The sequence below is a fragment of the Dipodomys merriami genome, unplaced genomic scaffold, assembly GCF_024711535.1.
Source record: "Dipodomys merriami isolate MVZ:Mamm:240054 unplaced genomic scaffold, mDipMer1.0.p SCAF_294, whole genome shotgun sequence".
Taxonomy (NCBI): Eukaryota; Metazoa; Chordata; class Mammalia; order Rodentia; family Heteromyidae; genus Dipodomys; species Dipodomys merriami.
The window spans coordinates 588,441-722,500 of NW_027204426.1; the positions used below are offsets into that span (position 1 = coordinate 588,441).

At 41.9% G+C, this 134,060-nt stretch overlaps 1 long non-coding RNA gene across 3 annotated transcripts; it reads right to left on the reverse strand.

Moving 5' to 3' along the window:
* Positions 1 to 57,351: 57,351 nt before the first annotated feature.
* On the reverse strand, positions 57,352 to 119,097 carry LOC138839135 (uncharacterized). Of its 3 annotated transcripts, XR_011375865.1 has the most exons (6): positions 118,716 to 119,097; positions 68,247 to 68,447; positions 66,667 to 66,748; positions 64,555 to 64,743; positions 58,941 to 59,639; positions 57,352 to 58,654 (listed from the first exon to the last, which is right to left on the reverse strand). It is a non-coding gene; the product is annotated as an uncharacterized lncRNA (long non-coding RNA). The 3 variants fall into 3 exon arrangements; XR_011375863.1 differs by having other exon boundaries at positions 57,352 to 59,639; XR_011375864.1 differs by lacking the exon at positions 68,247 to 68,447 and having other exon boundaries at positions 57,352 to 59,639.
* Positions 119,098 to 134,060: the final 14,963 nt, after the last annotated feature.

Consider the following 134,060-nt stretch of genomic DNA (forward strand, 5'->3'; position numbering starts at 1 on the left):
CTTATCAGAAAAAGATGAGAACACACCCAAATAAATAAACTCAGAGATGAGAATGGAAACCACCAGAGAAACAACCAAGATTCAGAACATTATAAGGGAATACTTCTCAAAACTATGCTAATAAGTTTGAGAACTTGGCAGAAATGGACCTTTTCCTAGCAAATATCAACATGCTGAAACTAAACCAAGATGAGTTAAACCATTTTAACAGGCCCATATCAAGCATTGAGATAGAAACAGCAATAAGAGAAGTCCCATCTAAGAAAAGCCCAAGACCACACAGATTTACAGCAGAATTCTACAAGGCCTTCAAAGCAGAGCTCACACCAATAGCCCTTCAATGAAACTCAAAGAGAAAGTTCACTACTGAACTCATTCTATGAAGACATCATAACCCTCATCCTAAAACCAGGCAGGGACTCATCAAAGAAAGAGAACGATAGACCCGTTTCTTTGATGAACATTGATGCAAAACTTCTCAACAAAATTTTGGCCAATTGACTTCAACAATTCATCCAAAAAATCATACACCACATCAAACAGGATTCATTTCAGGGATGCAAAGCTGGGTCAATATACGCAAATCAATTAATATAATTCATCACATTAACAGGAGCAAGGATAAGAACCACATGGTTATCTCAATAGATGCAGAAAAGGCATTTGACAAGATTCAACACCCATTGATGATGAAGGCTCTGGAAAAATTAGGAATCCAGGGAACATTTCTCAATAAAATAAAGACTGTATATGACAAACTTACAGCCAGCATTATACTTAATGGTGAAAAACTAGTCATTTCCTCTTAAATCAGGAACAAGACAAGGCTGTCCATTCTCGCCACTTTTCTTCAATCCAGTATTAGAATGCCTAGCTACAGCAATAAGACAAGATGCAAACATAAAATGGATACAAATAAGGAAAGATGAAGTAAAACTCTCCCTCTTTGCAGATGATATGATCTTGTATTTAAAGAATCCCACGGACTCCACTCCCAAATTATTCAAGCTTATGCAAAACTTGGGCAAAGTAGCAGGGTATAAATTTAACCTTCAAAGACCAATGGCTTTTCTGTATGTCAACAATGAGAAAAGGGTGGCTGAAATCAGGAAAGCAACTCCATTTGTAATAGCTCCACAAAAATACCTAGGAATTAACTTAACCAAAGAAATGAAGGACCTCTATGATGAAAACTTTAAAACCCTGAAAAAGGAAATCAAAACAGAACTTAGAAAGTGGTAAAAACTTCCATGCTCCTGGATTAGAAGGAGCAACATCATGAAAATGGCAATGCTTCTCAAGGCTATCTACAAATTCAATGCAATACCTATCAATATCCCAAACTCATTCTTCAAGGAATAGAAGAGACAATCCAAAAATTCATATGGAACAATAAAAAACCCTGAATAGCAAAAAAGATCCTTAACAGAAAGAACAGTGCTGGAGGAATATCAATACCAAATTTCAAACTCTACTACAATGCCATAATATTCAAAACAGTACTGGCACAAGAACACACCTCAGGACCAATGGAATAGAATTGAACCTACAGATATATAGCAATCTAATCTTCGATAAGGAAGCTAAAAAATTAGAATGGAAGAAAGACAGCCTTTTAAGTAAATGGTGCTGGCAAAATTGGTTAATACCTTGTAAAAAAAAAAAACAAAGCTAGATCCTTATATATCACCCTACACAAGAATCAACTCCAAATGGATCAAAGACCTTGGAGTCAAAGCAGACACTCTGTAAACATTACAGGATGCAATAGGAGAAACCCTAGGTATACTTAGCACAGGCTGAAATTTTATTAATAAAGACCCAGAAACATAACAAATCAAAGAAAGGTTGGACAAATGGGATTGCGTGAAATTGCAGGGCTTCTGCAAGGCAAAGGACATAGCTAGCAAGATCAATAGAAAGCCCACAGATTGGGAGAAGATCTTCATTAGCCATACAATGGACAAGGGTCTCATATCTAAAATATACCTGGAACTCAAAAAATTAAATCCCCCGACAACAAATCCTCAAAGAAACAACTGCCCAATAAGTAAGTGGGCTAAAGACTTAAAGAGAAACTTCTCTGAAGAGGAAAGAAGGATGGCCAATAGACATATGAAGAAATGCTCAACTTCTCTAGCCATAAAAGAAATGCAAATCAGCACAACATTGAAATACCACCTCAGCCCAGTTAGAATGGCTCGAGTCAAGAACTCTAATAACAGATGCTGGAGGAGATGGGGACAGAATGGAACCTTACCGCATTGTTGGTGGTTGTGTAAAGTTGTTCAACCACTTTGGAAAGTAGTATGGAGTTTCCTCAAAAGACTCCACGTAAAGCTCCCCTATAACCCAGCAATCCCATTTTTTGTGCATTTACTCAAATGATCACAAACAAGACCACACTAAAGCTACCAGCACAACTATGCTTATTGCAACATTATTTACCATAGGTAACATATGAAACCAACCCAGATGCCCATTAGATGAATGGATCAAGAAAATGTGGTATATATACACAATGGAATTCTATGCCTCCATCAGAAAGAATGACATTGCCCTATTTGTTAGGGAATGGAAAGACTTGGAAAAAATTAAGTGAAGTAAGCCAGGCCCAAAGAAACATAAGTCCCATGGTTTCCCTTATTTGCAATAACTAGTATATGTCTGAGTCAAGCAGAAAAGGTAAGATAAGTTCATATTAGGTGAAATGATCCACAAGATAAGTATTCAAATGTTTTTTTTTCTTGAAATTGTTTCTAACATATTTATAAGATGATTTCTTTGTTGCTTTGTATGTCCCTCCCCCACGGTATAACCCCTGCTTTCATTATATTTGATGTTGGTATAATTTGTGGAGGGAAAGGGCAAAAACAAACCTTTAAATAGGGATACATTGGACCCATTGCAATGATGAGCTATACAAGTCATTATGTCGAATAACGAACTTTACAACTTTCACTGGGGATGGGGAGTTGGGGGGGTAGGGGAGGAGATGGGAAGGGATGGAAAGGGAAAACAATGGAGGAGGCAACAATGCTTGATAAGAAATGTACTCATTACCTTGCCCATGTAATTGTAACCCCTCTGTATGGTATTTTGCCAATAAAAAATTTTAAAAAATTGTCACAAAACACATTTTTTGACAGAATAAACATTAGTGTATCACCTAGAATCTGGGTATGGTTAGTAACTCTAGAGGATTTTCTCATACTTTCAGAATTTTCATAAACATATATAATCGTAGCTACTCTGAAAATGGAAATGTCGATAGTTGCAGCTCAAGTTCAAGCTGGAAAACATACAAGAGACCTCCATCTCAATCAATAAAAGCTGGGTGTGCCAATGTATGGCTGTCATCCTACCTATGTTGAACATAAAACTAGGAAGTTCACTATCCAGGTATCCTAGGAATAAACAAATACAAGATTCTATCTCAAAAACAATCAAAGCAGGGGGTAGGAAGTTGGCTCAGTTGTAGAGCGCTTGCCTTGCATGCCTGAGGCACTGGGTTTGATTCCTCAGCACTACATAAGCAAAAAGAAAAAAGCCAGAAGTGGCACTGTGGTTCAAGTGGTAGAGCGCTAGCCTTGAGGTGAAGAGCTGAGGAACAGCGCCCAGGCCCAGAGTTCAGGCCCCACAACTGGACCCAAAAAACAAACAAACAACCAATCAATCAAAGCAAAAATTGCTGGATGTGGCATGATTCAGTGGTCAGGTGCCTGCCTGGCAAATGCAAGGCTCTGAATTTGAATCCAAGTACTTACCTCAAAAAATTAAAAGTAAACAATATGAATTAATTCTCTAAATAACTTCGCGGTGTAATTATCTTATATATTCTCCAAATAATCTTGTAGTGAACACAGAGAATTGATTAAGCCAGATAAATATAATACTCCAGAATCATAGAATGGCTCAGAGGTCAGCTCTGAGATCAATTCAGTGTCTGGATCTTACTGTTCTTAGATCCACAATCTTATGGGAAAAGAAAAAGAATGTACAATTAAAATACATTTATTTACAATCTTCATCCAATTTCACATATTGAAATTCTATCTCAAATATAATGTTACAGAAGTTGTCCTTTGTGTGTGTATGTGGATATGTGGATGGTAATTAAGTCGTGGAGGCAAGCCTTCATTAATGGTATTTAAATAAACAAAACTGAATAGATTTCAATCCTGATCTTTAATACAGTGCATCAATCTGATAAACAAAAATCCTGACTATGCTGGCATTGCAATCTTGGGCCTCCAGGCTCCAGAATGTAGAAATAAATCTGTTGTTTATAACCAATTCAGTGTCTGGTAATTTGTCGTCATACGTCAAGAGGACTAACATTAAGCCAGCTGAAAAGAACAGTTGTGGTTTTTTTCTTCTTTTTTTTTTTTTTTTTTTTTGTCGTTCATGGGGCCTAAACTCTGGGCCTGGGAGCTGTCCCTCAGCTCTTCAGCTCAAGGCTAGAGCTCTTCCAATTGAGCCTCAGCTCTACGTCTGGCTTTTTCTGCTTTGTGGTGCTGAGGAATCAAACTAAGGGCCTCATGCATGCAAGGCAAGCACTCTACCACTGAGCCACCTTCCCAGCCCTGGTTTCTCTATTTTCTTTTTCCATCTTTCCAGAGGCCCTCTGATATTGAAAAATGCTAAGACTCCATACAGAAAAATTTAAAAACTGCCCTGTTGTCCAACTCTGACTTCACAAATTTTGGAGTGTAAAGAATGACATCAAGTATCTTCTGCTTTGCTCATTATCTTCTGCTTTGCTCATCAGCACCTGGTGCAAATTTACACTATATAAACAAGTCAACTAACAGTAGTTATAACAAATTTTAAAAATGCATAGCCTGAAAACACTTTATGAACACTCGCACTGTAGTCTCATTGGCTCCCATATCCAAAATAAGAAACAGAGGCTTAAAGAGAGGTAGGTAATTTACCCCAGGTTGCAAAAACTGGTATATTGGTACATTTAAACTCAGACTACTCTATATCCATACTTAGGCTAACATACTATGGGCATTTATTTTTCTACAGAAATAAAAGTCTCACAGAACTTTTTTCAAGTTCTAGACATATGTTCTACCATGATATCTCTATCCTGGGTGCTTTACTGGTGCCCCCAAGTCATATCAGCTGAAGTTGATACATCTGTACCCACTCAAATAAAAATGGCTGAGACTTGGGCAACTGTACTTTTATAATCTCCCATGCAGTAAAAATGTGTAATTAACAGTATGAAATCCTGGGCTAGAGAATAAATTTTCTATGATGGTGTTAGGCCCACCTCGCAAATCTTTCTTGGTCTCTCTCCTTCCTTCCTTTTTAGTGGTGGGGATTGAACCCAGGACCCTGTGCATATTAAGAAAGTGCCTTAACTCCAAGCTATATGACCATTTCAATCGCTCCAATTTCACTCTCCAATTCACTGCTACATTGTTCCTGATACTTTACATTTCCTGAGCATAATATTTGGAGATTATTGCACTTCATAAGCTTTTCATCATTTTACAGAATACTTATTTTCTCCTTCCTATGTATCAAGACACTGTGCAAGAAGGATTTTGTTGAACTCTCCAGGCAGAGTTCATGGCTCATCATCAGGTTCGATTTAAATGCATATCATTATATTATTACATTTAGAATAACAACGCACTTAAATAATTGTTTCTCTTCTTCAGACTATTGGTAGACCCAATAGTCTGAATAGAATAGAATTTTTCTTGTCTTATTTTCCTTTTTTTGACTTGGTACAAATTTTCCTGATTGTATAGAACTGTTTTTTTCCAAGAATATTTTTTTCAGGACATTTCTGCATATTGTGTATACTACAATTAAGAGATTTCCAGCCAAAGAAAACAACTCAGAATTCTAGAGGTTAATGACTATACTCTGGATTCCTGTGCACTTGGCACTGCATTTGGCATCTCAGTGTTACAACAATAGACAATCTATATTGAAAGTTGCTTTCTTTTTGGTTTCCCATTTTGAGCCATATAAATCATTTAAGGTGTACAGCAATTTAACCATGGGAGTATGAGCTGGTAATCTTTTTTAAAAAAAAATTTTATTGTAAAGATACTGTATAGAGGGGTTACAGTTACATGAGTAAGGTAATGAGTACATTTCCTCTTAAGCATTGTTACCCCACTCTTTGTTTTCCCCCTACATTCCCTTCCCTCCTTATTCCCCAACTCCTCCTTCCCCCTATCATGAAATTGTGAAGTTCGTTTTCAACATAGTGTATTGTACATCTCATTGTTACAATTGGTCAACCTGTATCCTTGCTTCAGCATTTTGTTATTTCCCTTCCCCTCCCCAAATTAGAAAAAAAAAATGTATATACAAGATGCAGGGAACCGGAATGAAATACAGTGACAACAGAGGATATATGAGCTGGCAATCTTTAGCCTTCAAATTCCAAAACAAAAGCAAGCAATGAATGATAAAAATTGTTCATAAGGGTACTCTCAGCCTTCCAATTGGTGTTCTGATTCTTCCATTAAAATAAAATCTTGTTAGAATCAAATTCTGATCCAGGCTAAAATGCAATACCCATGAAAATGAAGACATTAAGTTGGTATTAGTTAAATATGCCTTCCTATTAATGGAATGCCATGGAAAAGGGTTTTACAAAAATGATGATAGCAAGAGGGATTTTGGACAAAGGCATTATAGTGGGTAAGGCGTGTAAAAGTTACAAAACTGGAACTTCATGCTGGGAAAAAGATTAACTTCACAGGGAGGAATAACTTACTATTTTAGATGAGCCAAATTAAGATGGATGATTTGATGATGCATTTAATATTATGGAGACAACAAAGAGTTTCAGTGATTGAGACAGTTCAATTAATTATGGAATATATAAGCACTGGACTCCCATGTAATCATTATAAGTGATGTTCTTATGCAATTTCTAAGGATGTTATTGGATAGAAAATATATACATGATATAATGAGATGAAAAGTCAAATTATAAAGTAGGCTCACACCTGTAATCCTACCTACTCACAAGGGTGAGATTTGAAGATCATGGTTCAAAGTCAGCCCCTGGAGGAAAATCTATTTAACCACCAAAATGCCAGAAATGGAGATGTGGCTAGCGTTGAGGAAAAAGAAAAGCAGAGAACAATGTGTAGGCCCCGAATTCAAGCTCCAGTTTTGGCAATATACAAATGAATAATTAAACAAACATATGACCCCAAAGTGAAGGAAAATATGTATATGCATATATGCGTGGCAGAAGGGTCTAACTGTGGTGTTCCAGTGTTCACCTTGTGGAGCTCCAGAATGGGGACAGCACAAACATTTACTTAAAGGAAATCAAAAGTGACAATATATTGGAAATGATCTGTACACTTGGGGGGGGTGATTGAGAGAGCGAGGGAAAGAGGAAGAAAAATGAGGGAGGGGAAACAAGTTAGGAAATGTTATCACAACCTTACTTATGTAACTGTAACCCCTCTGTACATCACCTTGACAATAATATTAAAAAAATAAAAAACAAAACAAAAGCGTTTATTTATGTTATATTTAAAAGTATATTTTAAAAAGAATTATAGGCATTATTTAAATTTCTAATGCATGGCCACACTCTACTGGAGTGTACTGGAATTTGGAGAGAAGTACATGAGTCCATGAGTAAGGACCCCAATAAGAATTCCACAAAGGAATGTCAACATGGACCAAAGGGTCCTACCCATAGTACCTTGCTTCTACAGCAAATCACACAATCTCCCAAATCCACATAATTTAATCATTTAAAGGCAAATGATGAACCAACATCTCCATTTGTAGAAATACATACTTGCGACAAGGATGGAAAAGGCACCGAAAGCCAAAGTAAATATGATGCAATTTTAAGGAAGATTCCATAGATAAAGGAATGTGTCCCACACATTTCCAACTCTAAATCTGGGAAAGTTAGTCATCTTTGTCATACTAATAAAAACCACAAAAAAGCCGGGCGCTGGTGGCTCACGCCTGTAATCCTAGCTACTCAGGAGGCTGAGATCTGAGGATCGCGGTTCAAAGCCAGCCCGGGCAGGAGAGACCGTGAGACTCCTATCTCCAATAAACCACCAGAAAACCAGAAGTGGCGCTGTAGCTCAAGTGGTAGAGCGCTCGCCTTGAGCTGAAGAGCTGAGGGACAGCGCCCAGGCCCGGAGTTCAAGCCCCATGACCGACCAAAAAAAAAAAAAAAAAAAAAAACACAAAAAAGCTAACTGTAGGATTCAAAAGGATTGCATGAGAACAGGTGTTCATTGTGACAGCACAGCAACTTCAGTGCAAATTACTATGTCTCTTTCCTTGTTTTCTTCCCACCTCATTCTTGAATTCTGAAGGTGAGATTCTGAGGAGCCAGTTTTCTTTGCTCCAGTAATTAATGAAAGGGAACAGGTGATTGGAGATACAATTTCTTCACATAGTTCTTGGATTCTCATTCTTTATTAAGCTTACTGAGTACTAATGGGATTGTAAAACACAAGAAAGTCCTAAGTTTTCCACTAATTTTTTAAATGCCTGCTGTAAGAACAATCAAAATTAACAAAAGAAACAACTCAGAAAGATATTTGTGGTGTATTGATACCAGGAGAATTTGAAATGTCACATGTAAATACCAAATGACATTTACAAAGCACAAACCCTAATTCTTCTGTGAGCTAATGTGATAATTACACATTTATATTTTCCAACAAAATCACCATTGAGAACAGCACAGCCAATTTCAATCACAGAAGCAAAGCTGCAAAGAATTGCTAAAATTTTCACATATTCATTCCTAGAGTTGAGAGGGTTGGTTCTGCTGATGTTGACTGTTTGATCCTTTTCTTCCTCACAAATAAATGTGCCTATGTAGAGCAATTTATGTCTATATCTTAACTTCATGGGTGTCTAGCCTTTCTGGTCTGATCTTCAGTCTGAGTACCAACTATGTTTATGAACATGGACCATCCCTTAAGCAGAAACACATTCTAAAACAGTTCTAACAGAAACATCTGTGATAATGGATATATTCCATATATGCATTGTCTAATAGACTAGCCACTGGCTATATGTGGCTACTGAACCTCAAATGTGAATTAATTCTTCCAATTTCAGTTAAATGAAATTTTAAATAATGAGATGCATCTATTCACTGTTAACTGGACAGCTCAGTTACCAAATAAGGAAGCTGAAGTTCTCACAACGACGTGATAAAATATAATCCAAATGAAGAAGGTTCCATGCCTGCATGCCTGTGAATTATCTGAGCTTTTCTGTCTTATAGAATTCAGTCATCACTCACCTAGATTGACAGCTTGGAGGAAAGGAGTGGGAGATAAACACAAGCTACTTGGGATACTGAGAATTGCTCCTTGAAGATGAGGGTTGTGCATGAATCTTTTCTGTGTTTAGTAGACAGCAAAGTGTGTAGAATCCTGTAGGTAGAAAAATAATGTTTGTATTTCCATATGTCAAACAGGTGCTCTGTTTATCAAAACGGGGGAGAAGTCAGACAGGTGAATTCTTTAAATATACAAACAATATATAGAAAATTTGCTACATTCTATTCCATGATAGGCCCTGGAATAAACTTTGGTTCTTTGTACCATACTCTGTAAATATTCACACACTAAAAAACAGAAATATAATCCTTTATTACTGTTAAAAATACATAGGCTATCTTCATAAAAATATTTGTGGACCTATTTTTTCCTTAATTTCTTCCACACCTGCATTAAGAAATGGCTCTAAGAGAAAAGCTTCTAAATGTGTAAAATATGAACTCCATCTATGTCATTTGTTGAATTGTACTCTAGATAGGATTGAAGTCTCTACTTCATCTTAAGGCTTAGGGCTGGAAAAAGAATAAGTATTCTCAACAAATTGTCATGCCTCACTTTTAAGGAGATCTATGTATTTATTAGGAGAAATATGTATTGGTCTTGGTAGCTAGGACCCTTCAAGAAACAAAAGAAAAAGAACAATTCTTCGGCAGTCTCAAGTATTTGCCTATCTTCAAGTGAACATTAGCTGCTCTATATTCTATAGTATATTTGCAAGAATATTTTTGCAAGCTATTTCTAAGCTATTGTCATCCTCCAGAGTAAAGTTCAAGCATGCCTATTTCTCATTATATAGATGGCAGTTGCTCAAAGTCAGAACCCATTGTTTGTATAGGTTTCACATGTCTATCACTACTTCACTCAGTGGCACTGAGGGCTGAGAGATTCACTTCAAATATACAAATACACACACACATACACACACACATATCTCACTGGCTTTCACTATTGCTATAAAAATTAAGTCCTTTTTGTCTCTGACCGAAGAGCATTATAAATTGCCTAGCATCCATGAAAATGTGACAAATTCATTATTAACTTGCAAGTAGGTTAAATCTCAAGCTTCACACATTTCTAAATACTCATATGAAGAAAAATGTATTCCTAGAGTTTTAGTGTGCTTCTATATTACAAAGCTCTTAATTTTCATCTTATTTACCCGGAGGAGGCAACAATGCTCGATACCAAATGTACTCATTTCCTTGCTCATGTAACTGTAAGCCTTTTGTAAAGTATTCTTACAATCAAAAACGTACAAAAAGGGGAAAAAAGAAATTGAAAATCATGTACTTCCATTAGAACTAACTAAATTTAAGGGTTGTAACTTTCTATAGGTTTTTAAGGACCTAAGAAGTTGTGAATATGACCAAAAGACCTTTACTAAAAGTTGAGGGAGAGAGATCCAAAAGTGGAAGTAGATAGGCTACCAGAGCATAATTATGTAGCTTTAGTTCACTGTTACTATAACAGGAGTGCAAATCAATATGATGGTTCATAGTTACAGGACCAGTAGACATACTGGAAACTGACATCAGAGAATGGTCATTCATTGTGGGAAAACACAAATCAGGATGCACCAAAGGATGCAATCAACAGTGTCCAAAAAAGCAGCACAGAATGGGATAAAGTCATTGCAAGCATATATTTGATAAGTGGTTCACATCAAGAATATATACAGAACATCATCCCAACAACAATACATAAACCAATTTTACAATGTGCAAAGAACTGAGATGTTTCTCCAGAGAAGACAAAGTGTTAACAAGCCCACAAAAAAGGTGTTTAATATCACTAATCCCCAGAAAGTGTAAGTCAAAATAATGAAGGAAATTACCACTTCATATGAATTAGGTGGGATAACTACTAAAAATAAAGTAACAATATTGACAAAAGTGTGGTGAAATTGGAACCTTTCTATGGGAAACAGTATGGCATCTTTTCAAACAATTAAAAACAGGAATATTCATACTTGTAATGCTAACCACTCAGGACAGGAGGCTGAAATGCAAGGGTTGAGGTTCAAAGCCAGCCCGGGCAGAAAACTGCAAGTTGACCTGTGGCTTAAAGTGATAGAACACTAGCCTTGAGGAAAAGTTCAGGGATTGTAACCTGTCCCCGAGTTCAAGCCCCATGACAAAAAATAAAGAAGGAAAAGAAAATTATCATATGATCCAATGACTACATTTCTGGGCATATACTCTAAAGATCTAAAAGCAAGGTCTGGAAGGGATCTTTGTACATTCATATTCATTTTGTACAATACTCAAAACATGGAGGCAATCCAAGTGGCCATCAACAAATGAATAAGCTAAAGCAAATGTGGTTTTTACATAGTTGTATATTATTTCAACTTTTAAAAAAATTATGTTGTGACAGATGCTATATTATGGATGAATCTTTGGGACAATTTGCTAAGTGAAATAATCCAGTCACAAAAGATCAAATATTACATGATTCTACTTATGTCAGTTACATAGAACAGTCAAATTGATAGAGATAGGAAGCAAAATTGTACTTGATGCATATCTTGAAGCAGAGGAGAGTGGAAAATTGTTTTAATGAATATAGAATTTGAATCTTGGAAGATGAAACGAGTGTGGACATTGAGCTTGTAGAATATTGTAAATGTACATACTACTACTATGCTCTATTCTTAAAATGATTAAGATAATAAAACCTGGGAGAGGAAAAGGAGAATGATGAAGGGGTAAGTATAATCAAGATACATTGTATGCCTATGTGGATATATCAAAATAAAATCCATTTATTTAACTAGGTAATGCTAATACAGAGTTTTAAAAAGATAACAAATTTTAAGTTACATTCATTTGACCGCAATTATTGAAAAAAAGAAGAAAACAACCACCACAGGCTGGGAAAACAACTTAAATTGCCAGTGTGCAATAACCCTGGGTTCAAAACTATATCTCACTTAAGTGTGTGAGGGTGCTTTTTAAACATGCTTTTATATTATTATCTTTAAGTAGTTGTACAAACAAGTTCCCATTCTACAAAACAATATATGAATACGAGGTGTCTGACAACATTATCACCCATCCCTCCTAACCCAACCCTTCTCTCACTTTTTTAAAAAATTGAGAGGGCTGGGAAGGTGGCTCAGTGGTAGAGTGCTTGCCTTGCATGCCTGAGGCCCTGGGTTCGATTCCTCAGTACCACATAAGCAAAAAGAAAAATACCGGAAGTGGCGCTGTGGCTCAAGTGGTAGAGTGCTAGTCTTGAGCTGAAGAGCTGAGGGATAGCGCCCAGGCCCAGAGTTCAGGCCCCACTACCAGACCAAAAAAAAAATAAATAAATAAATAAAAATTGAGAGATGTGATTACATAATTTTCACATATTTCACAGTATTGTGGAATCCTGATACTTAAAGTCAGAAACACATTTGAACCTTCCCAAGAAAAATTATCATTATCATGGTGTATAACGTTTGTGAATTCTGTGAGCTTTGACAATACAAATTATTTCTTCCATATCAGGTGATGTTTACATTTCTTGCCTTTTGCTATTCCCTCTTATTCCTCCTTTCCCATCACTGTCTTTGTGTTGCTTAGTTCTTTTCCTTTTACAACCAGTGCAGCTGATAGGCCCCTTTTTTGTATGTTGTTCCATTTCCCACTCATTATGTTCCTCCTTCTGGCTTCCCTCCGTTGAGTGCACTGAGACTGTTTTTAATGTAATGATAGTACGCTCAGGGAAATCATCCCTTTTGTACAAAATACATTGTCAGTTTGCTGTAATTTGGATGTTATCATACACATAATAGCATATGTAGCATATGAGATATGTTTCCTCTTTTTCTTATGCTTCAAAGTAGTTTCTAGTTGAACATAAAATGTATCATCTGTTCCCCATAAAAAAATAGTAAAACATTATACATGAGGTATATGATATACATAGCAAAATATCTCAAGTGCCTACCATAATGTCCACCCTTCCTTTCTGAATCAATAGAGACACCTTTCGATTTAACTGAAGTCCAAGTTAAGTAAAATAATGATAACATTTCTCAATAATACAGATAAAAATGTTACCTGATAGCATCTAGGATATTGTCTTAAAGGACAGTACACACATGTTCTGTATTTCTTTATTTCCTTCTTTTTGTTCTTTCACCTCACTTCCTGGATCTTGGAAGTGATTACTGACATTTTAGGAGTCACCTTGGGCCAAGACAGTGAGGGCTAAATCCTAATGCTGGGGTATGCCTCCATCTTCTTGGAATCCTCATGCCTGTACTGTCTTCCTCTGGGCTTTCAACAGATAAGAGACTAAACCATTACTAGTTACATTGTTATGATCATTGAGTTCTCCTGTCCTTAAGATACTTACACTGTGGATTGATATGCACTCACAGAAAATACATAGTATTGCTTTTTATTATATATATATATATATATATATATATATATATATAGTCTTTTAAGTAGTTTTACAAAGGGTCATCATTCAACAAGTCAGTTAATAAATACAATGCAGCTTGATCGATATCACTGCTTCTATCAGTTTTCTTTCATTTGTTCATCAAAACGTCATTACCAGTTATATATTGAACATATTGTTCTGCTACTAAGAACTTGCTTCATCTGCAGTTAGATTCCTAAGTATGCTTTCAGATGCACAAATATGATCTTCAGGCTAAATGCAGCTCAGAATGTACCTTCAGGAGAAATTACTTCCCACAACAAAATACAGGACTATGAAGATAATACAAGCACCCAGGAAATGGTGGCTCCTACTTCAACTGACTTTAGAAATACAGTCCAGTTATTTCTCTGCCCTAGATTTGCTAAAGGTATCTTGGCTCAAAGCAGAATTGTTGGCTCAAAGCAGAACTGAATTTGCCTCTGTAAGTAGAAATCAATTTGCATTCAAGGTAAGTGTGCAAGTTTAAGTCAGAGGGCTTTGCTGCTTCAAAACAGCAATTTAGATATCCAATCTCTCTGTCAACAGTGTTTCATGGGACACCACAATGTACAGTGTCCTGTGAGTAACAAGTGGAGATGTGCCATGCAGAGGGAGTTAAACCACTTCAGCTGGGTAGTTGTGGATAAAAGGTGATGGTTGGAACTGGTTCCAACATGGTGGGGATGAATGATGCAGAAAAAAATACACACCTTGTTCCCATCAAGCTTTAGGTGCTAACACATGTGCTTTTTCTGACTATTGTCTGGAAAGTGTCCCTCTACCCTCCATCCAAGCAAAAGTGTTTTCTGTGCTTGTGCTCTGAGATGGAGTATCCAGTAAGGAAAATTCCATAATCAAACTCTGAGATTGGGAAACCAATTACGAGACGCCATGTAGCACAAGCCCACCCACTGACCAATCAATCTAGGAACATGCCCTAAGGGGCAGAGACAAAGGGCTCTACATATACCTGAGGGATGTGGGCCCCTTCTGACCAGCTCTTGGTTCCTCTTTTCGCTGAGGAATCTGTTTCACTGCTCTGTTTTCGCTTTGAAGAAAAACTGCTTTAAAAACTTTTCTGCTCTCGAATTCTTTAAAGAAAACAAACTTGAGACAGAGACAATACTGCTATTCTGAAGATGCTGGGGGCAGGGAAGCCTTGGCCTTCAGCTTTGAGACTAAATTTAGAATTCGGTAACTTAGGTGCTGTGGTTTCAGATTAATTAGGTTTCAGGCTAATGTCTGCATTTTCTCAGTTCTTCCTAAAGTATTAGGAAAAAAACAACAACCACAACAAGAACCCAGTACTAGGCTAGCAAAGGCTCAAGAAATTCTCAGCTTGTCTTTTTTTTTCTTGTAAGACTCTAACAATGAAAATTTAATGCAGCAAACTAGCATCTTTAAGGTGTTAAATTCTGTAGAATGTGGTTTCTTTCCTTCCTCTTGTTCTGAGATAGAAACTGATCTATTCTAAAGCCAAAGGATATGATTTCTTCACCACCTAGATCAGGTTCGCTAACTTTTGCTTTCTTAAAAACTGCTTAACTCCTGTAAGAGGGAATTGAAGACTGTCAGGCAGGAGCGATTGAGTGTAAGATGTGGGAAGTGTTCTCATACTCTGCATCTAGAGGGCTAGACAACATGTTCTGCTCGCTGCCTCAAGCAATTCAGAAAATGGCTTGCATTTTCTAAAACCTAAATCCAAAGTTTCACCTTCTCCTTCCCACCAAGAATTCTCCATCAGGCCTCTTCCTACCATAGTGTCTTGGCAGCTTAGAACTGCTTTGCCTCAGAAATGTGGCATCAGAAGTGTGCCCTGTGGTCAGCCAAGCAGCTGGGATCTGACTGATTCATCTATGGTGCTGAATATGCTGCAGCCCAATCTGTGCTCTGTGCTCAGAGAGGCTTTCTTCTTTCTATTTGTGCTAGGAGCAGAAGTACAAGACAGGTTTGTTTGTTTGTTTTTTATAAAGGATCAGCCACACACAGCTGTTGGTTTCATAACCACTTCCTGAAGTGTTTGCCTAAGGGAGCCAAGACAATATGTGAATAAGGTGTTTTCACCTGGAAGCTCATAAGCCTCCATTCCAAAGAGGGAGCTGCTGATAGTAAATTCTGTCTGGGAATGGACTGAGTAGGAATTAGAATCTTTTTCGCTGAAAGTGATTGCTTGAGGGAAAGCACTGACTAAGCATAGCATCATCTTACAAAAAACTATTTTAACTAAAGTATATCCTGTTACTAAAATCGTTCTAGGGACTTGAGTCATAGTTTAATTCATAGAGTACCAGCTGAGTAAGAATTTTCTAACAATTTCTGGCCTGGTTTAGTGGATTGCTCTGAAACTCTTAAACCCCCTTTTTGAAGCCAGCTGAGCTTCAAAAGAGCCAATTGTGTAAGATTGTTAACACGACTTCTGATCAATACCAGAAGTAGTAACTCGTTATGGGTAAAACCTGGGCAATCTTCCTACTCAGAGTAGTTGTTTAATTGGCTTCCTGTCAGTAACAAGCCCTTTAACAGAACTAAACTTTGTCATGCTAAGTACTTTTCAACTTGGTGGTCTTTCTTGGGATATTGGGTTACACAGGGGAGTATTCCCAACAATTTGGGGACTAGTCCAGGATCCTTGTTACACAAGGGGGATGTGGGGAGACCCTCAGAAGAGACACATCCTGCCTTGTTGAGGTAGCTCAAGGTTGGGTTAAACACCATCCGTTGTGGTTAATGATGGAAAGTGTATCAGCAATGTCAGGAAAGGGCCCAAGGAAGCACCCCAATAAAAAATAACCTCATGCATTGGCCGTGAGAGGAAAAATTGAACTAGAGCATATTACCTTGTTGGTTGGGGATTATCATGGGCTGAATGTGTCTTAGGCACAAAGAGAACTTGAGTCTTGAGGTGCATTTTCATTCTCTGGCCCAAGGATAAAAATGTGGGAGCTGGATCCTGGGCCACCTTGTTTTCAAATGTCATCTATCTGTGCCTCAAAAATCCATAGTCGCTGCTTGATGAACTGAAAATAAACTACCTAGTTCTTCACTCTATAACACTATGATGATCACCAGTGTGTTCCGACTCTGTAAACCTGCTTCTCAAATCAGTCACCACTTTTCTTCCTGTGGAATAAAATGTATTGTTGACTTCTCAAAAAAAAATGTGGGAGCTGGAGGAAGCCATATTCGAGAAATCTCCAGTAAGGGGAGAGTTGAAAATGAGAGAGGTGCACAAGAAACTTACAATAGGGAGGATTGAGTGCACCAAAAACAAATCACAAGAGGCCTGCTTAAAGGGGGAATAAGAATTCTAGGCCTAAGGAACCCAAGAAAAATGATCCAAGGACCTGCTTCTGAGAATCCACTGGGAGAATATTGACAAAGGTCTGAGAACACTCATAAATAATGGATAATTTTCATTATGGAGCTCCATAATGTGCACTAGTCCAAACAAAAACTTGCTATGCATATGTGCTTGCATGTGTGTGTTTTAAATCTTATATGTTGCAAGGGGAACTCAAAAAAGTCCTATTCACTAAACTCCTTCAGCTGCCCACTTTGACTCTGAAGCCTGGATTTATCTCCTAGCTGATCCAAGGATGTATGGCTTTGGAACCTCAGTTTCAGAAGCAGACTCTCTGGATAAACTTAAAATTCAAGTCCAAAGCTGGGTGCCAGTGGCTTGCACCTGCAATCCTAGCTACTCAGGATCTGAGGATTGGGGTTCAAAGCCAGCCCAGGGAGAAAAGTCCTTGAGACTCTTATCTCCAATTAACTACCAGTAAACTGCAAGTGGCACTGTGACTCAGGTAGTAGGACTTTCACCTTGAGCTGAAGAGCTTAGGGACAGCACCCAGGCCCAGAGTTCAAGTCCTATGACCAACAAAAATTAATGCTTGGGTGAAATGGATTAAATATTCTGTCTGCCATTACTGTTAAGCTTGTATGACACAGAGACCAGAAAAACAAGTGGTCCACTTCCCACTGTGATGAACCTCAGACCCCCAAGGCATGGAATGCCAAACACAGCCTGGGGAAACTTGTAAGACCCTGCTGTTGCTGTTCCCAAGAATAAGGATCTAAGAAAAAAAACCTATCTTCCTGAGGTAGGGGGAACAATTGGCATTTCTGGGATACTTATCAAGATGCAGGGAAGACCGAACCTGTGAAGAGATGAGCAGTAAGCATTAAACATAGCAAGGGGGAATGTCTAATGGTATTTTGGAGGACCAGTGTTGGAGACCTTCCTGGCCAACTAGAGTAGAACCTGTGCTTTGGTTCAATTGGACATCCCTTTCATGCTAGCATTTCATCCACCTGTCCATTTTCAAACATTTTATACTAGTTAGAAGAGACCCCTTCCCTAGAGGGTCATTTGTATTTCCTATTAACATAGGTGCTTTTCAGGATCCCCCCAAAAATTTTCAAAAGGTTCAAAGCCAGAAACTAGATAGCAGCTTATGAATCAGTTTTATTCTGATGATTAGTATAAATAAAATAAATTTCGGGGGCTGACAATATGGGTTAGTGGTCAATGGTTTGCCTAGCATGCATGAAGCCCTAGGTTTTATTCCTCAGCACAACATAAATAGAAAAGGCTGGAAGTGGCTCTGTGGCTCAATTGGCAGAGTGCTAGTCTTGAGCAAAAGAAGCTCAGGGAGCCCCAGGCCTGGCAAAAATAAAATGTAGAATAGAGTAAGATGAACAGAGGTTTGTTAATTATACTAAAAGTTTTTTTTAAACCCATAAATGAAATGCTCTAGTAGGATGGCATGGGCAAATTAGTTCTAGAAACTATCTGAAAAGGGAAGAGTTTGTGTGGTGACTGGAGGCCAAAGTTGCATAAAGGCCTTAGAAGGATTGAACATTGTCAGTGAGCTAACTAAAAACTCAGATGAAGGGCTGAGAAGGTGGCTCAGTGGTAGAGTGCTTGCCTTGAATGCATGAGCTGTGGGTTCAATTCCTCAGCACCACATAAGCAGAAAAAGCCAGAAATGGTGCTGTGGCTCAAGTGGTAGAGAATATCCTTGAGCTGAAGAGCTGAGGGACAGTGTACAGGCCCATATTTCAGGCCTCACAACCAACAAAACAAAGAAAAAAGAGAAGAAAAGAAAAGTAAAGAAAAAAGCAGGCACCGGGGGCTCACGCCTGTAATCCTAGCTATTCTGGAGGCTAAGATCTGAGGATGGTGGTTCAAAGCTAGGCCTGGCAGGTAAAGTTTGTGAGACTCTTATCACCAATAAACCACTCAGAAAGCCAGAAAACTGGAAGTAGTGCTGTGACTCAATTGCTAGAGCATTAGCTTTGGGCTGAAGAGCTGAGAGACAGCACCCAGGCCCAGAGTTCAGTCCCAACACTGACCAAAAAAGAAAAAAAAAAAAGGCAAGCTACACCTAACGGGTTTTCTACCAAGAAGGAGGGAGGGTTTTCTGCCAAGAGGGAGGGAGTTTTGAGGGTTTCTAAATAGCAGGAATGCAAGTTTCCCTTCTAGTGGGGGAGGGGATTTCCTTCTAGTAAGGAGGGTGTTAATGATCAAATTGGTCAAAAACATGATTCAGTTTTATAATGCCCAGATAAGTGTCTAATGTTTGTCAGATATTGACCTGTGAAAACATCCTGCTTGGGGAACTCCAAACAGTCTTAATGCCCTTAATGTGACCATGCTTAGTTCCATGGTCTCAATGGACCGTCTAGTTAATCCTACAATATGCTAGCAACTTCAGTCTTGGAGCAGACACTCTGTGTATGACTTTCAATTTTGAATCTACCCAGATTGAAATTGAGACTGGATAAGCAAGGTAAATACTGTGGTGATTCCGTCCACATACTGAGTACTACTATGACTGTGTGGCAGGGAGGCCACACAAGAGGTCCTATTTGTGCTGTCATGGAGCTCAGACCCCATGGGCATGAAATTCATGATAGGTCAGCAAAATGTGATCTGAGACAACTTGCTTCTAAAAAGCAAGACTCTCAAAAAACCCTGAAACTGACTGGTTCCATTCTTTCCAAGTCAACTATACTTGGGGAAAATTTGACATTTCTGAGAAACTTAGCTGTATGTAGTGAAGGCCAACTCTTTGAGATGAGCAATAAGTACTAATCATAGCCAGGGGAAATGTCTGGTAGTATTGCAGAAGACCAGTATTGGAGATGTTACTGGCCAAACTGGAGTGGAATCTGTGCTTTGGTTCAATTGGCCAACCCACACCTTACCCTTCTCAAACACCTTAAATTAAGTAAGGAGAGACTTCATAGTTAGTGGGTCATTCAACTTCATGTTTACAACTATGCTATGTAGGGCCCTTGAAAATTTCCCAAAGAGCTTAAAGCTAGAAACGAGAAACAGCAGCTCAAATTAGTTTTATTCTGTTGATCACAATATGTGTTTTCATTTATCAGCAGGGTTTGTTAATTGGAAATGCCACCATGGAAAAGTAACTAGGAGCCACTGGTAGGACTGAATGGGAAAAATTACGTATAAATATAATACTTGACCAGATAAGATGATGATAAACGAAATGAACCCCAAGATAGGGACGCAAGTGGTTTTTTCTTTCTTGCTATTGTTTCTAAAATATTTATAATATTCCATGTGATTTTTGCTTCTTTGTATTCCCATCCCCCCACATGGTATAACCCATTTCCACTGTGTTTGATGTTGGTGCCCTGCATCTTGTATATACACTTCTCTAATTTGGGGAGGGAAAGAGGAAAAAAAAACAAAATGCTTAAATAAGGATACAGGTTGACCCATTGTAACAATGAGATGCACAAGACACTGTTGAAAAACAAACTTTACAATTTATGCCGGGGTAGGGGGAATGTATAGTGTAGTTGTGGAGCTGGGAGGTTAGGGATGGTATAGGAAAATCAAAGGAGGAGGTAACAATGCTTGATAGGAAATGTACGCTCTTTACCTTGCTCATGTAACTAACCCCTCTGAACAGTATTTTTACAATAAACGTATTAAAACAAAGAATAAATATACTTGAAAGGGAATCTGTGTGGTGATCGGAGGCCAATGCTATAGAAAGACTTACAAGGATTGAATACTGGCAAACAAATTACCTAAAAACTGAGATGAAGCTGAATGTTATCCTAGATGCTCAGTTGGCTCAGTTCTGAGGATCTATGTTTGAAGCCAACCCAGGCAGGAAAGATGAGACTTTTATTTCCAATTAACCTGCAAAAAGACACTACCAGAGTTGTGGCTAAAGTGGTAGCCTTGAGAAAAAATGCTCTGGGACAATGCCCAGAGCATGAGATCAAACGCAAGACCAGCCCACAGTCTATTTTACTTAGACTTTGAGTATTGTCAGTTTCCTACTCTACAGCTTACCTAAGTATGGTTAATTTCCTGTGTCCATTTTTTTTACTATTCTGTAGTTTTCCAAGTTCCCCAGTAACTGAGTATACTGGCTATTTCATTTTAGCACTCTTAAATTCAGTTTATTTTTTTATTCTGGAATTTGCCTTCTGGACTTTGCATTATATTCACAAACTGCATTGTTGAAAGGGCAACTCCTTTGTACAACTAAAAGATTAAAATAAAAATTAAAATTAAATCACAAAGTTCAGTGAGTTTCTAAGTTGTAAACACTTGGTTGGCTGAAAAGTGGCACATCTGGAGAGAACATGGAATATTCTAATTCCTGAGTGATGTCCTTTTATAATCCTTAATGTAGGAGTAAACTATTTCTGAGGACTGTGAACCATTCTAGCAAATGATCTAACAAAGAAGGGATGATGATTGACATATGAAGATGGGGGGCAATCTTGTAAGGTTCAGCCCTTAAGTGGATGAATCTGATAATTCACTAATGTGTACCAGAGAACTGAATTGCCTATTTTTGAGAAAAATTCCCACAAATGTCCAAAAGAGTTAACTTTGAGAATAAGGTTATCTTTCCCCTATAGTTGGGCACAAAAATGTAATGGGGAACAGTATTTAAGAATCTAAGAGGAGGTACAAATGTGAAGTGCAATAACCAGTAAATAGTTAACTCCAACCTGAACTTTAGTGTTGATTCCTAGCCCAATTTTCTTTCTTCTTAGTAGGCTTTTTTCTAAGTTTTAGTAGCAGTTTCTGTATAGAGTGAAGTTTGTTAACCTTATATAAGGTAAAGTTCCCCAAGTTCCTCCTCTTCTTCAAGGACCTGACTGGAAACTGTCAAGAAGAAGAGACCATCTGAAGAAGAGCCAACTTAAGGGTTCACCTTCCAAGTAAAATTCCCCAAATCTGAACACTGTTATTTGAGTGGGGGTAGGGTCACAAGGTTATTCCTTTGAGGCCATGTCAATCAAAATATACCATCCTGGTTTTTCAGTTAAATTAATTTTTGCAGCAAGAAATGAGCTTGACAAATGGTTGATTATTAAGGGTGATATTGGTTCTCAGATCCAGGTTGGAGAGTGGATATCATTGTTAAAGAAATAGACAACCTGATTCTCAGTACAGCCTTTAGGGGAGCTCTGGATGTTTGATTCACCATTCTTCTTGATGACATCTGAAAAAAGCTACCAAATGAGATGACAGGTCAGATTTACAGATAATAGCATTGGATATGTTGCAACTCCACAGGTTACAAGTGACAATTTCTGAAAGGGCATTTATGGTCTGGGTGTAATGGATTATGATGATGAGTCACTCTATGATGTCAAAATTATCATGGATGAGCTATAAACAAGAAGTGTAAGTATTTGTTGGAGCTAGAGGCATTTTCTGATGACATTGGTGAAGTTACATTTCTCAGGATTCACATTCATCAGAAACATTGAAATATGAGAAAAGGGACACAAATGATTATCTTTTACGCTTCCCTCTTTAAGCCCAGAATCCTCCTATTGAAGACATCAGAGAACTCCACAAATAGTTCCATACTCATACCTTTGATGTTGGTGGAAGATGAGGAGGTGTTTTACATTGATGACAAGTTTCTCAGTCTCAGATATGATTGTACCGCCCATGGGCTCACACTGGAACATATAGACTATATAGTTGTTCAGAAAGGTCACATTAACGACTATGATATGCACTTTGTCAGAGTTAAGGCATCTCTGTTTACCAGGTACCCAATAATAGCCAAATACATTTGCTTTGCCTTTCACTGTTATGTCTTGAGGACTTGGTGAAACTTTATGCAGAGGAGTAGAGAACCTACCAATTCTGAAATTCCATTAGGTATTAATTACTTTGCATACAATGGGTCCTATTATTTTTTTTTACAGAAATCCTGTTAGCTTGTATGTTTTCATTTGATAAAATAGATCAAATGTCATCACTCTCTAGGATTGTGATCCTGAGGAAATGACTAAATCTCCCTTATTTCTAAAGTGACTCAGATCTGTTCCAAGTTCATAGAAATTTCTTCTTACCAACAACTGTTCGAATATGATACTTGTGCTTTGTTGATCTCGTTAAGCACCTTTGGATACAAAGAACTTGATGGACAGTACCTAGAAGGGTCAGCACACTTCTTAAGAGGCCAAAGGAATCTGGCAATGAAGGAGCAAGCGTCACAGCTAACCAGTGAAGGAATCTTTTCCCCATAAATTTCTTTTGGTACATCATACAACATGAGGGAGGGAATTGTAGTTTTAGACTACTTTATCATAACAATGATAACCTATCCTTTATTAAAGGAAGGAAAGAATCAGGTTTGAATTTTTACTGGGAAACTTCATCTAGCTAGTTTATTTTTTTTTAAGATGCTCTGTTTTGTATATAAAATTGTAACTTATTCCAATCCCCTGAATTACAAATAAGTGTTCAAAGTAAAGACCTAGTCATGCTGTCTCCTCTACAAACCTCCCTAAAATCAAAGGCTCCTTCTCTCCTTATTGTTTTATCTCTAAAAATTTCAATAAGCTGTTCTGCTGAAATTCAGGTGACACCTGTTTTTATTGTATTCAGGCCACCGTTTCTGCAAATGTCTTCATTGGGTTGTCAAAAGGCATTTCAACCATCCAACCTGGGTAAAAGTAAACTCAACTGAAATATACATGTTCATAACTGAGACAACTTTATTAAAGAAAAACATAAGTTTAAATGATTTTGTAGTAAGTTCTGCAATCCTGTCTTAATTTTAACCTAGTTAAATTCAGATGATTTATTATATAATATATGTAGATATTAGATAAAAATATCTGGCTACAGTAAATGAGTATATAGTCAGTTGATTGAATTTATATTACTTACCAGTCACTATGTTTAACACTAAAAAAAGGAAGGTAAATAAAATATGTTAATAGATTTAATTTCTGTAAACTTTAAATTTACGATACTAGTTTTACAATATTCATCTAAAATTTATACCTGAAGTAAGTTTTTGAGAGTTAGGTAATATATCCCATGGCATAAAACAGTCAGGCTAGCTGAAATATGCCCAAGACTTATCCTTGTGTTCTTCATGATACCTTATTTAACTCTCAGAATCTCAAAATCTAAACTGTTACAACTTCAGCAAATATATTCACTTAGTATTTGCAGTATTCTAAGTTGCTATTTTTTTTATAACATTACACATGGCCATGTTTCAAAACTGAATGGAAGGTAAATAGTTTGGAGTAGTCACACTTCTTTGCATCCTAGATTTTATCAATTGCAAAAGAAGTTGGTTTTAAAGACGTTTAGATGGTTTGGAAGGTTCTTAAGGCAGGTAAATGGAGATGAACAACAAAAAGATGAGAAAAGAAAAACTAGGAAATGATAAACTTTTGATGATTAGAGGAGGGTATATAATGCTAGCAGAGGGAGAAGAAAAGAAAGGTTGACTAGACTTTTAAATGAAGTTGACTCACAAAAGATCTTAAATAGGAAGACTATATGAAGAACTGTGTTTTAAGATCCACCTGACAAGAATGTACAGGTTGAATCAAGAGATACAGGAATAGAAGAGTATGGAAACTATGTCTGAGGACATGTAAATAACTTCATGGTGGTGAAGGCATGGACTGAGTGGCAGTCATGGAGCCAAAAAGAAAGGATACTTCCAACTACTCACTAACTGTCCTGAGATTATATATCTGCAGAGCTTCCAGGCACTGGTCTCCCCTCTAGAAAAAAAAGACAACAATAGAAAGTTGAGGAGATGAGCAGAAGACATGCCCCAAGGTATGAACACCAAAGGAAATAATCTAATTGTATCAGGGCAAGTGAGATCCCAATAGCAGTACCTCAAGGAACTACTAGGAGGCACAGGAGCAAACCATCAGAATCAGATAAGCCCCTATGAGCCAATATAGGCAAACTTCAGGAAAACAGGGATTATTCTGTTTTTCTGAAGATCTTGATGAAACTAAGGCTATAGAAAAAATATTTCACACCTTTGAAATACTACCTCTTAAGGTGAGATGGAGTAGACAAGGAAAGTGAGGCATAGGAAACAGCAGCACAGAATTCAGAGACACTGTATTAATAATTCTATTAAAAGCAAAAAAGCATTATCTTTAAGGCTGACATTCCATCAAAAGCTTCAGTATTAGTTAAAAGAAAAAGAATAAAGAAAAAGAGTAGATCTCTTCCTCTGACTTAGCCTGCTTGTCCAAAATAAAGTGTGATCTCAATGGAATTCTATGCCTCCATCAGAAAGAATGACATTGCCCTATTTGTTAGGAAATGGAAAGACTTGGAAAAAATTATATTAAGTGAAGTAAGCCAGGCCCAAAGAAACATAGGTCCCATGGTTTCCCTTATTTGTAATAACTAGTATATGTCTGAGCCAAGCACTAAAAGTCAGATAAGTTGATGTTAGGGGAATGAACCCCAAGATAAGTATTCAATTTTTTTTCTTTCATGCAATTGTTTCTAACACATTTATAAGATGAGTTCTATGTTGCCTTATACGTCCCTCCCCCACAGTATAACCCCTGCCTTCACTGTATTTGATGTTCGTATAATTTGTGGAGGGGAAGGGCAAAAACAAATTGTTTAACCAGGGATACAGGTGGACCCATTGCAACAATGAGATGTACAAGTCGTTATGTCAAAAAACGAACTTTACAACTTTGGGGGAGGGGAAGATCGGGTGGGGGAAGGTGGGGAGAGTATGGGAAGAGATGGGAAGGGGAAACAAAGAGGAGGAAACAATGCTTGATAAGAAATGTACCCGTTATCTTGCCCATGTAATTGTAACTCCTATGTACGGTATTCTTACAATAAAATATATATATAAAGTGTGATCTGGAAACTGAACTACGATATCTTAAAGAGACTCATCCTGGAAAAAACAGACATTTGGGAAAAATAACTTTTCTTGATAAAATGTGATTAAAGTTTTATTTATCTCACGAATGGACACCTGTCTTGGAGCATGTGGCAAAATTCATCCTTTTAAGGGCTTACCAGACATCAATGACCAAAATTTAACAAATAGGTCAGTCTAGAAGTCTCTGAGCCTAATTGATGAAAGTGTACCTTATGTATTTATCTTTGTTCACACACTTGGTACATTTAATCACTCTTAATAAATATGAGTCAAACCCTCAACCTCCATTTGAGCACAGATATGCAGATAGTTTTAAGATCATGAAGAATTTATGGTCAGATATGCCCATACCCATGGCTGGGTTGTGCACTATCTTTCTTTGTTTCATTAACTCTGCTTTACTAATAAACTTTCTTGGCCTTTAATTTGTATCCTCAAATTCTTTTCTGAGACAAATCAGGAACTCAGTATGCAAGGGCCAGGCAGATGACTCCCTGTTGGAGACATCCTCCTTGGGGCATCAAGGATCAGCAATCCTGTAACAATGGAATTATCTTCAGTGTGCTCTTGCTGTGAGTTGCCTGCTGGAACATTACTGTGTAATTTCAAAATGGCTGCCTAAGCAGGTTTTGGTGGCTCAGAGTTCTATTCCTAGCTACTCAGGAGGCTGATCGTAACCATCATGAAGAAGCAAACTCTGTGAGATTCTTATCTCCAATTAACCACCAAAAACCCTAGAACTGGAGCTGTGACTCAAGTTTTAAAATGCTAAACTTGAGTAAAAAAATTCAGGGGCAGAGTCCAGGCCCTGAGTTCAAGCCCTAGAACAGGCACAGAAAAAGGCTCCCTGTTTTGACATGTAATTTCTATATTCTAATTTACAGTCATGCATATTTTCTATTTTCCTTGTTTGACTGTCCATTTATGAAACATAATTAGGATCTAGTAAGCTATAAGTAAGGTAGAGCTATACAAGTGAGAGATTCTTTTCTGTGACTGATTACCCTTGGCACAAACTGTACAGTGGCATGATCTTCTTAAAAACAGAATAATGATCTTTCCAACTGGCAAACTTGCATAATTAAAGGCATCAGCAGTGCATAGAATTAGCACTTCATGTTTTTTTCCACAGGTTTGGACAGCATCCTTCATCAGCTTGACAGATGGAATTTTTTTAAGTTCTTCATTTTGTTCTCATGTCTATAGCTACACAGTCCCTTTCGAGGACCCCATGGAAGATAAAGAGTCATGGGCCCAGGATACTTGTCTGTAGGCATGATCTGTTAGCTTGTTTTATTATTTATCACCAGAAACTCTTAACTATGTGCCATTAAGGACCAATCTGGGCTGGGAAGATGGCTCAGTGGTAGATCGCTTGCCTTGCATGCCTGAGGCCCTGGGTTCGATTCCTCAGCACCACATAAGCAAAATGAAAAAAGCCGGAAGTGGAGCTGTGACTCAAGTGGTAGAGCTCTAGCCTTGAGCTGAAGAGCTGAGGGACAGCGCCCAGGCCCAGAGTTCAGGCCCCACAACCGGACCCAAAAAAAAAAAAGACCAATCTGCCCAATCTGACATAGGAGAGAACTAGTAACAGAGCACACAAGCATTGGCATTCTCTAGCTGGAAATTGAAAAGATGACATCTTTGCTTGCTGGAAAAATTTTCTGAGAACCTCTATGCACTTAGTTCTAGGTGTTACTACCGCAATTATAGATGGTTTGTGCTTGCAGCTGCACATTCTAGCTTTAGTTATCCCTTTAATAATAACTACTAGAGTTCTTGACATGTCACAGACTCTGTCCTCTCATGTTAAAGCTGAATAAACTTGAGAGCTAAAGTCACATGCTTAGTAATAGAATCATATATAGAACAACCTATATAAGTAGATACATGTAGCTTATTAGTAGGCAGAATGATTTATTTTGTTTTCAGATATGTAAGAAAGTCCATAAGGAAGATAGAGCAGAAAAATAATCTATTATTTAACTGTAGGCAGAAACAAAAGCAATATTCAAATCAGAGGGATAGGTTCTAAAACTATCTGCTATTAGACATTTATCCATGGAATGGTATGATAATATGGCGATTTTTTTTGTCAGTTGTGGGGCCTGAATTCTGGGCCTGTCAAGGTCCCTCAGCTATTCAGCTCAAGGCTAACGCTCTGGGAGCCCTGAGTCCTAATAGCCTGCAAGTCTTAACACTGTACTTCCTTAGTGATGGGATAGGAATTTCAGCCTTACTGGACTTAGCATTGATTTCTATGTCCTTTCCTAGAACCTGGCCAAAATTATGATACATAGTTACGGAATTAAAATGTAATGCCATCTTAAGAAAGTCATTTAGGGATCTGGGAATGTGACTTCATTCCTAGCATGCATGAAACTCTAGGTTAAATTCTTCAATACCACATAAACAGAAAAAGAAACACTGGAAGTGCCGCTGTGCCTCAAGTAGTAGAGTGCTAGCCTTGAGCAAAAAAAAAAATGCTCAGGATAATTCCCTAGCCCCAAGGACTAGTTTAAGCCCCAGGACTGGCAAAAATAAATAAATAAATAAATAAATAAATAAATAAATAAATAAATAAATAAATAAATAAATAAAACAAAGACAACATTTAGTTAGTAAATGCAAAATAAATAACCCATACTTGGAATATATAATTGCTCCTTTCATACTGATACCTGACAATAGTCTCTAATTCATGTACTTTACCTATATTAGGATACTGTGTTGAAAAAAAAAAAAGATTTGTTCATTAGGTCACAGCAATTAATGCCAGGAATGTGGTTAGATGTCAGGTGAAGATTAATTCTGGAAATTCAAAGATTCCAGGCTTTGAGTGATCACTACTAATCACAATCAAAAGGGTAGTCTAAGTGAGATTTGGAAATCTTTTTGGTCAGTCATGGCACCAAAAAGGCAAAGGCTAATTAGCAGTTGTGACAGAAGAGAACGAATGACTCCAGATGGAAGGAATAAATGATAGTAATTAAGGTATACCAGAAACTGTTCTAAGGAACCATTTTTGGTTATTGAAGAACTAATTATCAACTAGGCTTATTCCTCATTGCCTTTAACATTCTAAATCTCTTAGGCTAATTCTTAATCTCTGTATGATATATGTCTCTCCTTCTATATTGTTCTTTCAAGTAATCACTATTAAAGGGATCAGATCCAATGAAGAATGAATCAGAGACCCTGCAGGTGCATCTGAAAATGTTCATATTCTGTGTCAAATGTTAGAACATCTTTGAATCTAGTACATAAACAGTCTGAGCAGTCAGTCTAGTGGATATCATTGGAGAAATTCAGGTCACATTTTTTCCAGCAAATCTTATCCCTTATAATAAATGACAGCCTCCTGTGTCAGCCTCCTATTAATATGACAAAGTACTTTATAAAATCAACTTAAAAGAAGAAAATATTAATCTTGGCTTCTGATTTTATACATTTCAGTTTATGTTTCTTATCCTCATTGCTTTGGATTGGTGGTGGCACTGTACCCCATGTCAGGAACATTAGATGGAGCATGTGTTCATAGAAGCCAGCAAGTAAAGAAGAGGAGGAATAGGAGTGGGAGAGGAAGAAAGAGGAGGAGGGGGAGAGGGAGAGGAAGAGGGAGAGGGAGAAGAAAAAATAGACGGAGACAGAGAAGAAAAAGAAGGAAGAGGAGGAAAGGACTTTGATCTTAATGTCCTCTTTGATCACAATTTCTCAGTGACCAAATCTCTGTGCCCACTTGAAAAGGTTCACTACCTCTTTATGGCAACATAGTGAAAGCTAATTATTAATCCCAATACTTTATGATTTCAGATTTAATTTCTAGAGTGGTGGGTAAATATTTCTATACAATTGTGATAACTTCTGTTCCTAAATATTTACTTGAATTAATCAGAGGATCTATTTGCCATGGAGTTGGTTTGGTTATACAATTGTTGGAGAGATGAATGACATATTTAGAATGCAAATACATTTTATTTAATAGATAAAGAAGCTTCAAGAGATGTAATTTTGTGATTTTCAAAAATGACTATTTTGATGGAGTTCCAGGAGGATGGCAGAGGAGAAGCTGGAGGCGAAACAAGCTCTTGCATAGAAAGCAGTTTTAGTGTTCCAGTGAACAGTCCTAAAACGAGAGAATCACACCAAATGTGCCATCACAGTGCAGAGACTTAGGCCAGAGAGGGAAAATCCAGGCAAGGAGACAGATCTGAGCACTTGCCAGCCGCCGCAGCTGTGGTAGCAGTGGCCATAGCCGCCATACTTGCAACACAGAGAGTCCAGGACAAAGGTGTCAGATGCGGCAGGTGAGCGGATTCTACTCAACACCAGCAAGAACCAGCAAGGAGCAGACATCTTCATCCTGCACTTCGCAGACCAGAGATGATCCAGGAACTAAGACTCTGGTGTGAGTAGAAGCCTGACATCCTCACTCCTTCTCAGGGAGCAGAGGAGGGAAGGCCACCCCCCCCCATTAATACATAGTTGTTTGATGTTGAATAGATATATCTATTGAACTAGATTGTATCTGCAGATTTTTGACTGTGCAACTACAGACTTTGGTTGATGCTTGCCTTAAAATAGTGTGCTAACACAAAACTGGTGTTACTTTCATCCCAAATGGGCAGAGCAATCCGGAAAAACACAAGAAAAATGGCAAGTCTGTGTATCTCAACTCCCACTCATAATCAGGGGACAGAACAGATAATGAATAATCCAGAGGAGAGTTCCCAAAAAGCTCTACAAACACTACTGGTAAACATGGTAAATGAAAAGATTGAAAACCTGCAAAGGACTCTGTATGAGCATGATAGGGAGAGAGAGGAGGAAAAACAAACTTTAAATGCAGGAATATCATAAGCATGAGGAAGCTACTCAGAGATTGATACAGGAATTGTGTGAGCAACTTGAGAACACTCAAAAAGAAAGTCAGGAATGGCATGAGCAGGCTGAGAACACTCAAAGAGAACTACAGGAAGTGCGTGAATGTGAGGAAGCTAATCAGAGAGTAATACAGGAATTGAGAGAGCAGGATGAGAATACAGAAAGATCACTAACGGGATTCATGGAATACATAAACACAGAGCTGAAGGAAGTCAGGGAGACCACAAAGGGAATGCTGAATGGAACACAACAGAAGGAATGGGAGTCCAAGGAAACCATAACCAATCAACTAAGTGATTTGAGAATAAACACTGAACACCAAATTAAGGAAGAAAAGAAGTTCATACAAGATCTAAAACAAAGCTCCAACAAAGAATTTGAAGCCATGAAAGCCGACCAAGTAGAAGGAAAAGAAATAAGAAACAAAGTAGAAAGCCTTGATAATAGATTAGACCATGCAGAAGATCGAATTTCAGGGATTGAAGACAGCCTAGCTATTATAGAGAAAGAACATACAACCATCCAAGCCAAATCCAAGAAATATGATAGATCTATTCAACACTTGGAAGACACAATCAGAAGACTTAATCTGAGGATAATGGTTGTAGAGGAGCACATAGAGACAGAAGTTAATGGTCTAGGAAATTTGTTTAACAGGATCCTAGCAGAGAACTTCCCAAACATGCAAAAAGAAAGGCCTATTCAGACACAAGAAGCTTTTAGAACTCCAAATAGACCAGACCAGAATAGGACATACCACTGCCCCATTATAATCCACACAGGATCAATTCAGACCAAAGAAAGGATCCTTAAAACTGTCAAGAACAAAGTATCAATCACCTATAAAGGGAAACCAATTAGAATCACCTCAGATTTATCAGCAGAGACAATCAAAGCAAGAAGAGCCTGCAATGATGTATGCCATGCCCTAAAGACAAACAACTATCAACCCAGAATTCTGTATCCAGCTAAACTTTCCTTCATAGCCTCAGGTCAAATAAAAACCTTCCATAGCAAAGAAAAACTGAAACAATATATCTCCACCAAACCAGCCCTACAAAAGATTCTTAAAGATGTCCTGCACATAGAAAACCAATAAGACCACAATAAAGGCCAAGAAACCTCACCCAAACTGAGAATCCAAGAACCATAGGAATAACCCAGTTGCCGCAACCCCCAAGAAGGTGGATAAAATGGCAGGAACTCCCAAATACCTCTCAGTCCTATCTCTCAACATTAACGGACTTAAGTCTCCAATTAAGCGACATAGACTGTCTAGTTGGATTAAAAAGCAAGATCCTTCTATCTGCTGCCTTCAGGAGTCACAACTTGCCCATAAAAACAAACACATTTTCAATATGAAAGGCTGGAACAAAATCTACCAAGCAAATGGCCCCCATAAACAGGTGGGAGTTGCAATCCTAATATCAGATAACATAGACTTCAAATTAAAATTAGTGAGAAGAGATAAAGAAGGTCGCTACATACTAATTAAGGGATCTCTCCTTCAGGAGCATATTACAATCCTAAATATCTATTCGCCAAAAAAACAGAGCACCCAAATTTAACCAAGAAACACTACTATAACTCAAATCCCACATAGATCCAAAGACATTAATTGTTGGGGATTTTAACACACCACTTTCCCCACTAGATAGATCAACTCTGCAAAAACTCAACAGAGAAATCGCAGACCTAAACAACTGCACAGATCAATTAGACTTAACAGACATCTACTGAATATTTCACCCAGCAGCATCAGAATACACGTTTTTCTCAGAAGCACATGGAACATTTTCCAAAATAGACAACATTTTAGGCCACAAAGCAAACTTGTCCAAATTCAGAAACATTGAAGTTATATCTTGAATTCTCTCAGACCAAAATGGAACAAAATTAGAACTCAGCACCAAAAGCCACCAAAGAAAATCCTGTAACACATGGAGGCTTAAAAACACACTGCTGAATCACGAAGGGTCATGGAAGAGATTAGAAAGGAGATTCAAATGTTCATGATATTCAAGAAAAATGAACACAAAAATTACCAGCTCCTCTGAGACACAGCAAAGGCAGAACTTAGAGGCAAGTTTATAGCTCTGAGTTCCTACATCAACAAATTGGAGAGATCTGAAACCAACAATTTAATGAGACATCTGAGCCTCCTTAAAAAGAGAAGCAAGAAAAGACCCAATCCAGTAGATGGAAAGAAATAATTAAAACTAAATCAAAATTAAATGAATTAGAATACAAAAAATCATACAAAGAATCAACAAAACGAAGAGTTTGTTCTTTGAAAGAATTAACAAAATTGACAGACCCTTGGCAAATCTTATCAGAAAAAGAAGAGAACATACCCAAATAAATAAACTCAGAGATGAGAATAAAAACATCACCACAGAAACAACCAAGATTCAGAACATTATACTGGAATACTTCTCAAAACTTTATGCTAATAAGTTTGAGAACTTGGCAGAAATAGACTTTTTCCTAGCAAATATTGACATGTCAAAACTAAACCAAGATGAGTTAAACCATCTTAACAGGCCCATATCAAGCATTGAAATAGAAACAGCAATAAGAGACCTCGCATCTAAGAAAATCCCAGGACCAGATGGCTTTACAATGGAATTCTACAAAGCCTTCAAAGCAGAGCTCACACCAATACTCCTCCAACTCTTCAATGAAACTGAAAGAGAAAGTTTACTACCGAACTCATTCTATGAAGACATCATAACCCTCATCCTAAAACCAGGCAGGGACTCGTCAAAGAAAGAGACCTATAGACTCATTTCTTTCATGAACATTGATACAAAACTTCTCAACAAAATTCTGGCCAATCGACTTCAATAATTCATCCAAAAAATCATACACCACAATCAAACAGGAATTCATTTCAGGGATGCAAAGCTGGGTCAATATACACAAATCAATAAATAAATTCATCATATTAACAGGAGCAAGGATAAGAACCACATGGTTATCTCAATAAATGCAGAAAAAGCATTTGACAAGATCCAACACTCCCTTATGATGAAGGTTCTGGAAAAATTAGGAATCCATGGAACATTCCTCAATACAATAAAGGCTGTATATGACAAACCTACAGCCAGCATTATACTTAATGGTGAAAAACTAAAACCATTTCCTCTTAACTCAGGAATGAGACAAGGATGTCCACTCTCTCCACTTCTCTTCAATCTAGTATTAGAATGCCTAGTTACAGCAATAAGACAAGATGCAAACATAAAATGGATCCAAATAGGGAAAGAAGAAGTAAAACTCTCCCTCTTTGAAGATGACATAATCTTGTATTTAAAGAATCCCACAGAATCCACTCCAAAATTACTCGAGCTGATTCAAAATTTTGGTAAAGCAGCAGGTTATAAATTTAACCCTCAAAAATCAATGGCTTTTCTGTATTTCAACAATGAGAAAAGTGTGGCTGAAATTAGGAAAGCAACTCTATTAGTAATATTCCCACATAAAATAAAACACCTAGAAATTAACTTAACCAAAGAAGTGAAGGACCTCTATGATGGAAACTTTAAAAACTTGAAAAAGGAAATCAAAACAGAACTTAGAAAGTGGCAAAAAAAAAAAAAAAAAAAAAAAAAAAACCTCCCATGCTCCTGGATTGGAAAGATCAACATCGTGAAAATGGCAATACTTCCCAAGGCTATCTACAAATTCAAGGCTATACCTATCAATATTCCAACCTCATTCTTCAAGGAAATAGAAGAAGCAATCCAAAAATTCATATGTAAAAATAAAAGACCCCGAATAGCAAAAACGATCCTCAACAGAAAGAACAGTGCTGAAGGAATATCAATACCAAATTTCAAACTCTACTATAAAGCCATAATAATCAAAACAGCTTGGTACTAGCACAAGAGCAGACCTCATGACCAATGGAATAGAATTGAAAACCCCGAAATGAACCTACAGACCTATAGCCATCTAATCTTCGATAAGGGAGCAAAAAAAATAGAATGGAAGAAAGATAGCCTCTTCAGTAAATGGTGCTGGCAAAATTGGTTACCCACTTGTAGAAAACTAAATCAAGATCCTTATATATCACCCTGCACCAGAATCAACTCCAAATGGATCAAAGACCTCGAAGTCAAAGCAGACACTCTGAAAACAGTACGGGATGGAATAGGAGAAACCCTAGGTCTCCTTGGCACAGGCCAAAATTTTCTTAATAGAGACCCAGAAACACAACAAATCAAAGAAAAGTTGGAGAAATGGGATTGCATGACACTGCAGAGCTTCTGCATGGCAAAGATCAATAGAAAGCCCACAGATTGGGAGATCTTCACTAACCATACAACAAACAAGGGTTTCATATCTAAAATATACCTGGAACTCTCAAAAGTAAATCCAACAACAACAAATCTTCAAAGAAACAACTGCCCAGTAAATAAGTGGTCTAAAGACTTAAAGAGAAACTTCTCTGAAGAGGAAAGAAGGATGGCCAATAGACACATGAAGAAATGCTCAATCTCCCTAGCTATAAAAGAAATGCAAATCAAAACAACATTGAAATACCACCTCATCCCAGTTAGAATGGCTATAATCAAGAACTCTAATAACAACAGATGCTGGAGGAGATGTGGACAGAAGGGAACTCTACTGCATTGTTGGTGGTCGTGCAAAGTTGTTCAACCACTTTGGAAAGTAGTATGGAGGTTCCTCAAAAGACTCCACATAGAGCTCCCCTATGATCCAGCAATCCCACTTTTTGACATTTACCCAAATGTTCACAAACAAGACCACACTAAAGCTACCAGCACGACTATGTTTATTGAAGCCTTATTTACCATAGCTAAGATATGGAAACAACCCAGATGCCCCTCAGTAGATGAATGGATCAAGAAAATGTGGTATATATACACAATGGAATTCTGTTCCTCCATCAGAAAGAATGAGATTGCCCCATTTGTTAGGAAATGGAAAGACTTGGGGAAAAAATTATATTAAGTGAAATAAGCCAGGCCCAAAGAAGCATAGGTCCCATGGTTTCCCTTATTTGCAATAGTTAGTATATGTCTGAGTCAAGCAGAAAAGATCAGATTAGTTGGTGTTAAGGAAATGAAGCCTAAGATATGTATTTAAAATTTTTTTTTCATACGATTGTTTCTAACACATTTATAAGATGATTTCTATGTTGCCTTGTACGTTCCTCCCCCACGGTATAACCCCTGCCTTCACTGTATTTGATGTTGTCATAATTTGTGAAGGGGAAGGGAAAAAACAAATTGTTTAACCAGGGAATCAGGTGGACGCATTGCAGCCATGAGATATACAAGTCGTTATGTCGAAAACGAACTTTACAAGTTTGGTGGGGGCAGAGGAGGATTGGGGGGAGGGCCGGCGGGAGAATGGGAAGTGATGGGAAGGGGAAACAAAGGAAGAAGCTACAATGCTTGATAAGGAATGTACTCATTATCTTGCCTAGGTAATTGTAACCCCTCTGTACAGTATTTTCAAACACACACACACACAAAGAAAACAAATTAGAACAATCTTGAATCAGTACTAATGTTGCAACACTAGGTCCTTGAAAAACAGGAGCAGGCCTAACCAAAACCCAGTAGACAGAAATAATACAAATTCGATTAAAGATGTAAATAAATTAGAGTCTCAAAAAAGACATACAAGAAATCATAATTGACTTTTATATACTAGTAGCTCACAAATTCACTCAATGAATATCAATGTAGATATTTTTAGAAATAGACTCAAGCAGCCCAAACCAGTGAACAAAAAAAAATCTAGAATTCTAAGAAACAACATTCTGTTTGAGTTTTAAAATTTTTCTCTGTTGTTATTATTAAGGTGATTTATAGAGGGATTACAATTACATAAGTCATGTAATGAGTACATTTCCTTTTATAGAATATCTTCAGTTCCCTCACTTGTTCCTCATCCCTCCCTCCTGTCCCCATCCATGTGTTAAATCATCAATGTTCAATGAACTCCACTACTGCAATTTTCACCCTTTTCCCTAAAGCTCTGTGCCCACCTCCCACCTTCCTGAAGACGTACAATGAATATACCATGCATATGGTAAAGAAGACAGAATCATCACATTCTATAACGAACAACAAACACAAAAACAAAAAAGGAGTCTTTTGTTTCCATATCTCATACTTTGAGTACGTATATCATGTTATATAAATATAATTGTTTTTATCATAAAATCAATTCAGGAATTAAGGTGTGATAACTTACAATGTTGCTTTCTATTTAATAATTCTTTTTGTTTTAAAATTAAAGTTGTCGTGAAGTTGAAGTAATAATGAAATTTGAATGTTCAGATTTAAAGTTAAAATTTCAAAATGTCTAACAGTTCCATTTTGGCAACCAAAATGAAAAACAGTGATGTTTTATCCTCATGAATGTCATTATTTCGTGGGCCAAAAAGGAAAATAAATGCAATATTAATTCAGCGGAAATAAGAAATCTGTAGGGAGCCAGGGTAAACGCCATTACAAGATGGCGCCCACTCCCTTGCAGCTTTGAGGTAACCACTCCATTTCAGGCGGTGCTTGGCGGGACGGTGGGTCCTGGGCTTTGCGCATGCGCGAGCCACTTAGAGTCCCCAGCCAATCCCGTGGCACCTGGTGACGGTGAAAGGCAGACGACCAATGATAGAAAGACCTGTGTTCCTATTCCCTATATAAGCGGCCATGTTTCGGGTGCACGCTCTCTCGTGCTCAAGCTCTCCCATCAACTAAAAGGCTCTCCAATAAAGCGTGATCTGAGAAGACTCCTGGTGTGGTGTTTGTTCTTCCTCGCTGGTCGAGAAGGCGCGCGCCGCAAAGTGGTGCCGAAACCCGGGACCCGCGCGAGAGGCCGAGCAGGAGCCAGAACTCAACACGCGGAGAGGGGACGTCGGTAAGTATCCCCCGGTATGCTGTTCACTGTAGATTTAGATATTTATTGGTTGCTTGCATTGCTTCTTCCCTTGTGGCTTGTCTTTTTGATGGTGTGCACTTGCCTCTAGGAGGGAGGGTTTGATTTAATCCAGGAAGGATGCAAAGTACTAACACGGCATCAGGATAGTCTATCAGAGTCAGCATCCAGTAATGGGGAGGAAAATAGGCCTAAAAGAAAAAGGGAAAAAAGACAAAAGGATCCTAAAGAATTAAAGCAGGAGGGACTGCAGCCCTCACAAAAGGAGAAGGGTCTTAGGGAGGAGGGGGTCTCAAGGAGACCCCCATGCCCTTCTTTAAAAGCAAACCGGTTCTCAGCCCTACATGTGGAAAGGTGGGACCAAGAATGCAGTGATCTTGTGAGTGACTCAGAGGAAGAAATGTTAGAGGAGGAGGGAGAGCAGCTCGATCCAGCTGATAGTGAAGAGTTAGAAGAGGCTGCGGCAGAGTATGAGGCAGACAGATATGGGGGGTGGCGCCCCCTAGGGGTGGGAGTACCGCAGCAGCCAGGAAGAGGAAACAGAGCTGGCCCTCACCCGCCGGCCCCCCGGGCGTGCCCGCCGGCGGGGCGGAGTCACTTTATAAAAGGAAGCACCTGGTCGTGGCTGGCGGCCGCTTTTCCAGTTTTTGAAAATCCAATTACTAATGAAAGAAATTTTGAGCCGGTTTCCTACTTCCAGCTTAAGGATTTAGTTGAGGCAGTCCGGACTTATGGAGTGACGGCTAATTATACCACTGCCCTGCTCCGAAGACTGACTGTCAATGCTATGACGCCCACGGACTGGTTTGAGGTAGCCCGTACCTGTCTCAATCATGGGCAGTTCCTCGATTTCCGGTCTATTGTTCAAGACAAGGCTCAAGCCCAATACAGACAAAATGTCCGTGACGGGCACCCGGACTGGACCGTAGATATGCTTCTCGGGCAGGGACCCTACACGGTAGATCAGACAGGATATCCCTTTGAAGTATACTGCCAGGTAAATGAGATCTTTTACAAGTCCTGGCGGGCCCTCCCAAACAAGGGAGAGATGGCTGGCAATCTAACAAAAATCATGCAGGCCCCTAATGAGCCATTTTCTGATTTTGTTGCCCGTATGCTAGAGACAGCCGAGCGGGTGTTAGGAAATCTGGAAACAGCCATGCCATTTGTACAGCAAATCATTTTTGAACAAAGCACCAAGGAATGTCAGAGGGCAATTACCCCAGTAAGAACTCAAAGCCTAGAAGCTTGGTTAAAAGCCTGCAGAGAAGTAGGTGGCCCCCTGACCAATGCGGGGCTGGCGGCTGCTGTCTTGTCGGCTGCTGGGGCCGCAAAAGATAGTAAAGGAAAAGGGTGTTTCCGGTGTGGTCAGTTGGGACATTTTAGACAACAGTGTCCAAAAAATGGTGGTCCTGCGCAAAACGTACCCAGGCCGCCAAGGACTCCAGGAGTGTGTCCTCGTTGTAAAAAGGGAAAGCATTGGGTCAACGAGTGCAGGTCAGTTAGAGACATCAATGGACCTTTTATCCCCCAAATTACTCCAAACGCTGATTCGGAACCAGAGCCAAAAAACGGGAAGGAGGGCCCTCGTCTCCAGGGCCCGAAAATTTACGGGGCATTTCAGACTCTGGCTCCCGGACAGCACCCGCAACAATCCCCCAGCCAAAGAGAGCAACCTCAGGCTCCGCAGGGTTGGACCTCTGTGCCACCTCCGGACGGGTATTAACACAGCAGATGGGTGTCCAGATTGTGGAGACAGACATGACAGGACCCCTAGATGAAGGCACTGTAGGAATAGTTTTAGGACGCTCCTCCTCCACAATGAGAAGATTAATAGTTTTCCCGGGAGTGATTGACCCTGACTATACGGGGACTATCAAGGTTCTCTGCCATGTCCCCCATGGAGTGGTGTCCATTTCTCCCGGGGATAGAATTGCACAGCTCCTGCTTTTGCCTTCTCTTCATGGCAACTTCCCTGCTAAGGAGATAGAGAGAGGAGATAAAGGGCTAGGCTCCACTGGAGTCGACCTTACATGCCTGTCCATAACTTTAGACCAAAGACCCATGCTAACTCTCCAAGTGGAAGGGAAAAGATTTGAGGGACTGGTGGATACAGGGGCAGATCGAAGCATCATCCAAAGAGGGGAGTGGCCAAAGCAATGGCCAACTCAGAAATCCTCCCAGACCTTACAAGGGCTGGGCTATGCCGATGCCCCACAGTTAAGTGCAAAAGAATTGACTTGGAAAACAGACGAAGGCCAAGTTGGAAAAATGCAGCCATTTGTGGTAGACGTCCCTGTCAATCTTTGGGGAAGAGATGTGCAGCAACAGCTAAAGCTAACTTTAACTAATGATTATTCTGAGGCCAGTCAGAATATGATGAAACAGCAAGGATTTGTGCCAGCCTTGGGGCTTGGTCGGCGCCTCCAAGGACGCAAGGAGCCGATAGAGCCACTTCCTAAACAGGACAGGAAGGGTTTGGGTTTTTCTTAGGGGCCTCTGAAAACAAAGCTTCCACTGAAGGTGCGGTACCCATACCTTGGTTAACACAAAAGGCGGTGTGGGTTCCTCAGTGGCCCCTCTCTCGAGAAAAATTGGAAGCGGCTCAAACTCTTGTCCAGGAACAGCTGCAGCTGGGGCATGTTGAGCTTTCAGTGTCATCTTGGAATACCCCAATTTTTGTAATTAGAAAGGCCTCCGGAAAATGGAGATTATTACATGACCTTAGAGCAGTAAATGCCCAGATGCAAATTATGGGACCCATCCAAAGGGGACTTCCATGGCTCTTTGCGCTACCTCGAGAGTGGCCTATTTTAGCTTTAGATATTAAGGATTGCTTTTTTTCCATACCTCTTTATGAAAAGGATAGGGAGAGCTTTGCCTTTACTTTGCCCTCTGTTAATCATGAAACCCCGGATGCTCGCTATCAGTGGAAAGTTCTCCCCCAAGGGATTGCTAATAGCCCAACAATTTGTCAATTGTTCGTAGGGGCTGCATTAGCCCCTGTCAGGAAAAAATTTCCAAAAGTACGGATTGTCCATTATATGGATGATATCTTGTTGGCTGCTCCCTCCGTAGAGACTCTTCATAAAGTGTTTGGGCAGGTAACGGAGACCTTAGCTGATAAAGGACTGATTATTGCCCCTGAGAAGGTGCAACAGACTAGTGTTGTTCAATTTCTGGGAACCATAGTTTCTCCTACTGAGATTAAACCACAAAAACTTTCCATTCGAACTGGTCATCTCAAAACACTTAATGATTTTCAGCAATTTGCAGGAGATATTAATTGGATAAGGGGGTTTCTTAATCTCCCTCGGTCAGAGTTGTTACCTTTATTTGCCATTTTGGAGGGCGACCCTGAAGTCACCTCCTCTAGATCCCTGACACCTTTAGCACTAAATTCCCTACAAAAGGTTGAGGCAGCTTTGTCTAGGGCTCAACTTTCACGGGTTGATTTAAAATTACCTATCGATTTATGTATATTAAAAACAAAAAATTATCCCACGGGGGTTCTTTGGCAAAACGGCCCCTTATGGTGGCTCCACGGCAATTCTGTGGGAGCAAAAACTGTTCAATATTTTCCTGAATTAGTGGCTAAACAGGCAATTTTGGGTATAAAGTATTGTTTGATGCACTTTGCAAAAATTCCAGATAAATTAATTATTCCATACACCCGTGAGCAAGTTGAAATTTTAGCAGCCACAGTGGATATGTGGGCAATTCTTGTTTGCTCATTTCCAAATGTAATTGATAACCATTATCCTAAGCATCCTCTGCTTGCCATAGTTAACAAAAATTTAGTGTATTTTCCTGTTGTCACTTCAAAGGAGCCCTTGGTTGATGCTCTGACCATCTTTACGGATGGATCAAAATCTGGACAAGGTGCCCTTTTTGTTCAAGGACACAAACAGCCGGTAGTCTTTAATTTTTGGCCGAATGCCCCACAGGCTGTTGAATGTTTAATTGTGCTTGAAGTTTTTAAAAGATTTGATCAACCTTTTAATTTATTTTCTGATTCATTATATGTTGTAAATGCCGTTGCTTCTCTTGAAGTTGCTGCTTCAATTAAGCAGGCCAGTACAATTTCTAATGTTTTGTTACAGATTCAATCCCTTATCTTAAACAGAAAACACTCTTTTTATATTGGACATATTCGCGCCCACTCTATGTTGCCGGGCCCGATGGCAAGGTGTAATGATTTGGTGGACCAGGCAACTCGGGCTGTGGCTCTGGTCGCTGCTGATCCTGTAGAATTGGCAAAAGACTTTCATAGGTTGTATCATGTACCTGCTAATACCCTTAGGAAAAGATATAATTTGTCCAGGCATGTGGCAAGAGATATTGTTAAAGCCTGTAAATCCTGTGTTACCTTTCTTCATCCTCCCCATGTGGGGGTAAACCCCAGGGGGTTGAGACCAAACGCCCTATGGAAAATGGATGTTACTCATCTGACAGAATTTGGTAAGTTAAAATATTTACATGTGTCTGTGGACACCTTTTCTGGTGTCATTCATGCCACACCTCTGGCAGGAGAAAAGGTGTCTCACGTCAAAATACACTGCTTAGAAGCTTGGGCAGCTTGGGGAAAGCCCCTTAGACTCAAGACGGATAATGGCCCTGCTTATACTTCCCATGGTTTTCGCGCCTTTTGCGCACAAATGCAGGTTGCCCACACCACCGGATTGCCCTACAATCCTCAAGGACAAGGTATAGTGGAAAGAGCTAATAGAAGCATAAAAGAAATGCTTCAAAAACAAAAAGGGGAAATTGCTGAGTCAGCGTCCCCCAGGGAAAGACTTTCTCTTGCGCTCTTTACCCTTAATTTTTTAATTCTAAATGACAATGATCAGTCTGCTGCAGATCGGCATATGACAAGAGACCCCATGGATACTAAAGACATGGTTATGTGGAAGGATGTTATTAATAATAAATGGTATGGACCGGATCCGGTAATAATGAGATCCAGGGGAGCTGTTTGTGTTTTTCCACAGAGTCAAGAAGTACCTCACTGGGTGCCAACGAGACTGACCAGGCCAGTGGAGACTGCAGCAGAACCCCCTCTTGAAGATGCCATCCACTCGTCTCCTGATGCAGCTGATCTTCCTGCTGTTAGCAACAGTGCTAATAGCAATCCCTGTGATAGCTAAACCAATGATGCTGTGGGCTGTTACAATTTACTGACTGGATTGCCTCTGCGGTGTCCTTTTTCAAAGAGTGGGTGGGAGTCGGAATGTTTTTAGCCTGCTGCGTGGGAGGATGCGTGGTCTGCCTATGGTTGGTCTGTCGCCTTCGAGCCCAAACCAGAAGGGACAAGGTTGTTATCTTGAAAGCATTAGCCGCTTTGGAGAGTGGATTCTCACCCCAGATCTGGCTGTCGGCCCTGAGAGGCAATTAAGCCTTACCATCTTGCATAGCCTTAGCACCCCGAGGGATTAGGGGATCCCATTGCACCGGGACAGGTATGCAATTTGCAATTTGGGACAGGGTGCGAGGCAAGTGCACTGCACTTGAGGGTACCATCTCCTCAAGAAGAGCATGCTGGGTTGCAAGTGGGTTGATGCCCAAGATCCCACCTCTGCAAAAAAGGCATCGGACGGGCCTGGTCATCACTGGGGAAGGCGCCCCTCAGGTGAAGGCCAGTGCAAGGTCCTAATGTTTTAGACAGAGGCCCAACCTCTACTCTTACCTGTTGCCAAAAAAACAAAAAAGGGGGAACTGTAGGGAGCCAGGGTAAACGCCATTACAAGATGGCGCCCACTCCCTTGCAGCTTTGAGGTAACCACTCCATTTCAGGCGGTGCTTGGCGGGACGGTGGGTCCTGGGCTTTGCGCATGCGCGAGCCACTTAGAGTCCCCAGCCAATCCCGTGGCACCTGGTGACGGTGAAAGGCAGACGACCAATGATAGAAAGACCCGTGTTCCTATTCCCTATATAAGCGGCCATGTTTCGGGTGCACGCTCTCTCGTGCTCAAGCTCTCCCATCAACTAAAAGGCTCTCCAATAAAGCGTGATCTGAGAAGACTCCTGGTGTGGTGTTCGTTCTTCCTCGCTGGTCGAGAAGGCGCGCGCCGCAGAAATCAAATACTTATGCAATGCCTCAATTCCGTAGATTATGAGATCTATTGATAAAAGTAATAAAACTTGTAAAGTTGGTTTTTGGACATAACATCTTATACATCTCATTGTTGCAATGGGTCCACCTATATGCTATTAAAACAATGTGTTTTTTTTTCCCTTCCCCTCCAGAACTTATACCAATGGGGAGATGGAAAGGGATGGGAAGGGGAAATAAAGGAGAAGGCAAAAATGCTTGATAAGAAATGTACTCATTACCTTATCCATGTAATTGTAACCCCTCTGTACGGTATTTTCACAATTAAAAAATAAATAATAAATAATTTTAGAAACCCAGGACTGGCAAAAAAATTTTATTTTAAGAGAAAAAGACTAATAAAACTTGTTTTAAGTAGATTACTTAAGACATGAAGCAAGTGATAATTTTCTTTTCTAGGTGAAGTTGATATAGAAATCAAAGCGCAAAGATTCCAGAGTTCTGTGTGCTTGATATATGTCGATTTACACATATGCTTGACTCATCTCAATGTTATTTGAAGATAACTGAGAACAGGACTAGAATTTAAAAAGTCACTCAAATGTTTAGCTTTATTTTGTGAGTAAATATGTCTTTTTATATCTATTTATTTTATTTGAATAATGTGGTAAATTTATTTAGATCACATCAACAATAATGAGAAATAAACAGCCCCTAGCTCCTTAAAAGACAATAAGACAAAAAGGAAACAACAAAGAAAAAAATTGAACCTCATTTTGCACGTGGTCTTTGTATACTGTGGTGCTTTGTAATTGTGGATTATGTGCTATCACATGAATCTGGGCTCAAATTACAAGGACTACTGGAAGAAATTTTCAAAATCTAGAGCAGCTAACACAGCTGTGCAGTTGTTTGTGGGTTTCACTACAGTAGCAGCTGGGCATAAACTGTACAAAGGAAATAATTCTACTGCTTTGCAGGCAAGAATGTGATGAAAAGCATACTTTTATCTTGTTAGATGAAATAAGAAAACCACACTTTAAAAGCTTACTAAACGATCATCCCTTTAAAGAACAGTACCATTTTTAAGGTACTCTAGATAATTCAAGTCCTTCATCCCCCCACAACCATTACTGCCAGTCACAAATCATTGCCAAGTGAATTTCCAGTTCTTTTTGATGTTTCAAATGGCTTAGGAGTAACACCAACAATAATTCAAGTTGTTGAGAATATTTAATTTAGAATATGCAAACAAATCAGATTCAACTCCATAGCGTAACCTTTAGGAAAAATGAATTAAGGAATATGGCATGTCCTTTGTAATTTAATATTAGACATGATGGCAAAATGCCGGAAACAGACTCTGCAAGAAGAAAACAGAAGTCTTTGATAAGATATATTAAAGATTACCTAGGGACAAGTAATTTTACCTACATTTTCTATTATATGATAGCATATTTTTGTCTGCTAATCAGAGACTCAGAAAGATTTTTAATTATTATATGAAAAATGAATCATCATGAATGAATGAAATCAGGGAGTAAATGGCTCAGGAGCTGGATGGTTCTTTTAAATATTCTCATTATTTTGAATGATCTGGTATTTTTGTATGTGTGGAATTATGAATGTATTTTATATCTGGGCAGGAAAGTTTGATTATTAGATCATTGTCTGATACTCAATGTCAGGAACCTAACCTGAGTCAGAATGGTAAATATGTGTGTATGTGTGTGTGTGTGTGTGTGTGTGTGTGTGTGTGTGTGCGTGCGTGCACGTGTGTGTGTGTGTGTGTGTGTGCGCGCGTGGGCACGTGTATGCCTGCAAATCTGTATTTAGAAGGAAGAATCTTATTTCTCTCAAGGTATATACTTAATTGTATTAGTTATACTACATTAATGACAGCAGATAAAAGTAATTAACATTTTGGGCCATATGTTTATGTTTCTATGATTGCATGAACAAACTAAAAAGTTATGTTTGGGGTATGATTTTTGTGGAAGGTCAGTAGAAAATATAAACATTTGGAATCTTGAGAAAGGTACAATGGCAATTATTTCAGTGTAGATCAGTTTTAGACAACACTTAAAAGGATATGTAATCCTATATGAAAATGCAACATTTATTGATTTTCCAAAGCTACACTATTCTATAAATTTGTAGGAAATTTAAATTATGGAAACATAAAAGTAATGTGATTGTTTATTGCATACAGTTTTACACTTTAGTTTTGTCAAATCAAACTACCATTTATTTCTACTGTATAGGAAGGAAAACCCTAAATATTAGAGTTTGTGCCATATTTGACATTGGGAAGGTCTGTCTGTATCAATGTTTATTTCTTTTGTTTCTGCTTTCCTATTCATAGCTCTGTTTCTCATAGTATTCTAAGGACTTTTTCTTTCTCCCAATTTGGGCTTGAACATACCTCATGTTCTCTGTTTGTTAACAATAATCAGTCTACCATTTGAACCATGTCTCCAGCCCAGAAATTTTTATAGTTAATTGGAGATAGTATTCATGAATTTTCCTACTAGCCTGAAAAGCATTATCCCCCATGTCTCATCCTTCTTAATCACTAACATTGTAGAGATGAGTCATGGACCCCAAGAGTCAATGACTTTTCATGTCTTATAGAGTCCACATTTGTTATTAATTGTAATAACACACTACCACAGATTGGGTAGCATTAACACTGTAAATACATTGCCTCTGAGTTGGTGGAACTAAAACTCCAAGATCAGAGTTGGCTTCTTCAGAGTCCTCTTTCCTTGGAATATTCAAGGCCTTCTGCTTTTCTTGGAGGAGACTTCAACTTAAATGCTACCTTTGAGATTCTGTTTCCAAATGCAGTCACTTTCTAAGGCAATGGATTTTTTATCTTTAGTGTGATTTCATTGGGACAGTATCCAACACATAACATATTCGTTAACGGATAGGAGAAAAGCTCTGATAGGAAATTATTTGGTTTGGGCATGGAAGTTATGGTATATTTTTTTAAAAATACCAAAAGAGGTAAAGGTTTTATTAGAGCTTGTAAAAAGAGTGTGAAATCTTGACCTTAGACATGCCAAATTCTTGCCCGGTCACACACTTAAATGCCTAGCAGTGCTGGAAGATTGAACCCAAAACTCTATACTTGTGAAACAGCATCTCTACTACTGCCATAACTGCAGAATGTAATTTGATTGCTTATTTTGAGGTAGTATCACTATGCCTGGGCCTGCTTGAACAAGCAAAACACATTGCACCCAGCAAATGGTTAGAGTTTCTGAAACTTTTTTTGTCTGTGCTTGCCTGGAACTGGAATTCTCTAATCTATGTTTTCCAGGCAGATAATATTACAGGTTTGAGCCACTTTATCCAGTAAAAATATACAATTTCAAAATATCTTGATATTGCCTATATTTGTGCTTAACATATATAGCTAACCTTCATTTTCTCCCTCTTTTGTTTAGTACTCTGAGTTGAAAACATTGGCTTTCTTGATATACTTGGCTTCGTTTTCAATGGAATCCTATCAGAATCAAAAAAAGTCCTAAAAGTTTATGTTAAAAATCATGGAAAAGAAGGTTTCGGGTTGGAAAAAAAAAACACTGATCCTTAAGTGATAAATGCAGTATATTTACAGGGTTAGTCAATGCTTTCTGAAGTATGAGAAGAGAAGGAAGGCAGAAATGTGAACGATGTCAGGTCTCTGTAGAAATTCTGTAGTTGTCACTTCATGTTATCTTCCTTCCTTAAAGCTTGCTTTATTAAAAGCCTCTGGGTGTATATTGGTTGGACTGATTGGTAACCTTACCTAGGAAATGAAGCTGGTTTTAGAAGGCAGATTGTGTGGTAAATAAAGGAATGATGAGAATGAGCACAGATATTGTCACAGAATGAGCTGACCAGTTTCAGCTTCCGAACAGAATAACAAAGCAAAGTTTCAAGTCTATTTATCCACATTGGAATATATATATAGAGAGAGAGAATACAGAATATATAGATATAGATAGATAGATATGTAGATAGATAGATAGATAGATAGATAGATAGATAGATAGATAGATAGATAGATAGATAGATAGATAGATAGATAGGTAGGTAGGTAGGTAGATACATGTACATATACATATATATACATACATGAAAAAGTAAATCTCCAGTAGAATATAGAAAAACTTGGCATGACAAATATTAAACTATATCAAACTGATTGCAGGAAAGGTACAGTAAATATCAATAGTTTAGCATAGATTTTGCATACATTTTGTAAAGGCTGAACATTCTTTATTATAAACTTTACAAATATCCATGTTTTAAGGTTTTTTTTACTGTGAAAATACCATAAAGAGGGGTTACAATTACATGGGCAAGGTAATGAGTATATTTCTTATCAAGCATTGTTGCCTCCTCCTTTGTTTCCCCTTACCATCCCTACCTATCTCCCCTACCCCGCTCCCCACTCCTGTGCCAAAGTTGTAAAGTTCATTTTTCTACATAACGTCTTGTACATCTCACTGTTGCAATAGGTCCATCTGTATCCCTATTTAAACAATTTGTTTGTTCCCTTCCCCCCCCCACACACAAATTATACCATCATCAAATACAATGGAAACAGGGTTACTTTTTTAAATATATTGTAGTAAGAGCATCTACACAATGCTGGAAATTGGAATTACACAAAATATGCAACATGGTTAGGCACTGGTAGTTCAAGGATGTAATCTTAGCTAGTTAAGAGATTGAGATCCAAAGATCACAGTTCAAAGCCAGCCTAAGTAGGAAACTTCATTAGATTCTCATCTCCAATTAACCACCAGGGGAAATGGAGTTCAGTTCAGATTGTATGTCAAGCTCTGGCCTAGAACACAAAAGCACCATCCAGGTCCTGAGTTTAAGCCCTAGGACTAACAGAAACAAAAACACAAAATACAATATGAAGCACATTTTAATATATTCTACATTGTTAGATAGACTAGACTTCTGTGTTAGCTTAATAACCTACCATAATAATGATATTGTCCATTTATTAAGCAGCTTACTCAGATTTACAAGTTCGAAGATTTCAGGGTATGTTCAGTTGGTTTTATTGCTTTAGTGGCCTGTGACAAGACAATGTGAAAGTGGAGAGTATGTCAAAGAGAAAAGTTTTTGACTTAGAATGATTAAAGATAAAAGAAGATGAGAGTCTATGTTCTCATGGGTTTCACTCTGAAGAACTTAATCTCCAGAGGAAATATTCAGGTATTCTCAGGAAATGGTAAATCATTTTTCTTTAACACAGGTCTTTCTGGGGCATTCTAAATTCAAATGGCAACATCTTCACCAATGATGATGACTTGTCCAGGGGTGGAAGCAGCTAGATATTACTATAAATTCAAGTCAGATTTCAGCAGACAATATTTTATGGAATTCCTATTAAAATATTTCCTTGCAGACTGCCTGGGTCTTTATACTACACGTGTTTGTATGTGTGTATGTGTGTATTTGAATAAATATATAGCAACTGTTGGCAATGAAGATGGATATGCGTTTCTTTTATCAAAGAAACAAACATATGAAATGGTAGCCTTTATATATAAAACCTTAATAGTAACAATAAAATTAATATTATTACTATTATTATTTTTTGATGGCTGTAGGGCTTGAACTCTGGGTCTGGGCATTGTCCCTAAGCTCTGCAGCTCAAGGCTAGCACTCTACTACTTGAGCAACAGTGCCACTTCACATTTTCTGAACCTTTAGTTGGAGATAAGGGTCTCACAGACTTTCCTGCCTGGACTGGCTTTGAACAGAGAACCTCAATTCTCAGCCTCCTTAGTAGCTAGGATTACAGGTGTGAGCCACTGGCACCCGGCAGTAAAGTTATTTTGAAAAAGAAAAAAATCCCACAATTGTATACTGAAAAAAAAATCACAATCTGGCAAGTGTATCTCTAATGTTGTTATGTCAAGTAACCATAGGCAGCAATCATTTTTAGATCTCACTATGCCCTGAACAATGCCAGATAATATTTCATTAATTTACTTTAATTTTTCATAACAAAGTTCATTATGAATGCCCAACAGCACAATTTTCTAGTGAACATAAAGAATTCTTCAACATATTTATTTCAACAAACAGCATTTTGTGCTTGGTTGGTTTGTTTTTGTTTTTAATTTTGCCAGCACTGGGGGCTTGAAATCAGGGCCTGGGCACTCTCTCTAAACTTCTCTTGCTCTAGGCTAGCACACTACCAATTGAGCCACAGCACCACTTCCAGTTTTTCTGCTTACATCATACTGAGGAATCAAATCAAGTGTATCATGCATGCTAGGCCAGCATTCTACCACTAACCACATACCCAGTCATTGGGTCCTGGTATATTTCCCCTTCTAGATTAATAGAAACATTCCAGGTTCCGAACTTGAAGCTGATCCTTGCCATCCAACAACATCACATTCTTGTGAATAGCACTAGCTGGCCTCATGAGCATAGCAGCCAGCTGGAGCTCAGCTATCTGATGGCCTTGGCCTCCAACAATGCAATCATTTCTGTGCACAGACTGAAAACTGTTATAGGAAATTTTGATTTATTCCATCCTATTCTCAGCTAGTTGCCATTCTCAGCTTTGTATGTTTTAAATTCTGTTAGACATTTATTACTCTTTCCTGCCATTCTCAAAAGTAACATATATGTTTTACTTTAAAGTTCATCAAACATGCAAAAATGTTAATGTAGTTGCTATCCACCAGTGGCTCATGTTTTAAAAACCTAGCTACTTTAGAGGTCAAAAAGTGAGGATTCAGGTTTAAATCATCCCATGCAGAAAAATCTGAGATATTTCTCCAATTAAGAAACCAAAATCGAGAAGTGGAGATGTGGCTCAAGTGGTAGTGTCAGCTTTGAGCAAAAAGACTAAGCAAGAATAATAGGTCGACTTCTAACTCCATTATTTACTCATGGAACACACACACACACACACACACACACACAGAGTCAACATTCTCCTAGACTCCCCTTCTTGAACAATATTCAATGCCATTAACTGAATGCAAGTTTTCTCCAAATTCTTATAGTAGGGATTAAACTACATTTGTATTTATGATAATGTATTTTTTGTTTTGCAATTTTTTTGTACTAATGTGAGAGAACAGTGTTTTGTGAAGACTAAACAGAAATCAATGTGTTGGTAAATAGGTAGGTGACAAGTAGACTGAAAGATTCAGATAATACCACTTGAAATTTTATTTCTCCAAATTTAAATATATATACATATGTATGTATTTATAATTTCTGCCAAGATTTTATTTCCATTAACAATGATCTATTTGTTCCATTACATAAATTTAACATATTGTGTACTTCATAGTAGATTAATATTTTTAGAATTTCTTTCACTTGGAGACCAGGTTCTGCAGTGTAGACCAAGCTTTCCTCAACTCCTTATTCTCCTGAGTATTGGCTGGCATTACCATGTGGTTGCATATTACCATGTCCAGCTATATTGTTTACATTTTGTCCAGTAGAATATTACTGTGAACAGCTTTAAGCCATATATCTTCATAAGTATGAATGGATTTCTTGCAGAAAATATAATAAATAAAGTTACTGAGTGAAGCCAATTATGGTAGGCATGCCTGTAATCCCAGCACCCAGGAGGATTTTAAGTTTAAGAGCAGTCTGAGCTACACAGCAAGTCCCTTTTAAAAAAAAAAAAACAACAACAACAACTGGTGAACTTGGAAGAGGGAAAGTATTATTAAGTGGGATGATAGGAACATACAAAATTTAGTGTGTGTGTGTGTGTGTGTGTGTGTGTGTGTGTGTGTGTGTGTGTGTGTGTGTGCTTGTGTTGGTCCTAGGGCTTGAACTAAGGGTCTGGGCACTGTTCCTGAGGTTTATGCTAAGTCTAGCACTCTACCACTTGAACCAAACTCCACCTCAAGCTTTTTTAGAGCTCATTGGAGATGAGTCTGCTCCAGTTTCCTGTCCAGGCTTAGAACCTTTTGTAAGTAAGATTACAGGAGTGAGTCTGTAGTAGTTGTTGTATTACTGTTAAGTAATATAGTAAACATCATGCCAGTTTATACTCCTTCCAGCAGTGTTTGAGTGTTGAACACACACCTAAAATAAAACCCACTCCATGTTTGATGACATCCAGATCTCATAATCCCGTGATATAAGTATTGTTATGCTCACTTTACCTGTGAAGAATTTGAGATCCAGAGAGTTTAGTTAATTTTGAGTCCCCAGCTAGTATACAGTGGAGCCTGTATTCAAGCCCAACTAGGTCTGTTTATTTCAGAAAACATAGAGTCATCATGTGTTCTAGTCAACATATGTTCTAGCAAGTACTGCTCATTGCAAGTACAGTTCTGTTCCTGACAGATTACCTTTCTCTCTCTTTAACTGTTTGCACCCCCTTTCATAAGCTAGGGAAAGCACAAATGATGAGAAGAGCCATTTTTTGAAGGGGAAATTGATGATGGGGTTTGAACTTGGTATCACATACATATTAGTCTGATCTTCCATTTGGGTTATGCCTCCAGCACTATATTTCTGTTTTTTCTTTTGTATTATTATTATCAAGGTGAGTTACACAGAGGTTACAGTCATATAAGTCAGGTCAGGATACATTTCTTTTTTGAAATGTCACTCCTTCCCTTGCTCTCTCAATTTTTCTCTCTCACTGGTTTGGTTTTATTAACTTCCTCCTCCTCCTCCTCCTCCTCCTCCTCCTCCTGCCCAGGGAGGAAGGCTTTTATGCTAGACCTCCAAGTTGAACAAAGAATAATTCTTCTACCTCAGACTACATGTCCAGGCTATACATACCAAAGAAAGCTAAGGACAAGAGATTAGTCTGACTTGGGAACAATGCAGATCACAAACATGAATTCCATGTAAACAGAAATGAAAAAAATTTTTTCTTTATTTATATAATACAATAAAAAGCACTACTTTTCTCATTATCACTTAATTGTGGTTATATGTACTTAATACTAGCTTCTTGAAATTCCTAAAAAAACACTTTGACATGAACTCAGAAGTTCTGTTAGTATCAGCTTGAGATTTTTATGAAAAAACCTTTTTTAATTTTTATATTTCTAAAAATCAATTTTATTATAAAGATGCTGTACAGAGGGGTTACATTTACATGATTAAGTAACACTTCTCATTGAACATTGGTACCTACTCCAGTGTTTTTCACCCTCTGTCCCTTCCCTCCACTCCCCCCCTTACATTGTAAAGTTAATTTCTGCCATAGTGTACTGTGAGTATCATTGTTGCAATGGGTCACCTTTTGTACTTCTTTCAGCATTTTGTTATTTCCCTTCCCTTCTCCCAATCAGATAAAGGCATATACAGGACTTTTCACACACTAGGGCTTTTCACACACTGAGCTATGCTACACAGAATGCTTGAGACTAAAGGTGAGGTAAATGATGTCATCATCCCATTCATCTACATCTCTTGCTAACATATGCATATACTGTGGTGTTGACATGCTTATTTTGTGTATGAGAGCTCTGAGTATGGGGCGTGAATTCAGGACCTAAATACTGTCCCTTAGCTTTTGTATGTGATGCTAGCACTCTACCAGTTGAAGCACAGCTCAGCTTTCTTTTAATTTAATCTTACAGGAGGTAAGAGTCTTTTTTGCTCAGTTGTCTTTGAACTGAGTTCCTCATATCTCAGCGTTCTGAGTAGCTAGTTTTACAGGCCTGAGCTTCCAGTGCCTAGCTTTTCATTACTACTTTCACAAGCTACATGCTCACACACATTTCATTCAAAAATCTCAGTTTAACCCCTGCTTTCACTATATTTGATGTCGGTATAATTTGTGGAGGAGATGGGGAAAAACAAGTCGTTTAAGAATACAGGTGGAGCCGGGCGCTGGTGGCTCACGCCTGTAATCCTAGCTACTCAGGAGGCTGAGATCTGAGGATCGCGGTTCAAAGCCAGCCCGGGCAGGAGAGACAGTGAGACTCCTATCTCCAATAAACCACCAGAAAACCACTTCCAATAAACCACCAGAAAACCAGAAGTGGCGCTGTAGCTCAAGTGGTAGAGCACTCACCTTGAGCTGAAGAGCTGAGGGACAGCGCCCAGGCCCAGAGTTCAAGCCCCACGACCGACAAAAAAAAAAAAAAAAGAATACAGGTGGACCTGTTGCTACAATGAAAAGTACAAGTTGTCATGTCGAAAACGAACTTTACAACTTTGGTGCGGGGGGGGGGGGGGGATTGGGGGAGCAAGGGGAGACTGGGAAGTCATATGAAGGGTAAACAAAGGAGGAGGCTGCAATGCTTGATAAGAAATGTACTCATTATCTTGCCCATGTAATTGTAACCCCTCTGTACAATATGTGCACAAAAAATAAAAACAAAAAACCAAAAATCTCACTATTCAGGGTGACTGACAAGTTGTGAGGAAAGATGGTTGAATGAATAAGTTACCAAATAGGCCTCTAGCCCTATTAACATCATTCTAGTCAGTGACTTAGCTTTCAGTGAGTGAGTACATATTTCCACTTTCACTCTTCCTTTTTTAACTGGAACTCAGTGAAATGTTTTTGATGCATCTTTTAAATGTTATCTCCCAAACAGAAGATACTATTTGAATGTATTTGATAATATTTTAGATGCGGGTGGTCTTGTGTGTCTGGATGTCTGTGGGCAGAGGCCATCCTGCTGGGCTTCAGGCCCAGAGCTGATGCTTCCTGTCTGCTGGTTGCAGAGAGGAAGGTTTTCTTCCTGGCCAGTCTTTGAATTGAGATCCTTTCATTTTAGATTTCTAAGTATCTAGGATAAAAAGCATGAACCACCACCAACTGGCTTGTTTTAGAAGCATTAATTGCTTTTCATTCATCCCTTTTTTTCCTATAAGTTTGATCTAGACAGGCTGCTTGTGCCTCATGATAAGGTGATTTGAATAATACCCTTTGCCTCTGGCATTTCTGAAACTAATTTCCTCAGTTCCAGGCTAATGAATTTGTTCTAAAGCCAATAGCATTTTCCTTCTGAGATGTTAGGTAGCTTAATTAAATCTCTTATCCTTTGCTTTGGCAATGCAATCAGGATGTTTCTGTAAAACCCTACTTCTTGAGAGTATTATAGTTAGAAGGTATCATGTGTACACTTTCATATACTCTCTAGTTTTATAAACTTATGTTACAAGATTGGGTGGAAGAATGATGACTGTTGAATTAATTTGATAACCACTCTAGAGTTTTTAAGCCTTAATGGTAATTAACTCAAAGGGGGATTAAAAATATTCAGAGTAGTGGAATGTGGCTACTATTCATTTCATGTATGTGGATAGATGATAAGAATTCTTGTGATTAATAAAATAAATCTTCAAATTTCTAGTGGTACACTGCTATGTTAACTGGGAGGAGACAGTGGTGATGCCAGGACTTTGAAAACTGGTAAGGAAGCAAAATATCCGGGAGAGCATTTGCTAAGGATATAATTCCAAGGCTAATACCAAATATATTGAACTAGAATGCTAAATGATGAATGACAGTACCAAAATTTATTTGTTGGCTTCTTTGTTTTGCGAAGTCCTTGGATTTGGACCTGGGGCCTGAGTGCTGTCCCTTAGTTTTTTCCTCAAGGCTAGTGGTCTACCAGCTGAATCACAGCTTCATGTCCATATTTTTGGTGTTTAATTGGAGATCAGTCTTACCAAATTTCCTTTGGGCTTGCTTCAAACCTGAATCTCAGATATCAGCCTCCTGAGTAACTAGGATTCCAGTTATGAGACACCAGAGACCCATATGTTTGACTACTTTGGTTCCAGTGGGTCACGTCAGATTTAAACTAAAATCATAACTTTTCTTCTTGTAACCTGCAGCATCCAATATATATCTAATTTATTTCTATCTTCATTTCTGATTTTTCTTTTCTTCATTGTACCCTTCCATTCTTATTTCACAAGCAAGCATGTCAGTGCTGTTTTCCTTTTCTGAAGCAAGTCAGGTCCATTTCCATCAATGGGGGATGTACTTACTGTTCTTACTGCCTGGAAAACCTGCTCCTAGGGCTGGGAAGGTGGCTCAGTGGTAGAGCACTTGCCTTGCATGCATGAGGCCCTGGGTTCAATTCCTCAGCACCACATGAGCAAAAAGAAAAAAGCTGGAAGTGGCGCTGTGGCTCAAGTGGTAGAGCCTTGAGCTGAAGAGCTGAGGGACAGCGCCCAGGCCCAGAGTTCAGGCCCCACGACCGGACCCAAAAAAAGAAATAAAGAAAGAAAACTTGCTCCTAGATAATTGCCTGGATGATGGCTCTCATATCAACTATCTCCTCTTTAGGGATGTCTCTCCCCATCCCCAATGTGAAGTTGTTGCCACAAAACCACCAATTTCGTGTCTCTGATTTACAGAAAGTATCATTATGATTTCTGGTTTTCTTTTCAGCATGAAATTGGTGAGGAGAGAGCCATATTCACTTCTGTTTATCCAATACCTGTAATAGTGCCTAGTCCTTAGTGCTCAGGAGCCTTACATGGAGATTAGCCTTCTCCAGCTCAATTTATCCTAGCTTCTGGTCAGGACAGCTTCTCAAGCTGAAGTCTGGTGGCTAGTAATCATTCCCTCTTATTCTTTGTGCCATTTGGTGGTGTTGAGTCTACTTCAGGGAAAAATCAGTGTTTGACACTTATTTGCTGCTATGGCAAAGGTGACTGTGACATCATAGAAGTTATGGCTATTGTTTTGTAAAGCTGTGTGAGGACACCCAACCCCACACAATTTCCCCAATATATGTGTCTCCTTTGCTCAGGAGTGCATTCAACAATTCAGCAACCAAACTGTCACCCAGTTCCTGATACACTCAGAGTATGTTTCCATTTCCTTTTAAAAAGAAAAAAGAAAAATTAAAGACATGCCTTTGATGATTTTCATTGAATTACTAAAACAGAGTAAATTTATGTATTTGTAAATCTTTGCCCATCTCTCTTGAGCCCTTGCTATATTTCTATGTGTTTGCAGCTTGGGAAGGGAAATAAGGTTTAATTCAGTATTGTCAGATACTATAGTTTAGAAGGCTCTTTTTAGACCCTTTTGGAGGGAATGCCAACTTTCCATCTTATGTTCTACAGATGGCCATCTTGGTACAGGAACCGAATAGACTGTCATAACATAAGAGGCTTGTCCTGATTTCTACTGACTTTCCTCTGGGGTCAGGGAGTGTGATCCCACTGCATATGTGTCTCTTTGTTACACTGAAAGGCCCAGGCCTCCTCAGAAAATCTAAGGCCAAGGGGGTAAGAGAGATTAAAACTCAGAACCCAGCTTCCCATATCATTGGGATTACAGGATTGAGTCTCATGGCCTCAACTCATAGCTGCTTTTATATACATACTGTAGTCAGTTTCATTATATTCACTTCCTAGACAGATATATACAAATATATGTATATAATTATTCATCTATTTTTAATCAATGTTATATCTAGAAATGCACAAATATATATTCATATAATTATAATCAAATTATATCCCTACTATCCCCAATAATATTTTACATTAATGTTTTGTGAAAAAAATACTAGACTAAAAATTTAAATGCCTTTGTAGTTTGAAAAATCATATTCAATCTTATATATTATATAATATACTATATATAACATAAAGAATATAACACATATTAACATATAACTAATTTAATTGTGGTTTCTTTTCTTCCTGATTTTGTGTTTTTTCATCTATGTAAACTTTCTTTCTTCTATTGATGATGGCTTTTACTTTCCAGTATACATATTTTCTATATATTTTGTCAAATATTTTCATTTGTCAAATATTTTATATTACTGGAGTCAAATTTTTCTTCCATATTTACCCAAAGCACAATGAAGATGTATACAGATTTAAACTCACTGTTGGAAGAGCATCCCACAGACCACTATAAGTATTGTGGCATTTGTCACAATTGACAGAATAGATTTTTAGGACATCTGATCTGCTATGTCCTAGACCTTTTGTAGCCACCTTATCACCCCATGCAGTCATGACCTGCTTCCTTGCCACTCCCTGTACATTTAACAGTTCCCATTATATGCAGTAGGCTGTCTTGTACAGCCCCCTGTCAATCTCTGTTCCCCCCCCCAGAACATGTATGCACGATGTTTCAGATTGTAGGTTTAAAAAGAAACATATTTAGGATTCATGAATTTTAGAATATATCAAAAACATTGACATTTTAATAAAGTTAGAAAAATAAATAGAATGAACCTTTTACAACAATCAGGACAAAAAGAAAAATAAAGATTTTCCCAGGAAGAGGGAAAGGAATCTCTAAATCTAGATTGGCCTCTAAGTTGCCTTCAGCAGAAATTCTGCCTCGGAGTCCTCAAAGGGATCTACTTCCTCATTAAAGACAGGATTTTCTTCCTGAGTCCAGAGAGGGACAGATTCTAATTTCTCAATTGGAAATTGGATCCCCTGCAGGAGGACAGATTGGTCTGGGTATTCTTTGAGGAAAGATTCCTTTTCTTCAACTGAATCTAGATTTTGGACCTCACTTATTGGTTTCACTGAACATAGACTGTGGTCATTTTCCATTAGCACACATTTACCCTGCACACCAAGAAGTGTTCTTTTTGACTGGTTTGGAGCTGATCTAGCTGGATTGTGAACATCAATGGAAGACATTCTGGATCGTCTTCTTCCTTGGTGCAGGTACACCTGCATCACATGTGGGATGTCCATAGGACTCAAAACCTGCTTGGGCCTTTCTACAAATTAAAAAAAAAAACTCTATGTTCACATGCTTTCTGGAGATTAGTGATGGCTTCTGATCTCCATCAGTCCCCATAGACTACATCACTGAAGGTTATTTATCTGTAGTTCTGCAGGAGCTGCTCTATGTTGATGCAAACCTGAGAATGGAAATAGGTACAAGATTCTTAGAGTAGACTCTAGAAGTTAAGGTGTGACTAAACTTCCATGAGGATCTAATGGGGGAAGCTGTAGAACTTGAGTTTGGACTGAACACTGATGGGAAGGTAGGGTATTTCTGAATGTATACTTCCAAGTTCTTTCAAAAAGAGAACATATTACCGGCAAAGAATATCCATAAAAGGACATTTTGCCAAGCTGGAGAGTACTAAGGGCTGTTGGCCAATCAGGCCCATCTCTAGAGACCCAGGTTCCATTCCTACTCACAAGCTCTGAGGCATTGAAACAAGGACTTCTTCCTCTTTTTCTTGGTCTCATGGGTCATGTGTTCCTCCAGCTGGTCCAGAAGAATATGTAAGTGGAAGAGCAGGTCTGAAGAGGGCATGTTGAGCTTGACATACTGTGTAAGTTCTTTTAGGGTGCAATGGTTCTTGGGTTCATAGAAATCATCAGGGTAGAAGTCCATCCACATAAGGAGGATGGAATAAACGATGCTGTGGGCAGTTTGGTGACAAGGAAAATGAAATTCCACCCTCCTCATCCTGAGCCTTGTACTAGAGCTTCTTTCTGCAGGACTTGCAGGTTGGGAAGTGGGAAGAGACTTCTGCAAGCAGGATGGTCCTCAAAATATCACTTCTAGAAATTTCTTAAATATAATTCTCTAAAATTCTCCCTGTGATAGGAAGAGAAAGTTGTTTCCCCACTGAATCTGACTTGCTATACACAGCCCTCCCTGTCTTCCATGAGAGTCCCAAACCACAACCACATCCACAACTGTGTAATCTGCTATGCACTGAAGTGCCAAGACTCAACCCCCTGGTGAAAATCACAACTTGTGTGCAAAGAAGAAAGTTGGCTTTGATTCGGAAACCTCAAAGATACCCAGTTTTCAAGGACAGAACTTCTTTTTGTGCCAACATCCACTTACTTCTTCACTTGTTCATTTTCCAATTATGGTAGTAGGATCTGTACCAATGGAAGGAGAGAAGGAAGTTAACTCTATGCTTCTCCTTTTCTGAACTAACAGGACACACATGGGACTGGCTAAGACCCACATGGTAATGTAAACATGACAGACAAAAAGTGGAGAAATGTTTACACAATTTCATGCAAATTCTGTGAGGATGCTTATATGCATCTGTCCAAATAAATGCACAATGACTCATGCCTCTAATTCTACTAATCACAGTTTGAACGCAGTCTAGTTTGTAAAATTCCAAAGACACTAATCTTCAATTAACCAGCCAAAGGCCAGAACTGGACCTGGGGCTCAAATGGTAGAGTGTTACAAATGGGACAGCACTCAAGCCCCCAATTCAAGTTTCAGTTGCATCCTTTCTTCTGTCTATATTCCTTCAAAGGCCTCCAAGATAGTGATTTTCTAGGTGAGGGTGGACGTTGGATGCCACGGGCTCATTCCTTTAATGCTGGTCTCTCAGCAAGCAAATTGCTAAGGCTCCACTAGCTTCTGAGGCAAATGAAATGCTCTGGCAGCCCAGTCCTAAGGAATTAGCCAGAGAGTGTACTTCTTCGTCTCTAGCCAAGCTCCTTGATCAGACTCCAGTGAAACAGTCTCAGAAAGGTGCCAAGTATACCAATACTCTGCCAGGGGGTCTCATCAACCCTGAGTTTGAAAGAGGAACACTCACTTTTTTTTGTTGGTTGTGGGGCTTGAACTCTGGGCTTGGGTGATATCCTTTAGGTCTTCAGTTAAAGGCTATCACTCACCCACTTGAGCCACAGTGCCACTTCCGGTTTTCTAGTGGTTTATTGGACATAAGAGTCTCATGGACTTTCCTGTCACGGCTGGCTTTGAACTACGGTCCTCAGATCTCAGCCTCCTGAGTAGCTAGGATTACAGGCATGATCCACTGGCACCTGGCTTAGGAACATTCACTTTTTAAACAGAATATCCAGCAACTGCTCCATTGTCCCCCACTCTCTATAGTGGTAGAGGAAGTTTCCAACATAGAAGGGATCACCTTTCTGGTAGTCAGGGACCAGGTCCATTACCAGCATTTCCAGCAAGCCTGAGTCCAGGATCCATATGTTATAAGGCACATTCAGGGTTTGGGCTGATTCATTGTCACACTGAGGTGGTAAAAAGAATGGATCTTTGAAATGTGAAAGTGGGAGTACCCTTCAAATTGAGTAATTGTAATAGAGTGGATTGAAAAGTACACAGTAAATATTTTCTCAGTATACACATATAAAAGCACACAAGAAGAAGTTTCTAATGTGGGCTGGATGAGATTAGATAGGTTTCCTGTTATAGTTATACTTGCCTGAGTTGCCTTATGATTCCCTTGGTTTCTTCTTATAAAAAAGGCCTGAGACATTGGATTCGTGATTTGGCACTGATCCAAAGTCTGCAGCATTGAGTGAGGCACTCATACCTCTCATGCCTGAGAGCTGAGTCTCTTGAACTTTGAAAACAACACAAGAACATCTTTCTTGTTCCTGCACCACAGGCCAAGTGAGCTGGCTTGAGCTGAATGTCAGTTACAGTTGCTTGGCTCTCATAGTTCTATATTCTATTCCATTGTGAGGTAGGTAGTGTCATTTCTCAGAGCCCAATGATCTAAGCTGTTTGGTCACATAAGACCATCCCAAAGACAAACTGGAGACTGAAATCTCCCCTCTCACATCACTATATCCACATGTGGACATTGTCAATTCCCAACATCCTCAGCTAAGCCTAGATACAGGCATGGTCTCAGCCTCAAGGAGCCCTTCCTAGGTCAGATCCAAGCCTTATTTGTCACTATTTCTTTCATAATGCACAAATCATTTCGGGTCTCATGGCCCTCTCAGCCTGTCATGTGCTTCTTGCATCTATTTTTGACATCTACTTCCTAGGACATTGTAAGGTTTTTGTTTCCTAATCTGTTTGCTCTTGATGCCCCTGTGTGCTGTCATCTGGAAAAAAGGCAAGTACTTAGAGGTGGGAAAATCAAACAAGTATTGAAAAACAAACATTACACATATAGTCAGACATTTTTACAAGTGTTCATTCTTGTAAGATAAAAGACTATTTTTGATAATTTTGTCATATTTTATGACAGAGGGGAAGGGGAGAAGGGAAGAGGTGCTGCATTGTCTTCTCATAATTCAATGATTATTATTTAAAAATACTATAGTTGAAGGAATGTACTATTTAAAGATAAAAGCTGTGCTCCTGTTCTTTTTATAAGCTAGTCATTTATAAAGTATTCCTCACTAAAGTCTTGTCATCTGTGTCCCATGAACTATCCTCCTCCTTCAAAATAATCAAGGAAAACCTTCACAAATAAGTGGACTGTTGTCCAACCCCTGGATAAGAATTTAAGGTACAACATTGCCTGCAATTTTGTTTGTGTACATGTGTGTGAGAGTGTGTGTGTATGTGGGTGAATGTGTGTCTGTGCATATGTGTGTTTTAGGGCTTGTTCTCAGGGGCTATATGACAATCCCGAGTGTTTTTCCCTTGCGTGTAGTGCCCTACCAATTGTGCTACAGTTTCACTGCAAGTTTTCTGTACTGAACTGGAGAGGAGAGACTCATAAAATTCCCTGTTCAGGCTGTCTGAAGTAAATCTCAGGTCTCAACCTCCTGTTAGCTAGAGTGATAATTATGTGCTTCCAGATCCTAGTAAGAAAGCATTGTTATTGGAGGCAGTGGGGTTGCAAGTTTCAGTCCACCTTCACCACACTCTATATTATTAAACAGCAACAATAAAACCCTATATCAAAATACAATAATAAGAGGTAATTAGAATAAAATTTAGTGATATAGTCTGCTGGCATCACTTTCAGGCACCCTTGGTCTTAATGTTTAGCATCACAAAACCAAACAAAATGAGATAATTACAGTAGACTCAACGAATTTTAATTCCATCTTAAAATAATTTCAAAACATTATAAGAAACAAGAAAGCATTCATACTTATAAGGAGAATGTAAAAAAGATAAAAGATGGCAGATTATGAAATGGAAAATTCTACACTGCAAGAAAATTATTGTCATGGTGAATATATGATGGTATTGTCACAGTGAATATATGATAATGTACTTCAGAGCAGCAATGGATAAATATATATTTACTACACATAGTCTAACTTGTCTCAATCTCTATAAACTTTCAATCTTCTAGTACACATCATCATTGTATTCATGTTTATGGTATATTCTAAAATAACTAGCACAGTCAGGAGGTTACCAAAATACATTAGCTTCAATGTTTTAGGAGATTAACCTGCTAATTGTATTGACTTCTATATATTAAACATGTAGTGTGTTATCATTGTACTCTCTAAGTATGTACAAACACTACTTCAAAGTGAAATTGAATACAACAAGGTTTTGAAGGCATATGCCTGTAAAGCTAGCTATTTGGGACATCAGTTCAAGACCAGTGTAGTTTTTTCTGCAATGCTCCCCAACCACTGGCTCTGCGTGATGGAATACATCTATCATCCCAGGTTCATTGGGAGCTGAGAGCTGGAGGATTTCAATTTCATGCCATAGGCAAGAACTTCCACATGGCTCCATCTCAACCAAAGAAGGTTCAACACTGGCTAGTACCTATCACCCCCACCTAGGTGAAAATAAAAATAAGAGCAATGTAGTATAAGAAACAAACAATATCAAAACATGCCAATATAAACCATCATGAACAACACACACCTAGTGTTTGTTTCTCATACCTGTAATCCTAACTATAGCTAGGATTATATATGTGAGCCAGAGGCACCAAGCATTTCATCATTTTAAAAATGACTATTGAAGCCAGGTGCCAGTGGCTCATTCCTGTAATCCCAGCTACTCAGGATGCTGAGATCTGAGGATCACAGTTCTAAGTCAGCTCAGGAAGAAAAAAACCCATAAGACTCTTACCTCCAATTAACAACTCAGAAGTCAGAAGTGTCTCTGTGGCTCAATTGGTAGAGTGCTAACTATGTTGAGCACAGAGTCTCACAGACAGTGCCCAGGCACTGAGTTCAAGCCCCACATCTGACAAAAAATAGATAAATAAACATTTAAATGTCTGAATTTTTTGTGAATTAAAATGATGGTGTTCATACGCAATTCTACAGACAACTACATATTTCATTATATTTGTGGTTAGAAAAAGTAGCAGCACTTGAATAATGGATATTTTTTCATAAACTAGGGCATACTGATCTCTAATTAGAGGAAATTGCTGGACTCATAGGTAGTATTTTTTGGTTGGTTTTTGTTTTGTTTATAGAACAGGATGAGAAACCTTATTTCTGCCAATGACCATTTGGATATGTATAACATCATCCACAGGCCATGCAGAATTAACAGTAAAGACATGACACAGTCAACTGGCAATAAACTTATTTGTCTTTATGCCATGTTCCCAATGATTTGTTTAGCTTATATGTCCCTATGGCCTACAGTTTCCTATTCCTGCCTTCCTCAAAATACAGCATGTTCCACCGATTCAGATTTGAGCCAAGCAATATGTAGTATTAGTGCCAAGAGTTAAGGAAAGTTGTAACACAAACAGGGAAGGATGAAACCAACACTTTAGTAGCTGGACACTGGGGACTCAGGCCTAGAATACTAGCTACTCAGGAGGCTGATGATCTCAGTTCAAAACCAGATGGAGTGAGAAAATCTCTGAGACTCTTCTCTCCAATTAACAACCAAAAAGCCATAAAAGGAGCTGGGGCTCCAGAGGTAAAGTAGCCTTGATTACAAAAAACTCAGGGGCAACACCCAATCCTGAGTTCAAGCTGAAGGTCAGGAACAAAAACAAAAACAATCAACAACAACAAAAAAAAAAACAGAAACTGGGAAAAAGCTCAGGAAAGGATGGCATTGTCTACAAGACAAGTGTACACATTACATGAATTGTGAAATCACTGTACACACCTTAGTAACAATTACATTTTAAAAAGAATGTGAGAAATCCCAAAGCCATGGGGCCTTATGATGTGCATCTGCTTTCCAGAATTTCAGAGTCCCATCATCTAAGCTGGTAGCACACAGGTTGTACCTCAGGGTGATGAGAAAATAAGAAGCCAGAGATCCTTTCAGATTGTCCCACCAATTCTTCTATTACTGTAAGCAAAAAAAAAAAAAAAAAAAAAAAAAAAAAAAAAAAAAAAAAACAAAGCAAATAAATTAGACTTTAAGGTTAAACTAAGCTGCTATTAAAGATTCCAGGCAGAATTATACGGTGCCTGCTTCAAGGCAAGAGTGAGGCCAAGCCCACAGCCTCCAGAGAGGCATGACTACCACTTGTCCAACACTGCTGTCCTCCCCGCCCCCAGAGTTTACCTACAAGTCCCAAGTCCCTGCCTTTCTTCTTGTAATTCTTCAGCCACTGGTTGTCTCATTTCTCATTGTCTGTTTAGGTGGGATTTGAGACTCCTTCCTCTCCTCACCCAGCCACCAGACCCCAGGGGCCAAACTCTGCACCTCACAGACACTCCCCAGAACCCAGCTGCCTTTGCAGTTGCTGCTTCCTGAGCCACTGGGCTACTGCCTCCTTCCTCCCTTCACCAGCCTCTGCCAGGGCCTCCCATCCTCTCCCTACCACCACCACCCCCAATCCCAGCTTGGCCTCCCCCGTGGCCACCCCTCCTCTCCACAAATCTCCCAGCCCCAACCCCAGCAGGATCACTGCTCTGGGGATACAACTGTGGGCCAGGCCCAGCAGAATCAAAGGTGCCACAGTGTGCAGCTGGCTGAGAACTGGAGACAGCATAGGTCTCTGATCAGTGTCTTTCACTTCACTTACACAATTATTAATTGTATTGATTTGGTATTTAAGTTTAGATTTCATAACTTCTTATTAAGCCTTTGCAGAAGAGCTGGTAGAAATATAGTCCCCAAATTCGGATTGTCTCTAGTTTAATTCTTTTGAGATTCAGAGATGTTTAAGTAGTTATAACAATCATGAACTCTCATTTTCATAGCAGATGCTATTCAGAAAATAATTGCTTATGCATCTGTTATCAATTATTTACAAGACTTGAAACTTTTAAAGTTTCAGATATTACAGGAAGATCTTTGATTCATGTTGAATGGAGGTGAGTAGGTTGAGCTGTTGCATACATTCTTGTGTGTGTGTGTGTGTGTGTGTGTGTGTGTGTGAGTGAGTGTTTCTGTGTGTGTGTAGGGGGGTGTATGTGTATCATTGAAATCAAGGATAAGGATGTTGAGCCCTGGTCTGAACTTGTTTCCTTTTTCTGAGATATACATTATGGTGTTTCTTTGTTGGTGGTAGGCTCTGATTGCTTGCCTTTGCCTGATGCTCACATTCCAGCTGAATTTTTCAATTAAAGCTTCTTATTTAGTATTGAGCATATAGGTCTCTGATGTTGCTTTGTCTTTAGTCTGCCATCTAGGATCTTCTTTTCCTCTTTAAAAATTTACATTCAATATAAATTTTACCTCCTGACTGATTTTCCCTTTAATTTGCATTTTGAAAAAAGTATTATAAGAACTTTGATCTCTGTATTCATGAAGAAAAACCATTTTGAATTCTCTGTTTAATGTAACAACACCTGGACACATTTGTTAACACCAAGATCTTAAAATTTATTTTGTAGTTTTAGTTTAAAATGCCTCCTCCATGTTTACAGCATGAGGAGACAAACAATTTCTGGTAACAATGATAACAGTTTTATTCATTAAAAAATCAGATAATTCATAATTTTGAATATGTATAGTGGCAAATAAACACATTTGGTAAATAGATTTGCTTGATAGATCCGTGCACAAAAATACCACTCCTAAGGGCTGAAAAGGTGGATCAGTGGTAGACAGCTTATCTTGAATGCACGAGACCCTGGGTTTGATTCTGCAGCACCACCTAAGCAGAAAAGCTAGAAGAGGTACTGAGGCTCAAGTGGTAGAGCACTAGTCTTGAGCTGAAGGGCTGAAGGACAGCGACCAGGCCCAGAGTTCACCACCAAAAACAAATTAAATAAATAAATAAAACTCATATCAAGTACATTAATTTCAAACGTTGATTACCATTTTAGTTAGGGGCAGGGTGCCAAGATATAGCAGACTTCTGTTGCAAAGCTTTAAGAAGGATTTCAACACCTGACAAGTACTAAAGACAAGAAGGAAAAAAATTAGCTCTGCCAACAACATATAGAATCACCACTCAAAGAGAAACCAGTACTAAGATGAAATGCTTTTCATAAAATTTCTTAAGAGATTCTGGCTCTATATTAATTATCATATAAGTTAACCTTCAAAATCTCCATCGATGGGCCTTAAGGGCACCTACAAAAACTGGAGGAGAGAATCATCAACCCAGATTTTTAATTTTGTAAATTAGGTAATGAGTTCATTTCTGGTTTGACAATCTCATCCCTTCCTTTGCTCTCTGTCTCTGATTTTCCCTCCTGTCCCTGTCCACAGTGGTATAGTTCATTGTGAACATAATATCGACAGAGTACAACTGAAACCAACCCAGCTTGACATATCCATTACATGTTTATCTGCAGTTAATCAGAAGAAATTGAGAATTGTGTGTTTCAACTGGTAGAGCTAGAACACCACCAGACTTCAATTGGAAACCTAAAGGACAGCGTCAATATTGTGATTTTTAAGAACCAATGCTGTCCCATACATAATCTCAGACTCCACACACACACACACACACACACACACACACACACACACACACACACAGACACACACATCTTAAAATAGATGTTAGTACTGAAATCCAAATAGTTTTTTTTTATTTTTATAAGTTTTATTTTTAGCTTTAATGAGGTTTGACTTGATAGTTTCTACTAATGAGCCACAACTTAGAACTTTGTTATAATTTTACCCTGTCTGTATTCAGAGAAACATTCTCTGAATTTCTCCATTTCCAGTTTGGTCCAGTTTCTTCTTTTGAGACTCAGTCTCTTAGACTTTTCTGTCTTGCATTGTCTGTAAGTTCATTGATCCAGTAGATCTCAGCCATCCTAATACCTGGACAGAACCTGCCTTGGGAAAAGTGTTCTAAGCTCACCATGCAATGGAGGCTGTTAGTACTCACCCATTATCATTTTTTCTTCAGAAATGAGAAATTGGGGGCTGGGAAGGTGGCTCAGTGGTAGAGTGCTTGCCTTGCAGAAATGAGAGATTGTTAGGTCCAGGAATTCAGGGGAAGCACTCACTGTGTGCTATTTCATACTTTTTTGGGGAAGGGCACGGTCCGGTCCTGGGGCCTGAACTCTGGGCCTGGGCGCTGTCCCTCAGCTCTTCAACTCAAGGCTCGTACTCTACCACTTGAGCCACAGCGCCACTTCCGGCTTTTTTCTTTTTGCTTATGTGGTGCTGAGTAATTGAACCCAGGGCCTCATGCATGCAAGGCAAGCGCTCTACCACTGAGCCATCTTCCCAGCCTGATTTCATACTTTTTTTATTTAATGGCAGCTTCCACCTATTGTCTACTTTAAGCATTGTGTGAAGAGAAAGATTGCCCCTAAGAGACAGAAGTACTGTACTAACTGTTGCTCTCAAAACACAGGAGGAGGGAAAGAAGTTCTGAAGGAGCCATGTAGCCTAGAAACTGAGTTCTTAGAAACTCAAACTGCCTTTTATCTTACCTTCAACATAGAAAGTCAGAGATTGCAGTGGCTTGTAAGCTCCATTTATATTCCTGTGCAGGGGCTCCCTTCCCCTTTGCCCTTCTGACTGTTTACATCAGTGGCAGGTGTGAAGACGTAACAAGAACACCTAAAGTTTGGGCCTGGGATTAAAAACTCCATTTTGTGATTATAAACATTCCACCACTTCCTGAATTGAATCTGAGGGGCAGAAGAAAGTTAGGTTAGGAATTCGTATAATTACTTCTAAGTTTGCTATCTAAAATCATCCCTTCCTACCCCTCAGAATCCTATTTCCCAACTGTGTAGACACCCTTACACTCTGTTCTCCTGAAGCATTTGAGTGTGGGCCATCATCTGCTTCTTATGTGTACTGCTTTTCAAATGGAGAGTTTCTCCTAGGCTCAAAATGATTTCATTGATGAGGACACTGTGCAATAAGCTAAACTGGGTTTGTTCATGTGTTCATACCCGAGGGAGAACTAGTAAGGGCTAAGTAGTAGTCAGGGCTCACTTGCTGCCAGTGGTATTGCTCTGAGGAATTACTGTCAATGTTGCCCACAGTACCTAGTCCAAGGCCTCTCAGAAAGGCTACAGACCCAAACTTCTTGAGTCTCTGTGTGAGCTAATCATCATTGGCCAACTATGTTCCATGGTTTGTGAGACATTCACTTCTGTGAGCATATGCATATGAGGGCCCAAGAATAGACTTACCTAGAAGGAAGATCCTAGAATGCTAAACTTCTACTAGGACAATGGAAACCCATGGTTTGGCATGCTTAATGTTTTTGAAAGACCCCAGACTCCTGGGATACTTTCGTCAACGGGAGGGCGCCCCAGAAACTCAGACTCCAGGCCGGGAGATGCAATAAGCAAGAGGAGTTTATTTGACGTTTGCACAAACGGACTCTCTGTCCCGAGCAGACAGGGAGCCCCGAGAAGTGGTTACAAGCCCTTTTTTAAAGGCAAAAACCACAAGATTAACGCATAACACAAAGCATCCCATGATTGGTTCATTTAAAGGTCATCATATACGCCAACAATCACTTTGCCACGTGGGAAATTTTGTAAAATGACTGGCCCATGGTTGGTTTAAGGGGGGTTTACATGGTTACAGGCCTATGATTGGTTGACATTTGGCTTAGCTTGTGGTCTTGCCAGGTGGTCGTTATCTCAAGGTCCTGTCTGGGGAATTTCTAAATGGGAACTGAGGAACACGTACTGTCTGTTCTTTATCTACGACCACTGACCTTGTCCTGGGGCCGACATCTGGTCCCTGAAACTTGTTAACTCATTTTTGGGAAGGGAAGGGTCAGTGCCAGCATAAGCAAGTTTACATAAGCAGAATCAGCAGTTAGCAAATTAGCAAATTGTAAAATGGACTCAGCCCTAATTTTTCTAATTCTTCAGTTTTAACCTGTGCACTGAACTAACAGGAGAAAGTGGCACACTAAGAAACTTGCCAATTTTGCCAAATAAAGAACTATGGTGAAGGTCAGAGAAAGGACATTGATTTCATGGTAGTCATGACAAGACAACAACTTAGCATACCTTCAGAATACTAATCCATACTCACCTACTTTTTTTGTTTTTGTTTTTGTTTTTTTGTCGGTCGTGGGGCTTGAACTCTGGGCCTGGGCGCTCTCCCTCAGCTCTTCAGCTCAAGGAGAGCGCTCTACCACTTGAGCTACAGTGCCACTTCCGGTTTTCCGGTGATTTATTGGAGATAGGAGTCTCATGGTCTCTCCTGCCCAGGCTGGCTTTGAACCGCGATCCTCAGATCTCAGCCTCCTGAGTAGCTAGGATTACAGGCGTGGGCCACCAGTGCCCGGCTCTCACCTACTGTTTTATTTACCCATGTCATTAAGTCTGAGTTGTATGTAGGAGTCTTCAGGGCCTTCAGAACAGGAAGATCTAGGCGAGAGCCTAAGATTGGTCTGCCATTTTGGACATAACATAACTAGTCAGATGGAAGCCCTTAGTAGTGTCCTATAAATATGTGCATTCATCCTACTACATTTGATAAGTATCCCCTCACAAAATTATCTTTCGTTAGGTCACTTTCTGACATAGCAGCTGTCTGGTAGCTCCATTGTGACTTCACTTTATTCTGCTGAGCCAGAAATGGAGAAGGAAAGACTGACCACAACACAATTGCATCTTTCTCAATGAGCAGTGAATGGCATGGGAGTATTTAAGATGCTTCCCATGTTCTCAGTGAGCTAGTACCACCTTGGATTCCAACTCAAATCTTGATAAACAGATACAGAAGTTACATATAGCTTGTTGTGCCAGATTCACAGCTACAGAGGTAAATGAGAAAGTGGAAGGCCTTGGTGTGATATGAAGCAGAATTCAAAGGATGTGGGGATGAAGTGAGCTACCTGGAGGGAAAAGGAGAGGCAGCTGAAGCTGAAGCTGAAGAGCACCTAGAGAGAGAAGATAGAGCAAGTTTGAGGCCACCTGGACATCAAAGTAACCCATCTGAGGTACAAGAGTCTGGCTGTCCACAGCCACAGAGAGAAGTTGGAAGAGCCACAGCAAGTGCTCTTTCCCATTGCTAGGGAGCTCCCAGAATGCCAGAGTAAGAATTGGTAGCTTCCCAGAGCACTGCTGCTGAGCACATCTCAGATCCCTTGCTATCATAATTGACATTGGAGAGGAGCAGCAAGAGCTGTATGAGGTGATTGCAGCTCACTATGTGGAGCCTGTTCTGCAGGATTGTGGAGTGTGGTCTCTCAGGATGCTTAGAGCAAAGATCCTATAACTGGTGTCAAAGAATGCAATCTACTTGGAGTAGACATTTATAGATGGCACGTGCCTGAACACAACAAGCTGATAATAGCTGCTAGAGGTAGTTTCCCTAAAGATCTAACAGCCAAAACTGGAGAGGCAAACCCAGAGCTCTGCACCACATCAGTCCACCATGAAAATTGCTTCTACCATAGTACTGGCTACCCAGTTTGCACACTCATGACCTTTTTACCCTGATTGTGCCCCACAATCCCTCACAACTTTTGCTCTTTCACTTTGTCTATGCTTCCTTGTCCCTGCTAAACAGTTCTGGATGCCTGTATTAGCTAGCCCAACCCCTGCAAAGCTGTAGCTGCTACCCAATTTCCTGACACTGCAACTCAGCAATTACAGTCACAGTTACCCTTTCCCTGGTATCCTAGTCTCTACTACTCTTTTCTGCTACCCATAATTCATAACACCATGGTTCCAGCTACCTGATCCCTGACACCCCTCTCTCTGATACCCCATTCCCAAACAAAGGGTAGATTGGGCACAGACAGTCGACTTGGGTACTCCTCTTGCAGGCACATTGGGCCAAGTTATTCCTCAGGTATTTAACATGAGGGACTAACTGGTGGTGGAAAGAAAAGAGGTTACTCAGAGGTCACTAAAATCCAAGGACATCACTTATAACTTCTTGCTAGGAAAAGAAGGCTCTAAGGTGAAAGAAAATTTTACAAAGAATATTGATGAAGATGCAAAAGGTTTAGCTTAGTGTCTTCTACTAGTGGTCTGAATTATTTTTGACATATATATGTAACTACTTTGCATTTTAAAAATTATATGAAAATGCACATTTATGTGGTACTTATATTAATTTATGGAATAGTTGTATAAGATCACGTTAATGATATTCAAGATTATATGCTCTATGATATGCTCAAGAGGCTGCCTTTGGAAATATAAATAAATATAAATTGAGCTCTCTAACAACAAATGAAATCTCATTGTCAAATACTACAAGGAGATTATGGATGCTAGTACCAAAATGAAAGCTGTAACAATAAAACTGAATAAAGCTGCAAGATTGAAGGGAGGGAGTCAGTGGTAAGGGCAATTATAAAAGAGAAATTCTTCACCATGGAATCGTGGAAGGATAGAATGTGTTTGTTGAATTACTAGCTTTTAAAACCATCTTAGAAAGCAAAACATTGGTTTTTATTATTGCTATTTGGAACCTCTTTAACGAATGGTTTAACAAAAATTTATCAAAACAACTTTGAAAATTCAATGATGTGAATTATCAGATTAACATTATACTCAAAGTTGCCTTCACATGCAGGCAGGCTGCATTCCTTTTCTATAAAATTAATGGACTAAGCTTCCTTTTAAATGGTTGGACAGTCCATGACACTTGTTCCAAAACAAGAAAAGATACTGGAGAGAAAAAAAAAAGAGGAAGGAGATTCAAGATTGCTGAAATTAGCATATTTCCCATTTAGACTTTAATGGGATTTTTCTACAAAGAATAAGATTTTCATCTTACCATAATAATGTCAAAATTGATGTGCTATAGGATAACTTCTAAATGTAATATTTAATGCTGTTGGATTACTTGAAGAGAAAGGTTTATAGAAAACTTTAAATTTCAGAAAAACTGTAATGTTCCAATAAACACGTAGAAGAAATATAATTTAAAAATTCGCTGCTTAAAGCAAACCCTGGCAGGAAAGTCTGAGAGATGATTGTCTAGAAACAGGAAGTGGCACTGTGGCTCAAGCGGTCAGGGCTCTCCTTGATCTGAAGAAAGTAGGGATATGTTGACACCCAGGTCCTGAGTTCAAACCTCATGACTGACAAGAAGAAATTTTAAAGAATTAAAGCATTAGGCCTGGGAAGGAGACTCAGTGGTAGAGTGTTTGTCTTGCATGCATGAGGTCCTGGGTTCAATTCCTCAGCACCACACAAGCAGAAAAAAGTGGAAATGGCACTATGGCTCAAGTGATAGAGCACTAGCCTTGAGCTGAACATATCAGGATCAGCACCCAGACCCAGAGTTCAGGCCCCCCTACCACCACCAACAACAACAACAAATTAAAGCATCCAACAACCTGAAGATGTTGTCCAGAATAATGAATGGGGCATTATCTGTTTACATGACTTAGTGACTTAAAACCTAGTTTACCAGGGGAGGTGGTGGGCAATTTGTGTGTTTTCTAAAACCTGCAAAATTATTTTGTATTTTCCCAAGGAGGGAGAAAGGAGGGGATGGGGGGAGGAGGGGAGGTGTTTGGTGACTTTGCCTTTTGGTTCAGTGATTTTTCTGGGGACAAATTCAGAGAAATACTGCTTGCAATCCTAGTTGCATGGGGAATGAAGAAGCCAGGCCCTGGAAGTGGTTTTGTCCTGTCCTTGGCCTGGTTCCAACAATCAATGGATAATTCAAGTCCACTTCAGGACCAAGATGCCTTGAAGACTACTGATCCACTGGACAGGCAGACCTAACCACAGCCAAAAAAGGCAAAAAATGCAATGCCGAGGGCAGCATTGGAAATCTACACCGGGCAGAGATTTTTTTATATTTTTTATTGTAAAATTACTGCACAGAGGGTTTACAGTTACATGAGTAGGGTAATGAGTTCATTTCCTATCGAGCATTGTTACCTCCTCCTTTGTTTTTCCCCTAGCCCTTCCCTCCCCACCTCCCCAACTCCTCCCTTCTTGACCCCTGCCCGAAACTGTAAATTCATTTTTGACACAGTGTCCTCTACATCTCATCATCACAATAGGTCAACCTGCATCCCCATTTAAGCATTCTGCTATATCCCTTCCACTCCCCAAATTACAAAAATGTATATACAAAATGCAGAACACTTGATCAAATACAGTGAAAACAGGGATTATACCATGGGGGGGGATGAACCTACAAAAGAATCACATAGTACATTATATTAAAAACAAAAGCAAGAAAGAAAAAACCACTATGTCTCTGACTTGGGGTACATTTCGCTTAACATCATTGTATATGGTCATATGTACATAGCCTTTGATCTTCTCTGCTTGTCCTAGACATGTACTAGTCCTTGCAAACAAGGGAAATCATGGACCTATGTTTCTTTGGGCCTGGCTTACTTCACTTAATTTAATTTTTACCAAGCCTTTCCATTTCCTAACAAATGGGGTAATGGCATTCTTTCTAATGGAGGCATAGAATTCCATTGTGTGTGTATGTCTATATCTATATACGTATATATAGATATATATCACATTTTCTTGATCCATTCATCTACTGAGGAGCATCAGAGTTGATTCCATATCATAGCTATGGTGACTAATTCTGCAAAAAACATGGTTGCGCTGGCAGCTTTGGTATGACCTTGTTTGTGATCATTTGGGTAAATGCCCTAAAGTGAGATTGCTGGATCATAGGGGAGCTCTACACGGATTCTTTTGAACAACTTCCATACTGCTTTCCAAAGTGGTTAAACAAGTTTACAATCCCACCAACAATGCAGTAGGGTTCCCTTTTAACCACATCCCCTCCAACATCTGTTGTTATTACATTTCTTGATTATTGCCATTCTAACTAGAGTGAGGTGCAATCTCAATGTTGTATTGATTTGCATTTCTTTTATGGCCAGAAAAGTTGAGCATTTCTTTATGTGTCTGATGGCCATTTTTATTTCCTCTTCAGAGAAGTCTCTCTTTAAGTCTTTAGCCCACTTAGTTATTGAGCAGTTGTTTGTTTGAAGATTTATTGTTGGGGGATTTTTTTTGAGTCCTAAGTATATTTTAGATATAAGACCTTGTGTCGAGAAGATCTTCTCCCAGTATGTGAGCTTTCTATTGATCTTGCTAGCTATGACCTTTGCCTTGCAGAAGATCTGATGTTTCATGCAATCCCATTTGTCCAAACTTCCTTTGATTTCTTTTGTTTCTGGCTCTCTATTAAGAAAATTTCTGTCTGTGCTAAAAAAAAAAACCCCTAGATTTATTCCTATTCCTTCATGTAATGTTTTCTTGGTGTCTTCTTTTATTTTGAGGTCTTTGATCCATTCAGAGTTGATTCTCATGCAGGGTGACATATACAGAATCTAGCTTTAGTTTTCTACAGGTGTTTAACCAATTTTTTCCACACCATTTACTCAAAAGGCTGTCTGTCTTCCATTCTGTTTTTTTAGCTCCCTTGTGAAAGAGCAAGTGGCTATAGGTCAGTGGATTCATTTCTGAGCCTTCAGTCTTATTCCACTGGTCCTCAGGTCCATTCTTGTGTCAGTACCAAGCTGTTCTTTTACTATGGCTTTTTAGTAGAGTTTGAAATTTGGAATTGATATTGTTCCAGTACTGTTCTTTCTGTTAAGGATTGACAAACCTACAGCCAGTATTATACTTAATGGTGAAAAGTTACAGCCATTTCTTATAAATACAGGAGTGAGATTAAAAATGTCTACTCTCTCCACTCCTCTTCAACTTAATATTAGAATGCTAGCTGGGGCAGTAAGACAAGATGCAAACTGAAAGGGGATCCAAATAGAGAAAGATGAAGTAAAACTCTCCCTCTTTGCAGATGACATGATCTTGTATTTAAAGAACTCCATGACTCCACTCCCAAGTTACTTGAGCTGATCAGAAATTTTTGGCAAACTAGCAGAGTATAAAATTAACCCTCGGAAACCAATGACTTTCCTGTATTCCAATAACAATAAGGGTATGGCTGAAATTAGGAAAGCAACCCCTTTTTAATAGCCGCACAAAAAAAAAAAATACCTAGGAGTTAACTTAAGAGGTGAAGGACCTCTGTGATGGAAACTTTAAAAACCTTAAAAAGAAAAAGAAAGCAGAACTAAGGAAGTGGGAAACCTCCCATGCTCATGAATTGGGAGGATTAACATCATGAAAATGGCAATACTGCCAAAAGCTATATCCAAATTCAATGTGATACCTATCAATATCCCAATCTCACTCTTAAATGAAATAGAAGAAGCAATCCAAAAATTATTATGGAAGAATAAAAGACCCCGAATAAAACAGTCCAAAAATTCATATGGAACAACAAAAGACCTAGAATAGCCAAAACAATTCTAGGGGATAAAGACAATATGGGAGGGCTATCCATGCCGAACTTCAAACTCTACTACAGAGCTATAATAACAAAGACAGCATGGTACTGGCACAAAAACAGACCCGAAGACCAATGGAACAGAATAGAAGATCCAGAAATAAATTCACAGGCCTACAGCCAGCTGATATTCGACAAAGGAGCCAAAGACATACAATGGAAGAAACACAGCCTCTTCAACCGCTGGTGCTGGGAAAACTGGGCAGCCACATGCAGAAAACTAAAAGTGGACCCCAGCCTATCACCATGCACCAACATCAACTCAAAATGGATTAAAGACCTTAACATTAAACCTGAATCTCTGAAACTACTGCAGGACAGAGTAGGAGAGACACTTGAACTAATAGGCACAGGAAGGAACTTCCTGAACAGAGTCCCAGGGTCACAACAAATTGGAGAGAGACTCGACAAATGGGACTACCTTAAAATAAAAAGCTTCTGCACAGATAAAGCTATTGCAACCAAGCTAGAAAGACAACCAACTAATTGGGAAAAAATATTTACCAGCAATATATCAGACAAGGGGTTAACATCCTGTATATACAGGGAACTCAAGAAACTAATCCCTCCCAAACCTAACAAACCAATTACTAAATGGGCAAGGGAACTAAAGAGGGACTTCTCAAATGAAGAAATAAAAATGGCAAAGAAACACATGAGGAAATGTTCATCATCCCTGGTGGTGAAGGAAATGCAAATAAAGACAACCCTGAGATACCACCTTACCCCAGTCAGAATGTCCCACATCCACAAATCAGCCAACGACAAATGCTGGAGGGGATGTGGAGAACGAGGAACGCTATTACACTGCTGGTGGGAATGTACACTCATACAACCACTTTGGAAAGCAGTCTGGAGGGTCCTTAGAAAGCTAAAGATTGACCTCCCTTACGACCCAGTCATACCACTTCTAGGCATCTACCCTGAACAACAGGAACCAATATACAAAGACACATGTACCTCCATGTTTATTGCAGCACTGTTCCCAATAGCTAGGATATGGAAACAACCTAGATGCCCCACCACAGATGAATGGATCCAAAAATTGTGGTATCTATACACAATGGAATATTATGCAGCCATTAGAAATGACAAAATAATGGCATTTGCAGGGAAATGGATGGAGCTAGAAGGAATCATGTTGAGCGAGGTAAGCCAAGAACGAAGAGACAAACAGTACATGGTCTCCCTGATAAGTGGATGATGAATCCAAAATGTTAGGTGATATGACAAAACTAACAGGACTTAAGAAACAAAGAACTCCCACTCATCTGGTTGAACCACTACTAAATATCCCCATGCTGCTGATCACATATATGGTATATAACATATGAGCACCGTTATATATTACAGACTGTGATAGACAATTTGCTCCAGGAAAGTTAGAATGAACTTGTGACGTTAAATGAGCATCATTATTCCACAATACTGTGAATTTCCGGAAATTAAGTAATCACTTAATCACGATCAAAAAAAAAAAAAAAAAAAAAAGAACCTTGGGGAAGGGAGGGAGGGAGGGGATGGTAGGGGGAAAACAATGGAGGGGGTAACAATGTTCAAGAGGAAGTGGAAGTGTACTCATTACCTCACTCATGTAACTGTAACCCTCTGTATAGTATCTCTACAATAAAAAAATTAAAAAAAAAAAAAGACCCCGAAAAGCACAGAGGGTTTTTTGTGATTCTTATTTTGTATTACCATTTTGATTCTACAAAGTCATCTATGGATTTTAACTTCCTTCCCTCCCTTTGGATAAATAACCCTGCCTCTAGCTCCCAAAACACTTATATCTTAGATCTGAAAAATTGTTCCTAGATAGTGAATTACTTAATTGTATTTTGAACGTATAAAACATGCATATAAAAATAGCACATTTTGATCTCATGATAAAAGAGCCTTTTCCCCTCTCAAATTTATTTCCTGAAATGCAGTTTTAGAGAGAATCTGTTTTCAGTTTTAGATGAAAGGCTTATAGGAAACTGTGTTCATATTCTGGCTCCTCTTCCTGCACCTCAAAACCTAAAACACAAATTTTACAACCCATTTACAAGAAACAACACAAAAACCAAACACTGAGAATGCTCAGATGCAGAACGTTTTACAAAACCCAGAATATAACTTTGCTGTCTGAGGGAGAGGCTCTCTGAATAAATTAACAAACAAACCCAAAAGAGCAGCCAGGAGTATCAGACGTGAGTTTCCTGGCTACTACTCCATCGACCAGGAGCATGGAAGGGCTTCCTGAGCCTGCTGGAGAGTGCGTGGAGGAAAGTTTCCTTGCCAGCCTGAATACAAAAGTTGGCATCACCCCTCCTGGGCCTGTCTTTCTTTTCTTCTCCCCACAGTGGAGCAGAATTGTCCCCTGCTTCATGAAGGATAAATACTGTACAAGCTGGCCCACAGAGTGGCTTCTATTCAGTCTGCACTCCTTCCTAGGTGGGCGGTCTCTGCCCCACGGTGTGTGTGTGCTCACAGGGGCTGATCCTCAGAGCCCAGGCCCACGGGGCAGGCAGGTGCTAGATGTGAGTCAGTGGCATTGTGTCATTCACACAGAAGCTACTGGGTTGCTGCCCTAGCCCAACAGGAGGTGTACCCTGATCTTCTCCCACAGTCCCAGGCGAGGTGCCCACAAGGGCCCGATTTGGACAGACTGCCACTAGGATCCTACTTCACCAGAGGGATCAGCATGCCAGATGAAGTGGCTGCCACCTGAATTACTACTTATTTTATGGAGCAGTTTTAAACAAAGTGATATATATTACTGTATGATATATAATGCTATATCCTTGAGTCTATAGTCCAAAATCATTTTTCTTGATACTAACAAAAATGGATTTTATTGTTTGTATTTATAAGGCCATAATGGCAAACTGAAATAAAAGTACAACAAAACTCTTATCCAAAACACATGATTAAATATCAGAATTTGAAAAAAAATTGTATGTAAGTAGTGCAAACGAAGTTATACTAGAATAGTAAAACACACACAAAATATTTATTAGTTACATTCAAAAGTAAAATAAGTAATTACAGAAAGAATTACTACTAGAGGGCTGGGAAAGTGGCTCAGCAGTAGAGTGCATGCCTTGCAAGCATGAGGACTTGGGTTCGATTCCTCAGCACCACATAAACAGAAAAAGCTGGAAGTGGCGCTGTGGCTCCAGTGGTAGAGCGCTAGACTTGAGCTGAAGAGCTGAGGGACAGCGCCCAGACCCAGAGTTCAGGCCCCATGACCGGCAAAAAAAAAAAAAAGAATTACTACTAGATAAAAAATATTACAATAGTTTAACAGGTTGAAGTGATATAGGTTAAATATTTGGTTTTTATAAAAGTTATTTAAATCTCCCAGTTCTGTTTATCTCAGTGAAGGAAAATGTTAGAACGTAGAAATTATATGTGGCACCTCTTGCTTCCAGTACCACAAAGGGGAGTGGCACTTCCTAATGGGAGTCCTGGGATGACACCCACACCCAGCGCATGTAGACCCATCAGAGGTCCCTGTGGTGACCCTGAGGGGGCCCAGGACATCACATTGCTGCTGCAGCAGGTGCAGCACTTGTTGTGGTGGGCTGCGGCCAACAAGGCTCCATCAGTGACCAGATCAAGCAAACCAGCCTCAGGGGCCAAAGCCAGGAGGGAAGGCAAGGCAGACCCCAAGTCCTGCCTTCCATCTGTGTGGACTACACTGCCAAGGCCAGACCCATTTCCCTGCTTTGGAGCACAACAAGGGTAGGGAGTGAGCCTCCAAACGGAGCATCCCCAGAATGCCACCCAGATCTGGGCCCATGCAGACCAAAAGGACGGAGGAGGCTACACAGCAAAGCCAAAGGACTTCAGGCCCCTGGTGCTGCAGCTGGTGCATTGAAAGTCCAGACTCCTCTGGCACTGATGGGCATATGCAGGGATGAGCCCATACCCGAGTTCACAGGGACCAGAAAATGGAAGTCTGTGGGGATGCTAAAGGGGCTCCAGGGTGCTGAGCTGTGCAGCTGTCACAAGCCTTCTGGCAGAGGGGCCAGCACACAACTCCAGTCTCCAGACCACCTTAAAGACTGATGAGGTGAGAGCAGGGGTTATACCGTGGAGGAGGGACATACAAAACAACAAAGAAATCATCTTATAAATATGTTAGAAATAATCGAGTGAAAGAAAAACATTTGAATACCCCCTGCTCTCTCTGTATTTGCTGTTGGTATAATTTGTGGAGGGGAAGGGCAAAAACAAATAGTTTAAATAGGGATACAGGTGGACTCATTGCAACAAGGAGATGTACAAGTCGTTATGTCGAAAAATGAACTTTACAATTTTGGTGGTGGGGGGAGGAGGATGGGAAAGGGCTTGATAAGAAATGTACTCATTGGGGCTGGGAAGGTGGCCCAGTGGTAGAGTGCTTGCCTTGCATGCATGAGGCCCTGGGTTCGATTCCTCAGCACCACATAAGCAAAAAGCCGGAAGTGGCACTGTGGCTCAAGTGGTAGAGCGCTAGCCTTGAGCTGAAGAGCTGAGGGACAGCGCCCAGGCCCAGAGTTCAGGCCTCACAACCGGACCCCAAAAAAAAAAAAAAAAAAGAAATGTACTCATTGCCCTTGTAATTGTAACCCCTCTGTATGGTGTTTTCACAATAAATAAATAAATAAATAAATAAATAAATAAATAAATAAATAAATAAATAAATAAATAAATAAATAAATGACTGATAAGGTGAACCACAGCTGGGCTGCCTGGCCTCAAAGGGGTGGACTGCCCACCCAGCCTTCCTTCTCCCGTGGACTCTACAGTGTACAAACATGGTGTCCCCAGACCCTACACCCATGAGGGCAGGCAGTGACCTCAGAACGGAGTCTCCCTGGGATGGCACTCTCACCTAAGACCACTGCAGAACAGTACCAGCACCGCTGGAGGAGGAGAAGGCAGCAGTGGATTCAACTCCAGCCCCATGGCTGCCAGATCCTGAGTGAAATGGAGCAACTGAGACTGGGAAGGGAGGTGGGAAGGATGGGTGGGGCTCATCTGGCAATGCTGGGGAGCATGCACACACATCCCCTCACTGTACATCCACCAGAAGGAAGGGGACCCCACTTCTCAACGGGTGACCTGAGGAGGCACCCACACCCACAGGGACTACAGAAATTGAAGTTCATGTGGTGACTTCGAAAGGGCTCCAGGGTACAGCCTTGCTGCTGCACTGAACAACTGGCAAAAAGAAAAAGAAAAAGAAAAAGAAAAACATCCACTAAAACTTCTCATCAATGATAATGTATTATACTTTAAAAACAGTTTTAATTCCCTCTTGTCGTATATTTTTGCATGGAGCCCTTTGAATTAACCAAAAATCTCCACGATTTCCTCATGCACAGTAATACTAATAAATATAGCTTCTATTCTTTTTTTAATTAAAGGAGGTTGCATATAGTTCCTTCCCATGTTTAATTCATGAAAAAGAAATCCTGAATATATCTGTCAAACACCAAACAGGATTTCTTCTGAACTCCTCACTGAAGAAAGAAAATAAAATGACCGAACAACAGGTATCACCCATATTGTCACCGTGCTAGCTTTCTCACTGATTAAAAATAATTCTGCCATGCACATGCAGATCACTTATGCAAAATTTTTTCCAACAATTCTTGTTGTTATATTACATTTATCTTTCTCCTTCTGTCTCCTCTCCTGCTTCTTTTCCCCAGGGTCCTGTTTCCCTCTTACATCCCTTTTCCCTTCAACTTTCTCCCTGTCCCCTCCTCTTCTTCCTCCTGCTATGCCTTTCCTCCTCTCTTACACCTTTCTCCTCCTTTCCTTTCCTCTTTCTCCTACACTTTCACTTTCTTCTACCTCTTCTTTATGGTCCTGGGGGTTGGACTCAGTGCCTTGTGCTCACTATGCAGATGCTCTGCTGCTCACTACAGGCCTCCAGTCTAGGCTTCATCTCAATGACCATCTATTTCTGATTTGTTTTTAAATAGCAAAACCAACAAAGACTTTTGATTCAGGATTTAATTCATTGTACATATCCTGTGCCATAAATATGTGCTACTTCATACATTCTGGCTAATAGGTTTTGATTATGTCTTGGGGTTCAGATAAACTCATCAGAAACAATGTGTTTGAAGGCAATCTAATGTGATCTTGTGTTACTCCCAAATTAATGAACTGGTTACTTTGTATCTTGCACAAGTACTTCTATATTGTTCCCAGATTAATGAACTATCACTTTGTGGTAACACCCACAGTAACACTAATCCAAGGATTGCTGGGGATCATAAGATTAAGTCCAGACAGGAAAATCCATGTGATATGTATCTCAAATTAACTGCTAAAAAGCCAGAAGAAGACTTGTGGCTAAGTGGTTTAGTGCCATCCTTGCACTGAATAAGATGATGACAGAACCCAGGCCTGAGTTGAAGACCTGTGGTGGGTGCACGCACACTCGCACATGCACGCATGCACACATGCACACATGCACACACGTGCACATACACACAAACACACACACACACACAATTTCCCAACTAGAGCAAGTAGAATATCTGTTTTTTCTGATAAGATGTCTGAGTTTCTGTCCCATGTGTTTGTATATTTTTGAAAGCTGTATCATCAACTTACCTAATTTTAATAAATGACACCTTGTTCACTATTATTTATGTTTGAAAATATTTTAAGACACATTTTCATGTAGAAAATTGAGTTTGTTCCCCAAATTGTGACTTTCTTGGTTTGTAAGAATGAAAGAATTGTGCCTTTAATTCATTAGTTCATAAATTAGAAAAGTAACCACAACCCTAGAACCAATTGCCTTTGAATTCTAAAAGCCACACAAATATATTAGTTTTTATTTATCCTATCTTTGATTCAACTCATCTTTCTCAAAATAGTTTTTAGTTTTACTTAAATATCCTGCCATTTTTCTAACCCGAACCCTAACTGGAACATTCAGGCTAACCCTCACACTAATCATACCCTAATCCTTCTATTATGAACAGTTTCCTATTTCACATTCATCCTAATTGTAACTTGACTTGTTTTTCAAAAATTTACTTTCAATTAGACCCTAAAATTTCCATTTCCCTAATGCTAACATTAAGCCCATCTAGAATGGAAACCTAACTTTCACCCTAATGATAGTCCAATTCTAATGTTTAAGAAAAATATTCTAGTTTTTATTCATTCTAGTGAATGCTCCAGTTTGCCCTAATTCCCACAAATTTCCTGACTCTACATCTGAAGTTATATTGTTCCCTAACATGAACCATTATGTGTCCTCAAATTCTCACATCAGGAAAAATATGGTAGTTTCCCTGTACCCTAAAACAGTTTCAGATTTACTCATCATCTAGTCCATTACTTAAGCTAACTCTCAACTGAAACCTGGCTGGAAAACTCTCATTAATCATTACAAGAATGATCACTGAGAAATAAATATAATGATAATGCTCTAGTTACTATTCAATCTCACATTTTTTGCGTCCACTTTTTAGTGAAAACTCAATTTCATACTAAAAATATTCCTATTCATAACACTAACCATAATCAGAACAAAATACTGACCCTAATCTTAATATAAATTATATGTCAACACTAACACAAGTAAACTAATTTTCACTCATCCTGACTTGATTCAAATAAGGCTTCCAAACATAGGTTACAATTTTTTCCCAATACCTTAGTCATTTTCTAACCCTAAACTTAACCTTAACTGGAACATTGAGAATAACCATAAGCTGATTGTAAGTAGATTCTAATATAGCAATACTCTAGTTCACATTCATTCTAACTCTTACCAGGCTTATTCTAAAATTTACCTTCAATTTGAGCCTCATTTTTTTCTCCTTCACTCTAACCCTAATCATGGCTATAATCCTAACCATAAACTTGACCCTAATGGTATCCCAATTATATAATTTATGAAAATCCCTCATTTTGTGTCATCCTAACTGAAATTGACTTGTAATTCTTGAAATAAATTGCAGGTTTTCCTAAACCCTACAGATTTTTTCACTCTTAACTCTGAATCTATCTTGTTCTATAACAGGAATCATAATACCCATTTGATCTCAAATCCTGATATTATGAAATAAAATGTATTTCCATTATTGTAACATTTCCTGAATTCATAGAACCTAAAATAAGTTCAGATTTATTTAACATTTAACCCATTCCTTTTTTTTTTCTTTTTGTTGGTCGTGGGGCTTGATTTCTGGGTCTGGGCATGATCCCTGAGCTCTAGGCATGGGCACGATCCCTGAGTTCTTTAGCTCAAGGTGTGCACTTTACCACTTGAGCCACAGAACAACTTTCAGGTTTTCTGGTGGTTAATTGGAGATAGGAGTCTCACAGACGCTCCTGCCAGGACTGGCTTTGAACTGCAATCCTCAGAAATCACCTTCCAGGAATGGGAGTTCAGGGAAACCATAACCAATCAACTAAGTGACTTGAGAATAAACACTGAACACAAATTAAGGAAGTAAAGAAGTTCATACAAGATCTATAACAAACCCCCAACAAAGCCAAACAATTAGAAGGAAAAGAAATGAAAAACAAAGTAGAAAGTCTTGATAGTAGGTTAGACCATGCAGAAGATTGAATCCCAGGGATTGAAGACAGCCTAGATATTATAGAGAAAGAACATTCAACCATCCAAGACAAATCCAAGAAATATGGTAGATCTATTCAACATTTTTTTTTTAATTTTTTTTTTAATTTTTTTATTGTAAAGATTCTATACAGAGGGTTACAGTTACATGAGTGGGGTAATGAGTACACTTCCTCTTGAACATTGTTACCCCCTCCATTGTTTTCTCCCTACCATCCCCTCCCTCCCTCCCTTCATCCATGCATCTCTGAGATGAAGCCTACTTGGCCATGATGTATGTTTTTTTTATATGTTTCTGGATTCTGTTGGATAGAATTTTGTTAATGATCTTTGTGTCTGTGTTCATCAAGAAGATTGGTCTGTAGTTTTTTATTGTTGATGTTGTTGTTGGGTCTTTGCTTGGGTTGGGGATGAGTGTGATATTGACATCGTAGAATGAGTTTTGGATAGCTCCCTCTTTTTCTATTTCATGGAAGAGGCTGAGGAGTATGGGTGTTAGTTCCTTTTTAAAAGTCTTACAGAATTCCATAGTGAATGCATCTTGTCCTGGGCTTTTCCTTGTTGGAAAACTTCTGATTGCTTCCTTTATCTCATTGTAAGATATTGGCTTTTTTAATTGATTGGTTTTTTGTTCAGTTTGGGTAACTTGTATTTCTCTAAAAATGCATCCATTTCTGATAGGTTTTCTTTCTTAAAGAGTATGGATTCTGGATATAGTTCTTTAGAATTGCTTGGATGTCCTGGGTATTTGTTGTGATTTTTCCCGTGGCATCCCTGATCTTGTTAATTTGGGTTTCCTCTCTTAATTAATCTTGCCAAAGGTCCATCAATTTTATGTATTTTTTAAAAAAATTTTTTTAAAAAAAATACACTTTTGGGCATTTACCCAAATGTATACAAACAAGACCACACTAAAGCTACCAGCACAACTATGTTTATTACAGCATTATTTACCATAGCAAAGATATGGAACCAACCCAGAAGCCCCTCAGTAGATGAATGGATCAAGAAAATGTGGTATATATACACAATGGAATTCTATGCCTCCATCAGAAAGAATGACATTTCCCCATTTGTTAGGAAATGGAAAGGCTTGGAAAAAATTATATTAAGTGAAGTAAGCCAGGCCCAAAGAAGCATAGGTCCCATGGTTTCCCTTATTTGCAATATCTAGTATAGGTATGAGTCAAGCGGAAAAGTTCAGATAATGTGATGTTAGGAAAACGAACCCTCAAATATGTATTTTAATGTTTTCGTTTCTTTCATGCATGTGTTTCTAACGCATTTATAAGATTATTTCTTTGTTGCTTTGTATGTCCCTCCCCCACAGTATAACCCCCGCTTTCACTTTATTTGATGTCAGTATAACATGTGGAGGAGATGGGGACCAACAAGTCGTTTAAGGATTCAGGTGGACCTGTTGCAACAAGGAGAATTACAAAATGTCATGTCAAAGCAAGCTTTACAATGTCGGTGTGGGGGGGGGAGGGGGGTATGATTGGGTAGGGGGAGGGGGGAGGCTGGGAAGGGAGGTGAAGGGTAAACAAAGGAGGAGGCTGCAATGCTTGGTAAGAAATGTATGCATTATCCTGCCAATGTAATTGTAACCCCTCTGTACTGTATGCTCTCAAATAAAATAAAATAAAATTAAAAAACAAAAAAAACCAGCTTTTTGTTTTATTAATTTTATTTATAATTTTCTTAATCTCTATCTCGTTAATTTCAGCTCTTAATTTGGTAATCTGGTTCCGTTTAGTAACTTTAAGTTTCACTGTTTTCATGTTTTTCTAGTAATTTACAACATGGGATTATTTACTTAGTCCATCTCTATTTTCTTGATGTGGACACTGAGGGCAATAAATTTTCCCCCTCAGGAATGCTTTTGCTGTGTCCCACAGGTTTCTTGATGTGTATTCATTTTCATTGAATTGTGGGATCTTATGTATCTTGTTAAATATTTTCTCCCCAAACTAGGTTTTTGGTGTTATTTAAGGTGAAATTTTCTTAGATGTTTGCATGAAGCACAATGGATGTGTAATGATACTTGAATTCACTGTTGGAAGAGAGTCCCATGAACCACTACATTTACTCTGGCATTTGTCCCAATTGACAGATTATGAGCTTGAGAATCAAGGAGGAACACCTTTCTAGGATGTCTGGTCTGCTATGTCCTAGAGCTAGTGTAGGGACCCTATCACCATATAGAAGCACGGCCTGGATTTTGCCACTGCCTATGCATTTAATAGTTGCCTCTATATTCAGTAGATGCTCTTGTACAGCTACAGGTGTTTCAACCCACTCAGGACCCATGTGCCTGGGTCATCAGATTATAGGAAGAAAAAATCCACAGTATATAGGATTCAAGAATTGTACAACATAAATATTGACATTTTAATAGAGTTAGAAGAGTAAATAAAATAAACATTTTACATCAATCATGACAAAAAGTAAAATAGATATTTTCCCAGGGAGGGGAGAAGGAACCTATAACACTAGATCTTCCTATAAGTTGCCTATAAGCAGAAATGCTAGGTCAGGGTAGTCAAAGGGATCTACCACCTCATTACAGGAAGGCTTTTCTTCCTGAGTTGAGGGAGGGACATATTCTTATTTCTCCATTGGAGATTGGTTTTCCTGCAGCAGATATTCTGTGAGGACAGACTCCCTTTCCTCAACTGAATCAAGCTTTCAGACATCACCCGAGGCCTCATGCATGCAAGGCAAGCACTCTACTACTGAGCCACCTTCCCAGGCTCTGAAGGTGCTAATTATATCGAAGTGATTATTATATACTCAACAAGGACTGTATTATCACTATACACCCTAAGTATGTACAAACACTACTTCAAATTTAAGCAGAACACATCAAGGTTTTGAAGACATATGCCTGTAAAGCTATCTACTTGGGAAGTTGACATTAGTTCAAGACCAGTCTAGTTATACCTACACAAAGCTCCTTCTCATTCACTTGCTATGTGTGGTGGCACACATCAGTCATCTCAGGTACAAGGGAGGCTGAGAGTAGGAGGATTTTAATCCCAGGCCAGCCTGGGATTAAGTTCCCTGTGGAAAAAGTTCCTTGTGACTCCAACAAACTACTCAAACAAAGAAAGAAGTGGTGCTGTGGCTTAAGTGCTATTTCCACAAAAAAATTCTCGTAAATGTGTATATATATTAAAAAGGTGGGACTGTAGGGCTGGGAAGATGGCTCAGTGGTAGAGTGCGTGCCTTGCATGCCTGAGGCCCTGGGTTCGATTCCTCAGTACCACATAAGCAAAAAGAAAAAAGCCGGAAGTGGCGCTGTGGCTCAAGTGGTAGAGCGCTAGCTTTGAGCTGAAGATCTGAGGGACAGCATCCAGGCCCAGAGTTCAGGCCCCACGACCGGCCCCCCCCCAAAAAAAAAAAGGTGGGAGTGTGGAGGAGGCTCAGATAATAGTAGACTGAATGGTAGGCAGAAAAATCAAAGGCAAATAATTTCAAAGTACAGGAAAACTATGTATAAGTAGGACATAAAGAACCTCAATGACAGCAGTTGACCAATAGTAGATTGTGGCTCTTTAGAGGAAAAGAAAACAGCAGAGAGGGTTTTTCTACCAAAATATATGTATTTCTGAATCACTATAGTGAAACTCCTTGCTTGGTGCAGGTGGCTCACGCCTGTAATCCTAGCTACTCAGGAGGCTCAGATCTGAGGATCACGGTTCAAAGCCAGCCCAAATACTTCTTCAAATAGTTTGTTCCAGGCAGGAACATCCATCAGACTCTTATCTCCAATAAACGACTAGAAAACCGGAAGTGGCACTGTGGCTTAAGCAGTAGAGCACTTGCCATGAGCTGAAGAGCATAGGGACAGACAGTGCCAGGCCCAGAGTTCAAGCCCCATGACCAACCAAAAACAAAAACAAACAAACAACGAAAAAAAAAACATAGTGAAATTCCTTGGTGCAGTTCATACATACACAGAAATGCCAGGAAAGAAAAACAGGCTCAGATGTGAAGGTGGGCACAAGTGGGAAAGGTAGGGAATTGAATCTCATGGGAGAAGAATTATAGAGGGGCTGATGTTGATTGGGATATATTTTATATATGTGTGGAAATTTGACAAATCCTTTTGTGGCTAATAAAAATTTAATTATTTAATCTAGCAGCAATGGCTCAATTCTAGCTACTTAGGAGGCTGAAGTTCTGCAGAAACAAGTTTCAAATCCAGACAGAAAATGTTATTGGAAACACAGTCTTTAAAATAATAGGCAAAATCTAGCTTGCATATGTGTTTCTATCATAGCTGGGTCAGCTGAGAAAGCAAGGTAAGAAAGAGCAAGGCTCTGATGTCAAAAACCAGTACTTGAAGGGGAAAAGGGGCATTTTATAAGTCATAAGAATTGTCTGTATTCAGTGGATATAAGTTCATATCAAATTCATAATTTAAATTTTTATCCAGTGTTATGAGCTCTATTTTATATTGTAGATACCACTTACAAAACAAAAATGTGATGTATGTATGTATCTCTCTATATATATATTTATCTATGTATCTATGTATCTATTTGTCTATCTATCTATCTTCTATCTATGTGACTGCCTGAGTGTCTTCTATTTTGCCAGTTCTTGAATTCAGGGCATGAACTCACATTCCTTAGGATTAGCTTGATTGCTCATGGCTGGCAAACAACTGAGCCAGGCCTCCATTCTGTCTTTTGGTTAGTTTATTACAGATGGAGTCTGTGGACTTGTTTTTAGGATAGGAGTGGCTTCAAATAATTATAATCCAGTTCTCAGGAGAAGACCAGCTAGGCTTATAGGCACGGGTGAATGGTGGAAGGCAAAAGGCTTTCTTTCAATGAGGTCTAGTTTGTTTATATATTTGTCAATAATATTGTTGGTATGTTTTTTGGAAAAAGTAATTTCTTAATGCAAGATCATAGTGGTGGAGCACTAGTCTTGAGCAGAAAGTTCAGGGAAAGACCTTGGCCCTTGGTTCAAGCCTCAGGACACACACACACACACACACACACACACACACACACACACACACACACACACACACAGCCTAAAATGTATAAAAACTATGCCAACTTTCTCAGGACACAAGGCTTTTTTTACATAGCTGCCAACTTTGGCTCAAATACACAGGCACCCAAAGAAAACTTTATTTTTATCTATTCTGCATTCATGGTGATTTCTTTGAATAACCAGTTCAAGGTTCTAAAACCCACAACATAAAAGATCTCATTGAGATAAACAGATGGACACACAACTGTAATCCCTTCACTCAGAAGGTTTTGGCAGGAGGATTGGAGTATGACTCAAATGTGGTTGACACACCAAGACCTAAGGTAAAACACATCAAAAATGAATAAATAAAATATCAGTCCCATGAACCCTTGCCTTATCTTCTTTACTCCCTAGGTCCAGGATTATGGTGTTCACCACATCACAACCTGTTTAGTTATTTTAAGAAACAGATGGATGCCGGGCACTGGTGGCTCATGCCTGTAATCCTAGCTACTCAGGAGGCTGAGATCTGAGGATCGAGGTTCAAAGCCAGCCCGGGCAGGAGAGACATGAGACTCCTATCTCCAATAAAAACCACCAGAAAACCGAAAGTGGTGCTGTAGATCAAGTGGTAGAGCGCTCGCCTTGAGCTGAAGAGCTGAGGGACAGCGCCCAGGCCCAGAGTTCAAGCCCCATGACCGACAAAAAAAAAAAAAAAAGAAAGAAAGAAACAGATGGTTTTCCCTGATGCAAAGGGTCAGAAAAGGGTAAATGTTGTTCAGAGTCCTTTGGTAGAAACCAAGTCCTTAGCACAAAATGCAGGGATGTTCTTATTGGTCTGTTCCAATGTAAACACAGCAGATGGGCTCCTAACCCCAGGCCCCTGGACAGCAATGTCTCTGTGCAATACTAAGGTGAAGGCAGTTCCAGACACCAGAGGAAGAGCTGATTGTATGTGAGGATGAAATTCAGCAGGGTCAAGCTTGCTTCTCAATACACACACACCACTACTACCCTTACCACCATTACCACTACCACCACCACACCAAAGAGTCTTTAGCATTCTGGCCATCTGCCTCTCCCCAAAACTTATGCTATTATACAAGTTATTCCAAGACTAACTCATCAGTGTTGAAGGGATTGAGTTGCCACTGTTCTTTCTATACCTTCCAGTGTTTCGTGTTTCAAACTAAGAAGGTCTAAGGTGACCACATAACTGCCTAAGTTGAAATGATGTTTGCATGGAGACCTAGCTATGTAATGGTGGACAAGTTGCATAACTTCAATCCTCAGGTTTTTTTTAATCTGCAAATGGGAATAAGGATTAGTATAGGGGTGCATGCCTGTTTACCTATTTATGGACAGAAGGAGAATAGCAGTCCACAGCCAAACCAATGTGAAAGAAAATGGAAAAAAGCAAAAGGACTGGAAGCGTGGCTACAGTGGTAATGTCGAGGTGCTGCCCTAACTTGTGGAGAGCCCTGAACATAATACCACTGGAATTCACCAAAGCAAATTGAAATACCTCGGAATGCCTGATAAAATATCTGTAAGAAATAATGAAAATATAAACATGTGTCACACATCCCCTCACCCCCTAGTCCCCATATCCTATGCAGGACAGAGCTGAAAGCTCAGTAAAGACTTGGTGTTAAGGATATAGGCCTGGGATGGGCCTAGTGTGGCCAGAGTTGCTCTGACAGGTACTGTTACCAAGCAAGAATGCATAGGCTGTCCTTCCTCACACATGTGTTCATTGCCTTCTCCAGGCTATGGGATGAACATGTCTGAAAGCACACTTGAAAATGTGCTATGCAACTGGGAATATGGCTTAGTGATAGAATGCTTGCCTAGCATGCATGAAAGTCTGGGTTCGATTCCCCAGTACCATATAAACAAAACAAACAAAAGAAAGCTAGAAATTGCACTGTGGCTCAAGTAGTAGAATGCTTGCCTTGAGCAAAAATAGGCTCAGGAACAGTGCCCAGCCCCTGAATTCAAGCCCCAGGGTTGGCAAAACAAAAAACAATAATAATTTAAAAAAAACTTGGTACTGCCGTGTGCCAGTGCCTCACGCCTATAATCCTAGCTACTCAGGATTCTGAAATCTGAGGATTGTGGTTCAAAGCCAGCCTGGGAAGGAAAGTCTAGGGGACACTTATCTCCAATTAGCCACCAGAAAACTGGATGTGGCACTGTGGCTCAGATGGTAGAGTGTGTGCCTTGAGCTGAAGAGCTCAGGGACAGCACCCAGGTCCTGAATTCCAGCCCCAGAACTGACAAATTAATTAAGTAACATTTTTTCCACACATATCCTGAGCTCCCAACCCCACAAGTACTGAACATAATATGACCAAAATGCAAGCTTAAAGTGCAGTGAAGACTCAGAGGCCTGGGTAGGAACCTAGAGTCACCAAAGTTGTTCTGGTTGGCACCAACGTACCAAGCAGGAAGGGACTGGATGTCCTTTCTCACATACACCTTCACCTCCTTCTCCAGGCCACAGAATGAACATGAAAGTATAGATGAAAATTTGGTGCAGACTTGGAGAAAGGCGAATGACCTGGGCAAGATATGAGTTTGCGAGAGCAAGTTCTGATGGGGTCTTTCTAGACCATCCCACATTGGGCCATATACCATGAACCTCTATTAAAGATACCAAGCTTCCATACTCTCCACATTTTATCCTACAGTCAGAAGAAGACAACATGCATCAAAATCTTGATGGCCAGGCTAAGAGCTGAGGTGCTTGCCTAGCTTATGAGAGGTCATGGGACACAATACCACTGGAATATACCAAAAAGAAATAGAAATAATTTTGAATGCCTAATAAAATGTGTATCAAACCTATATGATGAAAACAAAAATCTTTTTGTGTTGGTCCTGGGGCTTGAACTCAGCCTAGGTGCTTTTCTTGAGGTTTTGTTTCCCTTTTGGGGGAAGGGGGGAAAAGGAAGGGAATGGTTGGTGATTATTGAAGAAAAAGGACTTTTCTACCTGGACTGGGTTCAAACTGCAATCTTCAGAGCTTCGCCTCTTGAGTAGCTAGGAAAGCAGACATGAACCACTAGCACCTGGCAGAAATGTTTTCCACAGATCCCCTTATGCCCTAACTCACTATCTTCTCCAAAGCAAGATTTGTTGAGGTCCAGCCAAACCATACTACATTAGGCCTTATACCCAGATCCTACACTCATAATTCCAGGCTTCTGAACCCTTTGCATTTTCTCAGCACCTGAAGTGAAAGGAAGTCTCTGTAGAACAAGGGTTCAGCATCCTGGAGCCTCTTTTATGCTGAGAGTGATCTGGAGTATGGCTGAGAACAAAAAGAAAAAGCCATCTAGAACACACTTTCTGCTCTCACCTTCTGATACCACCGCCCAGCTTCTAATGAGACAGATCTCAGGTCAGGCCTGACACAGTGATGGTAAGGGACATGACTCAGTGTAAAGGTGCCTACCTAGCTTGAAGGAAGCCATGGAACACAGTATCATTTTCATGTTCTTAACTCTAGACAAAATACTTTCATATGCCTAGTACAATGGGAATAAAACCTAGATACTGGAAAATGAATGTCTTATACAATTTCCCCAACCCCTAGGCTTTGCTAAGGACATGAAAACTCTGAACAGGCTGATAATAGATGCAGATTCTGAGTTAATCAGACTAGGAATTGGCCAGAACATGAAGCAGGCCCAGACAATGAACATGGCCCAGACCTGAGCAGGTCCAGAGTTGAAGCAGGCCAGGTGCAGACCCAGACTCAAAGCAACCAGGACTCCAAGCAGCCAGGACTCAGAGCAGCTCAGACTCAGAGCAGGCATAGAAAAGATGTGGACATACTGTCTGGGAAGGTGGCTCAGTGGTAGAGTGCTTGCCTTGCATGCGTGAAGCCCTGGGTTCAATTCCTCAGCACCAAATAAGCAAAAAGAAAAAAGTGGGAAGTTGTGCTCAAGTAGTAGAGTGCTAGCCTTGAGCTGAAGAGCTGAGGGACAGGGCCTAGGCCCAGAGTTCAGGCCCCACAACTGGACCCCCCCCCAAAAAAAAGGAAAAAAAAGAAAAGATATTGGGCATAGGCTGGACTACAAGGAGGCCCAGGAACAGGTCTGGAATTGGAACCAGCATAGACTCAGAGTGGGCACAGAGTCTGAGGGGCCTAGACTAGGAACAGTCTTGGACTCAGACTCAAAGGACACCTGGACTCAGAGTAAGCACAAGAAACGGACTTTGACTTGGACTATGTGCTGCAGACTTAAAGGAGGTCCAGGCTAGAAATATGCCTGTAACCAGAACTGGTGCAGATTTCCGAGCAGGCCCAGACTACAAAAGGCCTGGACTCGGACTCTAAGGAGGTTTGGACTCCAGGGAGGGCCAGACTCGGCACAGGGTTGTATTCACTAAAAACAAAATGAAATCACTTAGTAGGACTAATGAAATGTGTATATGTGTATAAGACCTATATGCTTCATATTTGCAATTAAAAATTTAGAGGAATAACGTAGAAGTAACTTGTATTGAAGCTCTTCTGCTTTCATCCTTGCTATGACCTCTTCCAAAAACAAAAATCTCTCCTCACATTCCCAGGCTATGCAACCCCTTCCTAGCCCAGCCCTGAATTAGCTGTGTGTATCAAGCTGGACACCTACATCTCTTGAGCCTCAGTTTTTCTGAGAAAAAGGAAATGAGACCAGCTTCTACTCTGACATCAAATGCCCAATTCAAAAGGTCCCTCCTCTGAGAAGCTTCTCTGCTCCTCAGGAACGACAAGTATGGGGCCAGAGATTGTCTGCCTCTGGCTGTGTCTCTACATTGGGTATGCCTAGAAGACCAAGGTGGACTCTTTTTCTTAACACTGGGTACGTGTTTGCTGAATTTATGAAATTTTGCTACTATGCACATTCATCTTTACACCTTAGAAATCACCCCAGATATTCTTTCCTCTGGGATCCCTCCAAGGGCAGGGAGTACCCTATTGGGGTATCACCTACCTGAACACAGAGCATCCTAGAGGGGCATCACCTGCCTGAATACAGAGTACCCTATGGGGATATCACCTGCCAGAACAATCCATTACTACCCTCCAGACACATTTGTCTTCATGGGCAGCCTAGATACCAACGGTACCACCTAAAAGTAAAAGGTGGCACTGCTGGGAAGGCCCGGGAATTGCAGAACTGCCAGGTAAGATGTTGATTCACTGCTGCAATGACTGTCAGAGCCAAACCTAAAGCTGCAGGACCAGCAGAGGAATCCCTGTGTTTCCCAGGCTACTACCAAACTATCAACTGTAATTCTTGTTCTTCACTGTGTGTTTTAGGTCATCAAATTAAAATCTCAGAATCCCTAACCCAGAGAATTAGTAATCACTTTGTGTTGATTAGAACAATATCAACTGTAAATGACAGAAAACACAAAACTGAGCAAAAGAAAAGGTAATGTACTTCTACCTGAGAATGAGAAGCTGAGGTGCAGCTTCAGGCTCAGCTGTATCCAGGTGTGCAGGCAGCATTGTTGCAGTGCCCTGCATGTTCAGTGTCTAATGTCTTCTGCTTTCTCTACAGTCCATGGAAGGGGGAGGGGTGGGCTCTGATGGAGCCACAAGCCCCAACCCAACCTGTCTAGGTCTTGTGGTCTCTTCTTGGGCCAGTCAAGATTCAGGACTCTGGGATGCTCTGTCCAAACCAGTATCCTTCCTATCCCTGGAAGATGAAGAACTCTATAAAGAAATTGTTGCAAGTGCCTCCCAGAGGAGAAAGATAAAGCCCACTATTAGCCACCTTCAGAACAATGAGCTACCTTTTCTCAGCTTATCCTGAAATGAAAATAGCTTTGTTGCACATGGCTTTCCCTCCTTATGAGCACTTCTAGGGATACCTAATGTGTCAGGCTCCTGTGTTAGATACTCATCTCAGCCTGGTTATTATGATTCCCTTCCTTGCAAAAACACTACACACACACACACACACACACACACACACACACACACACACACACACACACACACACACACACACACACACACACACACACGCCTTCCAAGTCCAAAATCTGTTGGGTTGAAGATGGACATGCATGGCTTCAGGACTAGCTTCACAGTCATAGATGCCATAATCATAGATAGAACAAATATCTCCTTCAGTCACCTACCTTGGTTTACTTCTCTCTCACTCTTCCTGCAAAATTCATGCCAATTGCCTATCACCATGCACCAACATCAACTCAAAATGGATTAAAGACCTTAACATTAAACCTGAATCTCTGAAACTACTGCAGGACAGAGTAGGAGAGACACTTGAACTAATAGGCACAGGAAGGAACTTCCTGAACAGAGTCCCAGGGTCACAACAAATTGGAGAGAGACTCGACAAATGGGACTACCTTAAAATAAAAAGCTTCTGCACAGATAAAGCTATTGCAACCAAGCTAGAAAGACAACCAACTAATTGGGAAAAAATATTTACCAGCAATATATCAGACAAGGGGTTAACATCCTGTATATACAGGGAACTCAAGAAACTAATCCCTCCCAAACCTAACAAACCAATTACTAAATGGGCAAGGGAACTAAAGAGGGACTTCTCAAATGAAGAAATAAAAATGGCAAAGAAACACATGAGGAAATGTTCATCATCCCTGGTGGTGAAGGAAATGCAAATAAAGACAACCCTGAGATACCACCTTACCCCAGTCACAATGTCCCACATCCACAAATCAGCCAATGACAAATGCTGGAGGGGATGTGGAGAACGAGGAACGCTATTACACTGCTGGTGGGAATGTACACTCATACAACCACTTTGGAAAGCAGTCTGGAGGGTCCTTAGAAAGCTAAAGATTGAAAAAAAAAAAAAAAAAAAAAAAGAAAGCTAAAGATTGACCTCCCTTACGACCCAGTCATACCACTTCTAGGCATCTACCCTGAACAACAGGAACCAATATACAAGGACACGTGCACCTCCATGTTTATTGCAGCACTGTTCGCAATAGCTAGGATATGGAAACAACCTAGATGCCCCACCACAGATGAATGGATCCAAAAATTGTGGTATCTATACACAATGGAATATTATGCAGCCATTAGAAATGACAAAATAATGGCATTTGCAGGGAAATGGATGGAGCTAGAAGGAATCATGTTGAGCGAGGTAAGCCAAGAACGAAGAGACAAACAGTACATGGTCTCCCTGATAAGTGGATGATAAATCCAAAATGTTAGGTGATATGACAAAACTAACAGGACTTAAGAAACAAAGAACTCCCACTCATCTGGTTGAACCACTACTAAATATCCCCATGCTGCTGATCACATATATGGTATATAACATATGAGCACCGTTATATATTACAGACTGTGATAGACAATTTGCTCCAGGAAAGTTAGAATGAACTTGTGACTTTAAATGAGCATCATTATTCCACAATACTGTGAATTTCCGGAAATTAAGTAATCACTTAATCACAATCAAAAAAAAAAAAGAACCTTGGGGAAGGGAGGGAGGGAGGGGATGGTGGGGGAAAACAATGGAGGGGGTAACAATGTTCAAGAGGAAGTGTACTCATTACCTCATTCATGTAACTGTAACCCTCTGTATAGTATCTTTACAATAAAAAATTAAAAAAAAAAAGCCAACATCCAGGTTCCAGTGGTTCAGGCCTGTAATCTCAGCTACTCAGGAGTCTGAGATCTAAAGATTATGGTTCGAAGCCAGAAAAAAAAAAAATTCATGCCAATTTAAAGTATGCTATATAAGGCCTTCCTTTTGTTTACATTAAGAAGCATCTTCTCTTATTCTTGGCCATGACCAGATATTTGATAATTTGGGTTGCTAATTACTCAATCCTAGCAAAACAGTTTCATGAGGGGATCTTTAGGAACCTCTTCAGAAGATTATAGCCCTTACATGTCCTCTTAAGGCCTTGAAAGCCATGCTTCCATGAGCTTCATCCCTAGGCCTTCCCAACCATCGAAACTTCTTCCCCTTCCTCACTAGTACCTAGGGACAAGCACGTAGGGGTCCTAGCACAAGAGGCAGGTGACTCTCTAGTCTCTACAAACGATTGGATTCAGTATGCCTGAGACGACTGAGTCCTAGGCACAGATACCCCTCATTCCAGAGGCACAAAATTAACATCTCACCAACTCTGACAAATTTCCTTACATCGGTGGGAGAGTCTCCTCAGTCTCTCTCTCTCCCCTCCTACACAGGTTCTCGCACACTCTGCTTCCATTTCTTTTCATGCATGTCCACACCTGAACCCCTGTAATTTTCTGTCAGCACAGGATGCCATCTGGGAAATTCACTCCTGTGTATGTCACCAGACAGAGGTAAGGTTTAGTGAAGCTCCCCTTTAAATATAGTAACTCTTCACTTAGGGTTCTTGACTTTGATCACAGAATTTCTGGACAAGTCAAAAAACTTGGCAGAGCTTTGTTAAGTAAACAACAAGGAAACAGACAGACAAAAGAGCAAACAGAAGGGTAGGGGCACACTCTAGCAAAGTGTTGCTGGTCTCATAGGGATACAAAGCATAGAGACACACACACAAGGGGACACCCAGAAAGACACACAGGTCCTTGAGCTGTTGAGTATTTATAGGGGAAAGGCAGGGGGTCTGGCTTTGAGTTATGCAAAGCTGGGTGCTTTGTCTTTGCTTTTACTACACCTGGTGTTATACTCTGAGTTTCCAGGAAAGAATGCATCCTGCCATAAAGCAGATCCTTATCCTTGAAACAAGGAGACACCCTCCTGTCTGCATTTTGGGGCATCCTGTCAGGTAGTTGTGAATTCTTGGGTGAGAAATGCATCCCTCAGGAAAGAATGCATTCAGTTGCCTCTCTTTGAAGCAAAGATAGCATTTCTAAGATTTTAGGTGCCATATTTCAGAGTTGTCAACAAAAGGCCTCAGTTTCCATAAGTTATCCTGCTTCTTGTAAACCTCTATAAGTTCTCCCTGGCCACCTACCTTGGCAGCCCCTACCCACATTGTCCAGCGCCTGGCCTCCTTTCCCCATGTCCTTTAGAAGCCCAACCCCTAAGAGAGGCTGCTAATGGGATGCAGGGGTGATATAGGGTTTGTGTGGATAAAGCTGAATGGAATAGTCTCCCATAGGTCAGGTTGTTCTCGGGGAGGCCTGGCGCCACAGAGAGTTGGAGATGCCTGCAAGTCCTTCTCCGTGGGGGAGTGCTGGCTTTATCGCTCCATAGTGTCTTGGTCCGATAAGGCACTGCAGGCCTCGCAGGCCTCCGTCACCCTCTCCTACCACCACAGGGCCTCGGAGAGCGGAGAGGGGAAGCAGGGAGCAGACTTCCCCCACTTTCTGGCACAGTGGCCCTCAGCAGGGAGGGAGAGGCGCAGGCCACCTTTCCTGCTGACACAGGGACTTGGAGCTGGGCACAGGCAGCCCTCACTTGCCGGCACAGCAGGCCAAAGTGGGGAGAGGACGTGGGCCATCCTTGCCTCCCTGCACAGAGGCCCGAAAACGGGGAGCAGGGCGCAGACCATACTCACCTACCGGCACAAGAGTGGGAGCCACCCTCACCTGACACCACTAGGGCACGGGGAGAGGGCTCCCCTCACTGCTGACACCCAGGGGCAAGGGCAAGGGCAAGTGTCAGGACTAGGTGGGAGCACGTGGGGGCCAAGGATAGGGGAGCGCTTGCAAGGGGCAGGGTGGCATGTGTGAGCACTGTGAGGAGCGATACATGCAGGTTGCACTGGGCAGCCAGGAGGCAGCCAGAGCCACAAGGTGAGGAGTGGGGCTGGGGAGGGATGGAGAACATGGGGGCGTGTGTGCAGGGGATGGGGCGATGGGATGGGCAGGACTAAGGGAGGGCTCGGAGAGAGCGGAGCTGTGAAGGAACAGGGCTGTGAGGAATTCTGCACTTGAGGAGGGAGGGGCGTGGCGTGAGAGCAGTGGGCCTGGTGTGATGTCAACACATCTCACAGGTTGTTATTGGGCTGTCCTTAAATCCCTTACTCCACCTATATCCATTTTTCTTCCAAAACAGCTCTGGTAACTGTGGATGTCCTTTTTTCCTCACCACCATCCTTTTCTCCAGCTCCCTACAGATGAGTTGTACCAGAACACAACTAAGCATTCTTTTTTTCTGGACCTCTTCCACAGCTATTATATGAATACAGAACTGTTTCCAAAGTTCTACTTTGAAACCTTCAATATCCTAGAACCACCTCCTTAACTGTCACCATTTAGATCCTTGGTATAAGGAAGTGAGGTTTGTGGATTTCTGTGACCTCTGAGTATTGACTTTCTCAGCTGTCCTTTTGACTATGTTTTTTGTATATATGGACTACCCTAACCCCTAACCCGCTCTACAGCCTCAAGACTTCCACTAAAGAAGGGATCCCAGCTTCTTTTTAATTTCTATAGCACAAATCAGTAGCAACTTATGTGTTTTAATTATCCCCATTAAGCTATACACTCTTCACTCCTTTTGAGAGAAATAACTTTATTTTCTTATTGTTCCTAGTTCACTAACATTCACTAACGTTATGTTTTGAATAAGAAATGTCCTCCACAGGCTCATGTGTTGAATATTTGCTCTCCAGAGGGCAGTGCTATTTTCAAGGATTCTAGAAACTTGGAGAGATGGGGCCTAGCTGAAAAAAATAATTCAATGAGGGACACACGACTAGGCCTTGAACTCAGAGTTTAGGTGCTGTCTCTTAGCTTTTTCACACAAGCCTTGCACACTACCACTTCAACTCCACATCCAGCTTTTGTTTCAGTTGTCAATTGAAGGTAAGTCACATGTCTTTTTCTGCCCTGTCTGACTTTTATCGATCAAAGCCTCCTGAGTAGCTAGGATTACAAGCATGAGCCACAGATGCCCTGCACAGGCCTCATCTCTCCAAAGATTCTGCCCCACAACATTGCTATGCAATGGACAAAGCTCTGGTCACAGGACCTTTGGATCATTTCAAAACACGTTCATAATAACTCATGGTATAACTTAAGATTTAAATTATTATATAGTTTTAAATTTATGTGTTTTTCCTCATTGTAGAATCTCCTACAAGACTCAGTAGATCCAATGACAGGAAAGGAAATGAATTTGTCAGTCTCTGAAAGTTTAGAATATATTCATTAACTTCCAAACTTCATGTAAACCAGAAGTTATGCTGTTTCCTGCCTAAAAAGAGAAAATTATCAGCATAGTAAAAGTAAACATTTATAGTGAAAAGATATATTAGTAATTTGCTAATAGAGCAAATCTTCACCCATCTACTTATCCTTCTCATCAAAGGGAAAGAAAATAGTGACATGGTAAACTAACCTGTAAGCTCTTATTACTTAACATACAATCATGGACAGTTAACCTGGTGCTGAGGGCTCATGTCTGTAATCCTAGCTACTCAGGAGGCTGAGATCTGAGGATCATAGTTCAAAGCTAGCCTGGTAAGAAAAGTTTGTGAGACTCTTAGCTCCAATAAACTTCTCCAAAAAAGCCAGAAGTAGCACTGTGGCTCAAGTGGGAGAACATTAATCGTGAGTACAAAGAGGCTCAGGGATAGCACCCAGGCCCTGAGTTCAAGCCCCAGGACCACCAAATACATACATACATACATACATATATACATACATACATACATACATACATACATACATACATACATAAATAGATAGAAATAAATGAAATCAGAGACAGACATTATAGGACTATAAGCCAATTCCAACCTTGTTTTTGTAAATAAATTTAATTGGAACACAGACAATTACATTCGTTCATCCATTCATATACTTTCTGTGACATCCTATGTGTTATTAGGGCAAAGCTGAGTAATAGCTACAACGACAATGCCCCGCAAACTCTAACCTTGTACAGAGAAAGTTTGCTAACCCCTGTCCTACATCATACAGGCATCAATAACCAAAAATTGACTGAGAACAGGCACCTAAGAGAAATGTTCAGAATAAATGAAAGAAAAACAAGAAAAGTAGGTTAAAGGAAGATATCAAACATAAACTCCACCTAATCCATTAATTATGAAATAATTAAGAAAATAAAAGTAAAACTAATGCATACTCCTCTGCCAGCCAGGGAAAGATGAATGTTCCACGGAAAAGCAGGAAGTGGAGTTGCTTGCACCCAAAGTGTGTGTGTGGGGGGGGGGGGAACAGCATTAAGGAACATTTTGGTGATTAGCAAATTCTGTGAGATCTAGCCACTGTTCATGTGGCAGATTGCCAACAGACTTGGATATACACAAGTCTTTTTTTTTGTTTTTTTTTGGGGGGGTCCAGTTGTGGGGCCTGAACTATGGACCTGAGCACTGTCCCTCAGCTCTTCAGCTCAAGGCTAGCGCTCTACCACTTGAGCCACAGCACCACTTCCGGCTTTTTTCTTTTTTTGCTTATGTGGTGCTGAGGAATCGAACCCAGGGCCTCATGCATGCAAGGCAATGCGCTCTACCACTGAGCCACCTTCTCAGCCCAATACACAAGTCGACTCAGGTTCAACAGTTAGAAACATTATATTGTCCCATAAGAGAAACATCATTGCTGGATGACATTTCAAAAGAACAAGAAGATAGCCTTCTCTAGAGGAGAGATCAGATTTTCGAATGATCCATTTGCATTGACTTCTATGGCAGCCTGCATCCAATCTGTGATGCCTGAGAGGACCTGGGTCTCAAGGAGCAATGATTCCACAGGTTGTGGAATATTTTCATGGTTATTTCACTTGTGTTCACATACATATCTCAATATTTATATAATTATCATTATATGCCAATGATTTCTCAGTAAGATGGTTTAAAATACACAGATATATGAAGATAGCACAAACAGAAAGACACATAGATGAACATGTTTTGGGAACCAACCCAGACTTGTGGGAATGATGGAATACAGCTAAACATAATGTTTGCATTTAAGGTTGGAATTATAATCCACATCAGATTTCTCTGTGATGATAATAGGCCCCTTGATCCTACTGTTGAGGCTTTCACAGTGGGCTAAATCTTCCCAAAAGTCACTGCTTGTAAATATAGTGAAATGCTCCAATTCCCTGCATTTACTGATTTATTGTTGACTCCCTCAGCACACTCATCTGCTCTGAGCACTGTCCTACCTGAGACTTGCAGTACAGAGCTTATTCTATAGCAGAAGGACAGGCAAATATCAGCTCCCTCTAAAAAAAATAGAATGGTAGAAAGACAGCCTCTTCAGTAAATGGTGCTGGCAAAATTGGTTAATGACTTGTAGAAAACTAAAGCTAGATCCTTATATATCACCCTGCACCAGAATCAACTCCAAATGGATCAAAGACCTCGGAGTCAAAGCAGACACTCTGAAAACATTACAGGATGGATAGGAGAAACCCTAGGTCTCCTTTGCACAGGCCGAAATTTTCTTAATAGAGACCCAGAAGCACAACAAATCAAAGAGAGGTTGGACAAATGGGATTGCATGAAATTGCAGAGTTTCTGCATGGCAAAGGACATGGAGAAGATCTTCACTAGCCATACAACGGACAAGGGTCTCATAGCTAAAATATACCACAAACTCAAAAAATTAAATCCCCCAACAACAAATCTTCAATGAAACAACTGTCCAATAAATAAGTGGGCTGAAGACTTAAAGAGAAACTTCTCTGAAGAGGAAAGAAGGATGGCCAATAGACACATGAAGAAATGCTCAACCTACCTAGCCATAAAAGAAATGCAAATCAAAACAACATTGAGATACCACCTCACTCCAGTTAGAATGGCACAAATCAAGAACTCTAATAACAACAGATGCTGGAGGGGATGTAGACAGAAGGGAACCTTACTGCATTGTTGGTGGGAGTGTAAACTTGTTCAACCACTTTGGAAAGCAGTATGGAGGTTCTTCAAAAGACTCCACATAGGGCTGGGAAGGTGGCTCAGTGATATAGCACTTGCCTTGCATGCATGAGCCCCTGGGTTCGATTCCTCAGAACCACATAACCAAAAAGAAAAAAGCCGAAAGTGGTGCTGTGGCTCAAGCGGTAGAGTGCTAGCTTTGAGCTGAAGAGCTGAGGGACAGCGCCCAGGCCCAGAGTTCAGGACCCACCACTGGACCCCCCCCCCCCCAAAAAAAAGACTCCACATAGAGCTCCTCTATGACCCAGCAATTCCACTTTTGGGCATTTACCCAAATGTTTACAAACAAGACCACACTAAAGCTACCAGCACAACTATGTTCATTGCAGCATTATTTACTATAGGTAAGATATGGAACCAACCCAGATGCCCCTCAGTAGATGAATGGATCTAGAAAATGTGGTATATATGCACAATGGAATTCAATGCCTCCATCAGAAAGAATGACATTGCCCCATTTGTTAGGAAATGGAAAGACTTGGAAAAAATTATATTAAGTGAAGTAAGCCAGGCCCAAAGAAACATAGGTCCCATGGTTTCCCTTATTTGCAATATCTATTATATGTCTGAGCCAAGCAGAAAAGGTCAGATAAGGTGATGTTAGAGAAATGAACCCTAAGATATGTATTCAGATGTTTTTTTTTCTTTCATGCGATTGTTTCTAACGCATTTATAAGATTATTTCTTTGTTGCTATGTATGTCCCTCCCCCACAGTATAACCCCTGCTTTCACTGTATTTGATGTCGGTATATTTTGTGGAGGGGAAGGGGAAAAACAAATCATTTAAATAGGGATACAGGTGGACCCATTGCAACAATGAGATGTACAAGTCATTATGTCGAAAACGAACTTTACAACTTTGGTGGTGGGGGAGGGAGGCAGGGAGGATTGGGTGTGGGGCAGGGGAAGGATGGGAAGGGATGGGAAAGGGAAACAAAGGAGGAGCCTACAATGCTTGATAAGAAATGTACTCATTATCTTGCCCATGTAATTGTAACCGCTCTGTACAGTATTTTTACAATTAAAAAAATATATCAGCTCCTTCTGCTGATAAAAACTCCATTTAGTGTTCAGGACTGTAATCTGAGAAATGTCTCTGGGGTTTGTGCTAAGATGGACTTTCCTTATGGCAGCATTACAAGGTAATTTATGAAAACTAAGAGATACTAAATATATGACTGGGTGTGAGTGAGGAGACAGTAGGTCTTTGTGAAATTTCCTGGCCAGGATGCTCTGTGTTCGCAAGTGTGCAGTGTGAAGTGCAGCTGGTGGGATCTGGAGGAGGCTTGGTGTAGCCTGAGTGTTCCCTGAGACTCTCCTGTGCAGCCTCTGGATTTGGCTTCAGTAGTTACTACATGAACTGGCTCTACCCGCCTCCAGGAAAGAGGTCTGAGTGGCTCTTATACATTAGTGGTGATAGCAGTGACAAAAACTATGCAGACTCTGTGAAAGGTCAATTCACCATCTCCAGAGACAACTCAAGGAGCACGCTGTTTCTGCAGATGGACAGTCTGAGAAGATAGGACATAGCTTTGTACTACTGTATGAGACACAGGGGACCCAAGTGTGACCCCAGACATTAACCTCCCTGATGGTTGCTCAAGACCAGCAAGTGTACTCAGCACCAGCATGGGACGCTCTGTGCCACCACGGGGATGCTCATCACACATTGATTTTCAGGATCTGCAGGTACAGAGAGAGGAGAAGCTATGGCCATCTGTCAGCATCCGGGGCTTCCTCTCTGTGTAACATTTTCCCACAGGAGATTGTCACAGCAGATTCTGATGTTCTGTTTTTGAGCTTACTGTGAATGTCTCTTTATTAAAAAGGGATTTGTTTGCCGTTATGTTTGTTACAGTACTAGAGTTGAGTACTGCCCCTTAGATCTTTAACTTGAGTCTGGCACTCTACCATTGTAGTCACAACTCACCTCTATCTTGTTGCTAGTTAAGTGGAGATTAGGTTCTTGGATTTGTCTGCCCGGGGATAGATTCAAACTGATTCTCAGACCTCAGCCTCCTGAGCAGCTAGGGTTACAAGTATGAGCCACAGGAACACAGCTAAAAAGGCTATTAAAAAATCTTCATACTTTCATAGTAAGAGAAATAAATGAGATGCAGAAAAAAATACCTGTTACCCAACTAGAATCCAAAGGAAATAAATTTTTTAAATAAAGGGGAAATGAAAGTAAAAAGACTTCCAGAGAAGATGAAGGTGACAAAGGGAAAGATGGGGAAGGTGAACACTCTGGGGACTCAATATGGCCAAATCATATATCACAAGCAGCCAGGCACCAGTGGCTCATGCCTGTAATCCTAGCTACTCAGGAGGCTGAGATCTGAGGATCATGGTTCAAAGCCAGCCTAGGCAGGAAAGTCCAGGAGACTCTTATCTCCAGTAAACCACTAGAAAACTGGACGTGGTGCTCTGACTTAGAAAACCAAGTACCTCTCCATCCTTCCCTCCCTCCCTTTCCCTCCTCTCTCCAACCCTCTCCCAACCCCTCCCTCCCCCTCTCTCTCTTCTCTCTCCTCTTTCAGTTTCTTTTTTCTCTATTTTGGATGTTCATGGGGCATGAACTTGGGGACTGGACACCATCCCTGAGCTCTTATGTTCAAGGCTAGCACTTTGCTGCTTTAAGCCTCAACCCCACTTCTGCTTTTCATTTAGTCAATTGAAGAAAAGAGTTTTAGGGACTTTCCTGCCTGGGCTGGCTTTGAACCACAATCCTCAGATCTCGGCTTCCTAAGTAGTTAGAATTGCAGGCATAAGCCTCCTGTGCTTGGCTCCCTCTCTCTTATTAGCACTGAGAAATAAACAATTCCTAAACTCCAGCGTGTTAGCAGCAAAAGAGACAGCAGAAAGCATGGGACCTATGTTTCTTTGGGCCAGGCTTACTTCACTTAATATAATTTTTTTCCAAGTCTTTCCATTTCCTAATGAGTGGTGAGATGCCATTCTTTCTGATGGAGGCATAAAATTCCATTACACACACACACACACACACACACACACACACACACACACACACACAGAGCACATTTTTCCAATCCATTCATCTACTGAGGAGCATCTGGGTTGGTTCCATATCTTGACTATGGTAAATAATGCTGCCATAAACATAGTTGCTTAGAAAGCTGAGATCTGAGGATGGTTGTTCAAAGCCAGCCCTGGCAGCAAAGTCTGTGAAACTGTTATTGTCTATTAACCGGCAAAAGCAGAGCAGTGGCTCAAGTGGTATATTGCTAGCCTTGAGCAATAAGCTTCAGTAAGGAGTTCAAGCTTAGAATGGTACAAGTAAAGTACAAGTGAAGGAGAAGTGGAAGGATGAGAGGAGGGGAGAGAAAATTAAAGAGGAGGAAAATGCAAACAATTGCACTAAAAATATAGCTCAATAATGATACAATAATAAAATGATGATACAGGGCTGGACGGTGGCCTGCCTTGCATGCATGAGGCCCTGGGTTCAATTCCTCAGCACCACATAAGCAGAAAAAGCTGGAAGTGGTGCTGTGGCTCAAGTGGTAGAGTGCTAGCCTTGAGCTGAAGAGCTGAAGGACAGCGCCTAGGCCCAGAGTTCAGGCACCATGGCTGGCCAAAAAAAAAAATAAATCAAAAAAAAAATAAAATGATGATACAAATTTTTATAGCATAATATGAAAAGGAAAGGCAAAGCCGATGCTGGTGTCTCATGCCTGTAATCGTAGCAAATGAGGAGCTTGAGATAAGAGGATCATGGTTTAAAGCCACCTTGGGCAGAAAAATCAGTGATTTTTTTTTATCAGTTGAGGGGCTTTAACTCAGGGCCTTGAGCTCTTTTGAAATGTATTTCAAACTACTTAATTAGAGATGCTGTCATGGCGGCATCACACCTCACCTCCAAATATTTCCTTCCTTCACAAGCCTATCAACTCATCTGCAGCTGACCCTTGAGAATTATCTAGGCTCCACCTGTATTCTATGCATGCCATCCTGGCATCACAGAGGCACCTCCAGAGCCACCAACAGCAACTTACTTCAGGAAATAAGGCCATGGTTCTATCCCCACACTTGCTGCAAATTATAGAGCTCCCCATTTTTGTAACAAATTTCATATGAAAAGGATTGCCACAGATAAAATAAGATTGAACAGCATTAGACAGTTCATGTGAACATGGCTTTTGTGCCACAGCATCCCAGTGCTATAGCCTAAGGTAGTGCAACAGATAACAGACACTTTCCCAAGACACTTCCTGTCCCTCCAGAGTGGCTACTGATTTTAGCAGGGCCTTAGTCAGACTGCCTTTTTTTCCCCTAGACTTCTAGAGTGCTTTCCTAGATTCTTGCTGAATAATTGATGAATTTACAAAGTGAATATCTGTCTTCAATAGGGATTGGCACATTAAGAGACACTCAAGCCGTTATTGACACCTGTCAAGCTGTTATTGACACCTGAAATCCTGTTTTATTTTTGCCTCCACCATGAAGTAGTTGAAAGTAAAGTCACAGTACCAGCTTTGGCTTGCATTAAAATTGAACATTAGACAAGGAATAATAGAGTGTTCCATCTTATTGCAATGTAAGTAAAAGTATATACAATTTAAAGTCAGCCTTCAGTTATCCTAAACCATATTTCACATGTTTAATACATACATATAAGTACCAGCTATACACATATAGACAATAGAAATATAGACTAAAGTTCCATCATCACTGAAATCCTACTCATAAAGTATCTGCTGAAGAATACCAGCCTGGGCTGAGAAATTGGCTCAGTGGTAGAGTGCTTGCCTTGCATGCATGAGGCCCTGGGTTCGATTCCTCAGCACCACATAAGCAGAAAAAAGCTGGAAGTGGTGCTGTGGCTCAATTGGTAAGGGGCTTACCTTTTGGTCAAGAGCTGAGGGAGAGTGCTCAGGCCCAGAGTTCAGGACAACCAACCAAAAAAACAAAGAAGAAAAAGAAGAACAGCAGCCTGATACCATGATCAGGATACCATTATCCCAGCCAAGTTTAACTACATTTCTGTGTCCTTAGTCTCCTTCCTTAAAGACTAATGCTGTAAATCTCCACATAATCTCTAGCATTGGTAGATCCTTTTTTTTTTTATTTTCATTTGGTTTTGATGTTTTGCAACAGTGTTACTATGCAGCCTAGACAGGCAACGTGCTGACAATATCCTGCCTCTGCTTCTAGCAGCTGAGATAACAGTCACACCATCATGCACAGCTAAATCTATTCAATTGTAAACTTTAGCTCTTTTAGCAATGTGATCTTGAGTTTCTTATCTTTGAACTTCAGTTCCTTCACTTAATAGCCAGGAATGACAGAATTTGGTATTGGCATAAGAATGAAATAAGACAATGGGTGAACAAATGCATCAATGGTATTCAATAGACACTATGCTGAAGATGCACTATTCAACTTGCGGGTGGGGATTGGAAGGGAAAATTGGGATTGGGGAAAGGATGACATTGTCCAAAAAGAAATGTATGCTTAACTTATGTAACTGTAATCCCTCTATATATCAACTGTATAATGAAAAATTAAAAATAAAAATATATTAAAATGAAATAATATAAATTTTAAGAAGGTGCTTCAAAAACAAAGTCTCAATTAACAGAAGGGATGTGAAGGGTAAACAAAGGAGGAGGCTGCAATGCTTGGTAAGAAATGTATGCATTATCCTGCCCATGTAATTGTAACCCCGCTGTACAGTATGTTCACAAATAAAATAAAAATAAAAGTCTCAATTAACGTTAAGTTCTAGTAAGTATTCTTCATGAAGTATAGAGTTGTCCTATTTAAATTTGTTTAGTCCATGTAAGGCACAGTGAGAGACAAGGATTGGGAAGCTCTAAGTGTCAGGAAGGACTTGGGGAAAGTATGTGGGATCCTCTCTTATCTGAAAAAAATGTAACATTAACCAATGGGGCTGGAGGGATGCCTTCAGTGCTAGTTTGCTCCCTGATTTCCAAATCCAAGAATATAAAATATGGTAATAGACAAAAAAAAATTGCAAGTTAGTGAGTAAACAAACTTAATTCTATGTGAAAGACAGAAAATAGTCTCTCTGAGCTCAAGGAATGCAGATTTCTATTTCTTTTCTCATGCCATGAAGAAATCAAGCTAGCCTTGGATTTCTGAACACTTTGCTTTTCCAGCTAATCTATTCCTGATGCACTGGAGACTTGTGAACCTGGCTTTGTTAGTCATGACAACAGCTCAAGTGTAGGCAAATTACATAATAAGCATACTGGATACTCAGGAAAGATATAATAAGATCAGAAAAGGGAATTGTAGAATGATAGCTAAAAGAAGCTCAAAGTCCAGGAGACTGTTAGCTCCAATAAACTACTTAGAAATAGCTGGAGGTGACACTGTGTGACCTACAGCTATGACAAGATCATACTAGAGAAGCACTTTGTTGGTAGGTTTGGGGCCATGGAGCAGCTCAGCAAGAATGCTGGGTGGGTTGGGAGGCATTAGAGCAGCAAGAATGGTCTGTCTCTTGGGTGTGTTCAGAGAGCCTATGTTCAGAGTGCCATTGTGGCACTACATAGGGCATGGTGGAGTCTGAACCAAGCAGATTCTGCAAGGGGCCCAAGCATGGTACTTATTCATGTTGGACAGCCCTTGCCTTAACTATGATCTGTCATGTACACCAGAGTTCTGGACCCAAACTAATAGTAAAGGCTTTCAACCAAAGAAGCACATAGGCAGTGTGAATGACTGGAAGGAGTAAGCATGTGGACCAGAAGTGAGACATGGGAGCAAGATGGGGGATTCTAAGATATCCTCACTGAGCAACACATCTAGTCAGCCATAAGGCTCATAGCACTGACCCGAGTACCACTGACAGCTTGATGCAGCTGGAATAGTCCAGGCTATGGGGAGCATCAATGCTGTTTCAACCTACAACTTGCCACTTAGGCTTGGCGAAATGATGGGAACCATTGGTGTGGCTACCAGCCACTGTGACATACTGTCAACTGACCAGAGCAAGTCTCTTCATGGTCATGGTTCTTCTCCTGGGGAAAGGGTTCCCAGTAAAAGGCAGAGAGTGGCAGTGTCTTAATGAGTTCCCATTGTTGTGACAGAAGATCTGATACAGACAAATTAAAGCAGGACAGGCTTATTTTGCCTATAATTTCAGGATTTTTCAGTACACGTAAGTTTTTATAAGAAAACCTTCTCACATACTGAGTGATTCCTTGGAAGTAGATGGAGGAGAGAATGAGAATGAGAACATATCGATGTACCTGGCATTCTCCTTTTAGGATATTTATTCTCTCAGGCTCCCAGAATGGGATGGTAATGTTCATCTACATTGAGTGAAGATCTATCCACACTGTTAATCCTCCTTGCAATAACACAATGTAACCCAAGGAGTGCTTTCCTAATCTCCTAGCTACTTCTTAATCCACTCATGCTAATAATACTCAACATATCCATCACAAGTCCACCTTTATTAACCTGGAACCCAAATAGTTCTTCATAACCCTAAAATTCCACCTTTGCTCTTGTAGGTTTTTGTCCATCCATTTCCCAGAATTCCCCATGGCTGTAAACAATCGAAAAGTCTTCAAAATTTTAAGACTAAATTTTCTTATGCGATTCTAGGAAAACTCTTAGGCATGAGTCACTATGAAGTGAAAAACAACTCATATACACTAGAGGGAAAATGGCACAGATTATAGATTTCCACTCAATCAGAAAGGAAAATTCCCACCTTATGGTATTTTTACTTGCAGGCCACAGGACATTTACCTTTTTTTTTTTTTTTTCAGTCGTGGGGCCTGAACTCTGGGCCTGGGCACTGTCCTCAGATCTTCAGCTCAAGGCTAGCAGTCTACCACTTGAACCACAGCTTCACTTCTGGCTTTTTCTGCTTATATAGTGCTGAGAAATCAAACCCAGGGCCTCATGCATGCAAAGCAAGCACTGTACCACTGAGCCACCTTCTCAGCCTCAGGCATTCTCCTTAACAGGCATTTCATATTCCTGACATGACCAATACCCTGAGGGCTCCACTACAGGTTAGATTTCATCCTCACAGCATCACACATCACCCTCTGAGGAACAGCCTTTGGGGATTTCATCCAGGACACATGGACTCTTTTTTTGTTTGTTTGTTTGTTTGTTTTCTTGGAGATGGGGACAACACTTTTCTGCCTTGGTAGGCATTGATCCAGCTCCCAGTAATATGATAAGGTGGGATTACAAGCATGTGCCACTGCTGCCAAGCTCTCAAATTCTTCTCAAAACCACTACTTTCTAGGGTGTTTTTTGTTCAATTTAATTTATAAATTTATTTTTTATTTGTTGCAGTTTAAAAAACTTTATTATACTACACAATCTATTAGTAAATGCACCAGATTTCATTTTCTCAAATGGTGAATGGAGTGCAAGATGGTCATCGCATGTTTCTTCATTATGAAGCACAGGATCTGATTGAGGGATGGCTTTAGTGTATTCCTACTGAGTAACCACAGAAGTGTGGAAGCCTACCATTGTCCTGTCATCAGATGTCAGAGGAAGGTCCACTTTAGATTGGAAGTAAATGTTTCAAGATAGTTCTCTCTGCTCTTATCCACTTCTGCTGCTATAATAGTGTATCAGGATGCTTATCAAGCAGGAAGAGAAAAGATATTGCAAAGGAAACTGCTTTTAAAGTCCACTTCTAGGCACACCGATTTTCATTCCATGGAGCCTGTCATCTTGCTTAAATCTGGGTCCTACAAGGTACCACCTACATGTATTTTTAAATGTTTGTCTACAAATGCTTTTTCCAGGGTGTTACAAGTTAACATTATGTGCAAAGTGCACATAATTGCTCTCATGAAATAGCCTCTATTAAACACCAAGAGTTGTGCATTAGTAACCTCTAATGCATTTCTTAGCCTTTTCTAGTTGACAATTGATAGTAACCACAACCATGGCATAGTGGGTCACACCTGTAAACCTAGGAAGTAGATTTGTGGTTTGAAGCCATCCTGGGCAAAAACTTTGTGAGACACCAACTCATCCATATCAAATGAGTGCCACTTTCAGCTTTTTCTGCTTATGTGGTTTGTGCTGAGGAATCGAATCTAGGGCCTCATGCATGCAAGTCAAGCACTTACCACTGAGCCACCTTCCCCACCGAGTTTAATTTATTTTTTAATTTCCAAAATAGCTCCAGAAGCTGGGTGCTGTTGGCTCACGCCTGTAATGCTAGCTACTCAGGAGGCTGAGATCTGAGGATCGCGGTTCAAAGCCAGCCCCGGCAGGAGAGACCGTGAGACTCCTATCTCCAATAAACCACCAGAAAACCGGAAGTGGCGCTGTAGCTCAAGTGGTAAGCATTCGCCTTGAGCTGAAGAACTGAGGGACAGCGCCCAGGCCCAGAGTTCAAGCCCCACGACCGACAAAAAAAAAAAAAAACCAAAATAGCTCCAGAAGTGGAGCTATGGATCCAATGGCAGAATGCTACTCCTCAACCAAAAGAGCTCAGGGACACAGCTTATTAAGTAAAAAATAAAAAGTTTTCAGTTTCTTTAGAAACAGAGCAGAGTTTATAGAAAAATTAAATGCAATAAGTTGTTTTTCTGAAAGCAGACAGTCAGGATGAATTTGCTCCTTCTCCTCTGACTCCATCTCAGCTAAAATCTTCACTAAGACAATAAGGACTAACCTCTAACAAAAGTTTTATGCCCATGGTTCTGTAATGCTAGCTGCTGAGATCTGAGCACCATGGTTCAAACTCAGCCCAGGAAAGTCCATGAGGCTGGTACCTCCAATTAATCATCAAAATGCAGAAAGTGATGTTGTGACTCAAGTGGCAGAGCACTATCCTTGAACCAAATTGCTCAGGGACAGTGCCCAGCCCTGAGTTTCATCACTATGATCAGTAAATAAAACATAGAGAATATAGGGAATTATACAAAAAGCCAGATTCTACCAAATAAGTAAAGAAGAGATGAACTCCCTGTCCTGCTGCCCAGAAGCTAGAAACTGCAGTGTTCCCAGGCAGGATGCACATGTGCACACCTTTGATTGCATAGTTACAATAGCAGAGCATGAGGTATTCTAACTCCTGAAAAATGCCTTTGGCTTGGCCTTTAGCTGGTTGTTTTGCAGTTGGAATTTCCTAGACTTTTCTGCCTAGGCTGCTTTTGAACTGTTATTCTCTAGCTCTCAGCATGTTCACTAAATAAGATGACAGCATGATCCATCGTGGGATGACACATTGCTGAGGAACTTCTTTGAAACAATGTAGATGAAAATCCCCATAAACGATTGTAGTTTACTGTGCAATATTGAGTGGTGGTTAGTCTGTTCAGGCAGGTGTACAACAGCCATCAGCAGCTCTGAGCTCAGCACTTCTGGTGTTCAGCACTGAGCATTTTTTAATTGGGCTATCCCTTTATATTATTGCAAGTGTTCTTTATTTTATGTTCAAGAATCTTATAACAAACAAGACTTGAAAATAATGTTTTCTGTTTTCCATTCTGGTGTGGGTTGAGGAGGGAGGGAGAGGAAAGGATAGAGAAGGGAGGTGGCCTGAGAAGGCAGTGGGGACTGGCAGGGCATCGGGGCCTGAGCTGGTTCCTCAGTTCCTTCTGAATAAAGTGAGACTGCATTTTTGGACAGTCTGTAGGGACAGGACACACTAGTGGGAGTCCATAGTGGCTCTCTCCAGGACTGCAGTGTCCTGGTCCCTCCTGCCTGCTTTCAAGTGCCCTGGATGTGGCCCTCTCGTGGGCCCTGGTAGGTGAATGTCCTTAGGTCGCCCCGCTGGCTGTCTGTTCCCAGATTTGCCATGATTAGCAGCTGCTCCTCCTCACTCTGGTTCCAAGCCCAGCACTATCTGCCTCCTACCAGCACCTCCCCACTCATGCCTCATGCCTGCAAGGCAAGCATTCTTCCACTGCTGACTCATTATTTTTTCTTGTTCAAAACACCATTGCTAGGAGGGATGAGTGACAATGTTGTCAGACACCTTGTATTTATATAGTGTCTTGTAGAATGGGAACTTCTTTGTATAATTACCTAAAGATAACAATAACAACAATAATAATAAATGTTTAAAAAACACCATTGCTTCTGTCCTGCACTGATAGAAAAATATCGTAGTTCCCTTACCTGCACCTCTGATAAATGATTTTTTGTCAAGATTTCTGATTTACTAGAGACAGCTTACATTTGACCATTTATGTCAGTCACACCACACCGAGGTGACTCTCAGGTCAGTGAAGGAGCTCTGAGCCCAGCTTATCACCCCATCCAATTCTACTGACTTTAATCAAGTGCACTATTCCCTACCTGGTAACATTCCTAATGAACCTCATGATCATTTACAACATCCTTCTGGACTTCCTGGATATGAGAAGGCACTGGTCAGGTGAGTCCTAGGTCTGTGGGAGCAAAGTCTCCTGCTGAGCCCTGAATTCTGAGCTCTGGAAACTTGTTTGTTTGTTTGTTTGTTTGTCGGTCGTGGGGCTTGAACTCTGAGCCTGGGCGCTGTCCCTCAGTTCTTCAGCTCAAGGCGAGCGCTCTACCACTTGAGCTACAGTGCCACTTCCGGTTTTCTGGTGGTTTATTGGAGATAGGAGTCTCACGGTCTCTCCTGCCCGGGCTGGCTTTGAACCGAGATCCTCAGATCTCAGCCTCCTTAGTAGCTAGGATTACAGGCGTGAGCCACCAGCGCCCGGCGGAAACTTGTTTGTTTAATGTAAGCCACTTTTGATTTATGAATTTTTCATTTTTCTATTTTTACAAAATAGAATTTTTGAAGCAAGTCTTGATTTATGAAGATAAGGTGGCATTTGCTATTGGTACAGAGAATAAATATAGTTAATGTAAACCTTCATCATAAAGGAAGGTAGTTGTTATTTGTGGGAGCTCTGGTAAGAATGTTTTTCCAGTCCCAAGTCTTGAAATCTGAGCCTAGGCACTGTCCCTGAGCCTCTTTGTGCTCAAGGGTAGCACTCTACCACTTGAGCCACATTGAAACACTTGAGCCACTACACAGTTTTTTCTGATTAGCTTATTGTAGATAAGTGACTCCTACCCAGGTTGGCTTAAAACTGCAATCCCCAGATCTCAGCTTCATGAGTATCAATAATTACAGATGTGAGTAACTGGCACCCAGCTGGTAATTGAATATTTTTAAAAATTGTATATTCCCAGAGACAGTCATGATGGTTTATTGCTTGCTGTTTTGGAGGTCTGAACTCACATTAGAGATACTGAGAACTCAGTAGTCTGTGTAGGAAACCTAATATATTGGCATCTGTCACATGATAGCTTGCTATTATTAAAGTTTCATCTTTGTGTTAGAGATGCTGAGATATGAAGATTAAGGGTGAAAGCCAGGCTAGGCAGGAAATCTGTGATACTCCAGAAACTTGCCCCAAACAAATCCAGAAGTGGAGGTGTGGCTCCAGTGGCAGAGTGCAAAAAAAAAAAAGAAGCTCAAAGACAACACCGGCCCTGAATTCAAGCGTCAGTATTCAATACTCAGGACTGGGGCACACACACACATACACGCACACACACACACACACACACACACACACACACACACACACACACACTGGTCACACACACACACACACACACACTGGTCATAGGTGGCTCCTGCCTGTAATCCTAACTCAGGATGTCGCAATCTGAGGATCGTGCTTCAAAGCCAGCCCCTGCAGGAAAGGCCGTGAGACTTTTGTCTCCAATAATTCACTCAGAAAACTGGAAATGGCAGTGTGGTTCAAGTGGTACAGCGTTAACCTTGAGCTAAAATTCTGAGGGACAGGGTCCAGGCCCAGAGTGTTTTTCCATGACCGACAAAAGAAAAGGAAAAAGAAAGAGCAAGAAATAAATAAAAAGAAAATGCAAAGATTTGGGGAAACAACAAAAACAACAACAAAACCCACAGGACTTCTATCTTGGGTAGAAAGCTGACCACCTAGGAAAACATACTAGTGAAATGTTGACCCTGACCACACACTAAGTCATGGATCTTGGAATAATAGCTGTTTCTAAGGAAAATAGGACCCTGCACAAAACCATGAACTACAGGGTAGTATATTCAGGAAGGATAATGTCAAGGAAACTGGGGTAGACAAGTGAAGACAGGAAGGGTAGATGAATGTAGCCATGATAGTCAATGTGAATGTGTGAAAATGGAACTAGACAAACTGAGGTGATGGGGGCTGGGGAAGGGATGACAAGAATGATAAAACAGGTGACATCTATCACATGCATTGTACTCATGATCCCAAGTATGGAAATTAAAACCCTTTGTACATCAACTTCATAAAATACTATTAGTAAATGTAATGATACATTGCACTCACAAACTGATATGTTGAATTGAAGTTCTTTGTACAATTACTTAAGTATTTCTATAATAATAAATTCCTTATTAAGCTGGGCATTGGTGTTTCATGCCTGTAATGGTAGCTACTCTGTATGTTGAGCTCTGATGTTTCCGGTCTCACATTCTTCCTCTCTGCTTTGACAGTATAATATCATCATTATTTATGATCGCCTACTTTAGAAATCTTTTTTTTTTTTGGTCCTGGGGCTTGAACTCTGTGCTTAGGCACTGTCCTTGTGCTCTTCAGCTCAAGGTGAGCACTCTACCGCTTGAGCCACAGCACCACGTCCGGTTTTCTAGTGGTTTATTGGAGATCAAGAGTCTCACAGACTTTCCTGCCAGGGCTGGTTTGAACAGCGATTCTCAGATCTCAGTCTCCTGAGTAGCTAGGATTACAGGCATGAGCCACCGGTTCCTGGCTCACTGTAATAATCTTGAACACACATTTTACTCCGTGTTTTACAATGCGTAATAATATTCTCACATTGATAGCCTGTGAAGCTGCTGTGGGTTTGGTATTACTCTTGTAGTGTAAAATAACTATACTCATTACCTGCAAAGCCTTAGTCTCTGACAATGCTGAAAATTATTCCCCCCAGAACCATATTCATCTCTATACCTTGATATTCCTAAAGTCACAGGAATGATCTGAATTAATTCAACCATTCATCACCTACTTATTAGCATGGAATGTCTGTTCATATGTACTCGCTATCATGAAAATTACTTTCACTACTTTTCATTTTTCTCTTTACCCCATTCTAACCCTATCACCCTGACTTTTCCTACATTAGTTCACCTCACCTATCCAAGCAGCCATTAACATACAGAAAACAGGTAAATACTAATTGTTTTTCAAGTCCTATCATTACAATACATGCATGGAACTTATTTCATTTTAGGTTTTATGTGAAGCAAGCCTAATTGTGACTCTCCTAATCATTATCTGAGAAGGGAGTCTGACAGAACAACCTAGCATGTGCACGCTCCCAGAGCACCCTCTAGCGGGAAGCGGCGCTCACTACACCCTGGGCCCCATGATACCCACGCGCTGAGCGCGCGCTCTGGAGGGAAGCAGCGCTCACTGCACCCAAGCTCTGAGCACCGCAGTAGTTTCAGCTCCAGCCCGTGGAATGGCCTGGCCCTGGAGACCTGGGCTGCTCTCAGGACAGTCCTTCTCCACTAAGAGTGATCCTTATCATCCCTTAATAAAAGGGCAAAGGAGAGGAGGAGGGTGCAGCGGAAGGAGGTGGCCAGGAGGGACGTAGAAGCTGCGGGCACCGCGGTCCGGTGCGGGTGCGGTGGCCCAGCCCCTGCCTCCGATTTCATCTACGCAGCTTTTCCCATGACGGTTGAGATACCGAGTCGGGTATTTCTTGAAAGATTGTCCCCGAGCCGCTCTGCCTCTCCCTGCCTTTCCCTCAACGAAGGCGGCTTGACAATGTGTGGGTGTCCAGCACACTTGGGGGCCGTTCCATCTCCTGATGCTGTTCGCTGTCCCGCTTTGCTGCTCGGTGCTGCGGTCCGAACCCTGGTTCCCATGACCCACGAACGCCCCCGGAGCCGGTCCACACAGAGCCCCGGAAGGACCCAGTTCTCTGCCCGGCGGCTCCCCCAGCGGGTCCTATCGACCACACCCTGCACCGGCCACTGACAACCCTGACTAGGGGACCGATTCCGGACCCTGACCTCCGGCAATGGGGGGGGGGGGCGCGGAAGGAGGCAGGGCTGCGCATGTGCAGTGGGGCTTACGGGGCAGTGGAGGATCCGCCACCTCCCACCAGATGTTTCCATAAGGCATGGCGTGCTGGACTCACCGGATCCAGCTCCTGGGATGGTGCCACCAAGGCCTTGGCCAGAGTTGTGCCTGCTGCTCAGCGCTTCTGATTCTCTACCACAAGTTTAGACCAGGATCCGTGCCCAGACATGAGCCAGCCACGTTCACGACCCCGCTACCCGGAGCCAGAGCCCCGAGGCCACCCTTCCCCGCGAGCACCAGGCCGGGCTCCGCCCCCCGTGCCGCCAGTGTGCAAGCGAGAGCACGATGGCGTGAGGCTTTATTCAGTACAGGTTCATGCAGCCTGCGGGAGCCGAGGCTTTTCAGCGAAACGGCTTCTCCTTGGGTCAGTAGATGTGGCTTGGTCGCACAGATTGGCTCACCAGGAATGCAAACCCAGATGTGAGGGAATGCAGGGCCCAATCACCATGGAGACCAGAACCTGCAGGCATTACCATTGAATGGAATCCCTGGGTTTCAGGAACTAGTGTTGAAGGAAATACACAAAAGCCCCACCGGGGCCTCAGTTTATGTATAGCCAGCTTGTTAGTCATGCAGCATTTATACCACCTACTGAAGTTTGGAAAAATTGTAAGGTAATTTTTAATGTGATTCTGTGTTTCTGAGAAAATCTAAGCTTTTGTGGTGGTGGTGGTGGTGGTGCAATATAACTTCCTGGTAGATTTAAGTTTGGGATATATAGGAAATAAAAATTAGGTTGCCTAGTGCCTGGTCAGATAGTACATGTCATTCTTACGCTGACAAATAGATTCGTTTGTGGACAGGAACATGAAAGGGTACATGTTAAAATATGTATTTTTCATTAATCTGCATGGATTATGTAGAACATCAAAGCTGTTTTTAAAAGAGAGAGTCGTGGATGTATTTGTGCTGTGCTTTCATTTCTTTGTAAATGAAGTAACGATTGATAATACACTTGTTGACCTTTTCACGCCTTCATATATATGTACACATATATAGAAATAGATGTCTGGTTTTTTGGTTTTCCAGTGTTTGGAAAGGAACTGATGGCAAAATTAATATTAAGTATACTTTGCCAGATAACCATGCAGACAGCAAGGTACAGAGAACAAAGAAAGGTTTATTTGTGGGGAAAGAGTGCCTGCAAGACTCCTTCTCCCAAGGGAGGAATGAGAAGAAGCACCGGTTATTTTTTGGGGTGACCTATATAACCTAGGAGGTGTAGGAGGTGCTAGAAGGTGCTAGGAGGTGGAGACCCTGGTGTCCACGTGTGGGCCAGGGGCTTCATCATGTCAGACTAGGATTTATGCCTCCTATCCACCTAGTAGATAAGGGTCCTGCAACTGCCCAAATCTGAAGGTCACCCTAAGGGTTTCTTGTTGCCTTATATGGTGGTATTGGTCCCAGAGAAGTGCCAACCCAAGGTAAAGGGGGTTGGAAGTTGATTATGTACTGCCTTTACTATGTGGGCCTAGTGTTGCTTAGGAAGGGAGTATGTTAAGCTATGGAGAAGGGAGGGAATGGACTAAAGCTATGGGAAGGGACTCATTTTGCTAACAGAAACTTAGATTATCTACTGATGAGCTATACCTCCACCTTAAAAACAATTATAATTGTAGACATCCCATACTTCAAGGTCAACTTAAAGCATGAGTGGCAAAGGCAAACACAAACATGTCAATTAAATAAAAACAGATTTTGGTTTGCTTTGTCATAAGTCATGAACTACTAAGTATTGCATCACTATATTTAGAAATTCTTTACTATCTTATTGGCACTTTAAATTTATCTAAGTAGTCATTGATTTTGAAAATCACAGCATGCTTAGTAGGGGTCAATTAATGGTCCTGTTGAGGAGGTCATGTTGAGGAAAGACCCACAGCCTTTTCAGTGTGCTCTTGCAGTTGGTCCTTGAGAGGGAGAAAAGGATTGTAGCTAGAACCAGGAGAAGGCATGTAAGGCCCTTTTACAGTGAAAAGGAATGATACAAAAGCAAGGTGGGATTCGGATTTCTCTACCTGTCTGTCTTCTTGTGACCTGATGACAGAGTCTGGACTACCATGGATCCTTTGGCCTGTGTTTTATTGCAAAGGCAATGAGTGAAGAAAAGTTATGTGATTTGAAGTTAAGAGGGATTTGGGGTCAGCCTTACTCAGCCTTATGTACTATTGTTGATCAGGTGTGATGTAATGGCGGGCTGACTTTTTCTCTTTTTTTCGGGGGGGGGAGGCTGGTTGTGGGGACTGAACTCTGGGCCAAGCGCTGTCCCTCAGCTCTTCAGCTCAAGGCTAGCACTCTACCACTTGAGCCACAGCGCCACTTCCGTCTTTTTTCATTTTGCTTATGTGGTGCTGAGGAATGGAACCCAGGGCCTCAGGCATGCAAGGCAAGCGCTCTACCACTGAGCCATCTTCCCAGCCCTTATTTGTTCTATTTATTTCTCTCCTTCCTCATCAATCCCCAAACCATATTTGTGGCAGTATTTGTTGTATATATTTTGATATCCTATTATTAGGTGTATACAGTTTGTGAGTATGTTTAACATGTCATTAGTATGTCTTTATCTCAAACCTAGGCATCATGCATGCATTACTAATGCTGTGCATTCAACGATGGCATATCTTCAACTTATAGTGTAATTCTTTCTCTGTTGGAAATGTACTGTATTTTCTAGTAATTCCTTTCCAGAACATGTTAAATGTTTATGCAAGAAGAGATAAGGTTAGAGAGATTTTCCTTATCCTTACCTTTCTCTCCATCTGTATTCTCAAGAGATAAAATTTCACGAAATCATATGACAATAAATTAATTTGAAATCATATGTCATCACTATGTGAAGATCATTGCTATTATTTAGGCATATTAAATGTCAGTTATCAGCTAAATGAAGTGGCTTTTCATACCTCAATCTATAACCCATATTGCCCCCTCTTTCCCTTTATTTCCTCCATCTCCTATTCTCTGTGAAGTGTGAGGGGAGGTTGGCTAAGGGGGAGAGGGAATTGCTTATTTTCCTGGCTCTGCTACCTAGCTTGGTACCAATACCACTGCTTTGAATAATCTGTGGAGAGTGTCAGGCAGCCCAGAAGACAAATCAAATCTTGGACTGAGTTCTGTGGTTCCACCTCTGTGGAACTCTGTTGCATTCCTACAGTGCCCTGCCTTTTACCCCACCTTTGGACCGACAAGAATTCTCTGGCTTATTTCCTGTCAGACAACTGGAATTCCTAACCTGGGTAGTTGCAGAAAATGGACAGTAGGTGGCGAGCGCTCACCATAACATTGCCTAGAGAGGGAGAAGAACGTTGGTGATGGCTGGACTCTGGCATATCAGTGATTATCCTGGTACCATACCTTGGTTGCACCGTGTTCTGCCTGACTGAGGCACGCATGACAGTACTGATATCTGCCAGTTTTCACTCTTGCATGATATAATACTAATTCACCCTGAGGAAATCTGTAGTAGAGCTGCTACCTCAGTCATTTATATACTGTTGCTTCTCAGTTCCAAATGTACATTTTTGCTGTAAACATAATTAGTCTCTGAGCTGGGTGCTTATGGCTTAAGCCTATAATCCTAGGTACAGTGATGGCTTAGAGACATCGGAGTATCATGATTCAAAGCCACCATTGGCAGGAGACACCCATAAATGGTGCTGTGGCTCAAAACTGGTAGAAAACTAGTCGTATATAAATAAAACGTTCTGTGATAGTGCCCCAAACGCTTAGGTGTAGCCACACAGTAAAGAAAGAGATAAAGACAGATTGTCCCTTGGAGGAATTAACAATGTGTCCTTTGTGAGGGTTAGCATCTGTTTGTAATTTTTACAGAATCATAAGTTAAAAGATTTACAAGCCGGGAGCTGGTGGCTCACGCCTGTAATCCTAGCTACTCAGGAGGCTGAAATCTGAGAATCGCAGTTCAAAGCCAGCCCGAGCAGGAGAGACCATGAGACTCCTATCTGCAATAAACCACCAGAAAACCGGAAGTGGCGCTGTAGCTCAGGTGGTAGAGCGCTCGCCTTGAGCTGAAGAGCTGAGGGACAGCGCCCAGGCCCAGAGTTCAAGCCCCACGACCGACAAAAAAGAAAAAAAAATTACAATACAATAGTTTAGCTGGAGTTAAAATGGAGTATTGGCCTTCACCATTCAAAATAGAATTAACCAATCACATTCAAAACTCCAACCAATATTTTGTCATTTTCTCTCCTGTTTAGTCACAGATTGCATTTTCGTTTCTATTTATAATTCCTTGACCCAAAACTCTTGTCTTTCTCATACAATACCTTAGAATCTTATAATTCAAACTTTGGTCTCATGGTGCCTGCAATGATTATTTTTAATCTCAATTCCTACACTGACCCACCCCCACCCTTCCTTGATTCATTCATTTCATGAGAGGAAACTGGAATTCACAACCATGGTATTTTCAGAAGGTGGACACTAGATGGAGTTTGCTCACCGTCGTTCTCTTGTTCTGGGCGAGGGCAGGGAAAGGAAGGAATACCCATCACACTTGGTGGGTAGTGAGAGCTTCTTGATTTTACTGGCACCATACAGTGCCACCTCATGTGATTCTGCCCGCCTTGTGGTCCTGCATTACACAGTACTAATCAGCCCTGAGGAAACCTTCAACAGACCTGAAACTACAGTTGTTATAGATACATAGCACAGCTTTCCAGTTCCAAATCAAAGACAATTTCCCCTGTACAAAATGAGCCCCATTAGCCTTATGCAGCTGGCGCATCTCTGTAACCCACAGCTACTTAGAAGGCTGAGAGAAATGTAAAAGTCGTTTCCAAGCTGGCCTAACAGGGTAGTCTTTAAGTCTACTGTGAGATTAAGGATTTCCCAGGAAACCACATGTGGAGCTGTTGCCCAAAAATGTATACTAGTAGCTGCCTTGGGGAAAAAATAAAATAGTGAAAATGTAAATATCAACACCCAGGCACTGAGCTCGATCCTCACATCCAAAAAAAAAAAAAAAAAAGGTAAGGAAGAAAAGAAGAAATAAAGAATTCATTTCAATTTTTTGTTTTGTATGAATCATTTCCATGTGAGATTTCTTGTATTTTTCAAGTCTATTAATATATTATGTATAGAACAGTTCCGTAAGATTGCTTTCTTGCAGTGTTCTTATCTTACGCACTCATTAACTTAGGCCTTGGCCTTTGCAAAAGATAGTTCTCTGAGAGGCTTCCTGCCTAGATTTCCTGATAACAGTCCTTCTTGGAATTCCAGTTTCTTCTAAAAGGTCCTAAGCAACACTGCAACTCGTTGCCATGACTACATTTACAAGACAAAAGTTATCTCAGTTACCTGTGGAACTGCCTCACTACTAGCAACACCCACCCTCTATCTTCCCTTCTGGGTGTGGGCGGGGCAAGCTGACTAAATGTTTCCTGGGAGGCTATTTTTTTTTTGTGGGCGGGGAGGGTCCGGTCAGGGGACCTGAACTCTGGTCCTGGATGCTGTCCCTCAGCTCTTCAACTCAAGGCAAGCACTGTACCACTTGAGCCACAGCGCCACTCCCAGCTTTTTTCTTTTTGCTTATGTGGTGCTGAGGATTCCAACCGAGGGCCTCAGGCATGCAAGGCAAGAGCTCTACCAGTGAGCCGCCTTCCCAGCCCATGGGAAGCTATTTTTTTTTAAGTGGCTCCCCAGTTATCTGTTATTATGGCATTGAGAGGCTGGGTTGTGAAAAGACGCACAAGACTACAATTAGTACGTAAAGTCTAGCGCCAGTGGAAGCTTACATGTATGCTTTCTAGAGTGGCTGGAGCACCAGTACTGAAAAGAAGATTACAACCTGTCTGGAGAACTAGGACAATGATTACATGATTGGTGAGTAAATGTCCTTCCCATTCCATTTTCACCATGGTTTTTCACTCTAAGAATCCAATCTGTGGCCTTCTTAATCTTTTCTTTTCCACCCCACCCCACACCCAATAGCAAGGGAAAATCCCCCTCTATTCTCTTTTCTCTGTCTTCTCTAGAATCACTTGCAATATAAACCAATATAAGCCAATTGAAACGTATCCAACCGCGGATCTGGCTTTGAAGTGGCTATTGACTAGTGTGGTCCTAGACCATCGTGTCCAGAAGGATACATCGATGTGTTTTGAAAGATCCTAAACCAAATGTACTTGTGATCATGACCCAAAGCGTGAGGACAGGTACATTTCTGTCCTCCTAATTCCAGCTTTGGTCCTCACACGTCCGGTTGTTATAATACGTTCACAGTCGTGCCACTTACGGATATTACGTCTTGTGTCTTCTCTGCAATATCTTAAATGCTCAGAGAAGTTACACCTTCTGACAAAAGGACAGTATGTGTGTCACACACACGGGGACACACACACACTCTGTTTGCCCGGAGTGCTGTGTAGCTTACCATGTCCAGTTATAGTTTAGGTCTAGCATCCACGTAGGAGAGAAAACAGGTGCCGTTGGTTGGTCGGTCTGTCTGTCTCTCCGCCGGTCTGTCTTCCCCTGGCATCACCTGTTCTAGGTTCTTCTCCGCCGCCGCCGGCACCCCCCCCTCTGCCCCCCCCCCCCCCCCCCCCCGCTCCTAGTCCATCAGTCCATCCATCTACTTCCCTGTAACTGACATAATCTTATTCTTCTTCTTTGGGGAATGGATGAATAAACTTTTACCTTGTGGATATTGTACACACACCCTAAGGGGTGTGTGTGTGTGTGTGTGTGTGTGTGTGTGTGTGTGTGTGTGTGTGTGTGTGTGTGTGTTGACGGAATAGAGTGTTTACCATGCCTGACCCCCTGGCTCTGCCTCTCTACCCGTCTGCGATGCGATGTGTGTGCTGGGGCGCTTCTGCCCGCATATGTTCCCAGTGCGAACTCCAAAGAGAAGTACGCCCGCCGGGCCTGTGGGTTCTAACCATGCTTCACCCCCCCCCCCGGGAGATAGGATCGCCCCTCTGACCCCCCCACTCTGTTTGGGCCGGGGCCCCTCGTCTGTCTCTCCCTGTCTTTCCTCCTAGGGTTCCCTACCTGCCCTCCCCCCAGCCCCGCACACACACACACACACACACACACACACACACACACACACACACACACACACACAGTCACAGACACACACACACAGAGTCACAGACACACACACCCACACCCACTGTGCACCGCCACACTCGGGTCCAGGTCCTCCACCACAGGCATGTGAGTGAAGATGCCTCTACCCTCCAACACCTGTGTGTCGGGTTCAGATTCATCGCCTCATGCCCGGAATCCTGCTCCAGAGAGAGTGGCAGAGCCTATTAGAAAAGGCTAGCTGTTTTTTTGTTTTTGTTTTTGTTTTTTTTATTTTAAGGTAGTCCCATTTGTCGAGTCTCTCTCCAATTTGTTGTGACCCTGGGACTCTGTTCAGGAAGTTCCTTCCTGTGCCTATTAGTTCAAGTGTCTCTCCTACTCTGTCCTGCAGTAGTTTCAGAGATTCAGGTTTAATGTTAAGGTCTTTAATCCATTTTGAGTTGATGTTGGTGCATGGTGATAGGCTGGGGTCCACTTTTAGTTTTCTGCATGTGGCTGCCCAGTTTTCCCAGTACCAGCGGTTGAAGAGGCTGTGTTTCTTCCATTGTATGTCTTTGGCTCCTTTGTCGAATATCAGCTGGCTGTAGGCCTGTGGATTTATTTCTGGATCTTCTATTCTGTTCCATTGGTCTTCGGGTCTGTTTTTGTGCCAGTACCATGCTGTCTTTGTTATTATAGCTCTGTAGTAGAGTTTGAAGTTCGGCATGGATAGCCCTCCCATATTGTCTTTATCCCCTAGAATTGTTTTGGCTATTCTAGGTCTTTTGTTGTTCCATATGAATTTTTGGACTGTTTTCTGTATTTCAGTGATGTACGTCATTGGGATTTTAATAGGAATTGCGTTGAATTTGTATATTAGTTTTGGAAGTATTACCATCTTTACTATATTAAGTCGGCCTATCCAGGAGCATGGGAGGTCTTTCCATTTCCTAGTGTCTTCTGCAATTTCTTTCTTTAACTTTTTATAGTTCTCATTAAATAGTTCTTTTACATCTTTGGTTAGGTTAATTCCTAAATATTTTATTTTTCGGGAGGTTATTGTGAATGGGGTTGCTCCCTTTATTTCCCTCTCTTCCTGTACATTATCAGTGTATAGGAAGGCAACTGATTTTTGTGGGTTTATTTTGTATCCTGCTATTTTGACGAAGAGAGTTATGATTTCTAAGAGATTCGGGATGGACTTTTAGGGATCGTGGAGGGAGGTATAGTATCATGTCGTCTGCAAAAAGGGATAGTTTAACTTTTTCTTTCCCTATGCGGATCCCTTTAATGTCTTTTTCTTGCCTTATTGCCCTGGCTAAGGGTTCTAGGACTATATTGAAGAGGAGTGGAGACAGTGGGCATCCTTGCCTTGTTCCTGATTTTAGGAGAATTGGTTGTAGCTTTTCCCCATTAAGTATAATATTGGCTATTGGTCTGTCATAAATGGCTTTTATTGTTTTTAGAAATGTTCCTTCTATTCCTATTTTCTCCAGAGCTTTTAGCATGAATGAATGTTGAATTTTGTCAAAGGCCTTTTCTGCCCAGCCAGCGGCTCTCGTTTGGCTTTCCTGTCATTTAGTGATGGGTGAGTGGACTCACGCTTCCCATGGCGCTGTCACCGTGGGTTTCCAGACCTGTGTGCGTGACGTGTACCTACCCTCTCTGTGTTAGAAGAAACCTCTCTCTGGCCTTCCCCCTGCCCTTTCCCTGCCTGTGAAGGGGGGGGGGGGCGGGGGGGGGCGGAGGGAGGGAGCGTGTTGTGGGGCGGGCGGGCGGCGGACTTTCACAAGTGAGCGGGGTGCCTCCCGAGGGCTCGTCTCTTGCTGGAGCCGACCCATCTTTGGGAGTTTTTTGTTGTTGTTGTTGTTGTTGTTGTTGTTGTTGTTGTTGTTGTTGTTGTTTCTTTCTGGTTTCCATCTGGGGGAAAAAGAAAACAAAACGTACAAACACCCCCCCCCCCAAAAAAAAAAAAAAAAGACGGGCGGGCAGACGGTGGGACGAGCGCTCACTTGCCCTTTTCTGGCCATGTTGGGTGGGGGTGGGGGTCTTGCCACGGGCGGCGGAGGTCGTGCGGGTGGCCGGTTCGTTTTCTCTCGTGGTGCAGGCCTGCCGTCTTTGCCGCCCCTTCCTGCTTGGGACCGATCCCGGCTTCCCGGTTCTCGGGTTCGGGCCGCTCCGTTCGGGCGACTCCCGTCCTGGTTCCTGGTTTCACTTTGGTCGCTGGCGGCGGCGGCGGCGGCGGCTCGATCTCGGTCTAGGTCTCTGGTGGCTCTGGTGTCGTTCGTGAGGTCGCAGAGAGGACCCGGCTGCAGGTCCTGACCTAGGTTGTGCCTCTCGGTGCGTGGCGGTGGGGAGTGAGGCGATTCGTTTCCGTGTTCTGTGTCTCCGGAGCTCAGAGCCGCCCGGCGGGCGCCGATCCGGGGTACGGCGGCTCGGTGGAGTCGGTCGTTGGAAGGCGGTTGTCGTGCTCCCCCTGGCGTCCGCCTTGATATGACAGTCCCCTCGTTCTCAGCCGAGCGAGCGAGTGAAGGAGGAGGTCTGGCGGCAGCGAGCCGGGCGGAGGCCCGGCCTCTACCGGGTGCCGGGCGCGACTGTCGCCGTGGTGTCGCTGTGGCGCCGGGGCGGCTGTTCTGTCGGACTTTGCGCCCGCAGGCGAGCGCGGGGTGGGGCCGTGAGTCGCCGCTCTCTCTTCCGTGCCCGGTCTGTGCCGGGGGTGGCGGCTTGGTCGGGTCGACCAGTAGTTCTGTCTGGGCCCGACGCCTTGTCCTCCTCCCCTCCCGTAGTTCTGTCTGGGCCCGACGCCTTGTCCTCCTCCCCTCCCTGGACTCTGGTCTTTGAGGGCGAAAGAAGGAGAGTACGAGGGACGTCTCGGGAGTCGGGGGAAAGGGTCCCCGGGTGAGCCGCTAGGTGGTGGGGCCGGTCCCGGCCCGGACTCGGACCACCCCCCCTCCCCGGAGTCACCTCCGAGTGAGCGCTTGGCGCGTGCCGGGCGCGAGGGCCTGGGTCGCCGGCCCCGTGTGGTCTCCCTCCACGGCCCCGGAGGCCGGAGGACAGACCTCTGCGGCGGGAGGAGCCGTGGGCACGGCCGAGGCGAGCCTCGGGGCCGGGACCTACACCCCCCCCCCCTCCCCGACATAGGATGGTCGTCGGAGTCACCTCCGAGTGAGCGCTTGGCGCGTGCCGGGCGCGAGGGCCTGGGTCGCCGGCCCCGTGTGGCCTCCCTCCACGGCCTCCTCCACGGGCCCCGGAGGCCAGAGGCCAGACCTCTGCGGCGGGAGGAGCCGTGGGCACGGCCGAGGCGAGCCTCGGGGCCGGGACCTACACCCCGCCCCTCCCCGACATAGGATGGTCGTCGGAGTCACCTCCGAGTGAGCGCTTGGCGCGTGCCGGGCGCGAGGGCCTGGGTCGCCGGCCCCGTGTGGCCTTCCTCCACGGCCTTCTCCACGGCCCCGGAGGCCGGAGGACAGACTTCTCCGGCGCGAGGAGCCGTGGGCAGGGCCGAGGCGAGCCTCGGGGCCGGGACCTACCTACCTACCTACCGTCTGCGGTGTGCGCGATGGCGGGGACTTGCCCGGTGGGCCCTGCGTAGGGGAAAAGTCGAGGCGGAGGGAGCACCTCGGGAGTCGGGGACCCGAGCCCGGGAGTCCCGCGTGTGTGCGTGCTGGCGGCAGGGCGCTCACCACCGACCCCGCGCGGTGTGGGTGTGGTGGCTGGGTGCCTCTCGGAGTGGGTGCCTCGCGTCTGCCGGGGGAAGGCTCCCCGTGCCGCTCGTGCCGTGAGCCCGTGCGCACCCGGGGTAGTGGGGCGGGTGCGTCCCCTGACCCCGCTCCCGCCCTCTCTCTTCGTCTGTCTTCGCCTTATGTGGTCGACCAGCTGTCCCTGAGAGTTCCGTGTCTGGCTCTGTTGGGGACATGTTGGGGACAGGTGTCCCCGATGTGGTTTCCGAGAGGTCCCTGTCGCCAGCGAGTTGTCGCCCCTGCGTGACCAGCTGGTTTTGGCGTGGTGACGTGAGGATTTTGTACCTGCAGGAGGGTGCTGGCATGCTGTGTCCCGGTGGCTGTCAGCGGGTCTTTTGGGGCTCTCTCGGATGCTGTGTGCCGGGCCTTTCCCGTCTCTTCCCGGTCCGGGTCCCCCTGCCCTTCCCCCCGCACCCCGGGCTCCCGCTGCCCTGAGCAGGCCTTGCCCCTGTGGTGGCTCGTGGGTGTGGTGGTGGTGGTGGTGGTGGTGGTTGGTTGGTGGCTGAGTGAGTCCCGTCGTCCTTGATCTCTCCCCCGCTCCCGGTGCCGGATTCTGGCCCTTGCCTCGGCACGCCGAGGAGGAGAGTGGTTGGTTGCCTGGGGTGCATAGGTAGGCCCGCGCGGTGTGCTTCCCTCGCCGTGGCCGGCTTGAGGAGGAAAAGGCGGGGGGCGAGTCCTGCCTTGCCTTGCCTGTGCGTGTGCGGCATCCCCGTCCTGCCGTCGTGCTCGTCTGACCTCCGTGGCTTTTTTTTTTTTTTTTTTTTTTTCTTCCCCTATCGCCCCTAGCTCCAACTCCCCCGACCTGCCGCTTCCCGATGGCGGGCCTGGTCGGCCGCTGACCTGCGCTACTCCCGAGCGCTGTCCGTGGTTCTTTTTCTTTTTCTTTTTTTCCTCTCTAGCTTCTTTCGGCTCTGTGCCCGGCGGAGGTGTCCTGGTAATCCCGAGCGCCAGGGACGCTGAAGCCCGTGGTATTTTTTTTTATTTTTTTATTTTTTTAAGTTTTTTTTTCTTTTTTTTTTTTTTTTTTTTTTCCTTTTACCTCGCTCGTTACTCACGAAAGGTTGTCTGTCCTGGCTACGCTTTTATCCCAGGCTGTTGGCCCTCTCGGGAGCCGAGCTTCCTGGGCCCCACCGCCTCCCGAGTGCCGTGTGGCTGTCTTCTCCGCCCCCTCGGTGTGATTGATGTGGTGACGTTGCGATCTCCTTCGGGCCCGGGCCTAAGCTGCGCCAGGCGAGGGACGGACATTCATGGCGAATGGGACCGCTCTTCTCGTTCTGCCCGTGGGCCCCTGCCCTCACCGTCCCACCGTGCCGGCGCCGGTGGTGTGCGGGGAGGCAGGGGTGCGGCAACCGGGTCCGGCTGCGCTCTCCCTGCCCTCGCCGTGAGGTCGGGGACTTGTACACGCTGGAGGAGGAGGGGCGCCCCTGATCTTGCTCCTCTCTTCCCGTGACTCGTTATCGGCACGGGGGTCGGCTCTCTCCGCGGAGAGGGAGGGTCGGTGCTCCGTGCTTGCCCGTGCTGTGTGGTGTGAAAAGCCGCGCCTCGCGCTCTGCCCTCTTGCGGTGCTCCCGGAACGCTCCCGGTCGGTTCTCTCAGGTGCCTGAGGCTGAGTGGTGGTGTCGTTCCCGATCCCGGCGTTGTCCGTTGCCTTGTGCCAGCCTGCTGCCCGTGGCGTGTCCCGGCCGTCCTTGGGTTTGTGGGGCTTGTGCGAGTGAGAAAAAAGTTATCGCAGAGATTGACGTCTCTGCTGGGGGGGGGGTCGAGGCGGTTCCCCAGAGGAGGAGCGCTCTTCCCTTGTTGCGCCGGGCGGGTGGCTTCCCCGCATGAGCTGCCGGCCCTGGTCGTCCTGGCTTGTCTTCCCTGCCGTGTCACCTGGCTTCTTGTTGCACCGGGGGACCTGAGATGTTGCAGTGGGAGGCGAGCCGGGCCTGTGCGGGCTTCCCCGCCCGTGTGCGCGACTTTGCTCTGGCCCCGCACGGCAAGGCCGACCGACCAGGGTTGGTGTTGCTGCTGCCGCAGACCCCCCCCGCCCCACCCCTCCCTGCCACCCGTGGTGGGAAGGATGGACGCCTTTGATGTGTGCTGGTCCCGGCGGGGTTCCCGTCGGGGTTGGGTGCGGGCCACCCTCAGAGTGAGGAGAGGTTCTCTAGCGATCCTCGTTCGGGAGGCGGCGTTCGCTGCCGGGTTGGCGGGGGCCCGCCCCCGATGGGCTCCCGCGGCCCTGCCGCTCCCTGTCCCGCTTTTGAGCGTTAGTGGCTGCCCGCGTTGGTAACTGCGTGCCCGCGCCTCCCCCCTCCGAGCTGGGGGAGGGTCCCGCGGGGCCTCTCCCGGGCCGTCGTCTGGTGTGGTGAGTGGAGGACGTTCCCGATCCGTCCCCGCCCCTGCCTCGCGCGCGGTGTGTCGAGTGGCGGAGCCTGGAGCCTGTGCTGGGTCGCGATGCGAGGGCGTGTGGTGTGTGGCTTCCCGGCCTCGTGCTTGGGGTGCCGTGGGGTTTTGGGGGGTCCCGTCCCCCTCCCCCTCCGGCCCCTGGCGACGCTGTTCCCGAGCGTCTGTGTGGGCCGCCGCCCGTTGGCGACGACGGCGCCGTGCCGGGCGCCGGGCCCCGCGGTGTTCCGGGGCCGCCGTGCCCGTGGTGGTGTGCCGCTCGGGGGGGTTCTGGCCCTCCGGAGCCGAGGATCCCGGTGTGTGTGGGCCCTTGCTCACGCGGCCGAAAAAGAGGCGGTCGATGATGGGTGCCGTGCCCGGCGGTGTGGATGGGTGCGGTGGGGCCCTGCTGGCGCGGGTGGCTCCGCGGGCGCTCGCGGGGTCTTTGAGGCGTGTGCGAGCTGCCTTTTCCCTCTCGGGCCTCTTTTGGGGGGGCCCGCCGCTGCCGCGGTGGGGGTTTCCGGTCCGCTGGTCGGCCGGCTCGGTGTCCCAGGCGTTGCGCGGGACCGCCCAGGAGTTGGGGGTGGTGAGATCCCGCGTTCGTTTCCCTGGCGTGCCGGCTGTGCCCGGAAAGGTCTCACCTCCCCGCTGGTTTGCGGCTGCGCCACCCGCCCGTGGGGGGGGGGTGGCCGCTCGCTCGCTCGCCTCTCACCCCGGTGACCCGACCCGATGACCCTCCCCGCTGCTCTTATTGGGCTTCCGGCATGCCCTCCTCATCACCCACATCAGCCTTCCGCGATCCTCACCGGTTTGGCCTTGGTGGCCGGCCACCGGCGGACGGTCGAGTTGGGCGTGTGTGGTGTGTTCTCTGGGTGGGGGGGACGGCGCTCGGCTCGTGAGGCTGCTCTCCCGGTGTGGGGGAGGCACGTCGTCGCGGCGGCGGTGGCTTTTGGAGGGTCTTCCCGGATCGGTTTTGCTCACGACGCGAGGGCTCCTGCCAGCGGGACCGCCGGTACGCCACGGGGGCGGTGGCGGTGAGATTCCCGCGTGCGTCCCTCGCTCGGGAGTTGGCCGTCCGGGGGCCCGAAGCCGGCGTGACGTGTCTCCTCCCGCTGGGCGCCGCCTCGCGTGCCTGCGCGATGTCGTCCCGGGTTCCCGCGCCTCCCTCCTGCCCGCCGTGCCAGAGGCTTGCCCGCATCGTCTCCTCCGTCTCGAGCCGTGTGGCTTCGTCCCCCGCCCCGGTCCCGGATCCGGGGCGTTGTGCTCTCCCGGCGTGTCGCCGCCGCGTGCCCGGCGCGACCCCGGTTCCCGTGCCTGGCCCCGTCCGCTCTGTGCCGGCGGTGTCCGCGCGTGAGCGTGCTCGCGTGCGTTGGGTTTGGTGTCGCCCGCCTCCCGGGGTCCCTGCCGCCGCCTCCGGCCGCCGCCGTTGGCCGGTGACTTGTCGCCGACGGGTCGTCGCCGCAGACCCCCGACCCCTTGCCGGCACCGCCGGTCCGCGGTGGCGCGGGTCGTTGTGCGCTCGGCCCCCGCGTCCGTGCGAGCGAGTGAATTCGGGCCGGCTTCTGAGGGAGGCGGAGAAAAACCCCGTGGCCGTGTGGCGTGCGTTGCGTTGTGCGCGTCACCCCCGGCTTTCTGGCCGCTCGGGTGTGTGCCACGCGCGACCCGGCCGGCTGGCCGGCTGGACCGTGGACGTCGGCGCGCCGCCTCCGGGCGGGGAAGGGGCCTGGCTCTCCTCCCCGTCCGTGTGTGCGCGCCGCCGCTCCCGTGCCCGCCGGGCCGGCAGGCGGGGTGTCGGTGATGCGGTGCCCTCGCGCTTTGGGTGCGGTGTGGTGCCCTTCCCCCCCCCCGGCCACGGGTTCCCCTGCCCTCTCCGTGCTCTTCCTCTCTCTGCTCGTCACCGCGCGGTGGCCTGCTTGCGCCCGTGTGCCCGCGCCGCCGTCCCGGATGGTGGCGGTTGGGTCGCGTCGGCGGCCGGCTTGGCCCGCCGGTGTCGGTCTTCCCGGTCGCTGCCGGCGTTCGCTGGTCGGGCGGCCTCGGTCTCCCGGATCGAGGTCCGCGCCTCCCTCCCTTCCCGCGCCCGCTCCGCGCCCACCCTTGTGTGCGCTCTCGGGGCCGGTCGGGCCCGCCCGGTCGTTCTGGTGTGCGGCGACCCGGGATCCGCCTCGCCGCCCTCGCTCCCCCTCGTTGGCTCCCCGTCTCCTCCTCGCCATCGCCCGCTGGCCGGGAGGGAGGGGTGGTGTTCTGCCCTCTCCTCGCTCACGCTCCTTGAC